Here is a 142,731-nt window from a genome sequence, read left to right as displayed (position 1 = left end):
TACCGATGAGCACATGCTCCTGAACAATGTGCTTTTCACTTGTCAAATAAACGCCTTCAACCCGTCATAGTTTGACTCGGAACTTTGTTCGGATTATGGGATAAATCATGGCTAAAATTGTTTTGACAACCAAGTTATTAATCTTTAGGCCGCGCGCCATCAAGCAACCGAAACTGGACCGTGCTCACGCTGTATATGACGAGCGAGGATTTTTGGTAGTGTTCTAGTTTTTACAACAGCGCGCGTCCTGAAAAGTGAAAGAACCAAAATTTTAAACGAATCACATAAAATAAAACAGAATAGAATTATGTAGTTTAACATTGAGTGCCAAGAGACGTAATCAACGTAAAAATGAGGCATTTATTCATTATTATTAGTATGTAACAAGATATCTTGTGCCTTGATTATTATATTTTGTTATCTTCCGCAGCAGTTCGATTGTACGAGACGCTTGGATCGATGCATTTGACATTTCAGTGCTGAATATTGTTCCCACAGTCACCTTGATAATCAAACAGCATTCAGAAATCGACAAATTTCAAGTATCCCTAAACATCCTTATGCACTATTTATTGAACTCAATATCAAGATTCCATGACAAAAGCATAAATAAATGCTTGACGGATCTTCGACTGAGCATGAGTAGATTACCTGAACAGATGCTGTGAATGCACCACGTCCAAGACCATACCGCACCACATACATATTGTCATACATTTTTAAAGATCGATATTTAATAATAAAAATAAAAACATATTCATATCGCAATTAGTTCGTCTGGAAACAATATCTTCAATAAGGACCAACACTTTTTGGCCGCATTCGATACAAGTTTTCTCACCGTGCGATAAAAATACTGGCAGCGAAATCAGAATGGAAAACACGTGTTTTGTGCTGAACAGCTGTTGAAGCATAAGGCGTTGTTCAGTTGATTACCACGTGCTGTGCTAATTCACCACTGCTGAACACAAGTTCAGGAGTGATCATTATTGAGTCATGGGAAGATTATGTTTTGCTTTGGGTGCTGCATATCACCATCTCTAGGATGGCGCAGATAGGAAGGCATGTGGCTGGCAATCGACAGGTCCCGAGTTCTAATCCGGATTTAGGTAATTTTATATGTAATTCTTATTTCATAATAGGTGTTCTCAACATGAGAGCAAATAATTACTCTCGTGAGAGTTCAACATTTTTGCATTTTATTTATTTTCAGTCATTTTTGCCAAAGCTGAATAACAACTTTCTTGTACATTTGTGAAACGCTTTGAACAACAAAAAATTTAGTTGGTGCACAACATGATGCTTTATAACTTCTCCAAATTTGTGTGAACAAAACCCGAACATAGGTTGAACGTGAAAATAATTCAAATGTTATTCAACATTATGCTGAATTAATTCGTCATAATGGTGCCTGTTAAATGAGCGATTGTTAGTTGGGGAGTTCATCAAGCTTTGACATTTTTCTTGCACAAATACTTTGGCTGTTCATACAACAAACTGAAAGCTTATTACGAACAAAAGCAGACTTCATTACTATTCCTTGTGTACTCCAACCATTACCAACATTTACAACCGTACTATTTGCCATGACAAAGAAAACACTTTAAAATTAATAAATATAAAAATAAATAGAGGACAATTCAAGAAAACAGTTTAAAAGCAACAACGGTGGATAACACAAAACTAAAATTTAATGACAATTGAAATCTGTAATTAATTAATCCTAACGACGCATGCAACAATAATCAGCAGTAGGTGACAATGAGTCACTACTTTATGAATGAAATCCCGGCATTTACAACAGCAAAGCAACGTAGCAGCAGCCCAACACCCACAGCCCAAATACTTTTAGGAAGGGAAACATGGACATCTGTAGGAGCGGAGAGGAAGGACAGAGAAAGTGAGAAAGGATAGGGTTAACGTTGATGGCCAAATCGCTGTAGCTCCTTTACAGTTTTGATGACGATGTTTTCCTCACTATTCGGCTCCCTGACGTAGATCAAACCTTGACGCGAGTAAACGTGCGCCAATTTCCCCTGCCGCTTAAGTTCGACCGCTTTTGATTTGATGGTCCTTGCCGAAGGAGTTAAATTTTCGTTAACGTACACCCGTTTGTTCACCTGGAATCCGATTTGGGTCAAGTTCAGCGAGCGCACTGCGAGATATTTCGAGAAGAAATCATTCCGCTGATTTGAAATGGCAAATTGGACAAGAATGAGGCAACTACTGCCGGCAGATAAAGGTGTCCTAGTTAAACGCCGAATGTCTACCATGGGGATGATGTTTTCGCTGTACCCCATAGATAAGCAGCAGCAGCGAAAATAATGTAGCAAATCTTCTCCCACGGTATATGGAACCCCGCTGATTATCAGGTCATCTGTTAAGAGCGTTCTGGCGATGGATTCGGAATTATTCTCCAGTTCCGATTCGACTTTATGCAGTCTGGCGTTGACGTCCGACAGTTCAGCCTTGATTTCGTCCAGTCCCTTGGAGAGTTGATTGTGAAGATCATTCTCTAGTCTGCCCATCCGATCCTGCAGCGATTTGTTTTGGTTTGTTATCATCCGAGCTAACTCATTGTTGGATATGTCCGATGATGGTGAGCTAGATGATTCATCGGGCTTTATGCGCTTAGTATTGGTAGCAGACTGTGACATCGCGTTTGTTTTGCTCCTGGTCCACAGTTGACTCATAGACGAACGCTAGCTGTCAAATTTGGTATCGTTATGCCTGATCGAAGACTCGCAGATGTTCAACAATTTTCGATGAACATGTTTGAAATAATCAAATCCCTTCTGAAGCAAGATAGGATAAATCCCATCTGCCCCAGGAGATTTGAAAGGAGCAAAGCTATTAAGAGCCCACTCAATCGATTCTATAGTTACAATACTCCGAGCTAAAGAATCATAACTACAAGAAAAGACATCAGGTTCATCCGAAGATGTAATATCCACACATCCAGGGAAGTGTGTGCTGAATAAGCATTCCAGAACTTCCTCATCAGAGGAAGTCAGATCGCCATTTGGCAAACGAAGTGAATCATTAGATTTCGCAAGGATTTTGTTTAACTGACTGACTTCACTCAAACTTCACATTCACATTCACATGCTTAAACAAGATGTAGCGATGGTCAGATAAAGATTCTTCATCTGACACATGCCAATTGGTCAGCTCATGACTAATTCTGCTAGAGCAAAGCGTTATATCTAACACTTCCTCTCTACCAGATAGCATGAAGGTTGGGCGGTTGGCTATGTTAAGTAATGCAAGATCTGTACTACTTAAGTACTCCATCAAACTGGAGCCTCTCAAGTTAATGTCTGAGCTGCAGATATGGTCTGAGCAGATGATATGGTGAGCATTAGCATCACTGCCAACAATTAGCGGAAAGCCTTTTGAAGTGCAGTATACACTGACTTGCTTGAAAGCATCCGTAGGGGATGGTTCATCATGCGGTAAATACACCGAACAATAGACGTATTTCCTGTTGAGGTTTCCAACAGATACATCAATTGTGATAGCACATACATCTCTGGTGGTTACCCAAGTAACCACGAAGCCGTATATAAGTGCATCAATTTTGCTATATATTGATAATTAAAATTATTAACATAATGCTGCATTACTTTATACATCTCATTGAAGCAATATTAAAGTCGAAAAGGGCCCCACTAAAATCAAATTAGTGCCACATATTGCAGCACGCTGACAGCCATTGCTAAAGTAATATAAATGCATGTGCTGCACATTTGCATTTCACATGCTTGATACGTGCAACACGAAAAACCAAAACAAAAATCTATTTATAGCACCGTTTCGTTATCGACGGTACTGATGCCCCCACACATGAATGTTTTAACCATTATTTTTTTGTCGTCGGATCGGGAGTCGAACCAGAAGTGTTGAAGACCGCTAGATGAGTTCCATACGCGCTGGCGCCTTTGACCGTTTCTGCTGCAGTGATAACAACAGATATTTCATCAACTTAAAGGAAACTGTTCTTCTGTCTCAATCATTGTAGTAGAGGGTAAAACGACTATGCCATATGTAATAGAATACAGTAAACTATCACCCTATCACATTCCTAAAAATTACTGATAAATACTTAATGCATTTTAAAAGATATTTAATCAACATAAGAAAATTAAAACCTCGATTAAAACACCCTTCGCACACTGCTCATATGCTAATTGTGATTTCCATCGTTATTGGCATGTGATAGCAGCCTACAGAAAAGAGAAAAGTTCATCTCTAAATAGGTTTTGCTGTCGACGATCGGTGGCTCAAACGGGGAATCAGTTGGTCGGTAGTCGAACCAGAAATGTTGAAGACCGCTAGAGTTGACCGTAAAGTTGTTCAATCTTCTTGATTCCATTTGTTCACCATTAGAGTCAAGCTTTTATAATATAAGTCTAAGTATAATAAGTCAAAGAAACTTTGAACATGATTTAAAAGAAACTTTTTCAAAAAATTTTGTTTGTAAACTTAACCCAAAGTTGCCAAATTTTCTAAAAAAATGAATATAAACTTACGGCAGTGTCGCTGGAATTTGGGTCGACCAAATTTTAAGATGAGAGCGGTAATATGACCCATTTTCTATTAGCTTTCAACTGCTTTTTACAGAACTTAGCTAAAAAATCTAGAAAAAAAGTTATTAAGTAAATTAATCCTTGATGTCATCGACCAAAAGTTTGGGGTCACCCCTCAAAATGATGTATCGGCCAAAAGTTTGGGGTCACTATCGTAAAACATGGAAAAGTGATTTGTTGATATCTTTGTCATCTTTCATTCAATTTTAATTCTTCTTGGCTTATTTGAAACAAAATGAATGATACTTACTGCAAAGACATTGAACCACACATATTTGTTGAAATTTACATACTAAAACTTAACGTAAAGTTGCCTCATTTTTTGAAGCGTGGTAAAATGTGCTAACTTTACATAACATTTTTATATACAAAAAACGTTAAATACGTTAAGTTGAAGACATCAAACGTAAATTTAGTTAATTATCTTTGAAATGAGCCAAAAATAATTAAAATTGAACTATAGATGACGAAGATATCATTAAATCACTTTTCCATGTTTTACGAAAGTGACCCCAAACTTTTGGCCGATACATCATATTGAGGGGTGACCCCAAACTTTTGGTCGATGACATCAAGGATTAATTTACTTAATATCTTTTTTTCTAGATTTTTTAGCTAAGTTCTGTAAAAAGCAAATGAAAGCTAATAGAAAATGGGTCATATTACCGCTCTCATCTTAAAATTTGGTCGACCCAACTTCCAGCGACACTGCCGTAAGTTTATATTCATTTTTTAGAAAATTTGGCAACTTTGGTTTAAGTTTACGTACAAATTTTTTTGAAAAAGTTTCTTTTAAATCATGTTCAAAGTTTCTTTGACTTATTATCTTTTGAATGAAACCTAGGGTTTTGAAATCAGACGCAAATTGGCGGAGATATGGGCCTAAAAAAATGACATGTTTTTGAGGGGGTGACCCCAAACTTTTGAACGGGAGTGTATGCTTTTAAACAGATCGGCTTGGTTGGTAGTTCATACCACCATACCAAGCCTGGCAGAAAAGTTTCAGGCACCCGACTGCCTATGTATTGTTCTGTTTTCATCGCAAGTTCTATGGATCGGTAGCTGTTGCGGAAGAAAAGTGTTCTATCCAATAAGATCGAAAAAAGCTAATTGGAAGAACACGCCGCGATATAGGCATACCCCTATGAACGGAAGTGTGAATTGCCTAGTTTCACCTTCTATAAATTTTCACACTTGATCGCAACCTAGCGAATACTATCATATCTATAATTTCATTATCCACTTTGATCTCTACTCCCCTATTCTGAGTAGAAAAAGACCGATAAAGCCATAAAATGATTAAGTTGCTATCAATTTGCAATTTTGTTATTGTTAAAAAAATGAAATCAATACGAGTATTCGTTTCTCTGATAACAATCTATAATTTCAAATATTCAAAATAGGTTTAACATGTTTTACACATTACCAATATTTTTTTTTAAATTTGAACTACAGAATGATTAGAATGTCATCGAGTTTGAGGGGGGGGGGCAAACATGAATAAACAAACAAATAAAAAAAATATTGAAAAATTTTTTTTATTAAAAAGGAATCACATGGGTTGCCATTTTTTTTCGCCCCTAATTGTTAATTGTGGGATTTTTTAGGGGGGGGGGGGGGGGGGGGTTTGGGTGTTGGCGACATAAAACAAAATGAATATTTGCATCGGCCTTATAAATTTTTAAACTGCACCATTCGCACTTTCGTACGGAAATAACTACGAATTCCAAGGTGCTCTCTAAAGTTTCTTACAGTCTGACATAGATGAGTGATCAAATGTACATTAGGCCGTCCCTATCTTCGCAAAAGTTGGAATGATAAAAGTTCAATATTGCAAAACGATCCTTTTATCACGGAGACAAATTTCGTTCGTTTGAAATAAAAATATGTTTATTCGGTATTCGGTTTATTCGGTAAACTGATAAAATATTTAAAACTAAAATATTAATTTTTATAACTAACTCAATCCCATTGATTTCGGGAGCATATGTTATCTACATGATGTTGGCATTGAAAGTGCCACGCGGGAAGTGGGTTTTTCTAGAGAAAGAAATGATTTTGTAAATTTAATTAGAAAACAAATATTTCCGTAGGGCCGAGCTGCCACAAAAAAAACATTTTTTTTTACATTTGCTTCTAACATAACCTGTCAGAAGATGCATGTTTGTTTAAAAAATGGATTGAATTTGCTTCAAATGTGACGTTTGATTTGCTCCAAACGGTTTTATTTTTGTTGCCAGAACAAATTGCCAATTTATTTGAGTTTACCTGAAATATTTTTGATTTTACCATGCTTTTTCTGTGTGTAGCTTAAAAACCGTCACGTCAAAATTTGAAGTCCATATCTCAAGGCTAAGTGGTCCCCCAACGGGGCCTAAAGTTCTCAAAAATTGTATGGGGCAAAAAAAATCATGAATTTTTTTTTTCGACGAAAAAATACACTATTTTACTAAGATCGGTGATTTTAGGACCCTATACGGCCAAAAATGTGCTCAGTATTGCGATATCTCTTTTCGTTTCAGGGTTATTGACGAAAAACTACTTGAAATGAACATTTTTGACCAGTTTTTTTGAGATTCCTAAGAAAACCTGACATATTTTGTCCGATAACTCAAAAACGAAAAGAGATATCGAAATTCTGAGCACATTTTTGGTCTTTCAGGATCCTTATTGTTCATTACAAAGCTCAACTTTTAACTCTTTGCACAAACCACTTTTTTATATTTTTGTCAAATGCATGTACTATGTACTATTTTTTCCAATTTTTTTCACAAGATCACTTCAAAATCATGTTTTTGGAGATACTTGATTGACGTTTTTTTTTTTTGAAAATAACATTTTATCCGTGCTTACGGGGACTTCAAAGCTTTGAGAAAACCTGAAAATTCAGCTTTTCTTATTTTTTAAAGAAAAAGTCCACCGATTTTGGAATTTTCAAAAATGTTCCTACAATTATAAAAATATTTCACACTACGCACAATGAAGCTTAGGCATTGCTTTTACTTATACCGCAGTACTAAAATTAAATTGTAGTTTTAAATATGCTCTAGTATTATTTTTGCGACTTGTTTCGGCTATTATAAAAGTAGGTTTTTGGAAACATTAATTTTTGAATTCAAGGCGAAACTGGGAGCATTTCCTCATATTTTTGGTTTTTGATTTTTTTTATTAAAGGGTGATACGGTCAAAATTTGGTCACACATTTTTTTTCATAACTTTAGACTGCGTACACCAAAACAGCTAATTTTTGGACCAGTAATGCTACATTATATGTAGTTTATACCATAAAATTTTCATCAAAATCGATTAAGTATTGGTTGATATATAGATAAAACCATCAACCTACCTTTTTAAAATTTTGTACAAAGGCGCTCCATAGTAAATTTTCGGAAATTTAAGGTCAGTCAAGCACAATTTTGATTATAGAACTACCAATAATGCTCCGATTTTTATCAAAATTTTACAGTATAATACCATTATGAAAATATGTTCGTAGTAAAATTTTGAGCTATTTTGTATGAATACTTTCAAAGTTTTAGCAGTTTGAATATGAAAAAAACTGATCGGGTGCCAATTAAGCAAATATAACTTTCTAACAGCTGAATCAAATTGAATAAAATTTTTACTCAACATTTTGATATGCATACTTCACATACAGAAAAATTTTCATTGAAATCGGTTAAGTATTTCTGGCTCTATAAATAAAACAGTAAAAATGTGTTCTTATTTGTGAAAAAAAAAATAAAATTGCGGATCTCAGGGTTCAACGATATCTCCGCAAATACTAGACCGATTTTGATGAAAATTTTATGGTACAAGCTACATATAATGGACCATTACTGATCCAAAATTCAGCTGTTTTGGTGTACGCAGTCTAAAGTTATGAAAAAAATGTGTGACCAAAATTTGACTTGACTTGACAAAATTTGACAAAATTTGACCACCTAAACAAATATAACTTCTGAATGGCTGGATCAAATTGAATAAAATTTTTACACAACATTTTGATATGTATACTTTACATACAAGAAAATTTTCATTGAAATTGGTTCAGTATTTCTGGCTCTATAAATAAAAGAGTAAAAATGTGTTCTTATTTTTTAATCCTCTTTGTACAACATTTTAAAATTGCAGTTTTCAGGATTCACAATATCTCCGCACATACTAAACCGATTTTGATGAAAATTTTATGGTACAAGCTACATATAATGTACCATTACAGGTCAAAAAATTAGCTGTTTTGGTGTACGCATTCTAAAGTTAGGGAATCGCGCCACTTGGGCGGAGCTTCTATATTCGTCTGTTTTCCACTATAACTCAGTCAAATTTTAACCAATTGACACAACTTTTGGAATGTGGTGAGATAGTTATAGTATCTACCCGTGTACAACATTTCAAGTCAGTTGGTTCAAAATTGACTGAGCTATAGTGGAAAACAGACGAATATAGAAGCCACCGCCCAAGTAGCGCGATTATGAAAAAAATTGTGTGACCAAATTTTGACCGTATCACCCTTTAAATTACGAAGCAATATTTTCAACATCGGTTTTCTTACGCAATTAGAGGAGGGATTGAGCTATCTCCAGGATTTTTTTCAGGTGTAAAACCAGAGTTTCCCATTGCTCATGTGTACATAAATGTGACAGCGAGCCTCACACCAAATTGTCTCCCAGCTCTTCAAAATCGCAGTGTGCTGCGCTGCTAGGAGGCTCATGAAAATCTGGTGGGTGCGAGCTTGGCGCATAGCTCCCGGGGAGCTCGTCTCATGCGCTGCGTGAGCTGTTGGTATTGAGAATTTTAAAGATAATTAGACTACTGTGCAAATAATTTTTGCACAGTGAATATTTGCACACCTCACTGACCACCTGTGCTACCTCACGGTTACCCCAGTAACAATGTTTTTTCTCATTGTTTTTATTTGGTGACCGAACCTCGGACCAAACGGAAAAAGTTGCAGAGCTGGCAATCGACATAAAATTGGAGATTAGGGTATCTGCGTCTAAGCTGAGGGAACTCTAGAATTCAAGGGAGGAACCGAGGAGCCTCGTAAACCAGCAAGGGTAAAAAAATGCGGAATTTTTAGTGAGATCCGGGACCAATCTGGGTCATATTCAAAATTGGAACATCCGGAAGTAGGTTGAGGTTTCATTTAGTCGACAGGAACGTATGCATATGAAGTCAGACAAGAGCTGGAATTTCAGATAGCTCAGCTAGCCAATTAGAAGGCCCGTTGAGTTTGGGTGAATGAAATGGGGGGCTGGTCAATCCAACGCGAAGAAAATGAAACAGTTCTATTGAACCGTCTACTTCCAGTACTAACGTTGCGAGGCGTACAACTCGAAGCATAACTCGGTCATAACTGGCCTAGTATGGATTGTCTACCGGGGCAAGGACACTCCTCAGCTTTCACACTAATACTAAACAAATTTTGAAGCTCGAGGTTTTCAGTGACTTCATCTCACTTTTTTGGATTGAATGTCAACAATGTTTAGCATACGCCTACTGATATAAGTGAGTGTGCAAGTTGTATCTCACCAAAAAGAAATTGCACAAGAATCTATAAATTCATGCAATCGTCAATATCTAAGGTTAAAAACATCTTCTTGGTAACGAAGAACCTCAACAACATTTTTCCGTACACAACTCAAGTGTCTGGTTGGCCTATGCGATACGACTAGGGACTCTCAATCCAAAGGTAAAGGTTTCAATTCTCGTTCATTTAGGAAGTTTATGTCGTGAAATTTTCTAATTTAATCAGCACATGAGACGAAGCTCATGAGACACATCTTGAGAAAAATGAGGCGCACGACTTTAAGTCTCAAAATGTACAGTGCTCCTGGGAGCTCGCTTGCAATGTGGCTCCCGTACATGGGACTACAGCACGTGTACATCAACTCTGTGTAAAACTTTTACCAATTTTTCAAAAACCATATTTTCTTGAATTTTTTTTCATAAATGGTATCCTTAACCCATATCCGTCCAGCGTCCTATTTATAGGACAGATGCCCCGAACGCCCAGCGTCCTATAAATAGGACAGTCCTTTTGATGTGAATATCTCCAGAATTACGCAAAATTTTAGAATACTTGCTTCAGAGAAGATGTTCTCCGCACCCATACCTTGCTCAAGCTTAGTTTCTTGTTGCCAAGTAGAGCGCTCAAGGAAAATTCCACCTTTTTCCGCAAGTAATTTTGACAACTGATCCAGTATGGGGAGAAACGTTACTTTTCCTTACGGAATAATAGCGCGGACTATTTTTCCGCAAGGAAAAGTGACAGCTCCATTTGATTCGCACGGAAGGCGTTATGAGTGTTACACTTTTTTCCTTACTTGTCATCTGCGAACTGCACATGTAATTTTGAAGCGGAATCATTACTTGACCATTACTTGTCCTATCTTTTTGCACAGTACGTACGAAGTGGAAACTAGCCATCATAGTGGACAATATAGTTTGTGACTGGTTCACTAGGTGGCGTAAACGATGCTGCAAAGATTACATATTGTCACGATCTATGAGCTTCATTTCCAATGCGGAAAAAAAATATTTCCCTGAAATCATGACAATGGGTAATAATTTATAGTTCATTTCTTCGGCAGAGTAGTTAATCAATACATATAAAAGTCGATGTATGTATAATTATATGTTTATATGCTGTTTATATGTTTGTCTATTTGTATGTTTATATGTATGTACGTACTATACAGGGTGTTAGGTTCCTGAGTGCAAACTTTTTAAAGGGTGATAGAGGACCACAAATGGAGAAAAAAATTGTTCTACGCATATGGTCAAATCTCAACCGTTACGTAGTTATTGAACATCCCATGTTTATGACTCTTATTGCCTGAACTGACAATAACTTGAAAATGGTCAAACTTATCGAAGTTTTTTTACCCTTAGTCGAAAGATTATTGAATTTTCTAACAAATGGCATCTTTGAATCGATTGGTTTAGTTAAATAACTAAGTTTTCTAGAGCAAAATAGCTAAAAATAGTGTATTTTTATTGGGTTTTGTCAATTATCTTTGAAACATGCGTAATAAATTAAAATTCTTTCTTTGGCAAAGTTGTGGCCCCTGTTACACTCTACAATTCGTTCTTTGACACCAAACTTCTATCTCTTATCGTTTTGTTGCAATTTTGATTTTAACATCGCATTTCAGATCATAAATTTGCAACTGTCATGAAAAGCGCTTTTTTGCGCATTGTGCCGCACATTTAAATCAAAATTGCAAGAAAACGATAAGAGCTAGAAGTTTGGTGTCAAAGAACGAATTGTAGAGTGTAACAGGGGCCACAACTTTGCCAAAGAAAGAATTTTAATTTATTACGCATGTTTCAAAGATAATTGACAAAACCCAATAAAAATACACTATTTTTAGCTATTTTGCTCTAGAAAACTTAGTTATTTAACTAAACCAATCGATTCAAAGATGCCATTTGTTAGAAAATTCAATAATATTTCGAATAAGGGTAAAAAAACTTCGATATGTTTGACCATTTTCAAGTTATTTCCAGTTAAGGCAATAAGAGTCAAAAACATGGGAAGTTCAATAACTACGTAACGGTTGAGATTTGACCATATGCGTAGAACAATTTTTTTCTCCATTTGTGGTCCTCTATCACCCTTTAAAAAGTTTGCACTCAGGAACCTAACACCCTGTATATGTATGCTGGAACATAGGCATAACTCTGGAATGCGTCAATAAATTTCAATCAAATTTGTCATACACATTCCTTAGCTCGTTCCTTAGGATGTGGATGTGGTAGTGGGGATATTGGAATTCAAGATGGCGGCTTAGGTTCCAAGATGGCGATCAAAACTCCAGAATATATGCTTCTTAACGGCAATACTGCTTCGGATACTTTGCAATATGGGTATCTATCGATCGGGCTTCATAAGTAGAACTCAAAAATGGATATCCGACGCCATTTTGAAACCCAAGATGGCGGGCCATATCCAAGATGGCGGCCATGGAATGGTAGTTTGATCTATAATACCATACAATACGGGTATCTATCAATCGGGCTTCATGAGTAGAAGTTAAAAATCGATATTGGACTATATTTAGAAATCCAAGATGGCGGACCATATCCAAGATGGCGGCCTTGGAATGGTAGTTTGAGCTATGATACCATATAATATGGGTATCTATCGATGGGGCTTCATAAGTAGAACTCAAAAATAATATCCTACGCCATTTTGAAATCCAATATGGCAGACCATATCCAAGATGGCGGCCGGATGTAATGAGCCTCTGCACGAATTTGCCCTGTCCTGCTCACTCCCACAGAAAATTTAAAATCACCGCGCACAGTAAAAGTCACATTTGACTTTTACTGTGCGAACTGTTTTCAAATTTTCTGTGGGAGTGAGCAGTATGCCAGATTCGTGCAGAGGCTAATATGGGTATCGGATGGGAGGATGGGCGGCGGATGTAATATGGGTATCTATCGATCGGGCTTGATGTGTAGAAGTCAAAAAATCGATATTTGACGACATTTTGAAATCCAAGGTGGCGGACCATGTCCAAGATTGCGGCCACAGTATGGTAGTTTGAGCTATGATACCATGCAATATGGGTATCTATCGATCGGGCTTTATGAGAAAAAAGGGTAGAGGGTCATGGTAGGGTAGCGGGTAAGGTAAACAGTGGAGCAGACGGTCGGGTAGGGGGTTTGGGTAGAGTAGGTAGACGGTACTGTTAATTACAATATAGACTAGAAAGTACGGTAAAGGATAAGGCAGTGGTTATGGTAGAGGATAGGGTAGAGGGTAGGGCAGATGGTAGGATTGTAAGTTATGATAGAGCGTAGGATAGAGGGCTGGAATATAGGGCAAAGGTAGTACAGTAAGGTAGAGGCTAGAGAGTAGGGTGAAGAAGTAAGATTCAATTCTTGGATGAAGATTGAAGTAAGAAGTAAGAATTGAAGTAAGGTGAGCTGGTTTTTTTTCGAGATACTTTCAGGAATTCTTCCCAGGATTTCTTCAGGCATTCCTTTCGAGAATCTTCCCAGGTTGATTCCCGGGATTCCTTCAGATATTGCTTCCGAGATTGCTGTATGGATTGCTCCGGGTTTTTTTTTCAGTGATTTTTTCAGGGGTTGCTTTGGAAAATCCTGAAAAGATTCTTTTAGTTATTCTTTTCTGTATTCCTTCAGGGATTTGTGATGAAATTCCTTCAAAGATTCCTTCCAGGATTCTTTCTGTGATTCCTTAACGGATTCCTCCCAAAAAATATGAAAAAATATAGATTTCTTCCCAGATTTTTTTCAGGCAATCCTCTATCATAGAGAAATCTTCTATGGGTCTTGCAAGAATAGCTGCTCAGCTTCTGGCCGGCATTTCTATCATGATCTCTCTAAGGATTCTATCAGGTATTCTTTACGGGATTCCTTCAGGAATAACTTCAGGGATTTCTATCAGAATTATTTTAGAAAATCCCAAAAGGATTCTTTCAGAAATTTTAACCACCATTCTTTCGTGGATTTCTGATGGAATTACTTCACAGATTCATTTTAGTATACTTTCAAAGTGTTCTGTTGAAACATGTTCAGAGAATTCTAATGGAATTCTTTCTACGAGCCGGGATCCTCGCTCGGGATTTATACAGCAATTACTCCTGGGATTTCTTCTGTGATTATTTCAGGGATTCCTACCAAGCTTTCAGCTAAGATTCCCTCAGAATTCTATCAGATCAGATCAGGAAATCCTCCCGGGATTCCTTCAGGGATTTATTCCAGGTATGTTCTTCCCCTTGCGTTGTGGTTTTCAGACTTTTATACGTAATTCTAAATTAATTGGATGTGTTAATCACCGTTAACTGATATTTAACTGTTTTATTGATGTTTCTCGGGGAGCCAATGAACACTACTGATTATGACGTTATGACGTTTCGGCTTACTATTTCTCTTCAGCCATCCTTAGATAATTTCGATCACCGCAGCAACTTTCACCTCCTTTACTGCTGGGCGACCACGTACCTTTGAGAAGGCGGTACTAGACACCAGTGTTGGTAAAAACTCAAATTCTCAAATCTCATGGTTGAGTTGTTTCACGCGCGATTCTTGACTCGCCAAACTCACCGCCGAAAAAATCATGCATGAGTTGACTCATGATTTCACTTATTCCTTTATTTCTTGGTGTTGTTATAAAAAAGACACGGACACGTTTAGTACTTCCAGTGAGCTATTTGCTCTTTGAAGGAAGCACGACACTAGACAACGGACTAGCATGCAACGCCCAGTGGCACAGCCGAAAACTTTTCCTGACAGCTGCGGCGGGAATAGAACCCGCGTTCCTAGCACGATGCGACTAAATGCTTGGTGACACTAGCCGCACGACCACGAACCCACAAATGTTAATGTTTACATCGAAGTTTTTAGGATTGTATGATACAACAAAAGCAAATCTAGCGTACAACAACATTGATTGCCGTTCAAATGTATTTGGTTTCGTTTTACAAGCGAATGAGATTTTGTCGCTTGACTCGTGAGTGCGAGATTTTGCATGAAATTCTCGCGCGTGAGAAAACGATTCAGAATCGCGTGCGAGTTTGCTCACGCAGGAGCGGTTCATGAGTGTGCTTTGGGTGTGAGTTTACCAACACTGCTAGACACTGAAGACAACGTTATATTTTGAGATCAAAATACGTATCTGTCAAATGATACAAATTAAAAGGTACAGTACTTAACATGATTTTCTTCGTATGAAAAGTTTACGTATGGTGAGTACGTAAAGAGAGTTAGTGGGGTACTGAAGGAAAAATTCAATTACTTTATTAGAAATCATTATCTGTGTAAAATCTAACTTCTACAGTATTCTAACTTTTGGCTATACTACACATAGTGAGTAGGTACTCTTTATTTAATTTGTTGAAAAAAAAAATAATTTGAGAAATGTTGAACACTGCAGTTGGAACTACATGAAATTACTAGGACCATGCATTGCATACTTTTAGGCGTTTATCGAGTTGCTACCCCAATTTTTAAGTCATTTTTCTATTCTTTTTGAGTGGTTAGCATCTCTCGCACTTGTTTAGAGCTCTCTATTGTATCTATACGGACCAGAATATAACGATAGCGTAAAAGTTGTGCTGAAATAGAACTCGAAAAAAAATCAGATATTGAGGACCTACAATGAAGATTTTTTTTGGAACTACACCATAGACTTCCATTTTTTTTTCGTCAAATCATGCTTATCTTATTGGAACTTGACCTTTAATAACAAATTAATTTAAAGATTTAAATTGTTAGACACCTTGGGCGTTAACGGGTTAAATTTGAAAAACATTTCCCACCTGAAAAAAAAATCAGGAGATACCTTGATCCTTCCTCTAACTGTGTACGAAAACCAATTTTGAAAATATTGCTTCGTTATTTAATAAAAAATCAAAAACCAAAAAGTGAGGAAATACTTCCAGTTTCGCCTTAAATGAAGTTTTCAGGTCCATATGTCTATATTTGAAACTAAAACTATTGATTGTCTGATAGATACGTGTATTATCATTCATGAATGTATTTTTTTTGAATTTTTATGTAGTGTATTTTTCACATAGGGAATCGCGCCACTATGGATACTATATTCGTCTGTTTTCCACTATAACTCAGTCAAATTTGAACCAATTGACACAACTTTTGGAATGTGGTGAGATAGGTATAGTATCTACCCATGTACAACATTTCAAGTCAATTGGATCAAAATTGACTGAGTTATAATGGAAAAACAGACGAATATAGAAGCCATCGCCCCAGTGGCGCGATACCCCAGAAAAAAAAAATGTTAAGTAAGGTTTTTCAAAAACAGTGCAATTTGTGTAAAACGTTTTTAAGTTACACTGAAGTTTTTTATTTATTACGCGGTACCGCGTAAAAAACCGTGTTATTTCAAAAAACGTCGTGAAAAAAATCGCGTCATTTCAAAACCCGTCGTAAAAAAGAACCGAGTTTTTTTCAAAAACACGCGTAAAATAGTCAGGATCACATCTAACGTGACTTGACTTTTTTACGACGGTTTTGAAATACAGGTATGTTCCGTTTTTATCAACACGGTCCGCGATTTTCAGTTGACAAAAACGGAATAGTGATAAAAACGGAATAATTTTCTTTGACAAAATATTTTGTAACATTTTGATATAAATTGGAAGATTTACTGTGGAACACATTCCAAAAGTAAAAATTTGCAGTTTATTATGAAATTTAATTGTTTTTGATATCTTTTAGCACAGTTGGTAGCACAGTTCAAATTACAGGTTTCTGACTGAGACGTCGACAAGAGGTTTTTACCACATTTGTGACAACAGTTTTGGAAATTTATTTTCGTTGAACGCAAGAATGGCACATATTACAGTTCCAGTATCCGGATTTACGTTTTAAAATATGACATACTTCCAGGAATGATTAATCTTCAAGAACGTAATCTCGATATCCTCACAAAAAAGGATGTGTTTACTTCCTTAAGCAACGCATTTCTCCACGATTTTCATCTTAACAGTTTCCAATGAATGTTTCAACTAGGATACTACTTGATACTTGATGGGCTACAACACGTAGCGGTGAGTCTACGCCGAATGAAGCATTCGCCTCCACTGGTCTCGGTTCTGAGCCAATCGCTTCCAGTCACCCTAACGTTCAGAGCCCTTAAGTCCTCTTCAACTGCAAAAAGCCACCGTGTGCGTGGCCTACCACGAAGCCGACGACCCCTGCCTGGATCTCTGCTGAATATAGTTTTGGCTTGTCGTTCCTCCGGTATACGAGCTACGTGCCCAGCCCACCGCAGCCTGCCGTGTTTTATTCGCTTCACTAGGAAATCTTTAGGAATTTTGCTAAGCAATCACTTGCCTTTTTTTCCAGAGTATTGGATTCTCCAAGAAGTTCCTCCAGAATTCTTGTAGATTACCTTATACCATGTCGCTTGTTTATCTTTTGGAATTCGATAGGGGGTCGACGTAGCATTTTTTAGACGATTCTTTAAATATTTTTTAGAGAAAAGAGGTTCTGCCTCTTATGATATCTTCAGAAATTTCTTCACGGATCAACCTAGATGTCTCTTTTTAAATTTTTCCTGGAGTTTCTTTGTGGATCCCTTCAAATATTCCACCAGGATTTGGAATTTATTAACCATACTTATGAATTATGTTGGAAGCAGCTCGCTGACGTTGTGTACAGTTTGGGGCTAGAATGGCCCTAATGCACAAGGTGGGCTAAGAAAATCATTCTGGGATTTAGTCCTAGTTCATAAATTCATCCAAAAGTTGCTTTGGTGATTCGCCAAGATTTAACTTTTGAAATATAAGAGTTTTTCCGTTTCTTCAAATTTTCCTATGGGATTTATTCCAAGACTGCTTTTTGAAATCCCTCCAGGATTTTTTTCTGATATTTCTCCAGGCGTTCTTTCTGGGATTCCATCAACAGTTTTTCTAGAATTTCGTCAGAAGTTCTTTCTATTTATGCGCAGTAGAAACATCTACACCTACTGGAACTTCCAGAGATTTTACAATTCGGTTATATCTTTTCTCTATGCTATTTCCTCATGATTACTATAAATGTACCAGCCTTGGGATGAGAATCTAGTTAATAAAAATAATATTACAATATTAATTATCCCCGATTTCTTACTACGTTTCCTGGGAATCTCCCAGAAGTTTAGTCTAGTAATCTTCCAGGAATTCTTTCCTAAAATCCTCCAGAAGTTTCTTCAGGGATGATGTTCTGTATAGAAATCTCCAGGGAGTTATTCATGAGGATCCTCCAGAAGTTCATTGTGTGAATCCTTGAGAAATTCCTTCTAGGAATCCTATATAAGTTCTTTCAAGAAATCATCTAATTGTTCCTCGAGGGATACTTTCAGAATTAATGAGATTTCTGTAGGATTTTTTGGGAATCTTTTGTTTCTTCTTGGAACCCTTCAGGAGTTGCAGGAGAAATCCCCAGATTGTTTTCCAAGATCCTGGACTCCTCCTTCTTTGAGAAACATATTTCTGAAAGATTTAACTCCTTTAAAGGAACTTCTGAATTATTTCCTGACGATTTCTCAGAAGAAATCCATTAAGGAATCTGAAAGAATACAAGAATCGCTAGAAGCAATCACTGAAGAAAATCAAGATTGCATTTTTGGAGCAAACGAAAGATGCAATCTTGAATAAAATTCTGTAGGAATCTCCTGTTAGGCTGGTGAATATAGCTTTTTCGGTCTGGAAAATTTCGACAGTCTATCAAGGATGACAAGAGAGATCTCTGGTAGAAGTTTGAGCCCCGTCGGAAAGAAATAGCGACCAGGAAAGAAGAATTCAGCACATCGCATAATTTCAAGAATACGTGCACAAATCATGTGAAATTTTGTTCACTTAAAAAGTAAAAATTCAGGCAAGGACAGGCAAAGAAAGCCCTAAACTGTAGTTCTTGAAGAACACTTGAAGTGGCAGGCCAAGTTCCAGTTGGTACGTAGAGCCGAAAAGAATAATAATAATAATAATAAGACGAAGAAAGGAGAAGAAGGATCTTCAGAAGGAAGTTCTTGGAGGAATACCCAGATGGACATTCTGGAGCAATCCCTGGAAGGGACATCAATTGTGCCCTAACACAATAGGCTAATGAAATAAAAAAAGTTCGATTATCCATGGTGTTTTTTTTTCCTATTGCCGGATAATCGAATCCGTCCTTTGATGATTTTATATGCACATCTTATCTATTATTGCTCTATCATGATTAGCATCTTTTGTTACACTTGGAAAATGATTGAGCCATTTTACAAAACGACAAAATTGTTGATATTGATATTCACGTGTTACCTTCTGCCACCTGCTGTCAGAGTTCCATTAATTAAATTGGCTCGGTTTAATTTTTCTATTGGACTGTTGGTTTAATTTTTCTCATTTTAAAATAATAAGCAAAATTATGCTTGAGATAAAGCATGAATTAACATTATTTATAGCTGAATTTTGAAATGTGTTGAAAGCTACTGTGACGTATACGTCTTCTATTTCATCATTGGTAGTTGTTTCAAATTCATTAATGGATGCATTGCCTCAAGATTAATGTTAAGCTATAAATAACTCGTGTTCGAGGGAATAAATTTGACAAGAAATTTAGTGTTGACAAAAACGGAATGAAATGTTGACGAAATCGGATAGTGACAAAAACGGATAGTGATAAAAACGGATAGTGACAAAAACGGAACATACCTGTAACGCGCTTTTTTACGCGGTACCATTACCGTCGTAAAAAAAAACTTCAGTGTACCTCTAAGAAATGTCATGCCACTCACAAACCAAGAGTTAAATGTAACTTTTGATATCCTTTATTAGATGTTAACATATTACAGCAGGATATGTGTAAAAATTAGGTTTGTTCTTGCATTTATTTCTAAATGGCAGGACTGCAAAGTTGTGCTTATAATTTCTACAACAGTCTATAGACATTGAACCACACATATTTGTTTAAATTTACATACTAAAACTTAACGTAAAGTTCCCCAAATTTTTAGAAATATAGTGAAATGTGTTAACTTTTCATAACATTTTTATATATATAAATCGTTGAATACGATAAATCAAAGATATCGAACGTAAATTTAGTTAATTATCTTTGAAATGAGCCAAAAAGAATTCAAATTGAACTATAGATGACGAAGAAATCCCACAATCACTTTTCTATGTTTTACGAAAGTGACCCCAAACTTTTGGTCGATGACATCAAGAGTTCTTAACCCTCGAACGATCGCGTTGTTGTATTTTGTACAACACGTTGAAAAAATCTCGCTTTTTGAACACAGCATTAGTGTGGTGCTGACGCAGGTAGCCAACCGCGCGAGTTACGGAAGGGTAATAACTTTTTTCCTAGATTTTTCATCCAGGTTCGACAAAAAGCCGTTGAAATCTAATAGAAAATGGGTTATATTACCGCTCTCATCTTAAAATTTGGTCGACCCAATTTCCAGGGACACTGCTGTAAGTATATATTCAATTTTTAGAAAATTTGGCAACTTTGGGTTCAGTTTACATACAAATATTTTTGTAAAAGTTTCATTTAAATCATGTTCTCGCTTTTTGTACCATTCCATTTCAGAAACGGAAAATTTACCTTCTCTCCATACAAAAATTCAGCTCATTACTATAAATCTAGTACTTCTCTGATTGTCTCCTATTGCAATAGGGTCCTAAAATTAAAGACGAAATTTCGCTTCCATTGAATAATACGATCATGCACGGTATTCTAATCGGAATTGTATTCTAACTCGAAAAACGAAAGAATAATGTGAAAATTCGAAATAAGTAAAATGGTAACTAGTTCTACCCTGACACTTGAGGTCGATCTTGACGTGATGGATTTCGACATTTTCCATATTGGCGTCTCAAAAATACTCCTGTCTGACATACACGGTGAAAAAAGTCACTCGAAGTATGTACTATATGCTAAGGGCGATACAAAAGAAATAAAATAAAAAAAAATGCATTTTCAACCACAGCCAATAAAAACGTCGAAAAATGAGTAAATATGCACTCTTGGATTATATTTTGTGGTTTAAACCAAGAATCTAGATATGGCTTTAGGAGCCTATAGGACGCAATCAGTGAAGTACTAGCCAATGTTTATTGGCAGAGGAAGGTCTTAGTTCATAACTGTGGAAGTTCTTATTGAACACTGGCTGACTACAGTAAAACTGATGTACTGGTATTTTGTTGATAAAAGAAATACCATTCCAAAAGTAGAACTAAGTTTCCCTCTTGTGCAGTGGGAAAATGTATGGGAGAATATCAACTCATGCTTTTTACCAATGGAAGATAAATCTCAATTGTACTATTTTGTGAATGATTTGATCGCGAATAAGGAAAAATTATATAGGTACGGTATCGGCCGCCTCCAGAATTCAAACTGCGAAGTCTGCTGTTTACCTGACGACAATAAACATCGTATAATGAAATGTACTTCTGGTGCACAGCAAGTCTGGGAGTGGACAAATGAAATTTTAACGAAACGTCTAAAGCTCAAATTTGATAACGCGGAAAATATTCTGTCATGGAAAATAAACCCAAAAAATGAAAGACAAAAAACAGCTTTATTCATTGTTAGTAGAGCAATTTGTTACAATTTGAACAAAGAAGGATGTTTGTATAAATTTAAAAAACAATTGCGAGAGATGCGGTGGAACCACCGAATAGCTTTTAAGAAACATTTCGGAAAGTTTTGTAATTTTTGCTAGTTTGTAATATTTTGTAATATGAATGTATGTTAACGGATGTATAACAAAAATGGATAAATAAATGTAGTTATAAAAAAAAAAAAAAAAAAAAAAAAAAAAAAAAAAAAAAAAAAAAAAAAAAAAAAAAAAAAAAAAAAAAAAAAAAACACTAAGATGAAAAGCAGGCTTTGTCTCAGTGGGGAGTCCCACTGGGGACCTTACGCGAACAACAAGAAGGCGAAGAAGAAGAAAAAGACTTGAACAATCGGAGAACTTTATTTTTGCAAAAATAGGCTTAAAACGGTCTGAAGGAAAATATGGAGTTCGACTCATAAAATGTATGGACTTCTAGCAGCTCAGATAAACATTCTCTCAATTTGTATTACGTAGCTCAATCTGAAGTACAAGGATTATGGAGCAATATGTCATCCAAGTATAGTTGTCTGAAAATATTAGGTATTTTTCGAATGTCTTGAGGTCTAGATTGTATGAACTCGTCTAATCTAAGTTTCAACAATTAGAATATTATCGCGAAATAATTGTTTTATGCTTTTCTAGATTCTAATTAAAATAATTGTAAGATTAAAATTAAAACTTTTTATTCATACTTGGCAACACATGCAAATATAAAATGATAATTTTGGTCTACTCCGCACAACTCTTTTTATAGCCCACGCATAACGCTCGAGCCCACAACGCAACAGCATAAGCCCCAGGGTCTGGATGCTCGAAGTCTGCCCTTCCTGACTGGGCTGCACAATAGGCAGCTCTACCAGATTTTGGAACCATTTTGCGAGTGTTTGTAGCTTCCTTTTCGCATGCCCAGGCAAAGATTTCGACACACCGTAGCGTCGGTAAGTTATGCAGAATTGCATTGAGAAGTTCGTCTTCTCCGCGCTTCAGGACATCCAGCATGGTACGATCCCCTAGCTCAGTTAGAGCATACTGCATGATTGCTTTGTTGCCGCTCGTCAATGCACTCAGCCAATGGTTGACGGCAATCTTGGAATCGTTGTCTGCCTCTTCAAATGCAATGGAAGCGGCATGCAGGAACAGGCCGTAGATCGCTCCAGAAGTACCGCCAATAGTCAGTTGCATAATCTGGCTCAATTGTTGGAGCATTTTTGCTGGATGTAAAACATCCAGGGTCGATTCGAGACTGGCAAGCAAAGCGGTTGCTCCGTTGGCAATGGTAGTTCCCGTGTCCCCGTCTCCACATTCCCTGTCGTAGGTATTCAGCAAATCGCGATTTTCCAGCAGCGTGCATCCGATGTTCTTCAATACATGCCTGATCGTGGTCCGACTTGACTCCTCAAAGCATAATTTAAACTCACAATCATTTCCGTTCGTTTGATACTCTTTGCGATCTTCGAAGTTGAACACTTCTGAAGGGGGAAGACCATACGAGGGTTGGCCTCCAAACAACGTTGATGCTATTTGCACCTTGAAGTCCAGGTACTGCAGTACTTTATCGGAGTACTTGAGGTTCAAAAGAGTTACTGATAGACCGGATTGGCTCAAGGAAGTGAAATAGTTTCCTACGTAGACACGTTTCACATTGTAGTCATTCGCCAACATGGGCAATAGGTTGCTCATGAATACGCCCAACATTAATTCCGAAGTACCTCCAAGATTGTTAACGAGAACAACTACATCATTATCGCTGTAAGGGGCAATTTTTGCAGCTATCCTATCCAAGGCGAAATAAATAATTGATTCAAACCCATTGCAGTGATCCATCTTGTATACTCCTGGTTCACCATGAAGGCCCTTTCCAAGTTCAACGTTTTGCAGCTTTCCATCGATCACATCAAAAGTGAACCCAAAAGTTGCAATGTACCCTTTCTGTAGCAACCCCTTTCCAAAGTGAACTATTTCTTCCATCGAATAACCCAGCTCAGCCATCGCTCCTAACATTTTTATCAGCAAAACGCACCCAGCTAGTCCTCGTTTTCCTACAGACTTTCTCGCCATCGATTCCATAATAGAACAGTCATCGTCATTGAGCAATATCTCCAAATGTTTGTACCCGTACTGCGATCGAGCTCGTTCCACCGCCAACCCGAAGTTCAACCGATCACCGGTGTAGTTGTTAACGATGAACAGCACGCTTTCATCCGGACCGGCCACCATTCGCAGACAATCGACGATCGATGTGGCCGATGGGGAACAGAATACATCGCCGCAGACGGCCGCATCCAGCATACCCTTGCCGACGTAGCCATTGTGGGCGGGCTCGTGACCACTTCCACCGCCGGAGATCAATTTCACTTTGCCCCTTTTGGACAACAGTTGCTCTTCCCGGCGCAGGATGCAATTACGATCACTCATATACCGTAGGCCATTGTTTGCGCGGACGAAACCGGCCAGCGAGGTGCTCACGTTCTGTAGCATAGTGTACGATCAACTGATCGGCACTTGTGGACACAACTGATAGGGAACGTCCATTTCGGTAATACAACAATGCAATTAAAACGATAGGTCGATAGGTATTCGATTCGTTCTTATCAGGTAGCTCGTGTGTGGTTGTAATCTAGGGTTGGTAGATTCGTTCAATGCAACCTCAGTCTGTTTGACCAACGTACACTGACTGCTTTCTTGGGCAGAAATTTGTGATCCAAATTATATTTTGATATGTTAGAGTTCTTTTTTATTGTATCATTAATGCGAATAACCCATCTATAAGACATTTGATTCTTTTCACAAGTGAAGATAGCGTATGTATGTCTCCAGCAAAATTACAGAAAATGCTATTATAAGAAAACTTGTCGAACAAACTTATTTTCTATCGGCGCAACTTTTAGAGACACAGGGGTTTTTCAATTTTATCACGGTCAAAAAACACCGTGAAATAAACGAAACCGTGAATTTGGTAGAACAAAAAATACCCTTTTAACATAATACAGGAGATGGCCAAAATGTTTGGGATAGACAGCTTTTTTTCTCTCACAAAAAGTTCAACAATCTGTATCTTTTCATAGAATGCATAAAAAATTCTCAATTTTTGACTGTTTGTCAATATACATATAATGTGCATCAGGGAGCGTCCATAAATTACGTCACGCAAAAATTGTCCATTTTCAACCCCCCCTCCCCCCTATGTCACACTTTTGGTATGAGAGCTCTGAAATTTTTGTATGAATTGTCACACTTTACTGAACCCCCCCCCCCCTCCCCCCTAAAAGCGTGACGTAATTTATGGACGTTCCCTCATTGGTACAAATTTATGCACGATTGGTTAATCTTTCGCGAAGCTAGAACTGTTCTCGTGAAGTACTATTTTTCGGACAGCTAATTTTTAAACCGTCATATCTCCAAAACCAGTGAACCGAATCGAATGAAATTGGGCACTCTTTGGATTTTTCTTGAAAAATACAATTTTTTTACATCAATGGCATTGCATTTAAGTTTTGATATCCAAAGATTTTCTACTCTACTCTATTTTGAAAATAGATTCATGATATCTTTAATAAGATATATTACACTGAAAGACGGCTTGCGATAATGATAAGCATAAAAATGTTTTCAAATTTACCATGGCAAAACGTCGACGATCACGACCCACAAATGCTTCTTGTGTGCATTTTGATTCCTCTCATATCAACAGGTTCGATAGCCGAGTGGTAGCGTGCGAGCCTGGTACTTAAAACCGAGGTTCTTGATTCGAATCCGGCTGACCTTTTTTTTAAATTGTAAATCGGGTCCATGGTAAAATTGAAAACATTAATCTGTTGAATTAAAACGAAAATCAGTCTGCACAAATTTAGTGGCGTTGTGTAGTTAAATTGACCCTGCAGAATAGTAATTACAACCGCAAACCGTCTTTCCCTTAAAAATCGAAAAACTACATAAACCTAATTCATACAATTTAAAGTCAAACTGTCTTCGGGAAAAATGTTGTTTTTTTACCTTACCTACAAGTTTCCCATACACGAGTTTTTTGTAAAACGTGAAAAAAAGGTTGAAACTGCTAATTTGTTTCTAAAGAATATAATCGTTCATTACTTTCAACTTTGCTGAAAAATTCGACCTCGTATGACTTAATATTACAAAGTTCTATTCCAGATTTGAGTTGGGACTAGGACCACCACAATCAAAAAATTTTGGTGAACATACAGCAAACAAATTCGAACAATTTCTTTGAAGACACCAAATGCCCAAAATTAACGATAACAGAGATAGGCATTTTGATCCTGCTAAAACGGTGATTCGGACCATTGTGCTTGGTCCAAATTCCTGAAGCATTTCAAACATTATAAGTTGAGATTCCAACTTTTTCACTGCAATTTAGTACAAGTATACAAACTATTTACCATTTTACAATAAGTTTATACCCGTGGCACAGAAAAACAGACGTAACACTCTGTAAATTCTCATCGTACACCGATTTAAGGGTCTATTTAAACAATTGATAGTTGGCCAACTGGCCACCCGTGGCGCTCGCAACGTTTTTGTTCGAATTTGACGTTTGCTCACTAACGCCACCTAGTCGATGGTTGGTACAGTAGACGTTCGGTCGGTGCAAACGGTTTAACTGCAATGCTTTTTAAATGCAAGCCCGGTAAGTGCAACAAATTTGCAGTTATCGCACCGCTATCCGTCAAAATGGTGCGCCAAGTTATCCCAAATGAACAATCGAATGAATTTTTCGTTCATTTAACGTCAATTGATGGGTTGTTGACGCCTATCTGACGTTGCAGTTATCGAATTTTGTTCGCTAACTGAAACGTAAACATGTTTCAGTTATTGAATGTCTACTGTAGTCGTATGGTATCAGGTATCAGAAGGCCGGCTCCAGAGGCACTTTATCCTCCATTTGGGATATTTGTGCCATCGCCAAAATAATAGCCTGTTTCATCATCTACCTGAGGGAAAAGGAAGGAAATAAGGATAGGGATGGGGATAAGGACAGGTAGGGGAATAGGAAAAGTACCCTGGAAGAGGATACTAACGCATAAGCGTACCATAACGGGTTCAAACAGCGCCCTGAAAAGGGCACTGTAATAATGCATAAAGCGAAAGAGAGCCTATAGCTCTTTACCACAGCGGGTTAAGAACAACAGAATATCCTGAAGGTTCAGGTTTCTGAAGTCAGTTTCACTTAATAAGTGTATACCGAATACTCGGAAACGCAGTTGCGCAAAAACTGGACAATTACATATCAAATGATACGAAGTTCCATAATCGGATTCACAGCTATCCCATGCAAATGAATCAGCTTGCTGAATATTCGCCATGTGATAGCTGAGTCGGTAGTGGTCAGTCAATGATTTGACCAGAATGCTGCAATTCTGCTTAGACAGATTTGTAAGATACTTCGCCACCCTTGGAGATGGCTCAGTATAATACAATTTGGTTTGACGACATGACTCCAAACTATTCCAGTATTGTCTGTGTTGAGTAGCAGCCCAGGTGTGAATCTGAAGCTTTACCCAACACTTCGATATCGGAATAGCTGGCTCAGGGCCAATGAAGTCATGTGATGCTCCAGTGCGAGCTAACTCATTAGCCAATTCATTTCCAGCGATGGAAGAATGGCCAGGTATCCATACAAGGTGAACAGCGTTTGCTGAATTCAGCTCTTCGATTTGAGTTCGACAAGCGATAACTATCTTCGACCTAGAGTTGACCGAAGCAAGTGTTTTAATAGCAGCCTGGCTATCTGAACAGAAGTATATTACTTTGCCCATTACGTGCTTCTGAAGTGCTGATTGCACTCCGCACATAAGAGCAAAGATTTCGGCCTGAAAAAACGGTGCAGTGTCTACCAAGTGAGTAAGACTGATACAGCCTTAGCTCACGAGAATAAACGCCAGCACCTGCTCGACCTTCGAGAAAGGAGCCATCAGTGTAACATACGATGCCGTGTGAAATACTTCTCTCCAGATAACCAGATGTCCACCCTTCCCGGGAAGGGAATTTCGTGGAAAATGACCTATATGGAAAATTACAAGCATTTGTAAGATCACTTGGAGCAAGGAAAATTTTGTTCCAATTCACCAAAAGTGGAAACAACGAGGTATGTGTTGATGTGCGGTTCACGGGAGTTTCCTCTAGTAGACCGAGTATCCGTAACCGGTAAGTGCAAGAAAGTGTTTCTTGTTTGAGATGATTGTGTAGTGGAGCAACGTCAAAGAGAACTTCGAGCGCTGCCGTGGGAGTTGAAGAGAACGCTCCAGACATCGCCATTAAGTACATCATTAAGTACAACGGTCCAATCAAAGTTAAGAGATGGCCTAACTTTGATTGGACCGTTCTCATTTCGTTCTTTTGCCACCACACAAGACATCCAAAAGCCAATATTGGCCGAACAACAGTTGTGTAGATCCATTTGATATACTTGGGGGGTTAGACCCCAAGTTGTACCAAAGGTTCGCCGGCATTGCCCGAAGGTCATACAAGCTTTCTTGATTCTGAACTCAATGTGAGCTGTCCAGGAGAGCTTGGAATCAAGAATGACTCCAACGTACTGTACCTGTTCAGTCACATCGATTTCCTAGGGGCAAGACACTGTGCAAACAAGAGCAACTCTGAGAATATCTGAGTTACTCATTTTATCAAAGATCGACGAAATTTGTTGAAAGACATCCCCAAAACTGCAATTTTCATTCAGCACACGCAACACTTTGCAGTTTGACAATGGTGCCAGATCACACTTTGGTATAAATGGGACATAATCTGAGGAACTGTGAGGAATTCTGAACAACATTCCGAGCACAGATTTGCTCTCGTTAGATCTGTCTTGCCCCTAGTCGATTTCAGAATCAAAGAGACGCAAAGGTCGAACGCCATTACGGTTTCGCCTTTCCGTAAAAAGAACAATAGATGTTTTATTAGGATTAACCGAAATTTTTTACGATTTCTCGAAAAATTTCTACGATTCCGTTGATTTTATCCATCCAAATATACGATTATGTATGATCTTATTACGATTGAGAGTACCAATATACGATTCAAGATTTTCAAATAAAAAAAAAACAAACAGTGTTCCGTGGGAATCGAACTTAGGTCCTTTGATTGAGAACTGCGCGTTTTCTCTATTGGCTATATTGCCAAGTTGAAAGTAGAGATTTCAAATCGAATGGCATGAAACGATTAAAAATTAGCATGATACGGTGCGAGACTTGTGGTGGGAGCGTTGTTGTTGTGCATTGAGTGGCACCAAAAGTGGTGCCGTGCAAGAGGCCCAGAATTCACATCGTTGTTGGAATCTATACATCACTTATTGGGAGTCTTCTGCTAATATGAAAACCTATATATTTGATTGAAATTATTGCTACCATGGTTGGAATGTGTCAACAACAACAAAAATACAAATTTGTGATGAATACCATTTTTTCTTTTTCTCCATCATACACATGTGTAAACAAAACCATTTACGATTTCCGAGATTAAGATTCGGCTATTAAAAGTGCAGTAACAATCATATGCGACATATGACTAAGACCGTAAAAATGAACATACGATTTCTACGATTTCATTCACTTCGTATACGACGCAAGTGTGACGCAAACGATCAATATACAACATTGTTATAGTTGTAAACGATTTCAACGGTTTTGATCATACCTTTAGGTAGCAAGCTCGATTTAGCAGATTCATCCTACGATGTGAAGCGACGATTTCCACGATTCAAAGAAATCATATATACGATACTAGCGAACTTGCAGCTTAACACTGAGAATGTATGTTTTTTTCACGATTCTATCCGATTCTGTGCGATCCTACCGATAGTATCTCGCACCTTTCATGATCGCAGACGACTATATGAAACAAAATCGCAATTGAAATTTCATTTGGCATGAAATGAGATTTTACGCAATCATTGTCAACAAATATACATATTATTATACAATTCTGATTCAGTATATGAAAATATACGATTTTTTCCACACAATGATTTACGATATGTGGTTGGCTGGGCCATGACTCCGTGCGGCTTCCAATATGGCATCGAAAGGCACATTGTCAAAGGCACCCTCGACATCTAAGAAAACACCCAAACAAGATTGCTTTTGAGCGAATGCTTTCTCGATATCGTAAACAACCTTGTGTAAAAGAGTCACAGTGGACTTACCAGATTGGTAGACATGTTGGTTCACATGAAGAGGCACGTTGGCCAGATGAATATCACGGATGTGATGATCCACAATGCGTTCTAAGCATGTCAGAAGAAAAGATGTCAAACTGATAGGTCTGAAACTCTTTGCTTCTTCATACGACGCACGACCCACTTTCGGAATAAACTTCACAGTAATATTCCGCCAAGATATGGGAATATACCCTGTAGCAAAACTGCAAACAAGTATTTTTTTCAAAACATGTTTGAAATAATCAAATCCCTTCTGAAGCAAAATAGGATAAATCCCATCTGCCCCAGGAGATTTGAAAGGAGCAAAGCAATTAAGTGTCCACTCAATCGATTCTATAGTTACAATACTCCGAGCCGAAGCCAGGGAATCGTAACTACAAGAAAAGACATCAGGTTCATCCGAAGATGTAATATCCACACATCCAGGGAAGTGTGTGCTGAATAAGCATTCCAGAACTTCCTCATCAGAGGAAGTCAGATCGCCATTTGGCAAACGATGTTCGTTCACCCGGAAATCCTTAGATTTCACAAGGATTTTGTTTAACCGACTGACTTCACTCAAGCTGGAAACATTTGTACAAAGGTTTTTTCCAGCCGGATCGTTCAGCAGACCGGAGAGCTTTTCTGTAGGCCTTGCGAGCCGACCTGAAAGCCTTCGAACCAGCCGAACTTCGTCTGTTCCAACTCTTTCTACATTGTTTCCTGAGTTTCGCCAGATCAGAGTTTCACCAAGGGGTTCCTCTTGTGATCTTCACAGACCGTAGAGGGAATGCTTCTTCAAAAGCTTTCATGATGAAGGTCGTTGTAGTATGAACGGCATCATCTAAATCACTTAAAGTGTCAATGGATGGTGAGTATCCATGCAATTTGCCCGCAACCGAATCAGTAAAAAGATCCCAGTTTGTTGACCGGGGATTCCTGAAACGCAATGTTTGCGAAGTAACATTTAAATGTTCAAAAAAGATGTATCGATGGTCAGATAAAGATTCTTCATCTGACACATGCCAATTGGTCAGCTCGTGACTAATTCTACTAGAGCAAAGCGTTATGTCTAACACTTCTTCTCTAGCAGATACCATGAAGGTTGGGCGGTTGCCTATGTTAAGTAATGCTAGATCTGTACTACTTAAGTACTCCATCAAACTTGAGCCTCTCAAGTTAATGTCTGAGCTGCCCCAGATGATATGGTGAGCATTAGCATCACTGCCAACAATTAGCGGAAGGCTTTGTGAAGTACAGTATGCGATGACATGTTTGAAAGCATCCGTAGGGGATGGTTCATCATGCGGTAAATAAACCGAACAATAAACGTATTTCCTGCTGAGGTTTCCAACAGATACATCAATTGTGATAGCACATATATCTCTGGTGGTTAGTTCAGAGATGAGTGTAGCAACTATTGCGTTGTTGACAAGCACACAGGATCGAGGCATGACACGCGAGTTTGCCATTTCATGTTTACTGAAAGTAACAAACACCGGGTTCACAAGGTTTCCTAGATAGAAATACCCCTTACGAAAGTAAGGCTCTTGGACCAAGGCCACTTGGGCTTCACCATTTTGCATAAGTCTGCAAAGATTGGTTGCAGCTGTTCTTTTATGCTGAAGATTGATCTGAGCTATCCTAACCGTAGCCACTACCCAAAGTAGGCAAGATTAAACTCTTCGCAACAACAGCACAACAAAGAACAGCAGCAACAAAACCAGATCGGTATCGATTGGAAAACGCCAAAGGCGAGGATACACAGAATACACTGAGTAAATCGCAAAATGCGAAACCATATAGGTGAAAATTTAAACTAATTAACAACGTGGAGCGGATATGGTTGGATGGTTAGAACACTTGACTATCACGCCGAGGACCTGGGATCGAATCCCACTCCCGACAAACTCACAAAATGTGAGTTCTTCCTTCGGAAGGGAAGTAAAGCGTGGGTCCCGAGATGAACTAGCCCAGGGCTAAAAATCTCGTTAATACAGATAAAAAAAAAAACTAATTAACAACATCTTCATAATCCCGCCCTCATTTAGCATCAAGTGAGACTAAAGAAGGGCAGTCGATTGTCTCGGAGAAACACAAGGTCCACATCACCATTGCTCCGGTTAGCGCAGTAAGGGCAACATACTGTGGAGGGCGCCCTGGTACTCCACAGGTTCCGTTTGCGGTTAGGTTTTTATTAGACCCCCCTAGCCATTCATTCCTAGGCACGGTAAACATGAAGCCGCATCACACCATGAATTAGGGGTCACCTGTTGGTGGACTCTTACAACCACAACAGGCGGTCCGTAGTGTTATTCTTAGCCAATTGAGACAATCGCTACCGACACTACACAGCTATCTAGGCTGATCGAGAAAAGACGTTTTTTTTTTAGTTTTTAAAGTTAATATTGATGATCAACTTCATACGGGCCCGAACAGCCACACGTTTGACGTTTGCTCACTAACGCCACTTAGTCGATGGTTGGTAGTCGTATGGTGCTTGCTTTGCAGCTGCGTATAAACTTATGGTTTATTTTTGACTAGCTTCCTTTTTATTCTGCATTTACTGCTTCAATTCGCCTATTACAGCAGAAAGCAAATGACTGAAGCAGGGTATCGCGCCACTTGGGCGGTGGCTTCTATATTCGTCTGTTTTCCACTATAACTCAGTCAATTTTGAACCAATTGACTTGAAATGTTGTACACGGGTAGATACTATACCTATCTCACCACATTCCAAAAGTTGTGTCAATTATTTCAAATTTGACTGAGTTATAGTGGGAAACAGACGAATATAGAAGCCACCGCCCAAGTGGCGCGATTCCCCATATAGGGCTGAAAATGTTAGTTGGGATAGGGATGCGATCGACCTTCGGGACTCTGTTCGATGTAATGCTACGGATGGCTGTTTCTATCTCCTGCACTGATGGAGCCGCGGTGTTGACACGGGTATTGCGTTGAACCCTTGGCGTATCATGCTGAGGTGTTGATACCGTAGCCGACACTTGAAATAGGTTTCCAAGGTGCTCGAACCAGCGCCAGCGTTTCAATTGGTCAGCCTGGTCGGTCAATAACTGTTCAAACGTGTCTTTCACGGGAATCGTAGCATTCATCATAGTCCCACTAAGGCGACGGTAAACATCGTTGAAGAGACGGATGTCGCCGGTGTTTGCGTATTTGGTATTTCTTCATTCCTATTTCTGTCACAATGTAGAATTATTGAAAAACAAGTTACACCGGCTGCATTACTAATCAAAGTGAACTTTTCATTTCTTCTTAGAAACAAAAACTCCTTTCTGCGAAAACTATGGAGGTGCAGAGGTGATCCACTGATCCACGCTATGTCCAGAGGAAAGTATTATGAAAATCGAATGTACCTCAAATGTTATTCCATAGGATCGTAGGTTTAGACCTCTAGTTCCAGAATCTGTGCGATTTAAAATATTTCACCTTGGGTTTTTCGATATTTTTGATTTTTTTCCTATTTTCCCATACAAATCGCGAAAAAAGTCATTTTAAGGTTAATTTCATCCCATATAAAAATGTATGAAAAAAAAAACCCAAGATGGATTATTTTAAATCACACATATTCTGAATCTAGAGGTAAAAAAATATGGTTCTAGCGAATAAACTTTGAGGTACATTCACTTTTCATAATACTTCCCTTTGGACATAGCGTGATGATCCCGGTATCTACTTAGTTGCATGGCGTATCAAATCTCAAAAAGTCAAATACCTAAAGGGGATTTTTCTCTTTAACGAATAAATGCTCACGTTTGTTGGAAACTTCATTTATTTTGAATGTATATGAGAATGTGTGCAGCACGATTGATATTATCGACGCGTTTTAAAAGTTTGTAAATCCGGATTGCTCACTGTGTGTAGCATCGTATCGTTTGATGATTTTTCTACTTTTAGCACTAAGCAGAGCTATTGCTTCCGATGGAGTTTCAAAATATGTCTTTTTATTACCGCTTACGACTAGTTCTTTTTTTCTATTCACTGTAAAAACTTGTAAAATTTCTACCTTAATTTTGTTCTGTTCGCTACGTTTTTGCTCGGTTCGACCTCGCTACTTTCTCGTATAGAATATAATATCAAAATGTTTCACATTTAAATACAATTTGTTCTACTTTTGCTACTTGTGGAGGCTTCCTAAGGCTACCAAGGATCACACAATTCTACGAGTACGGAATGGGACGGGGACGGGGACTTTGATGGATTTTTCGCTTTTGTGACGGAATGTTGCTGGCTCAGACTTATGTTTAGTCGATTGCTTTCACGGTTTAACCTGTTTTCATTTGTTAAGCTCTGATTGAATTTCCATGAGTCGCTAAAATGATGAAATTCATTAATAATTTAGTATAATTTACTTTTACGTAGCCTTGTTTTTCAATAAATACACACATCTAAGGAAATATAATACACAAAAGAAGCAGTTAATTTTATAAGACTTAGTCGTTAGTCTAACAAGATAGAATAAATCAGTTTTTACATGTTTTAACTTAAAGCTATCAGACGCATTGGAATCTCTTCTTTCAAATAACCAAGTACAAATTATACATAATCAGATGCCGAAATGGTTCCCTCTGGTAGACCTTCGGAGTGTTTCTCAATGGTCAGCAAGTTGTTGGTCTCGTTTAGAAAATGGCTTTGTACATTGTGACTTTTGTGGGGCGAAGACATTTCCTTCAGGTCGACGATTTCGTAAGGCCGTTCGTCTTCGTCTTCATCGCCCGGCATGTTGGCACTGTTGAGCAGACCCGAGTAGTACGCACTGCCCGAACCGCTGGCACCTCCGCTATGCGTCCCCGTAGGGATTGCTGGCAGTGGACAGTTCATAATGAGAATATCGTTGTCGCCTCCCTGCGGGAAAATATACATAATTCAGATCAGTATTACACATGATTAATTTATTCTTAACCCGCTAATTACAGGAGAAATTCTTAAATAAATCCTTGATGATCTTATGAGAAATATTCGTGTAAAAAATATATATACAAAGATGTCCCTGGTTTCTTGTGAGCTTACTGGACGTTATTGTAAACATCAATCATCGCCACAAGCTTTGAAAATATATAATAATGAATAGCATAGAACCAGACGCGCCAACTTGGTCAAATTATTGGGGGGGCAAAGCCTGGTTTTTCTGATTTTTTGTATGGGAAAATCGAAAAATCGTCAAATATTGGGGGGGCGAAAGCATGCTTGCCCCCCCTAAGTTGGCGCCTATGCATAGAACACAGTTTTTCGTGGGCTTAGGAACTTAATGTCGAAAAACAATACGAAGGACAAGAACAAAAAAATCTAGATAAAAAAGGTAGAAAAAACAAATAGTCAGAAATTAACTTCTTCATTGAAATGTTAGTGTGGAGTTAGGGACCATCTTCTACAACCAAAGTAGAAGCCATGACTTGCTCCAGAGAGGTGCTAGTGCACATCAGGTCGTGCCTATTACGGGCTCCAGAAAAAGCAAAGATCTACAAAGGTTCACCTCCGCACCATGTACAAAACGCTTATAAGACCGGTGATCCTTTGTTTACACGAGACATGGACCATGCTCGAGGAGGACCGGCAAGCACTCAGATTTTGGGAGCGACGCGAAATCCGAAAAGATACGGGCGAGACCGAGCAGGGAGAGCGGCAGCCACGAACCGAGTATTGTTGATTATGTCTTATCTTGAATGTAATGTTGAGCAAATAAATGTATGTATGTATGCATCACGCCAACCAACATGAACAAGCTTATCATACTCACATGATGCACGGAGCTCGACTTGTACGAGTTCGTCTCAGATGGTCCCATCTCGTTGCCAACTTCGGCATACGAAGCCTCATCGATTTGGACCGGATTGTAGTTGTTGTCGTCCATGTGGGTGTAGTGGTTCTCCACGGGCAGTGTGTGAGAGTTGACCAGCTGGTCCGGGGTTGTCAGATTCTTCCTACTGCTAAACCACGTCCAGAGACCCGAATTTGTACTCCGTGGACTGCAGGATCCGTTCGTGGAGTTTTTTGACGTTTGGTTGTCAAAGTTGAGCCCTGCGGTGTCTTTTGTACTGCTTGAATCGAAACACAATGTCCTCAGTCCGTTCTGATTCGCCCGTATCCTGCGAGAATGAACAATCGTTTTTAACGCGTTGGTAGAAGCATAGAATGCTTTCCTTACCTCTTACACCTAAGAAAAACTATCATTATTATGGCACCGAGTACTGCCGATGTGAGTGAGACTACGACCAGCGTGAATGTCCAGCTGAACTCCTTGGTATCTGCGGGGGAGAAAATTTCCTCTATTCAACCAACTAGCAACCCAATTGTCCTCGTAAGCCGATTTAAACATACTTATCGCACCATCCAGTGAGAGCGTCCCCTTGTCTTGCCAGGCCCAACTGCACAGATCGCACGTGGTCAGTCCGTCGGGCGCGATCGATTCCTCCAGAAACGGAGGCCGCGGAGGAGGTGGCACGAATTTCCCATTCCAGTAGCTTTGATCGATGGTGTCGATCACTTGCATGTCTTCTTCAATCATTGGCAGGTCCAGTTCGAGATTCCACGCCGTGGGACCGGATGCGGTAACCGCGGATTCAGCCGAGGCGCCGAAAGCGGAGGGATCACTACCCGAAGCAGCGCTACTAGTGGTAACGCTGTGATTGCTATTGTCACTGCTACCGTTGTTACTGGCGGGCGATGAATCATCTTCAGCGTTGGGCAGCTTGGACAGTGTGAACATCGTTCATCCAGAACGGGGTTCAGGCGCTGGAATGGGAAGGATAAAAACAACGAAGTCAGTACCAACTATTTTGTTCGGTAAAATCTCATACAGTACAAAAATATTAACAAGCAAATATTTTTAAAACATAAGGTGCTAGTACACAGCACATTGGCGGGCCTCCATGCAAAGGTCGGACAAAACCTCAAATGCTAACCAAAACAGCTTAAATTCACAGGTTATGATGATTTTAGTACCGTAAAATGGGGTAACTTTGATAGTTTTTCAGCGAATTTTCTCAATATTTTTACATGTAACAGTATTTCCCCAAGTTTTATAATTTTAAAACAAGTACTGGGATATCAGTTATAAATTGAAATTAAAAGACTCGATAATCTGAAATATTTTGGGTAACTTTTAGTTTTTCATATAACCGGAAATCAGATTTTCATTTTGGGGTAACTTTGATAATACCCTAAAACACATCAAATCTCAAAAAATAATCACAGATTGAAATCTTAGGAGTATACATATGATTAGAGAGGCTTGTGGAATATGTCAAATAGATTTTTTTTTATCAAAACATTGATTTTTTACTAAATTCTACATATAAAAATGAGTTTGTGCAGTATTGAGTGCAAAACACAATGAGTTTAGCTATCAAAAATCATTATCTTTGTAATAATATATGCTGGACGGTACATCAACATATGATTACATGCTATTCATCGTTAGTTTTCTTTTTTTGGGTAGTTTTTCAATGTTTTATTAACAAATTTTTAACAACACATATTTATCTGCATGAAATTACAAGGGCATTGCATACTTTTAGGCGTTTATCAATGTATGGAGATTTACATCCCAATTTACAAAATTGCTTCCATTTTGTAAAAACACACTTCGTTAAGAGATTCAAGGACAGATTTGGAATCTACTATGATGAACCTATTGAGAATAAGAGTCCATTCATTGAAAAAATAGTTGTAACGAAGTTGTATAGCAGATTGTTTGAAGGGGTTGACAAATGACAAAAATATCAAAAAATTTTAATTTTTGTCCAAAAAGTTGTATATAAACTAGATTTTAATGGAAATACGTCCAAGATGAACTTTCATATGTATAGAATAGATTTACGTTTGCCTTTTTCTTAACTGGTTGAAGGAATCATAGTTATAAGATAAATTACGCTATGCCTGTCAAACTATCAAAGTTACCCGCATTATCAAAGATACCCCGTTTTACGGTACCCTAAATCTATTTCTGATATGGAACTTTTCATACATTTTGATTTTACTATACTAGGGTGGTTCAAAATTTTCAAATTATGGAAAACATGTTAAAAGTAATCGATAATAAGCTATCACGATGTGTTTTTTGAACGTAGATTTTGATTAACCTTTTAATTTGGGAGTTCTTTAATCATGTACTGGTATTGAAGTTAACTATAATTGCTGTTAGGGTGGTCCAAAATCTTTAAAACTACATAAATCATTAGGAAAATTCGTTTACCTACGTTTTCTTTCAATGGATCAATTCAGATACACACCAATGTTGGCTGACAAGAGGTGGTCTATTCTCAGGGACCGTCCAAAGATCACGTAACGTTTTACGGTCTGTACACAGAGGTGAGTTAACATTCAAAGTAGGGTCAGATAGTCTCATATAGTGAACTGCGTAAAATTTGAACTTCTTTTTATCAATCTCGTTTCAACGAATTCATATGTGCTCGTCCGAGTTTGGGTTGTGGTGTACATTGATCTTTGTTATCACTTGTCGAAGCAACCAAAACAATCCTATCTATAAATAAATGGCAATACATATTCGCAATATTAAATGGAGTTGTTTAAAATGATCATCAGAGATCGGAAATCATATTGACGAACAGTAGAGCTCCAACAAATGTCTTCATAACTCTGTGTGTCGTTAAGTAGAAATGTGGTCTACGAAATCACATGAATAACATACAATAAAACATAAGTTTTTGAAAAAAAAAAAAATATATATATATATATATATATATATATATATATATATATATATATATATATATATATAAGGACTGTTCATTTTATAAAGAGGACACCTTATTTGTGTGATATCTTTTTTATTTTTCAATAAAATCATTATCGGTTTTTTGCATAAATTTTCATAGCTATTCTACAGTGTAGGAAAAATATAACACTATACAAATTGTCCTTAGTTATGGAACTGAAGCAGTTTTTGTTAAAACTCAATAAAACCCCATTTCTCAAAATTCTACACAACTTTCCACATACATAACTTTAAAATTTTCATGAACTTTTCAATGTGTTGGGATCTAATACTATTCTTCTAAAGGTAGAGTGTAATAGTTGGTCAGTAATAATACACCAAGCATTATACAGCTTGATATAGTGAGTTGCTTGTTATCAATGAAATTGATAAAAAATGCTTATTTAAGTCCAGTGATACAATAACACTACGGAATCAGTTCAAAATTTGTCCAGTATAGAAGAGAATCGCATTCTAAATGATACCGAAGAAAAATATGCTTTAAAGTACATTCTTCATCATAAATTTAATACATAATGATGGCCATAATGAAAAATTGCATACTTTTTGCTCCATAAATGCAAGTTTTTGATTCTAGAGAAGCTTATTGTTATTTATTTTCAGCAAGGTCTGACCCTATGTAATTATATACCTTATTTGAAAATAACTACATGTTAATTTTTATTTTCGACATCATTGTTACGTTGTATTTGCAATAGAGTACATCGTTATTTAGAAGAACTTTCATAGAACGAAGCGGTTTTATCTCCGGTAACTGCCATGAAGCACAGTAACCAAGCCAACAATGCTATCAAGAAGCGGTTTTCTGCATTTGAATTTGCATTATTAGTACTTTCGACTAGATCCATTGAAAACATTCAAAATTTAATAGTTTTATACATTTTTGTTTAACAAATAAATTTTATTCTGAAAATCGAGTCCAATTTGTAACTTTAATATCTCAACAACCATTATTCCGATTAGGTTTATATTTTGCCAGAATATGTATCACTCAAACTGCTGCAGCATGGCAAACACTTTTTTGCAATTAAAAACGATACACCGTTGTTTTACAGAAATTTTGTGTTTATCTTTAGTTTTTGGGAATTGAAAAATTGATCTCTCGAAACACTTTGCCACATTTCTATGAAGTTCAATAATTTTAAACCAATTTATTTATGGTTATTATCTGCTAATATAATGTACTGAACAACTAACCAAGGCTGCTCAAATATAAACTACGCGTTTTCTTTTTATAGCCTTGCAAAGTTGTCCTCTTTATAAAATGAACAGTCCTTATATATATATATATATATTATATATATATATATATATATATATATATATATATATATATATATATATATATATATATATATATATATATATATATATATATATATATATATATATATATATATATATATATATATATATATATATATATATATATATATATATATATATATATATATATATATATATATATATATATATATATATATATATATATATATATATATATATATATATATATATATAAAGGGTTTCACTCAAGAGCGTAAAATGTTCGTTTCATAAAATTGCGATTAAAATAATCACAGATTGCCTTAGTTATCGCGTTGTTAACGCGAAAAATATTTAACGTAGCGTTTTACGCCGTTTAGTGAATTCTTTTTATATTTCATAGATGACAGTTATAGAGGGCCCATATAGCCGAGGCGGTAAACGCACGGGTATTCAGCATGACCATGCTGTGGGTGACGGGTTCGATTCCCGGTCGGTCCAGGATCTTTTCGTAAAGGAAATTTCCTTGACTTCCTTGGGCATAGATTATCTTCGTGCCTGCCACACGATATACGCATGCAAAATGGTCATTGGCAGAGGAAGCTCTCAGTTAATAACTGTGGAAGTGCTCATAGAACACTAAGCTGAGAAGCAGGCTTTGTCCCAATGAGGACGTTACGCCAAGAAGAGAGAGAGAGAGATGACAGTTGATTTAAACTGTAGCGATGTGCGTGTAAAGGAGAAACGCGTAGATGTCGATGAATTTGTGTCACTATATATTAAAACTACGATAAAAGTTCGTGGATAGATTGCTTCCAAGCTTGAGCAATTCTAACGATTAGGATGAATCGAAGAAACGACCAGTTTAAGAAAACCAATGAGCAATGGTTTGTAGTTATTGTTACATGTTTTTCAGTTTTTTTGCCCTTATTTTTATGGTTAAAAGAGTTAGTTGTATTAGGGAAAAAAAACACCATCTTTAACAATCGAGATGTAGATAGCGTCTAAGTAAATAAAGGCTTAATCATTCTTTGTCATCACTTCCTTCTCCTCCAGCTCAAAGATTTTTAACTGAAACACCCATCTTGTTGTGATTTTCTGTCAAAAAATAAAATAATATTGAAAAAAAAAATAAAATAAAAAATGCCAGACTGTGACCATCACGTTATCAATCAACCCCCCCCCCCATATTTCGCTCCCCTCCCCCTATCACCACGTGCCTTATTGAAGGCCTCTTACTAGAATGAGGATTACCTGAAGTCAATTTGAATTATGTGAAGATAAAATATAAACTTCAAACAATATCACTTCCTCCGCAACCATGCGGCTCCATTGTGACCTGATAAAAAAAAAATTCGTGCTTAGCGCAAAAATGTGCACATAGTGACCTATATAGCCAAAAACTAGACAAAATTGCAAGTCAGATCCGGGATACGGCGTCATTTTCTGATGTTTCCTAAACAAGTACTAGATCTCTATAATACGAAGTTTTTCTTCAAAATTTCATTAACGTCAATATTTTTGCATGTTGTAAAAACATAATAATTTTGTGATTAGATTCCAAACAAACCCTGAAATGTAATGGTTATGTATACCCAAAAACACCAATAATACCACACAAAACCTCAACTTTGAAAAAAATCTACAAGACTCAATTTTTGACCAAATGACTTGAAAATTTGGGATTTTCTTAGTTGAAGTATCTATAATGGAAGAAAAATATTAGAAAAATAAAAAAATTAAGTCGATTTTTGAGGTTTTGTTCGGCTTCCGGCCACTGTGCAGCGGCACGCGTGTAAATCAAAGGGGTACCGCTGTCCGATCACTTTTGCACATTTTGCCACGCCTTGCCACGCTCAATCCTGTGAACAAAAACATTTTGTACTTCGTATACGTAAAATTCAGCATATTAGTAGTTCCGTGTCAAAAATTGAGCTCAATCCATCAACGCAAACCAAAGTTACAGCATCACCAACTTGGCCATTTTGTATGAAAATCGGCGTTTGTCCGATCAATTATACTCCACAGTGTAGGGGAGACTGAGGAGACTTGATCCCTGGGGAGACTTGTTCCCCCCATATTTGCTCGGAATCAAAAACATTTTTCTTCTAGCATAATTTCTTCAAAACTACTCCTGGTCAAACGACTATGTTTTGGCTACAAGTGATTTCGATTGTGCATTGCATTATTTTTTAACGACTGATGGTTTGTTTTCAGTCCTTCAGAAATCTTTTGAACGATTCCGAAAAATCTCAATAACTTTGTAAAAATTGAACCAAATCGTATCAAAATTTCACAGCACATGGTTTAAATAAAATACTTTCAGACTTATTTATCCAAATAAAATTCTATTTATATACCGCATTTAGTTCACCACTGAACTGCAAACTGCGGCTTCATAAGTGCGAAAACGTAAATAAAAGTGCGCGATTGCATCAAATCAGGTTGATGTCTTCGGCGCACTATTTCTTCAATCTATGGCGAACAAGTGCTCTGAAGACACCGAGTGGATTTGATGCAATCGCGCACTTTTATTAGCGTTTTCGCACTCGTGAAAACTAGTGCGATAGTCCAGTAGTGAACTAAATGCGCTATATTTATTTATTATTTATAAAAATAAAATTCTATTCGGAAGCCTCTATTTACTTGGAATTCTAGTCTATTCAACGATAAAATGTGTCAGATAATTATAACTTTAGTACAAACCAATAAAAGGGGGATCAAGTCTCCCCATTTTCAAAATACGGCATATCCTTATAAATTGAAGGAAATCTTACAATTTCAAACACTCCATATTCATCGAAAATACAAGAAAACTCGAAAAGAAAATGAAAAGGAAGACTCTGGCATTATTTTCCCTTTAAATAAACCATGTGCTCAAAGGGGGATCAAGTGTCACCCATTTTTGAAAAATACATTATAAGACATGCTACCATAAAAACACAGTTTTGAAAACTTTAACAATAATTTAAAGGCCTTCTGTTGTGTATTAACTTGCAATAGATGTTTACCTGCCATTTTGTACGGAAATTGGATCTAGTTTTGTGTTTTTTCTTAAAGTTTCAGTTAAATTAAGAAAAAGGGATCAAGTCTCCCCAGTCTCCCCTACATCGGCTTCATTAATCAATGTAACGACAGAATTAATGTGACTGTACTAAATTTTCATCTAGGTATAGGTTTTTAAACTGAAATAATTTTATAATAGTTAACAAATGAACTGACATATAAAACTAAACTTTTAACTTGTAAAAAGGCAAGTACAATAATACATCATGCCCAGGGACGTCGAGCAAAAGTTTCCGAACGGAACGGGTATCGAACCCACCGTTTTCGGATTGGCGATTCATAGCCTTATCTATAAGGCCATCTGGAGACCTCTTCACTACTTCTGGAATTTCTCAATAAATTCTTGGCAAATATTATGAATATTCTTGATTATTATTGGGTATTCCCAGACTCTTGAAAATAATCCCAAGCAATTGAATTGTTTAAATATTTTAGTCCTTGAATTTTTTTTTTAGAAAAGTCCAATGTTCACGAATTTTATCATGATTGTTTACAAGGGTTTGTCATCTATTCCACTTTACAAGAATTTGCTGCACATTTTGTGACGTCTGCATAAGTTACATTAACCCTAGTTGTCTAATTTACAGTGAAAATTTGAGAATTTTTGATGAACTTTTAGAAAAGTTACAGCTGAAAAGGGAAATTTTTGCCTTTTATCAATCCCCTGTATGTAGGCGTTAGAAAATTGTACGACTCGGGCAGAAAAAAAAAAACATTATTCTGCAACTGTTTTAATAAATATAGTATTTTACCGGGTACCAAACCTCAACACTTTTCCTTATAAAGGAACTTCATATGAAAGTGTATATATGCATATCCCTTTTGATTCCTTCGCTCAGGTACTGGTACTGCACGTGCAATCTTTATGTTGCGGATCGTTCTCAACCATCCAGGTCAGCACATTCCATTCAGCCGTCATAACGAACGCACATAATTGCGCCCGTCTTGACTTTATCTAACCTCTTGAAAACGCATGAATCGTTAAAAGTGCTGCACTTACCACCCACACATTTCGCCCGCACTCGGCGTACCTGGGCCGGCATAACAGGGCAATCAGTTGACTGGATGGCTTGGGATGCATTTCATCGTCCTCAACGTAAATAGCTCTGGTCTATCGCAGCTGGCAACCAGCTGCGTCCGAAGAGTGCAGAAACTTTCCAGAGCGCGGGAAAATCCATACCGTTGCATATTTTAGGAGATGCTCTCGAGCTTTTATGCAAAATTCAGCCAAGCTATTGTTTCGCCGAGAAGAGGGGTTGCCTTTTTTGTTCGAGTCGAGCCCGTCGACAAGCGCGTCACATTTGCCATCGTCGTTGGTTGCCTTTTTTTTTTTTCAGAGGAACATATAGAACAAAACCGAAACACTAGCAGCTCCATAACTTAACATTCTTCTGTGTTTGCACTTTGGTTGTATGTTTGGCAGAAGGGAGGATTGGTGTAAAATGATCCAGACCAGCTAAAATCACTGAAAGATATCACGCAAAAAGCTCTACTAGAGGAATTCCTGAAGAAATTATTGTAGACCTTTACTTTCACGAATTCCTAATGGAATGCAATGCAAGATGTAATCCATGGAGAAATTCCTGAAAAAAATCCTTCATTTTTGGAAAAATTCCATAAAAGCTTAACATTAATTAAAAGTTCTGAACAAATAACTAAAAGATTTAAATACTGTTCCTTATAATTTCAACTATTTGTTTGCATCTTCTGACAGATGCCAGGTAGAGCGAAATGGCAAATGAAGGGCAAACTTTATCATTAAAATAGAATGTTTGAATGGCAAAATTTGCCATTAGTTTGTTTGAAATAAGAGTTAAAATAACAAAAATAATAAATTTCTATGGCATAACAACTAAAGAATAACTGATTTTGCCATTGTAATAACAAGAATATTCTGAATTTCTTGTCTCCGGCAGTAATCGCTGGGAGAACTTCTGAAGGAATCCTTGAACGATTTTCCGAGAGAATTCTCGGATGGATCTCTGAAAGAATCGATGGAGGAACTCCTGAGAAATTCCAATGAATGTTTTCTATGTACTTAGAGAATTATTTGGAGGAATGTATAGAAAAGTTTTAGAAGGGAATTCTGGAGAAGTTCTGACGAAATTCACGGAAAAATTTCCGTGGAAATCTTTTAGAAAGCAATTTTTACTGGGTTTTCTAGAGATATTTAGGCTGAAATAGTTGTTGGAGAAAGTTTTTGGGCAATCTTCAGAGGAATTTCTTAAGGAATCAAGAGACGTTTTAATGTTATTAAGGCCTGAAGAATTTTCTTAAGAAATCACTGGAGAAAACTGCGAATTTTTAATGGGGAGACCTTAATTGACGGGCTTTATCTTTGCCTTTGCTTTTCTTTGCATGAATTTGTACATTGTGTGGCAAGTACAATGATACACTATGCCCAGGGAGTCGAGTTTACAATGTTGCGTTGGATCTTCCTCGCGAGCATTCATTTTTGCATCTTCGCGATCCATTATTCACAAGCATTCGTTTTTTTCATTTATGCTTCGCGAAGAACACTCTAGCAAGTCAATGGGAGCAGTGAACGAGGAAGTAAGTTGATCATTTGTGCAGACCACATGCGACTTCCATTCGATCATGGTGCTCACTCCTTCAATCGTCCTCTTCGTTGCGAGTGCATTTTGACAGTTGTGTTGCGGCTAATGTGGTTGGGAAAGACCTGGTTTATTGTGGCATCAGGCATTAAAATTCTACGTCGAAATCCGGATTTTCCGCAATCCTCGGTGACCGCTCCGGCTCCCCCTCTCAGTAGAAGGTGATTTTTTGAATCGAATCAGCCCAAGATTGGCTAGAATCGGCGATAAAATGGCAAAAATATGTACATTTTTATTTAGCAGGTATCAGGGTACCATGTTAGCTAGAATGCCGTGCAGCGGGTGCCGTTCACGAAGCTGCTCGTGCGAATGGTTTTCTGATCTTCGCGAAGAGCACGCATGATGTATCGAAGCAATCATGTCTTCGGGCGATGAAGTTTTTTTTTCAGTCGTAACGAGCGACGACGACGCTTCGTTGATGACGAACAAAGCTCAAGCATTGGCAAACCTGTTCACTCGCAGATCAAATGTACATGGCGAAGCAATATTCAACGCCCTTCGCATGTTTCATCAGTGTTCAGCAACATTGAGTCGAGAAAAATTTTCCGACCGAAACGGGAATCGAACCCGCCGTCTCCGGATTGGCGATCCATAGCCTTGACCACTAGGATAACTGGAGACATTCTGTAGGAGTCCTTGGAGGATTTTCTAAAGGAATCCTAGTAAGAGTTACTTGAAAAAAAAAAATACGAAATACTCCTCAAGGAATCTTTGGACAATGTTTCAATGATATCGCTCAATGAATTTCTAAAGAAAAATTTGAACAAATTTTCGAAGGGATGCGTTGGAGGTTTTATAGGGTATCTTGGAAAATTTCAGGAGGATTCGTGAAAGATTTTTTAGAACCAGACAGTGGAGGGCTTTCTGTAGGAGTCCTTGGAGGATTTTCTGAAGGAATCTTCGTAAAAGTCACTCAAAAAATATATATATATTTCCTCAAGGAATCTTTGGATAATGTTTCAATGTTATCTAAAATTTGCAAAATTTCAAAAATTTCTAAGTAAGTTTTTGAAAATATTTGATGCAATCCCTGGAGCGTATTCCCGAACGAAATCTTGAAGAGTTTTTTTGAAATAATACCTGTAAGAATTTCTGTAAAACTCTCTGGAGGAAATCCTTAAGGATTATATGAAAGATTTTGAGGGTCTCCAGCTAGCCTAGTGGTTAAGACTATGGATCGCCAATCCGGAGACGGCGGGTTCGATTCCCGTTCCGGTCGAGTCAATTTTTTCGACTCCCTGGGCATAGTGTATCATTGTACTTGACTCACTATATACAAATTCATGCAATGGCAGGCAAAGAAAGCTCTTCAATTAAAAACTGTGGAAGTGTTCAAAAGACACCAAGTAGAAGATAGGCAGGCCTAGTTCCAATGTGAACGTAGAGCCATAAAGAAGAAAAAGAAGGAAGATTTTATAATAGAATACTTGGAGACAGTTTTGAACGAATATTTAGACATTTTTCGAAAATAAAAATACCTGTAAAACGTTCTGAAATCTTTCCTTGAAGAATTCCGTGAATATGTAGGATTCTTCAAAAAAATATCCATAGAGCAATTTCTTAGGAAATTCAGGGACGATTTTCTCAAACAACATTTACCTAGTGAGTTTTTTGAGAAATTTCGGCAGGAACCCCTGAATGAATGTCTGAAGTTAATCCACAGCAAATTCCTAATATGGAATCTCCTTTCAATAATTCATGTGGTCGGCGTTAAGTCAGACCGGACCATCTGTTTTTCAATGATTTTGGGGAAATATCCTGCAAGGACTTGGGATATCAAATCAAGGGCATTATTTTCTGAAAAACTGTAGTTCTTTTATGTAATGACCCATCAACATCAAAGAAACGTCGAAAAATTCAGAAATATCAAATTATTTCGCTTATCTTTACCTGCCCAAAAAATTGCGCAGTCCACTCTGGCTTAACGCCGACCATGTGTCGAAAGAAAATTGGGGGTGCAACCAAATGTCCACTTCTACAGGTGTTCCGGATCTTTCTGATCTTTCGATCTGACCTAGTGGTCAGATTGCATCTACATAAACGAATTTTGGAAAGATCGATCTACAAAATACCTGACTAAAAGATGCTTACAAAAATATCAAAATTATAACAAAACATGATTTTAATAACTCACTGGTATATAATCATGTTTAATATCTTTGGCGTTTCAAAAATATTATATCTTAATTATATCACATTATGTTATAAACGTTAGTTTTATAACTCATTGTGAAATAATTAAGTTTTGATTTTTTGACATTGAAAATAATTATGAAAAGAATGTTAAAAACTTGTATCATAATATGATAGAAACTTGAAGCCTAAATTTATATAATATTTTGATCTTTTTGTAACAATAGGTTATTATTTTAATTAGAATGGTGTATTTTTCGTTCTAATTTTATTGATTTTAACATCATTCTGCATCCATTTTATATCCTAATGAAATAGGGTAGCGAGTCACTTGAGCAGTGGCCGATATTTTGGGCACTTTTCGCTATAGTTCAGGTAATTCCAAACTAATTGACTTGAAACTTTAAACACGGCTAGACACTATACGTATCTCACCGCGTTCCGAAAATTGTGTCAATTGGATCAAAATTAGATGAGTTATGGCAGACAAGTGCCTAAAATAGGAGCCATGCCGAGATGGTTCCACTTCTTCCCTATTAAACTATTTTATAACATTGTAACACAATGTGTTATAAACTTGCCGGGTATAAGCATCAAAGTAGGATCATTTTCTCGTCACTAGAATATTTCAGTTTGTCAGAAGCATTTCCGGCAGATGGTGTTTTTTGTAATGATCAGGGGCATTAATTTCTGTGGAGTTTAGGATTTCTCTGGGAAGGAATCACCCCTCACGTGCAGCACACACAACTTACCCAGGCTGACGTTGGTTCGCAAGTGGCAAGAGTGAACACGGTTGGGTGACGCCTGGAGTTGTTGCTACGCAAGCAGGGATGCTAACATTGTCTGCTTGACAGTTCGCATCACATTCAAATGCGCTATATCGCCTGCTGTGATCATTCTCTTTATCACAGCTTTATTCAGTACATCTTATATCTGGGTAATTCTCGCTGAGACCGGCCCACTATTTACACCTTGTCTTCAAAAATGTTTAATGTGCCGATTTTCTGAAAGCCCTCGCTAAAAAAGTAAGAAAAATGCATTTGGTTACTCAAATTGATGGACCCCCCGTTAGTTAGAGCCACAACAATTTTTGCAGACCCCTCGATTTTGGTCAAATGGTGGCTCACTTAAACCGTTATAACTCGAAAGTTTCTCCAAAAACCAGCTCAAAACGAATTGTTGTTGAAAAGAGGAAAGATAGATCTACTATTTACAATAATAAAAAGTTGGGTCGTCCATATTGATTTTGGCCGCCATCTTGAATTTATAAACCAAAACATTTTTTTTTACCATGAGGGCAACCACCGATTTTCAAAATTTTTGCATCAATTGAAAGCTGAGGCATTTATACATAACATATCAAAAAATTAGAGATGTCTTTTTCTTCTTTCAAAAGTGATTTGCCGTTTTGTAAATCATGCCACTTTTGCGCACTGGGCCCGGTGCCGGCTGTTTACATAAATGCAGCGTTATTTCGCAGTGTTTACGAACACGAATTTAAATTCTGAACCCACTAATGGAAAGCTGGAGGTTTAAGCTTTTCAAAACACTAAAAAAGCAATGCCCGCATCATTGAGAAACAGTCAAAAACGGAAACGAACCTCCAATTTGGCCAAATTTTGCGGCACGCGGCTTTTTGTATACATGCAGGCGTAAACTCGGATGCTGTTGCATGTCGTTGCCGGTGCGCATGGAAATGTATGGGGAACGTGGCCTAATTTACAAAACTGCAGATCACTTTTGTTAGGAAAAAAAGACATCTCTAATTTTTTGATATGTTATGTATAAATGTCTCAGCTTTCAATTGATGCAAAAATTTTGAAAATCGGTGGTTGCCCTCATGGTGAAAAAAATGTTTTGGTTTAAAAATCCAAGATGGCGGCCAAAATCAATATGGCCGACCCAACTTTTTATTATTGTAAATAGTAGCTCTATCTTTCCTCTTTTCAACAACAATTCGTTTTGAGGTGGTTTTTGGAGAAACTTTCGAGTTATAACGTTTTAAATGAGCCACCGTTTGACCAAAGTCGAGGGGTCTGCAAAAATTGTTGTGGCTCTAACTAATGGGGGGTCCATCAATTTGAGTAACCAAATGCATTTTTCTTACTTTTTTAGCGAGGGCTTTCAGAAAATCGGCACCTTAAACATTTTTTAAGACAAGGTGTAAACTGAGGTGTGCGGACTCAATTCTTTTGGTCATTCAATTTGAGCGCGTATTGTTTCCTCCAGTGCTCCCCGTGGTTGAGTTTCTTATCTCTATGGAGATCAATTTCAAAGCGCACGCATAAACTGCTTCACACAAATTTTAAATATATCAATTACAAGAAAAGTAAAATTTAAGCACATTTATTCAGCTGATTTGGTCTTATACTGGTTTGAAAGAATATTGAACCAATTTTGGGCAAGTTTTACATATAATTTTCACTCAGAAAAGCATTTTTGTATCCGCAGGAAAAGTTTGTGTGTCATTAATCGTTTCACTTGTTTTAGCGTGACTTAGCAAACCGAACTTGTAACCAGGCACACTCTGATCATTTTGGAGGTTTGGCAGCAGCCTGGCTGCTGTCAAATTTCAGTCCGCAACCCTCAGGGTGTAAATAGTGGTCCGGTCTCAGTGAGAGTTACCCATCTCACAATTTCCAAGAACTTAAAAGTTCGCAACTTATTCGTATAGGTTGCACCATTATCTAACTTGTTTGTTTTACGATCTAAAACCTTTGCGTCTTCGCAAAGTTGTTCATTTTAACAAAATAAACAACTCTTTATTAGACGTCAAAACTCCACAGCCTACTGTTTCGGAGTTATTTCAAAAATAAATTGAAATAGTCAAAAATTAGTTTTTTGTGTTTATTTGGCATTTTTACGAGAAATCATATGAATTTAAAATATTTTCCGATGCAGTTTTTTTTTCAAAAATAGCTTTTGGACAGAGGTTGATGGAATACTGACATTAAAAATAAAGAAAACATAAAAAAACGAAAAATATAGTTTTTAAATTATAATATCCCACAAGAGTAGCGCAAAAAAAGCGACCTGAAATTTTCAGCAAATACACATCAATACTAGACAAACATACTGTCAAAAATTTGGAGAGGTATACTTCGGTGTTTCTGAGATTTTTCTTAACAGTATTAGTAAAGGTGGTGCCAGCATTTAACTCTTGACTGTAACACTAAATAGAGTTGATTTTTTCGAGAAACTTGTTTGTTTTGACAAAATAAACAGCTATTTCATAGACGTCAGAAATCAACGGTCTACTATATTTGAGTTACATAAGTGACCCGATTTTGTCAGCCCCTTTTCGGAACACATTTTTTGCTCTCCCCAAAAACCTAAATCAACGTTTCTCAAACTATGGGTCGCGACCCACTGGTGGGTCACGGGATGATTTTTGGTGGGTTGCGAATGCTATGACGATTTTGTAATTAATGTTTTAGTTAACTAGTTTCACATAACGAGATGAACTAGCCAAGGGCTAAAAATCACGGTAATACAGATAAAAAAAAGTTTCACATAATACTGTTAGCCATACACATACCGTCTTACCCCTCTGGTTCGACACGTTTTAATACGACACTTTTTAATTCGTACCCCGCTTATACGACACATGTCGAATTAAAAAGTGTTCAAATGTCACAGCAATGTACACTGTAAATGCAAAACAGTTTGATATTGCGCTTATACTCGCACCCGCAGCAACTCCTCTTGCAGCCGCAAATTTCGGAAGCTCTGAGTTGGTGCTATTCAACACCCAAACCGCCTGGAGACCAACCGGAATGAACTGAGGATGGCAACAATCGTAGAAAGAACGAGCTTTTCATTCGCGCCACCGCAATATTTGATGAAAATATGTTTCATAACAAACCCGGAAATCAAAACAAAAATAGAGTTGCCAAATTTCAATGAGCATGGTGGTGTAGGGTGACCAGTTTGTCGAATTAAAAGTTTACCCCGGTTATACGACAACAGTCGGTGTCGTATTAGCGGGGTAATACGGTACTCTTTTAGAGAATCGACTGAGTTATTTCTTGAAACATGGATTTCCGTTAATTATATTGCAATTTTTATATAATAAATCTTAGTATGGTGTACATTCAATATTGAAACTATTTAAAAGCGATTCTGAAACTAAGAGTTTTCAATCAGAAAGTGTAAGAAACTGTAGATTTTCCTAGTAGCCTGGAAAATAATGAGTGCAAGTATTCGCTTGATTTACACACCCAGCTCAGCAGTTAGAATTTAAAAAAAATCGATATACCAAAAATCAGCAAAAAATACCAAATCTTGACAAGAAACCAACGAACGTTTGGCCATATTTACCGAATTATTTATTTATTTCAACCGAACTTCGATAAAGTTTAATTTCGGTAAGATTCTGCTAGATTTCAGAAAACTGATTTTTTACAGAATTCAGAACAGACGAAACACATTTTTTAAAAAAGGGAAGTAAAATAAGCGCGTTTGAAGGAGCTAACTAGAAATTTAAAAACCTCATTTGACTCATCTGACAATTCAGCAGTTCAAAAATTTTGAAAACTTCACTCGCCGTAAATATAGAACAACATTTTGAACTCGATCTGTTTGAAAAGCTATGTGGAGGCATAAAATTGACCCATTTTTTTCAAGAACTTTACAAAAGTTCTATGTTTTCTTTATTTTTAAAATGTGTGATAGAATACCTAACATCTACAGTGTTACATGGAGCCAGACTGGTTAAATTTATATTAGAAACTTGTAAACATCACTCAAATTCTAAAGACAAAGATTTAACTAAAAGGGTTGATCACTCTAATAATATTTGGAAATTTTAAATATATTTATGCAAATTCCATAAATATGCATGCTATAAAATTTCTTTCACTGAACTGAAATTATTATCGTAGTCGCAGCAATCGTGGGTGTCATGTTGTTGATTGTATGTGTCTGTCATTTTCGGAAGCCATGATTTTTAAAAATCAGGTGAATTTGAAATAATTCTTCCTAATCTCTCTTCAATTGCAGGATAATAGGCAATTTTCGCGGATTGCTACCAGCATTTTTTTTTACCTGTATGTACAATGTACACGACGTCAACGTTGCTATCAAATGCTACATGGAATGGGATTTGAAGTAGCCAAGAGGTCAAAATCGCAATTTCTAGTATGAAATCCCTAAAACTTCTGAATCCCTAAAGATATTAAGCCACAGACGAATTTATCTTCGTTTGTGATGAAGCTGCCGTTTCGATAACTAAAATATCAGCATATTGATACACCAAAACCTCCATTTAGGTAATGAGTCGGGACTGCCTAAATAGATTTTTTACCTAAATGGATTCATTACCTAAATGGATTCAGTTCATTACCTAAATGGATTACAAGGTTGCAAAGAAGTTCAACAAGGGAGAGTTACTAGGAGATTTAAAGGAGATCATGCGGAGTTTCAGATGGCTTTCAAGGAGTTTCAGGAGGAGGTGGGTTTCAGGAGAGGAGGGGCTTCAGGGGCGTTTTCGGGGGTTTTGGAGGGTCTTAGATCAGAATTGTCATTCAAATGACTAGCTAGGTACGAAACACGAAAAAACGTGAGAAAAACCCTGCAAAATTCCGCCAGACTGAAAAATTATTGCATCCCCCTCCCCCATACCCACCCCCTAGCACCACTCACTACTTCTTTCCCATAAACCAATCTTATACCTAATCTTAAGTACTCCAACTGATCTGAACACAATCAAATTCCATTTAGGTAACGTTACCTAAATGGAGGGACCTAAATAGATTTTACCTAAATGGATCCTACCTAAATGGAGGTTTGAGTGTAGTATTGAATTGGATGTGTGTTGCTTGTCTAATAAAATAAAATATTATTGATCTTAACGTGGCATTTCCCACCCACTGTGCAGTTATCGTAAGTGCGAGATCGCACAGTTTTGAGTTTTGCATCAAATCGTGTCAGTGTTTTCCATCCAAAGACTCAGGATATGCTTGTGAAACAGAAAATACCGCTACGATTTAAATTAGAATATGTAACTGCATCATAATAACTGCGGAAACAGTTCATGAACCTCGTAGACCGAATTTTGGTCTTCTCAAACACCCGTAGAATTTTATCCGTATATACATTTGTAACAAAAGCTTGCAATTAATTAGTATTTATCTATTAAAGTGGCAAGTGACTAATAATTGTGTGTGACCCATAATTGTGCAATGACTGTACTCTTCAAAAATAAGGAAAAACATTTTTGGTCATCTCTCCGAGGGGCCTCCACATTCGCTTGGGCCCCGGGCCCCCACAATCCTTAATGTGGGCCTGATTAAGCGTGACAAAGATTTTGTATACTTGAGCTAAAAAATGTTTTTAAAATTCCCCGTAACGTGGGTAGATCACCTTAGAATGGTGCGTTGCGGTGTAAGATCTACTAAATCAAATTTTGATCTTGATTTTTACCGTTTACCGTATTTTTTAAATATTCCAAGATCAAAGTTTGATGCTCTTTCCTTGTGTTTTGTAGTATTTGTGTTTCAATGTACTGCTAATTAACATTTTATTTCAGCAGGATTCAGGTAAATGTATCGTACGATATAAATAATATTTTAAAAATATGTAACTGTGGCGAGCGTATCACTAATGTGTAGCTTATTTGACGTACGATGTTAATATTATTTTATATTTCAGATTATCAACCGAAGAATCTAGTAATTCAACCAAATGCCAACAATATGACGAGGAAACCAAGATGAATTGGGCAGACAACTGATTCGAAGCAGTCTAACAATGGTGTGCCTGAGCGTTAACCAAGCGTATCCTTTGGAGTTTACCCTTCCACTAACAACACCCATATTCCCGTGACACCTAGGCCTGAGAGATCGTAGAGTTGTCTACATTTTTCATAGGTGTCAAAAACTAACCATCCTTTCCCATTCCTCAGCAGTCGCAAGGACGTGGTCAGGACAGTGCTCGACCATTGGAGGATTGCGTCAATCTTGTCCAAGAGTCAGAGATTAGTCCCAAATCTTTGTGCTTTGGTTCGGACGGGAAGGAGGCAACCCTCATAACAGTGGTCTAGGACTGTACCACCTACGAATTTGTGCGACTCGCTTAATGCTAATGCTAATGCTAATGCTAATATACATTTGTATAAGGCGTAGACTGTAGCTAGACCGCTTCCCCTACCCCATTTTTTTTTATTTATTTTTATTCGTGAATTTTGACTAATGCCAAGACCAAGGCCAAGACTAATGCTTATTCTTCACACACCTCCCCCTAAAAGCCTACGTAGTTTATAAAAGGGTAAATGAGCAATTATTAATTTTATTTGCAAAATAAAATGAAGTGACGAGTAAAATACTCCTTTAATTTGAACAGTAATAAATCTCAGTCAAATCCAACTTCCTCTGGAAAAATCCCTTTTTTTAGCTGATCAAGCAAATCCATCGCAGATTATTACTCTTCAACCCACTTGAAGTTGCATAAGTCCTCAGGTACATCTGGGAACATGCCAGGATCTGACCAGAATGATCAATTATCCAACGGTTTGACCAGTCCATGATATCTTCAGTGTCCACATTCCAACCGCCGGTGACTCAAGATTTAACTGGAAAAGCTCCATTATGGAATTGGGCAGTCTTGGGCTACAAAAACAGATCAACTTTTGTAATTTTAAAACTATTTATGAAGAAAACAAAATAATAATCAATATGTTTCCTATTTGGTACAGTACTGCCGTGAATCGCAAGTCAGTCCCATCTGCATTTTGGGCAAAAATGAGTTAATGACCGTTTTTGACCTTTCTTGGGATGATCTTTCAGCTGCGTGAATAAAAATACATAGTTTGTTCAGTAAAATTAAAAAACAACACCAAGTCAGATTGTCCCATAATGAAATATAATCGCAAGTAAGTCTCATTACGAACTTGTGTACCCTGCAGTACAAAACTTAACACTGTTTTAGCCAGTTTTATATTTTTCATTGTAACGTTTTCACGTTTGAAACAATGTGTGAAAGTTTCATAATGAGCGCAGAAGTTTTCAATTCATGGCGTTTTTTTAAGTTTCACATAGAAATTGAATTTGAAAACTTCAGAGTCCATTTTCTCAATGCCTACTTTTTGCAGATGGGACTGACTTGCGATTCACGGCAGAGTAATCCCTGCAGAAATCTGATAGTTTTTTTTCCTTGACAGTAAAATAAACAATTCAACTAACAATTGAACGAAGACTGCTGCGATCTGAATTTCAGTTCATAAATTTTTATAGCACCAGCTGTTGCCATAAATTGATAAATATATTTATGCTTGTTCATATCAATATTAGGGGCTGTGTCAATTGGCGAATTAAAATTAATTTTCACTTAAACTTGACAGTTCGATAATTATTTCCTTAGGAAAACTGTCAAGTTTAAGTGTTGAACTGTCAAATTTAAGTAAAAATTAATTTTAATTCGTCAATTGACACAGACCCTAAATGTTATTAATGGAGTGAGCACCCCCACGAACTAAAAATGATCACTCAGGCACCTTAACATTATTTTGACCAAATGAAAACATTGTTGAAAATTAAAAAAAAAAATAAAAATTTGCAATAGCAAGTGCAACGTAACGTAAACTTATCAAAATCTATCAAAGCGATAAAATGTATTCATTTAAACAAACAGTCCAAATTTTCTAAAATTCCGTATGCCGTCTGAAAATACGCACTGGTGGGTCGCCAAATTCTATAACAATTAATAGTGGGTCGCAAGGTGAAAAAGTTTGAGAACCTCTGACCTATAGTTATTTATGTAACGAGTGGCAAAAAGTTGATTTTTTCAGCACGAGTCGTGCATTTATCCAACGAGGCTTGCCGAGTTGGATAAATACGAAGAGTGCTGAAAAAATCGAGTTTTGCAACGAGTTCCATACAAAATTTTATGCAATGATTTTTTTTATAATGCAACCCATTTGAGTTGCATAATGTTCATAATGCAACTCAAATGAGTTGCATTATGAACATTATACAACTATTTTTCATTTTGCAACTCATTTCAGTTGCATAATGAACCAGTTCGGAAAAATTGCCCATTATGATACCGAAATGAGTTCTCTAAAATGTAAATTATAATACTGAATTGCATAAAATAGTTTTTCAAACTTTTTATCCATTTCAGTTGTAGTTTGATGATAATCATTAAAGAATTGGTTAAAGTTTCTCCGAAAGCTAATGAGAGCAAAAAGTTTGTTGCAGAATGGGGCTGACAAAATCGGGTTCTTACTGTATTAACAAATGTAGTTTATTCTGAACATATACTCCTTAAAAAACATCAATAATGCTTTTCTTATAATATCTTAAGGACAAACGTCTTGAAATCCCGCTTCAACATTGCATCGAAACTTCAGACGCACAAATCTCAAGAAGCAAGCTTCGAACAACAAGGCATTTTATTATTCTGCTCTTGCTCACTTGTAATTAGCTTAGAATAAAAAGCTCAGGTTCACTGGTTTTGTTTACGAAGAGATTTGTGCCCTCAAAATCGTGAGTAGGTAGCAAAGTCAGCCATTGTGGCGGCCATTTTGGGATTTTAACAAGTCTGTCCTTAAAAACAGTAGGCCATGAAAATTCGACGTCTATGAAAGAGTTATTTTTTTTTCAAAATAAACAACATTTTCGAAGAAATTAATTCTCTACACGTAGAAAAATGGCGCTTGTTTAAAACAATAAAACGCATGGTTGATTTTCATACTGAGAATTTACTTATTCCAAAGTTATATTTAATTGTTTTAATTTAGAGTTTTTCGATAAAAACAACCGATTACCATCATTTCACATAATGTCAAAAATTTCATTTGTTTCAACAAAATAAAAACCATAAACATTGTCCGAAAGCACTCACACATCTATAAAATGCTTACCCCAACATCGCCACAACGTAGAAGGTGCAGCAAATCCATCACGCCAACTTCCAAGTGCAGCTTTGGCCGTGATGGATAACGCGCAGGTACTCACGACAGCATCCACAAAAAGTTGATCGGTTTCGCCGTTTCGCCGGTTTAGTCGTTCTCCTTCCCATCCGCTTACCGACGGTCTAAAAATAGATTTCTGAGCTGCCGCAGTTGCTGCCGTCACCAACACAATCACATTCCGGGTTTGTTAGTGGCAAAAGTGCAGTCGTTTGAATCAATCCATTATTTCATGTTGAAAATACCATATCTTTGTTTGTTTTAACAAATTGCCAAAAATTTCGACAAATAAAAATATTTGTATTATCAAACAATTGAACAGTTTAGTTTAAACTAGAAATTAGTTTGTCGCTATAGTAAACTGAAAAATCGGTTGAAATCGTGTTTACAATTTATTTTTCTGCGTGTATGATGTCACGTCACGGTAAAATAAGCTCAAAAACTGATTTTTGACTATTTTTTTCAATAACTTCGAAACAGTAGGCTGTGGAATTTTGACGTTTGAGAAGTTTATATTGATGGTGGATAAGTTGATCTCCAGATATAACAAAATATTTGTGACTAATACTTATAATACATCCGATTCTCCATTAGCATGGATTTTCCTTTTGCTCGGCCGTACAAAATAAATTTCCAAACAAATTATTTTAGCATGATTCGTCGTGAAATGTTACTTGTTTTGAACTTTTTTTTTTAAATTTTGAAACCGAAAACTTTCTTGCACGATACGCATCTTCCGTGCAAAAAAAGAATCGAATGTACGTTTGAACTTTCTTTTTGATCAAAAAAGTTAAAGCAAAAAAATAATAAAAAAGGGTAGAAACTTTATATCAGTTCCATTACCGGTTGTTTTGTTACTTTTGTACAGAAGATATTTATATCAACCAGGGGTAATTCAAGTCAACAAGCACTATTTTCTTAAATTTTGAAATGATGTTTTAGTTTTGGCTTTTTTTTTGTTGAACATAAATATAACGTGATACTATCAACAATTTTTAATTGTTTTTTTTTTTAAATTTTGGTACTCTTGACAAAGAGTAGCTTTTACAGCTGTGTCTGTCCGGATCATTTTTTCTATCCTCTGTACGTGCAATTCGCAGCTCAAATTGAGCCATGTGGTGCGCAACACCTCGCTCCCCTTGCTGGAGTACCTACATGAAGCTTTCTTCACAATTTAGAGGACACCCCAAAAAGAAGTAGAGTGCACTTTTTTTTAGTAGCATACCGCTGCTGTTGTCTGGCAGGAGAGCAATTTGCAGAGTGCTCGTAAGTTGTACCTTTTTCGGGCACTTTGAGGATTATGGGGCAAGATGGACCGTAGCAATTACATTTTTTGCTAGAAATGTTTCATGGTTACTACTAATTTGATGTTCAATTTAAAATTTGACACAGGTAGAACCGATCAGTTGCATTTTTTTTTTTACCAGTTCGTTTATTTACAGGCTCACCCGAGATCAGTTGCATTATTGACTGCAAAAAATAGTGTCCTTTCAGGTGTTTATTTTGCATGATATAACGGTTATTTAATCTCACCTTTTCTCTCTGTCAATATTGCCATCATATTCATATTAGGAAGCCTATTACAGGCCATTAACTGTTTTTGTGTTCCTTTTGAGCCGACGACAAGTCGTATTATCATCGTTTGTTTTTCCCGGGAGGTACATATGGACGTTTTATCGTCTGGCTGTGCATCCATGTTAATATGGCCCATATCGGCTTCATACTAATGAATGATCTGATCTGCCTGAGGAAATTTGTTAGATAATTTTGGTGATGGTAACTTACAACGTTCATAAAGGAAACCGCAGTTCATATTCAAATTTATATGCGTAGGTATGTAAATCATCCATCAAGACGTGATTATGAAGCGATCAAAAAATAATGTGCCAAAGAGAGTGAGATAATAAAAATATACGTTCACTTAGTTTTCAATACAATTATGAATTTATTAATTTTCAGTCAGATTGCTTCAACTATTAAGAAATATTCAAATGTCTACACCAATGTCTACACCAAAAGTGCTAAGCATTATACAGTTATAATGTACACACAGTTTAGATCTCTGTAACTGTACATAACCATTATACCTACATATTTCGCATCATATAAAAATAACAAGCACTCTTCACAAAACACGACTACGTGCAATCAATTGATGAGCCTGATTGATAGGGCAAACTTGTAATGATAGGATGCTGGCAAAGGATATGAAAAAAATTGCACATCGAACAAAAAACAGAATCGTGATGCTGATGGCCGCCGCAGTTATCCTTCTTTTACACGCTGCTGATGCCGCTGTATGCAGATGGGGTGTAAAAATCAAGCTAAGTGGTTGAACAACAATCGACGAGCGCTCCTCTTCAAGAGTGCATCCGACGTTCGAATGTCGGACTTAGCTACTGCTAGTGCAGCAGTAGATTTTTATGGATGCTGTAGGGGCAGCTGGACCAGACACGGTTGTTTGTTTTGGAAATTCGTGTTGTGCAGCAGACAGTCATCGATGTGGTAACCGTACGACTCACGGTTCATCGTCACATGTTTTTTGTTTCAGATGAAAACTAGGAATAGAAACAGGTGAACCTTACAGCAAAATAAACCCGGACGACAATGGATTACGTGAACAGCATAGTTCAGCGAAGAACAGAAGAGGCACGGTTTTTTTTGTGGAAGTGGATTCTAATCCGGAGTAAGGTACTCCAATGCAATGTTTGAGACCAAGTCTACTAATTGGGATTCGAAATCAATGCAAGCTACTCTCTTGGGCTTCGATTGGTGTAGTTCTACGAAAATTCCCACACATTGCTTGATTCAACCAATCAGATAAATTCACCTATGAGTGTGACAATGCATTGTTCCTGTTTGTGGGTTAGCATAACTACAAGGAAAATGTGGCCGTCAATAGGTGAAATTGCCGGAAAGTCTCTAGCTTGTATAGAACTTGGGACGGAATTCTTGAAATATGTACCGTCTGAACATCTAGAGAATTGTTTACGTACTGAAAAAGAAGCATATACTCACATATTTTTCCACAGCTTTTGTTTGCAAAAGAAACATATACTTAGATATTTTGATACAGCTAAGAATCTTTGGGAAATTTCCCGGGACTTCCGTATTGTCTCTTCATGGAATTTCTTCATTGATTTCTCCAGAGATTCCTGCAGGAGTTTAGGTTTTCGGAGGATGCCTTCACGATTTCTTTAAGAGATTTTGTATGAGATTCCTTTAGGGTTTCATCCGGGATTATTTTAGAGAAACCCTTTGAAATTCCATCTTGGATTTCTCAAGGAACTTTTACAGAAATTCCTTCTGGAATTGCATAGATTGATTCCATCAGGGATACGTCTCGGGAATCTTTCAAAGTTATTTCCTGGCATTCCTCCATTTATTGATACTTCATTTAGATATTTCTGCCGGGAACCCTTCTGAGAATTCCTTCCAGGGTTCCATCATTGACTTGCCCCATGATTCCTGCGTATACTTCTCTCGGGCTTCTTTCTAGGATTTCTTCATTGACTCCTCCAGGGATTCTTCTTCTTCTTCTTGGCGTAACGTCCTCACTGGGACAAAGCCTGCTTCCCAGCTTAGTGTTCTATGAGCACTTCCACAGTTATTAACTGAGAGCTTCCTCTGCCAATGACCATTTTGCATGCGTATATCGTGTGGCAGGCACGAAGATACTCTATGCCCAAGGAAGTCAAGGAAATTTCCTTTACGAAAAGATCCTGGACCGACCGGGAATCGAACCCGTCACCCTCAGCATGGTCATGCTGAATACCCGTGCGTTTACCGCCTCGGCTATATGGGCCCTAATCCTCCAGGGATTATTTCATTAATTTTTCCCAGCATTTCTTTAGGGATTCACTTGTTAAGAATTCCTTCCGAAATCTCTACAAAAATGTTTTCGAAATATTTTTTTGAGATTTCTTTCAAAATTCATTCCGAGATTCGTTCCGGGATTCCTTCCAGGATTCATCCCGGGTTATCTTCAGAAATTTGTTCCGAGATTTCTTCAGGGATTCCTTCCAGAGTTCATTCAGGGATTCCTCACAAAATTCCTTCCGGGATTGTTTCTCCAGGAATTCTTTCATTGATTCCTGCTGTGATGCCTTTAGAGATTCCTTCCGAGATCCATTCTGGGATTCCTTCAGGCATTCTGATCGTGATTGTTCTATTAAATATTAATATTTCTGATAGTCTCTAAGGCATTTCTCCATGGATAGACTCCATCTGGATTTATGTTAGAAATTCCTTCCGGGAGTTTTCTGGGATTCACCCCAAGAATTTTCGATGGTTTTTTCTGGATTTCTTGATTGATTCCTCCTGAGTTTCAGGAATTTATTCTGAGTTTCCGCTAGTAAGCGCTTCCGAAATTCATTCAGGGTTTCCATCCGAGATTCCTTAGGATTTATCCAGGATTGATTCCAAGATTACTCGTGGGATTGTATCTGGGATTTCTCCAGGATTTTATTTATAGATTTCTCCCAGGATTCCTAGGTTTCTCGTGGGATTCTTTCCAGGATTTCTTCTGGGATTCCTTATGGGCTTTCTTCCAGTATTCCTTCATCTACTCTTTCTTCATTTCTCCCGGGGCTCTATCAGGAATGCGTTCCGAGATTTCTTTTGTGGTTCAGTAGACGATCGATCGGTGCAAACGGTTTAACTGCAATGCTTTTTAATTGCAAGCCATGTAAGTGCAAAGACCTAAATATTCCCACGCCTTCCGATATTCAAAGTCAATTCAACTGAAACAAAAATGCATTTTCACCCCACATTCCCAACAGCTGCCCGGGGGATTTTAGATTCAATTTTCATCGTAGGGTCTACCTACCTCACGCGCGGCATATTGGAAGCAACGAAAATCGCACCATTCGTTACTGACCTAGTTTTTATAACCCATCATCGTCCGGTGGTGGCCATAATGTTAAGATGATATAAGAAAAAGTGAACCGTTGTAATATAAGATAAGTGATGGTTTGTGATACTTCAATATAGTTTATTAAAACTGTGTCGGACTGTAATGAAATGAAAGATATCACATTCCGTGTAGTGTTTAATGCAGCCCCTGGACGGTACAGGGCGCTTCATAAGTGTAACATATTTGCAGTTATCAGGTATCAGAAGATCGGCTCTAATGTATTCCATCCGAGATTTCTTTATTGACTTCTTCAGGGATGCTTTCAGTGATGCATCCTAACAAGTTTCCTTCATAGATTACTTCCGGGATTCCTTCTGAAATTCATTCCGGGATTCCGTCAGGTATTGCGTCCGGAAATTCCTCAAGGGTTTATCTCTGGATTCCTTTAGGAGCTCTGTCTAGATCTCCCCAAAGATTTCTCCTGGACGGAATTCCTCAAAGATTTTTTTTTCAGGATTCTTCCAAGCTTTATTCCTAAATTTCTTTTAGAGATTCTTTCAGAGATTGTTCCCGGAATTTATTCCAAAATTTTGACTGCTATTTTTATTATTTTCGAGAATCCCTTAGGGATATCTTTCTGAATTTATCCCAGGATTTCTCCAGGGATTCTTCCCATAAGTCTTAGAGGTTTTTTAAAAGGATTTTTCCTGAGATTTCTCCAGAATTCTTTTAGGGATTCCTTCAAAAATTGCAGGGAGTTTGTCGTGAAGTTATGTTTATTTCATTAGAATTTCATAATTGATAGGTCATTAATTTGAAGGTTGCCACTATGAGATAGCTTGGGTGTCAACGGGCTAATCAAGGGTGTCCCACATAAAATTGCATTACGAAAAAAACAGTGTATAACTTTCGATTGCATGCATCCAAATGGCCGATTTCTTGCGGCGAGAAAAAAATAAGCTTTCGGTAGGGTAAATCATGTATTTTAGACAGGCTGGGGATGAGGTTGGAAAAAATGATCACCTCAATAAATTAGAAACTAATCGATTGATTTGAGAAGTTACTAATACATCTATAGGTGATTGAACTTTGCGTTTCTAGAGGCAAAAGTCTTGATGAAGGCAATCTAAGTATAGAAAACCACATATTCACCTGAAATACATTTTTGACACAGAATATATGTTTTGGTCATTCTCAGGTAAACAAAATTTAGGCAGGGGGCCATCATCTCAATAATAAGCCAAAAAACTGATAAATCATGAAAGTGTGACAAATTAAAATTTGTTATTATTACAATTATTTATTATTAATAAAATTTGTTATTATTCCAATTTCCACAGCACAGTGTAAACAAATAATAACGCCTACAAGTTGCCGGGGCCCGTGGCGCAGTATCAGAAGACCGGTTCCAGAGGCACGTTATCCTCCATTTTAGACATTTGTGCTAGCGCCATACATATAAGCCTATTTCATCATTTACCTGAGAGAGAATGGGAATTAGGAAAGGGAAAGGTGATGAAATAGGAAGGGGTACCTTAGAAGAGAAAATGAACGCATAAGCGCAACGAGATCCTATAGCTCATTGGAGGTAGCTTGTGACGTCATGCGACTTTCAACATTGAAATGCACGTCATCGAATGCATCCTCAATATTCAAGGAATCACCCAAGCAAAAACTACGTTTGAGCGAGTACTTTCTTGAAAACGTATATAACTTTATGTGAAAGAGTCACTGTGGACATCCCAAATTGGGAGGCATGTGAGTTCACATGAATAGGCATGTTAGCCAGGCGAACATCACAGATGTGATAATCGACATAATAATCCGGGGCAAGTGGTGAATCTCGTCCTGGAGCATATAATTTAGCTTTGTATCATCCTGGATCAAGTCAAAGAATTGTGAAAGTCTTTTTATTTGGTGTTTATCGATTACAAAACCGTTCTAGATTTAAGTGACGTCATTTATACTATAAAACTATAGCCTTTCTGTACAACTCGTTTAACTTGAACCACATAAAAAGTGGTGTGGTTTATTGCTCTCTCATCCATGCGTAGGAACACATTGTAGGTGTGTAGTTGGTGAAAATCCCAGTCAGTTTTCCTGGCTCTTTGGTACGGGAAAGACCCATGTATGCGACGAGTGTTAACGCGACAACGGCGACCAACGCCTGACTATCGCGCGGAATATCATCATTGTGCAGCACGGTTCACGGGTGTTCCACAATGGAATCGGCTGACTCTGCCTGCTCTACTCTGCAATGCATGGGAAAGTGCACAAAAACTTCCTCATCCAGGCGCGATCTCAATGGCTCTAGAAATGCAGAAATTGCTGCCTCTCGGTCTGAAGAGGGAACAACACCCGAGTCCGTCATCAACCGACCCGGCCGGTGCGGCGTCACATCTCTACACACGTGGAGGTGCGGCAACGGATCGGATGGATTAGAGTGAGGTTCATTCATATGTGCTAGCTGTGGAGAATGACTGATTGCACGCTATACGAGAATGTTAGATTCTATTACAGTTTTGCGTAACTTTTCTTTTTCTCTTGGCGTAACGTAACAATGGAAGAGAGCCTGCTTCTCGGCTTTGTGTTCAATGAGTACTCCTATAGAGCTTTCTTTGCCTACGATTCACGAAGATACTCTTTGTCCAAAGAAATTTCTAGTAGGACAAGTTTTTAGGCCGAATCCGATAGTTGAACTCAAATATGCTTAGCATGGCCTTTCTGTCAGATATGATAAAACTACTTTGTAGTATTACATTCACCTTTCGCTTGGGTGCCATAACTTGGCATAAGACAACAGAGTTCACCACCTACAACGCACCAATTTTCGTTCCATAGATGTACAAACATGTTCCCGGAGGGAGGCCAAGGATGGCGGCGGGGTTTTCAATGAGTAGGTATAGTGTGTTCTGTGTGTAATGTATGTAGAATCATGCACACGTGCTCTTCAGACGCGACTTACATTATCCTCTAAGCGTGCAGAAGTGTCTTCCGTCCGTCCACAGCCTAGTCCTGGCCTCTGAGAGTGACGACGACGGATTCAGAACGGATATAAAGTCAAGTCTGGTTAGAGCGCTGTTTACATTCCGCAAATTGAACCGATGAAATTTGTAGGCCCAATTGAGGCTATCGTGGGTGGATTTTGTAAACCAATATGATTGGATCTCCCTTGTTGCTTTGTACAACTTAATAGATTCAAGTGTAAAGGCTCTGTCAGACCTACGCACTCATTCGTTGCAGTTCTGTCGCAACGTTATTGAGAATCTTGTTGATTTTTTTTTATCGAAGATCGAATACCATCAGTGCATTAGTACGCCATACACGAGCGTAGAAATTAAGTTTAAATCCCTAATAAGCATCATTCTTATGATAGCATTCAGCGTAATAGAGTGGCTACTGGTACACTGTAGGTAGTTATTTCCGAATTCCGAGTGTGTGACAAAGCGGAAGGCATGTTGTGGAAAATAGGAGCCCTATAGTCACAGCTGCAAGGGCGTGAGTATTCAGCATGACTATGCTGAGGATTCAAAGTACAGTCAGGATTTGTTATACACGGTGCCACCTACTTAACACCCACCGCAATTTCTCAGATAGCTTGCAATCAATTCAGTTCATTTTGGGAAGGTAATTACCCGACTAGAAGATTCTAACAAAAATATAACATAATTATAACAAATCATGATATGTATAACTCATAGTGAAATAATCATGTTTAACATCTTTGGTGTTTAAAAATATTATAACTCAATCGTATCATATTATGTTATAAATGTTGTTCAATAACTCATTGTGAAATAATTTAGTTTTGATTTTTAAAATTCAGAACATCATTTTACACAATTGTATCAAAATATGATAGAAACTAGTTTTCTTGAAGCTAAAAGTTATATCATATTGTGTTATAATTTTGATCTGATTATAACAAAATAGGTTATTATTTTGATTAGACCGGTGTACTTTTTGTTACAATTTTAGTTATTTTAACATCATCCTGCATCTAGTTTCTAACATAATAAGTTATTGAAAAATATCATAACATCATAACACAATGTGTTATAAACTTGATTTATTTTTTCTAGTCGGGTAGCTTACGATACGCCGCAACTACACACAAAAAGCTCAATCGGTTGTAAGGCAGCCGACAAATCACGGTGGGAGTAAAGTACCACTCACCGTGTATAACGATTCCTGACTGTATATACTCCATACAAGTTTCGAAAATATTGTATGTTCAAAATCTACGATGTGGGAGGGGAGATGATCAAAATTGTGTCTACGTAGTTCATGGACAGTGCCAAATCTACGTCAGATCTCTCAGAGAGAGTAACTCACCAAGAATCATATTCATCCTGGAATATCATGAACATGCAGATGTAACATACATAGAGTTTGTTAATGTTCGACTAATTCCTTTACCTTTGCTCAAGCCTCTATGTCTGTTCTCTGTAGTTTTATGATGAACCAAATCCAGTCGCCAAGAGCTCATCAACTTTTCCACAACTGCAATCAAGTAGGCTGCATTCAATTCCAATTCTTATTGATCATTCTTGACTTCACTTGATCGATTCACCGTAGACCTTCAGCACCCGACTAGAAAAATCTATCAAGTTAATAACTCATTGTGTTATGATGTTATAAACATTTTCTATAACTTATTATGTTATAAACTAGGTGCAGGATGATGTTAAAATAACTAAAATTGTAACAAAAAGTATACCGGCCTAATCAAAATAATAACACATTGTGATATGATCTGATCAATGTTTTAACAAAATATGATACCTATAAGTTTTAGCTTCAAGAAAACTAGTTCCAATCATATTTTGATAGTTGTTCAAAATGATTTTTTGAATGTCAAGTAATTGAAACTAAATTGTTTCACAATGAGTTATTAAGCAACATTTATAACATGATATGATACAATTGAGATATAATATTTTTGAACCCCAAAGATATTAAAACTTGATTATATCTCAATGAGTTATAAATATCAGAGTTTGTTATAGTAATGTTATATTTTTGTTAGAATCTTCTAGTCGGGCATTCATTACGATGACGACTTTAACTCCAACATCTCGCCGTGCATGACATTCCATAAAGTCCGACACAGGATCCCCGAGTAAAGGCGGATATCAAAATGATAACAAGTTCTGTTACCTGGTTATCATTCGTTTGATAATTGAGTTTGTTATCATTTAGGTTGAATTAAAAGCCAACATAACAAAAATGATAATGATGATTAACCTGGGCTTGTTAGGGGAATATCTGTAAATAAAAGAAAATCGGGTTAAGTACGGTTCCTTTGAATTCCACTAAGAATTTGCATCCTTTGACAGATTGTACGTCGAGTCAAGTACAAGACACTGAAGACGACCTTACAGTTGAGGTCGAAATACGTATCTGTCAAAGGATGCAAATTCTTAGTGGAATTCAAAGGAACCGTACTTAACCCGATTTTCTTTTAAAAATGATAACTCAAATTTACTCCACCAATACCAAAATGATAAGAAGTTGAGTTATCATTGAGTTCAAATTGATAACAGGTTTTGTTATCATTTAGTTATCATTCAGGGCTATTTTATCGACCAAAATAGTAAACATCTACTTTACCGACTTTGTTATCAGCTGAAAAAAGTTTCTTATAATTATAACCCATGTTTTCAACTATTGAGCCCAGTGGGACTCGAATCCTGATCGAGTGATTACCGGTCGCAGCCGATAGCCCCTATACCAACGGGACTCAATGAAAGGGAGAGTAGTTAAAGGCTACGCTTTCGTACTGCAGTCGCATTGAAGATGGAAAGCGGAATCTATTTTTAGATTCGAGGGCCACTAGACCCTCAGTTTTGGGAAAATTTTGAAATGTGCATTTGGAAACTGATATCATTTTGTATTTTTATGTTATCGCGACAGACCGAAATTATTGATAACTAAAATCAATTGGAAAAGATGATAACAAAAATAACAAAATGATAATACCGATAACATAGTTTATTATCAAAGTGATATCACTTAGTTATCCGCCTTTGCTCGGGGATGGAACCTTGCGGATCTCCTGAGATTATGTGAAAGCGCTTCCGAAGAATTTTGCCATAAATGTTTGAGAGAATCGTTGAAGACGTTCTCCTGCAAATTTATAAAATATTTCTCAAGGTAGAAATTCACAAAGTTGCATACTGCCCATAACTGCATAACAGTCACATTCGACAAAAGTAGGCATTGTACAAAATGGAGTTTAAAGTTTGCAACATGCGCTAGTATGGAGATGATACGAAATTTCAAAAATTGATCAAATATTTAAAATTTATCCTTTTGCAATGACATTTTCTACAGCTTTTCTTGTATGCTGGACGAATAGTTAAAAAAAATAATCAGACCAAAATATGATTGATATTACGCTTTGACACCAGTGTGTATTTCCAGTGTAACTGTTATGCGGTTACATTCAAAAATTTTAACTAATGAGACTAAACGACTTTGTATTTGTTTCACATTTTGCAGAACAAACTTAAAAAGTTCATTTGGGTGGATGAAAGTACTGATGATTGGGAGATGATCCCCGGTATTAACTCAATATTGGCAAAAAATGTAAATGTTAAAATTCTGCAGTTATGGGCAGCATACCTCACATAGAATCTATGAATATTTCTATAAGTGTTGCCATGGTAAAATCAGAGCTGGTTACCCAAGGTTTCCAATTTCCAGCGTCCCATATACCGGTGCCCCCTAAAAAAATAACTTCAATGCTTAACCTTATGCACAATATTTGGATGATTTTTTTCTAATCAGGATGATATTTTTAAGATATTAAGTAAAATATCAATCCAAGGACCGTGTACGGACCAATAATCGGATTCAATATAGGCTCAGTGTACCAATTATGGCTATAGTACCTCAAATTCGCCATAGTTGATTTTCAACCTTTAAAGATACAAATCAACAAGAAAAAAATCTTGAACAACAGATCACGATCACAAAAGATGATTGCAATCATTCAAACTTCACAATTTGCTCAAATTATGGTACAAATAAATAATTTTCCTTAACTTTTCGGCCTCCTTGCACCCTATTTCGCCATAGTGTACCAGTTATGGCAACTCCCATAAGAAATGCATGTAAATAGTGCGAAGTGGAACCCAAATTAACAAATGTGTCCATAACTGGTACAGGGTTCCTATCATTGGCACACGCCGTAATAAATACCAAAAGTAGTTTTGGCTCCATTTCTATATTTGTCCTGTAAAGTATTGAAACAAATCAATCATTTGACTTATTGTTTACATTCGTCAGTCTTCTTCTTATTTTTGTAGAAATAGTTTTTCCTAGGTAGTGCGATAACTGGTACAGGCACCCTAAATCGATTCTCTGGGGGTGGAAGCTCAGGTAAAATATTATCTTCTGGGCGCCCTTTAAAAACACCACCCCCGGCGAAAACTGGCGCTTGAGCCTAGCTATTAAGAACTGTAGTTGGAGGAAATGCCAATGCAGAACCCGTAGCTTCCGGGAAGGTAACCCAGCTCCCTGGGTTAGTGGTGCGAACGTTTAGAGGTAATCATACCATCTACCAGAGACATGCAGAGGCGCGTGATCGGTTGGTGGCCGATCGACGAAAGAATGTGCAGGTTGAGGATCAAAGGCCAATTCTTCAACATTAGCATAATAAACGTGCACAGCCCTCACTCCGGAAGCACTAATGATGACAAAGACGCATTTTACGCGCAGCTCGAACGCGAGTACGATCGCTGCTCAAACCACGACGTCAAAATCATCATAGGGGATCTAAACGATCAGGTAGGCCAGGAGGAGGAATTCAGACCGACGATTGGAAAGTTCAGCGCCCACCAGCTGACGAACGAAAATGGCCTACGCCTCATCGATTTCGCCGCCTCCAAGAACATGGCCATTCGTAGCACCTTCTTCCAGCATAGCCTCCCGTATCGTTACACCTGGAGATCATCGCAACAAACGCAATCGCAAATCGACCACGTTCAGATTGATGGACGGCATTTCTCCGACATCATCGACTTCAAGACCTATCGTGGCGCTAATATCGACTCTGATCGCTACCTGATGATGGATAAATTGCGCCCAAAACTCTCCATTATTGACAATTTACAGTGCCGGCTACCTCCTCGGTACGATCTAGAGCGACTGAAGCAACCGGATGTCGCCACCGCATACGCGCAGAATCTCGAGGCAGCGTTGCCGGACGAGGGTGTGCCCGAGGGTGTGCCCGATGCGAGGAAATGGACCTGCTGTGCCGTTCACAAGAAACACGTAAGTTCTACCAGAAGCTCAACGCATCCCGCAAAGGCTACGTGCCGCAAGCCGAAATCTGCAGGGATAAGAACAGGAGCCTCCTGACGGACAAACGTGAGGTGATCGAAAGCTGGAAGCAGCACTTCGACGAGCACCTGAGTAGCGAAGAGAATGTAGGCACGGGGGATCAAGGCAGTGGAGGAAATGACTATGTTGGTGCAGTAGAAGACGGGTACGAACCAACTCCCACGCTGAGGGAAGTTAAGGATGCCATCCAGCAGCTCAAAAACCACAAAGCGGCTTGTAAGGACGGTATCGCAGTAGAACTCATCAAGATCAAGGAGTGGAAGGAAGGGATAATCTGTCCCATCCACAAGATGTCGCCTTTGTGTGAGAACTTTCGAGCGATCACATTTTTGAGTGCCACTTACAAAGTGCTATCTCAGATCATCTTCCGTCGTCTTTCACCTAAAGTAAATGAGTTCGTGGGAAGTTACCAAGCCGGTTTCATCTACGGCCGGTCGACAACGGACCAGATCTTCATCGTATGGCAAATCCTCCAGATGGTCCCAACGCACCACCTGTTCGTCGACTTCAAGGAGGCAGACGACAGTATCAACCGCACAGAGCTACATATGTAAAATCATGGACGAGAACAGCTTTCCCGGAAAGCTTACCAGACTGATAAGAGCAACAATGGACGGTGTGCAGAACAGCATAAGGATTTCGGGTGAACTATCCAGTTCATTCGAATCTCGACGGAGACTACGACAAGGTGATGGACTTTCCTGCCTACTACTGAACATTGCCCTGGAAGGTGCTATGCGACGAGCCCGGTTCAACAGCCGGGGTACGATCGTCACAAAATCCGACCAATTTGTCTGTTTTGCGGATGATATGGATATTATTGCCCGAACATTTGGAACGGTGGCAGAACTGTACACCCGCATGAAACGTGAAACAGCAAAGTTCGGACTGGTTGTGAATGCGGCTAAGATAAAGCACATGCTGGTAGGTGGGACTGAGCGAGATTGGACAAGCCTTGGCAGCGATGTTACGATAGACGGGGATATTTTCGAAATGGTAGAATAATTCGTCTACCTTGGTTCCTTGCTAACGACTGACTATAACGTGAGCCGTGAAATACGAAGGCGCATCATCAGTGGAAGTCGTCCCTACTACAGGCTCCAGAAGAAACTGCGGTCAAAAAAGATTCACCCCCACACCAAATGTACCATGTACAAGACGCTAATAAGACCGGTGGTTCTCTACGGACACGAGACATGGACCATGCTCGAGGAGGACCTTCAAGCACTCGGAGTTTTCGAGCGACGCGTGCTTAGGACGATCTTCAGCGGCGTGCAGGAGAACGGTGTGTGGTGGAGAAGGATGGACCACAAGCACGCTGCACTCTACGGTGAATCCAACATCCTGAAGGTGGCAAAAGCTGGATGGATACGGTGGGCAGGGCATGTTGGAAGTAAGCCGGACAACAACTCTGCAAAGTTGGTGTTTGCTAACTATCCTGTTGGTACAAGAAGGCGTGGGGCGCAGAGAGCACGATGGGCGGACCAGGTGGAGCGTTGTTGGGCGTGACTGACGTTGGAGAGCTGCAGCTGCAAATTATGACGGCAAATTGTTGATTCAGTGTTCTCCTGAATTTCATGTTGAACTAAATAAATAGAATGAATTGTGTTGTTTTTTGGGCGTGATGGTGAGAGATGAAAATCAGTGTGCGATAGATATGCAGCTGAAGAGTCACACTCGTGTGCTTGGTTTTGCTTTTTGGTTCGGTTTGTGTTTCGTTCAACATCTCAGCGATGGAGAGATGGATGGAGGCACATAAATGGGTGAGCTCGTTTCATGTTATTGTTTTAATGTAAAAATTTAAAGAATGTTCTTTGTTTAATAACATGAAATAGTACGATAATATTCCTCTGTTGGTTTTAGATGTTTTTGTATAATGTTACCGAACGGTAACTCGATTTGTTTAGTGTGGTAGTATTAGGGACAATTTTGTGAAGGTAGTCAACGGTAACTTCAAATTGCTGAATCAATGGCTGTGGCATTGCATCGCATCACCAAGTGGCCGAGAAACACGAACTGGCCATGAAGCCAACAGCGTAGTGAAGTTGGCATCGATGGGGGCGGAAGGAGTGGGCCTCTCGCTCGGGAGAGGAGATGACGGCGATCGAAAGGGGTGAACAGCGAGATCGTGGAGTGAGTGAGGAGATTTAGAGTCGGTCGTTCGAGGAATGTGGTTGTCGAGCTGCATCTCCGTGTCCGTGATTTGGGGAAGTCTCGCGCGAGTGTATCTGGTATCGGCCCACTCTTGGTGCCAGCAGTGCGATTCTGGGAACTGTTGCGATTGCCGTAAAGCAGACCGTGCTACCGTCAGCCAACTCAGCCTTTGAGGACTCCAAATTTAAGCCTACAATCTCGACGGTATTCGTGATCCTCGGAACCATCGGACGGCCATTGGCCTGTCGTGAGGAGAATCGGTTTCGATCGGCAGCTGATAGGTCCGTTTGGCCCGGTGGAGATTCATTCGACCGCCACGTGAATAATTTCGGGTCGCCCCGTGGCAAGCCCTGTGAGCAACCAGACCCCGCATGCCCCCTGGTACTTGCATTTCGTGCACCTGTAGACGGCCCCGTGACAGCTACATTGGCCCCGGCACATCGACTCTGATCTACGCTCGGACGATCGGTAGATTACCCCCCCCCCCTGGTCTTCGAAAAATTCACCACGCTCCGAATAGTTCGCCACTTCCATCCGACCGAGTCACGTGGTCCATCAACGTTGGAGCGGCCCCGCCACCAAGGCCGGTGGGCCGAAGGAACCCCATACGCCAAGTGATAGTGCAACTTCAGCTATGCCATCGAATAAACGGTGTTATTAAGGTAATTGGAATTTTGCGTTAGGAACTCCACACTCCGAATACTCCCCCATCGGAAACGCCCTGGGACCCGGGAGACAGAAGAGGCCTTGAGTGCCCACCCCGGAAGCGGCCGCTGGCTCAGACCAGCCGCTTGGGGCTTTGGCCGGTCCCCGTCTGGGACCGAGCAGGGACTCCCGGGGTCAAAAGTTGTTTCAATAATTTGCGTCAAACTTTGTTTAGTCCGTTACTTCAGGTAACGGCATTGACTTCTAATTTACGGTACAGTGTCGATTACGTTCTGAGAATAAACATTGAGCCACCATCTGACGTGGATGATCGATTGTTTGCTTCACGCGTGAAGAGAATAATAGCACGGCAGTCTGCATGATATGATCCAAAATCATAAAGTTGTGCCACTTATCAAAGTGAATCTTGACCTAAAGATATCTACCCAAGTACGGGGGTCTCACCTACGCAAAAGTACTTTGCAATTCTCGCTAGTTCTTCATCGGTGACTTTCCACTTATCGCCAGCCCCAGTCCCCAGCGGTCATACGAAAAATCCACCTCTTAGTCTCAATATGTTTGGCACAAATTCAGAGGTTTCTCTTTTTTTCACTTGAATCCAGAAGACCTTAAGAACTCCAGGTTTCAACAAATTTTCAAAAACAAGCCGGAGAAATAATTAATTGAATTTAAATTATTTATCTCGGAGATAAGTAGTAATGCATAGGCCTTGAATTAAACCATGCTCTCACGCTACAATTTTGACACCAAAACCGCATGCATTTAAGGTTTACCAAGATGCTAGCTGAAAAAAAAACTTCAAATAATATTGCCATGAAATAGTACCCATTGAAACCTGAAGATTTCCACGGACAGACAGGAGAGCGGATAAGCAAACGGCTTCATGTATCTGCCACCAGCAGCATGCAAATGCGAAATTCTCTTGCAAAGTGCAACCCGAAAGCGTGAAATTATCATGATGAAAGAGAAACAGGAGCGCTAACAGGATTGGTGTTGCATGCTTCATCTTTTTTTTTGCGGTTACACCAGACCAAAGAAAGGACGTGAAAAAAAAAACAGGTTGTTTAGAACGTTGTTGGTTGTGGCAAAATGTAATTCTATCTCTGTAGATTGTAACTTTTCGCTCCATGGGAACCATCAGCAGCAATCGAAGAGTGAGTTCTTTGTTCCAGACGCGACGAGGGCGCGAATCTGATTGCGTGATGCACTTCGCATTAATTTAAATGCAGATGCACATAATCCGCACTAAGCTATCCGTACGTGTGCACCTCTGCGTTGTACTTAATCTACATATATCTACCTGCATGGGAGTGAACGATGTGTGCAGAGCACACAATCCCATCAACCATCCCATCGACGGCGACGGTGGCAGCGGCGAGAAGAGGCTGAAATTGCTCTATCCCAAGAAGTCTTTTATTTTACATTGCAACTTGGTTGCTGTTGGGGGACCGATACAAACTCTTTAATCGCCTAGCTACATGTTCAACAGCGTTCAGCCTCCAACATGGGCAATCCCTGATCTCGGATAGGTAAACGATCCCCTTTAGGTTCGATGTTTATTGGAAGCAGATAATGAACCGTTCGGCGAATAGGTTTGCAATCGGAAACCGTTCTAAGACATGCCAGCCAGTGTCGATTCTCACAGCAAGATACAGTGGTTAGACATCAACGATCTTAAGCTCATTATAAAATGTAAATGAAGGTTGACGATAATCGCGTCTTGTATCATATTGAAGATATATTAAATCCTTTCAAACCTTTATGTTCGATTCAGCTTTAGTCAGGGGTGCTAGTTATGTAGATATTTGTTTACAGAAACTGTACTGTTTACGCAGACTATAGACAGGTAGAGACCTTTTACAAATATATCTCTCATTTCAGTGCTTAACGCAACGATGACTCAATGAAGGGGCTTGGTATGGCTTCCAGTCGAAACTAAATCTAAACGTTCCATTTTAGGAGGTTAGACACTTACTACCATTTCCTCTGTTCGTTTTAAAACAAAGCACCATTTTGGATTAAATCGTCCTATGTACTGCCGTTCTACGCCCGATTGTCCCATGTTATATGGGAATCCCATATAACATGGGACAATTATGCGTAGAACGGCAGTGTATCTCATATTTCCGCTGTCATTACAACGCTGAGTGATTTTTTTTTGCACTAAATGTCGAAACATTTAGCTAATCGATTTGTTGTTGTTACTTACAGCAGTCGGTCTTCACTTGAGCGTTGTCGTCGACGACGATTATTGACCAACGAAACGCGACGACGAACTGGACGCCCAGTCCAAGCTTGGGTCACATTTGATGCAATTATGAAGCACCTCCCTGTTCCGAAGTACTCAAATTTCGCAGCCCAAAAACGGGAATTGGGCTTTGCCGGTCGAACGCATGTGCCCGGTATTGATTACACTCCGACACACTCACACACCTCGCACCAAGTTCACAGCCAGCAGGTTTCCGTTCTGTGATCCGGCCGTTTCAGGGGTTGAAGAAAGTTTACCGTTAGTTGGGGTGAAATTGATCATAAAACAAAATTGTTCTATTGAAAAAATCCAAAACTAAATATTTTGAATTATTGTGCCGAACCACCCCCAGAATCAATTTCCAACCATCACGCAACAATAATGACAATGTCATGTCGCAATTTGAATTTACTGCGAGATATAACAGGAATCACCGACTACCTAAAATGTGCTCAACAGACACCCGAACAGCAAGGTTCTGGTGGTCTAGGGTTAAGGCAGTCTTTTACAACAAAAGTAAAAGCCAGGACTACTTTCTCCTCGATCCACTAAACACAATGTGTTCCCATGGTCGCCAAACCCTACGTCTCTCCGGAACCACCAAGAAGGCATTTCTTCAGAGAGGGGCTTCTCGTCTCTTGTATCGTGTCTGAACTAGCCAATCTCCGAGTCCACGCACCACATCCTAGCCATTGAAACGACATTACAGCCAAACTCATCCCTACACATTTTCTGGACAAGATTGTTCGGAGTTGTGTCCTCCTCGCATGTGGCAAGCATGCGGTCACGCATTGTGCGAAAACGCGGGCACACGAACAGAACGTGTTCCGCCGTTTCCTTTAAACCAGCACAAACCGGACATTCGGGATAACCTGACCGAAAGGATGAAGATATTGTCGGAAGCAACCATGACCTGAAAAGCGAACACCGCAATGCTATTGGACATCAGCCGGGACAGTGTCATTATAGCTGTGGAGGCTCTTTTACAGGCGTAATCAACGTGGCTGCCGAAGGTAAGCTTATCGTCGATCATCACACCCAAGTGTTTGACGTAGCGCTTCGAAGTGACAGTGCAATTGCCTACACTAATCACCGTTTGCTGCTCCAACTGCCGTTTGTTGACAACCATCACCTCAGTCTTATGGTAAGCCAGCTCCAGATTCCTGAACCTCATCCACGCCTCCATTATTTTGATCGAGTGGGTAGTAGTCATCTCCACTTCTTCGATCGATTCATCGTAGACTTCCAGCGTGATGTCGTCAGCAAAGCCGACGATCTCCACCCCACCGGGAACTCTAACCAAAACACTTTGTCGTACATGACATTCCATAACACCGGACCCAGGATGGAACCTTGCGGGACTTCTGAGGTTATGTCAAAGCATTTCCGACCCACCTCTGAGTCGCACACTAGTACTCGAAGTAACTTCCGAGAATCTTATGCAGGTACCCGGGTACCCCCTGACGCTGAGCGCATCGGCAATAGCCGGTCAACTGGCACTATTGAACGCGTTCCTTACATCCAGAGTAACCCCCTTCTCTGGAGCGCTATTCCGGCGGTTTTTGTAACCGAGAGGATAGCTTCTACGGTCGACCTCCCCTTCCGGAAGCCGTACTAGCTACTCGAGGGACCATTTACACTCTCGGTGTGTCTCAACATTCTATTGAGGATGATCTTTTCGAGCACCTCCCCGGCGTGTCGATTAAGCATATTGGTCTATATGCCGACGGGTCTTAGGGTGGTTTTCCCGTCTTTGGCTTCTTCCATACTTCTGGGAAAACTTCCTCGTCCAGGTATGTCTGCAATGCATAGCAGACCTGAACAACTCGGAAGCCCTGCGGAAGCCTCTGCAATAGCTACTCTCCTGCAAGTTCTACATCGGCGACCCACTCCTCATCGCCAGCCCTAGTCCCCGGCTGTCCTACGAAAGGCGACCAAGGACTACGATCATGGCGTGGAAAAAGCCCCTAGATGATCCCCTCCAACATCTCTGGAGATTTCTCTGTAGGAGTCAGCTCTCGTCGTGACCATCACGTTCCTGTACGCATCACCCCACGGATTCACATAGGCCTCTGACAGAGACTCTCGAAGCATGCGTTTTTGCTTGCCCTGATTTCGGTCTTCAGCGCGGCTTTGGCAGCGGCGAACACCACCCGCCGCTCGTTTCGCTCTTCCGCAGATCGTGCTCGCTGTATCCGCCCTTAGCCCGTAGGCAGGCGCATCAGGCATCGTACACAAATTACGTAACGCTATAGGGGGAGGGGGGGAGTCCAGCGTTGCGTTACGATTCATACAAAAAATTTTGGGTTTTCATACAAAAAGCGTTACATAGGGGGGGGGGGGGGTGGGTGTTGAGGGGCTCTGAAATGGCCGATTTTAGAGTTACGTAATTTGTGTACCATGGCTCACAATCGTTTGAGTCTACAAGTAAACCGGTGGTCTACCATTTCTAGGGTGGACTCGCCTAGGCATGGTCGCATCGCACGCACGCGAGAGCACCGTTACCAGCTCATCGCCATCTAAACCAAGTAGGTTTCGCTCACAGCGGAGCGCTTCTATCCCCTTCGTCGAAGTATGATTTCTTCCACCTGCGCACTATGGGGCGGCTCCATACAAACAGGTGGCCAAAAATATTTTCGCGTCAATTTTATACTGCCTTGCTCAAAATCGTAGGGTATATGCCTGAAAAATATGAAAAACAAGTTGAACAGGTTGTTTTAACACGACAGTTTCAAACAGCATGAAATTATAAGGGCATTGCATACTTTTAGGCGTTTAAGGATTTCTGTTCCTATATACAAAATGGATTCCAATTCGTAAAAACACGCTTCGCTAAGAGTTCCAAGACCAGATTTAGACTGCAATATGATTGATCTACCGAGGAAAGTGGCCATGACAACCAAATGTTTCCTCAGAGTTTTTTAATGGCCAATAGCGAGAATTTATATAGCAATATCTCAATCATTGCCGACAACTTGATTGGAATTGCAGAATAGCAGCTAGTAGTAGCCAAATTTGATTTCAATGTCTCCCAGGAATCCTAAACAAAGACACAGAAGTAGTCCCGAAGCGAAACTTTGCGAAACTTTTTTTGTATGGAACGGTTGGTATGGGGAAAATTTGATTTTTCTAATGTAGCACCATTTAATACTTTTACAATCAACCTTTCAACGTCTGATATATCATTCGACAGGTTTATAAACAACCTTCAAAAATCTGCTTTAAAAATTCAACTTTTTTCATTTAAGCTGAAGATATGCGAAGTTGAACATTTCATTCATTTTATCAAAAAATGCCAATGGTCTCATTCAGCTGCCAATATCTCGATAAGTATAGGGATTAGCAAACTAATATTCTGGGGTTTACTGGTCCAATTGGTGTACTTTCAACAACCGAAACTAAATCTCAAATTGAATAAAGTCGATTTTCGATTTTTGGCCACCTGAATCCCCTTAGTGCTGCAAGGGCTTGACCTAGCCGCTGCTTCCTCTGCTCGCTGCCTGCTGTTGTTGTAGTTGATACTGTGGCGAACCGTCAGGTCATCGCTGCGAGTGTAGCTATCGTCTACTCTCCAGTTCGAACTTCTTGTAAGGCCAGGACTGCAAAAAGTAACGTCAATAATCGACTCCGCACCGTTCCGTTTCGACTAAAGGTACTCTTGATACTGACATTCGCCAAGTCGACATCTAGTACGTCCAGTGTCTTTAGCAGGTTCGTGAGACGGCTTCCCATTCCACGGCCCAGACATTGATGTCACCCGATATTACCACCGGATTTCACCCTGTTAGCATCGTCGTCATACAGTCCAACCTCTGCGCAGAACAGCTACAGAAGAAGACCCTGTTTACTTCAGCGACCACGAAGCCCTCATAGGTAGTAGACACCAACTCCTGGAACCATCCGCGATCCATTTGTCGTTGCCGGCAGGTACTCGACATGAGTTCGTTATGATGGCGATATCCGTCCCCCACTCAGAACCCGCGTGACAAAGCAGTTGCTGAGCTGCATCACAGTGGTTCAGATTCAGCTGCGTTACCTTCACTGTGATTTGCTCACTGCGGCTTTCTTGAAGGCCGCGCAACTTCGATCACCCGTTGGGTGCCTGTTGTTCACGGATTTCCCTGTACAAATAAGACAAATGGGTGGACTCATAAAGGCACAAGGTTTGACGCCGCATCTCCTACACAGTTTGCTCCTGTCAGGGCCTTTGCAGTCCCATGACTTGTGCCCTGGTTCCAGACGCCTGAAACAAACCTCCGATGGCTCGTGGAAGGTCAGATGACATACGCACCAGCCTACCTTGATTCTCCCTACTTCAACGAACTAGCTGAACCAAGGCTACCTGTGTCCCTGTCGGTCCCTCCCGTAGCCGAACGGCTGTGGTGGCCACCTGCACGTCGCACTGTTACCACAGAGCCGTGACAAGCACTTCCGCTTCGAAGACCTCGTCTTGATTTTTCACCTTCAGAGTCCTCACCTCGAACCCTTCGCCAGACTTTTGTAGGTGTCACCCTTGCATTCCTTGTCGCTTTTGAGCTCTAGGATCATTTCACCCGTACTAGTACGTCTGATACTGCGCAAGTAGGCTCCCAGATCCACGAGCTTGGTGTCGCTTCGCATGACCTTCAAGACGTCCAAGTACTTAGACAGTTCGACTTGATGTCAAGTGCGTCGCCTTTCTCGAGCTTGGCACCTACTCTTTTACGCCTTCTTGGTTGGGCGTCCCTGATCTCCTTAACATGCGGGTTTTTTCTTCTTCCTATTCCGCTCGACTTTCGTTCAAGGGGCGTCCTCCCTTGGTTCACCCTACTCTGTGGTTGCTCAGGGTCTAACATCAGTCGCAACCTCCTGTTCCCTTAAATCCGGGATGGGCCAGCCTTTTTAGGCCCACCCTTCACAGCTATCCGGCACGCCTGGCTTGGGTCCGACTTGCTAGCATTACTGCCGACCTTCGGGGTTAGTATTCTCCTACACACCACAATTATTGAAATGCTTCCAGCACGCAAACAATCAGCAAAAGAAATTACTGAATTTCAACACAACGTTGCTGATCAACTGTCAAAATTGCTGGATGGTTCAACAAGTTTAAAATTAAATGATGAAACTCAGTAATTTGTTTTGCTAAATGCAATCAGCCCACAAAAAAAATCAGCAATGTTTGCTGAATACCAGCAAAAAAAATTGCAGTGTAGCCTTGCGGGCAACGCCAGAAAACTCCTCACCTGACGGCTGCGTCATCCGCTTCTGCAAGTGTTTATCACAAGCAGTGGCAATCACCATAGCGAAAGCGAAGGCCTCCATCTGGGTATACTTCGTAACCTTTACTTTTGTCGGTTGCTGTTCAGCCACCTCAATCACGCTATCGTTTTTGGTTGATAGCCCGCATCAACCACGCTCCGTCCAATATCTCAACCGGCATGCTAACCAGGGAATGGATCAAAGCTCCCACGCTATAGAGCTGCGTGCACAGCTTTCAGCTACTGCCTCCTCGCTTCTCCTTAACGAAGATCTAGCCAACCCACTTCTTGCGAAGGGGTTAGCCTCACCACTACCACTAGCTCCTGATTGATTTGTTTTGTTTAAATTGTTCTTCATACCTAATCCCACGAGTAGCACGGGAAAAAAAGCTCACCACGCCAGAGCCCTACATTAACGCGGTAAGGGAAGAAATTGAATACTGTGGGGTTGTCCAGGTACCCCACAGGCTCCGTAACAATCGAGCATCTTTCTCACCCCCTCGATTACTCATTTCTCGGTACGGGTCACGGTTCTTAGTCGGTGACTACGCGGCTGACTCGCAAGCGGAGGGGTTCGTCAGGGGCCATTCATAAACCACGAGGAATATTTGGGGGGATTTTCATAATGTTCATATGGACAAAAGTGTACACGAGGGGGATGGGGGGGGGGGGGGGGGGGGTTGATACGATAAGGTTTGGTTTGTTGACCTGAAATGGCCAAATTTGGTCTACGTGGTTTATGAACAGACCCTGATCCCTGCTGCCCCAAAATGCACCATATACCCAAGTAACTACGGTGCTGAAACCTTATGGCAAGCAGATATACGGTGTATTTAGAGCAATCATTACTTTACATGCAAACTGAAGGTTGATTTAAAGGGAAAATGTCCAATTATACTGATATAATCTTGATTCAGTCCCATTCCCACTTTAAATCAACCTTAAGTTTGCATGTAACGTAATGATTGCTCTAAATACACCGTATATCTGCATACAATAAGGCTTCAGCACCGTGGTTACTTGGGCAGAGCAAGAAGTGTAGCCGATGTTTTGTTATTAGTGTAGATCTAGGGGCCTTAACCATACAACCCTTGTAACGTTTTTGTATGAAAACGATACACTAGACTCCCCCTCTCCCCCTACAGTGTTAATTGTACGTAATTTGTGTACGATGCCTTATCAGAAAGAGTAAACATTGATCTGTCGGATAATGGTGTTTGTATGGGCTGGCTGATGTTAGGCCCTACGAAACATTTTCGAAAAAAGGCCCAAGACCTCTTGGGCCCATTTCAAATCTTGTTCCAGAGAAAATGCTTAGAAGGATATTTGGTTGATTTTCACGTAAAACTACGGTGATGCACTTTGCACAAAGACCCGGAGCAAGCATGTGTGCTCCTGCCAGGCCAGGAGGCCGGTCATCGGAGATCGACCGCCACGGCCGGTCGGTCGATGGGATCTTCCGGCTATCGAAGGGTGCTTCACGGTTTGTGTAATGCGATGTGTGAAAGTGGTAAACTAAAAGGGTGGCCATGCAGCACCAGGTTTTGGCAGACACATATAACAGGAATGTTGTCTGTAACCGGATACTTTTGCCACACCAGCTCTCGGCTCGGCCCTCTGGGTTCGTGGCTGACGTGTCCTGCTGCCAAGCAATGCTTTTTTTGTGTTCGAACACTTCTCCTGCGGTTTGCGCTAACAACTTGCATATGAAGATGGTAGTCGGTGGAGCCTGGCACCGAACGGGTGCATTCATTTGCCTAACCAGAGGGGACAACTTTGTGCGTTGCGTTGCGTTCTTTATACGCAGTCGGGTTCGATCATGAAAGGGGAATCCTTTCCGACAGGTGAGCCGAAAGGTTATATTTTCATCGCAATTAATGTAATTATATAAATTATACAACAAGAGGAGGAATATAATATCCATAGCTGTAATGATGAGGAGAAAACGTGAGAAAAGGCAACATCTAGAAAAGCACGAGTGGGGTTTCATAAACTCGTTCAGATACACTACCCGTCATAAGTATAGACTAATGCAAAAGTATGGTGACAGTAATTAGTCACCTCAGAAGCTTAGCGTCACCTTAATTCTGATGGTATGCACAGATGCCGCTTTCCGAATAGGTAGTTGCTCAGAAAATCAAAACTAACCTGGTTGTTTCCAGACAGGGGTTGTCCATTTATTATGTAACATTTTTATTTACAATTTCTCGACAACTCTTCACCCTTATAGATTTTTCAACCTCCCGCCCCCCCGAACCGTTGAACCTTCGCGTAATTAACAGACTGCCCCATATCGATGGTGGTACAAAACTTTCGATATGATTAATTATTGTTGTAATACTTATTACAGATGGTGTATATTTAAATTGTGCGCCGGGTGATAAGTTGCTTTCAATGGAGAGCAATTACGTTAACAAATATTGGGTTTCATGACAAATTAGAATGATGCGATTAATTGGCGTTCACATGATAGGTCAACTTCCGATACCTACATTGAGAACAGTGGCATAATCCAGAAAAAAATATGGAAATTGTTGGTTAATTCGAATGTGTTATTATCTGTTCTGGCATCAAGCGGCCAAATATGAAATGCTCCTCCACCGGAAGCTATACCTTAGGGAGCAGGCCCACCAGAATGGACAGGGGATCTTAGGCCGACAACCTACTGTTACCGAAACACCAAAAAAAAGTTACGGAAGCCGAAAATTAAAGATTACGATCTGGTTCAACGGGAACGACTTAAACCCTAGTAGGATATTGGGGTCAATATAACCCAGACAGGCTCGCTGAACGTGCACTACGCTGTCGTGGTGCGCCCAGCGTAACATCTTAGGAGGACTAAACAAAGTACAAAAATTGGTACTTGGGATACTAACCCAAACCTTGCAGATTTAACTGGCACAACTAGTCAATGAGAAATAAAAAGAAAATCGGGTTAAGTACGGTTCCTTTGAATTCCACTAAGAATTTGCATCCTTTGACAGATACGTATTTCGACCTCAACTGTAAGGTCGTCTTCAGTGTCTTGTACTTGACTCGACTCAAGACACTGAAGACGACCTTATTCCGTGCTTGGCAACTGTCAAGCTACTGCACGCAGGGGGATAACGCAGGGCCAGAATCATCAACCCAGCATTCGATTTAACATGGCGTCCAATGTTTTGATTGCTTAATTCATGGAATAAATGCGCTGGAAACATCGGCACTGCTTCGCTGCTACATATAATATCGTGCAAAGTGATAAAGAGAAACAATCATCACAAACATTTCGTTTGAAATGTGTAATTTCCGAAATAAGCACTAGCAATACACAAGCCACACACCCGAAAATCAGGAGCAAGTTAGGGTAAAGCGACCAGTGAATGGGGAACCAAAACGCGCCGTACCAAAAACGATGATGGGTAGAGCGGCGCTGTACCGAGTTTGATAGCTGTGTCACCCCACTGACTGCACGCTCCGCTAAAATCACTCCTTTTCCCACGCACAAACATGAAACGGTTCAGAAAGGTAAGAGCTAAGTAGGCGGTCGAGTACGGTGGTGCAAGAGGCAATACGTTTACACCGTCTTTGACCCCCTGCAGACAAATTTTGTCACCCCACAATATTGCTTCTTTTGCTCCGTGAATCTTCCGGGAATTTTTCCAGGAATTCCTCCAGGAATTTCTCCAAGAATTCCACTGGGAATTCCTCAGGAATTTCCTCCAAATATTTCTTCTGTAAATCCTTCGGGAATTCCTCTATGACATACTCCAGAAATTCCTCTGAGAAATCCTCCAGGAATTCCTCCGGAGATTTCTCCAAGAACTGTTATAGGGATTTCTCCAGGAATTCCACCGGGAATTTATTCAGGAATTCCTCCGGAAATATCTCCAGGAATCCCTCTAGGACTCCCATTAGAAATTCCTCCGGAGATTCCTTCGGTAATTTCTCTAGGAATTCTTCTGGGATTTTTTCAGGGACCCTTCGGAAGTTTCTCAACAATTCCTTCGGGAATCTCTCCGATTTTTTTTTTCAGGTTTTCCTCCGAGAGTTTCACTGAGAACTTCTCCAGGAATACCTCCATGAGTTCCTCCGAGAATTCCTTGATGAATTCCTCCGGGATTTTCCTCAGAAATTCCTCCAAGAATTTCTCCAGGAATTTCTCTGGGAATTTCTTCAGGGATTTCTTCTAGGACTCCCATCAGGAATTCCTCCGGGAATTACTTCAGGAAATCCACCAGAAATTGTCCGAGAAAGCCTCCACTCCATTTTCTCAGAATACCCTCTGAGAATTTCTCCAGGAATTCCTCTGGGAGTTTCTCCAGAAACTCCTCCGTGGATTTCTCCAGGCATTCCTCTGGGAATGTTTCCGAGAATTCCTCCGAGAATTTCTCCAGGAATTCGTCCATGGAACTTTTTCAGGAATTGTTAATGGAATTCTGTCAAGAGTTTCTCCAGGAATTCCTCCGGGAATGACCATTCCGGTCAAGAAAAAAAATGCACTGAACGGAAATTACTTCAGCGATTCCGTTTTAGGTGCATACCTTACATAGCTAGACAGCTGACGACTGATACTTCGAAACACAGTCGCCACGCTCAGTAAAATACGATCTACTCTGAGTGATCTATTGAATCAGTCATACATAATCACCTTGGTTTGGGTCCCTTCACATTGCTCGATTCCCGGGCTATATGAGAAGGCAGACTTATCAGGTAGGTATGGCCTTGCGGGTCTAAATGTTACTTTTTGGGATCTTTTCCACGACAGCATTCAGTTGGCTGTAAAAGTGCTCTTAGTCTTGCGGAAGCATCGGTTGGCGCGTAACATTGGATCCTGGTAAGGTTTTGAGCCCGTGCTTTGAACCTGGCCACAACTACCCTCTCATCATTTGGGAACCTTCACGAGCGCAGAGTGGGCGTGAGCGTTGAGCGGGAAACCAACTCCACGATGACGAGGAGCGTGTTCGCCTCGTAGACCAGAGTGTAGCATAACCTGACCCAATGTCAATCAGTCAACGGACTTCGCTTAGTCCTAGGATCTCTCGGCTTGCCTCATTGACTATGATGATTAACCTGGGCTTGTTAGGGGAATATCTGTAAATAAAAAGAAAATCGGGTTAAGTACGGTTCCTTTGAATTCCACTAAGAATTTGCATCCTTTGACAGATACGTATTTCGACCTCAACTGTAAGGTCGTCTTCAGTGTCTTGAGTCGAGTCAAGTACAAGACACTGAAGACGACCTTACAGTTGAGGTCGAAATACGTATCTGTCAAAGGATGCAAATTCTTAGTGGAATTCAAAGGAACCGTACTTAACCCGATTTTCTTTTTATTTACAGATATTCCCCTAACAAGCCCAGGTTAATCATCATAGTCAATGAGGCAAGCCGAGAGATCCTAGGACTAAGCGAAGTCCGTTGACTGATTGACATTGGGTCAGGTTCTGCTACACTCTGGTCTACGAGGCGAACACGCTCCTCGTCATCGTGGAGTTGGTTTCCCGCTCAACGCTCACGCCCACTCTGCGCTCGTGAAGGTTCCCAAATGATGAGAGGGTAGTTGTGGCCAGGTTCAAAGCACGGGCTCAAAACCTTACCAGGATCCAATGTTACGCGCCAACCGATGCTTCCGCAAGACTAAGAGCACTTTTACAGCCAACTGAATGCTGTCGTGGAAAAGATCCCAAAAAGTAACATTTAGACCCGCAAGGCCATACCTACCTGATAAGTCTGCCTTCTCATATAGCCCGGGAATCGAGCAATGTGAAGGGACCCAAACCAAGGTGATTATGTATGACTGATTCAATAGATCACTCAGAGTAGATCGTATTTTACTGAGCGTGGCGACTGTGTTTCGAAGTATCAGTCGTCAGCTGTCTAGCTATGTAAGGTATGCACCTAAAACGGAATCGCTGAAGTAATTTCCGTTCAGTGCATTTTTTTTCTTGACCGGAATGGTCATTCCCGGAGGAATTCCTGGAGAAACTCTTGACAGAATTCCATTAACAATTCCTGAAAAAGTTCCATGGACGAATTCCTGGAGAAATTCTCGGAGGAATTCTCGGAAACATTCCCAGAGGAATGCCTGGAGAAATCCACGGAGGAGTTTCTGGAGAAACTCCCAGAGGAATTCCTGGAGAAATTCTCAGAGGATATTCTGAGAAAATGGAGTGGAGGCTTTCTCGGACAATTTCTGGTGGATTTCCTGAAGTAATTCCCGGAGGAATTCCTGATGGGAGTCCTAGAAGAAATCCCTGAAGAAATTCCCGGAGAAATTCCTGGAGAAATTCTTGGAGGAATTTCTGAGGAAAATCCCGGAGGAATTCATCAAGGAATTCTCGGAGGAACTCATGGAGGTATTCCTGGAGAAGTTCTCAGTGAAACTCTCGGAGGAAAACCTGAAAAAAAAAATCGGAGAGATTCCCGAAGGAATTGTTGAGAAACTTCCGAAGGGTCCCTGAAAAAATCCCAGAAGAATTCCTAGAGAAATTACCGAAGGAATCTCCGGAGGAATTTCTAATGGGAGTCCTAGAGGGATTCCTGGAGATATTTCCGGAGGAATTCCTGAATAAATTCCCGGTGGAATTCCTGGAGAAATCCCTATAACAGTTCTTGGAGAAATCTCCGGAGGAATTCCTGGAGGATTTCTCAGAGGAATTTCTGGAGTATGTCATAGAGGAATTCCCGAAGGATTTACAGAAGAAATATTTGGAGGAAATTCCTGAGGAATTCCCAGTGGAATTCTTGGAGAAATTCCTGGAGGAATTCCTGGAAAAATTCCCGGAAGATTCACGGAGCAAAAGAAGCAATATTGTGGGGTGACAAAATTTGTCTGCAGGGGGTCAAAGACGGTGTAAACGTATTGCCTCTTGCACCACCGTACTCGACCGCCTACTTAGCTCTTACCTTTCTAAACCGTTTCATGTTTGTGCGTGGGAAAAGGAGTGATTTTAGCGGAGCGTGCAGTCAGTGGGGTGACACAGCTATCAAACTCGGTACAGCGCCGCTCTACCCATCATCGTTTTTGGTACGGCGCGTTTTGGTTCCCCATTCACTGGTCGCTTTACCCTAACTTGCTCCTGATTTTCGGGTGTGTGGCTTGTGTATTGCTAGTGCTTATTTCGGAAATTACACATTTCAAACGAAATGTTTGTGATGATTGTTTCTCTTTATCACTTTGCACGATATTATATGTAGCAGCGAAGCAGTGCCGATGTTTCCAGCGCATTTATTCCATGAATTAAGCAATCAAAACATTGGACGCCATGTTAAATCGAATGCTGGGTTGATGATTCTGGCCCTGCGTTATCCCCCTGCGTGCAGTAGCTTGACAGTTGCCAAGCACGGAAATTCGCTCTTGCATTCGGTACCAGCGATGAAGAAATAGTTGGAAACATACAATTAGGTGAGCTCGCTTCCTGCTATTATTCTATTGCATAAATTGAAGGAATGTTTATTGTAAAATAACATGAAATATTAAACTAATATCACTTATCTTATTGCACTTTTTGAAGTATATTTTGTTCAGTCCACCGTTTCAAGTTACGGCGTTAACTCTAAATTCTATTTACATTTTTATTTCAATATACTGATGCTTGCGCCGGATCTTTTCAACTAATAAGCATTGCCACGGAAGAGTAAGCTGAGTGTCGCGTTCAGTTCAGTTCTTCCTTAAAGGGTGGATACATTTCATAGCATTTTCTTTTTGGCCTTGTTTAAACGTGTAAAAGTGATCGTACCATATGTAGGTGACTCCAAGATTGACAACGTGCACTACCCCTTCCATGCTGCTAACAAAAAATCCTTTCTGAGACAAACTTGAAGATGCAGCAATTCTCAGTCTTTATAACAACGTTTGTCTTACAAAAATTCCATTCCCATCCTTAAAGACCGTAAGGACGTGACCGGCGCAGTCATTGACACCTTACTATAGTTGGAAGTTCTCGAACTGTGCACATTGACAATGGTAAGCTAGTCGCAAGCCCCATTGAATGGTTCTCTGTGCAATTTTGATTGCTCGTCTACTCAATCACGGAGTATTAACTATGAATTGTACGCTCACGTTCATGCTTCTGCTTCTGCATGCTCAACAACGGTTCCGGGTCATTTGACCGAACGCCATTTGACCGAATGCCGTTTGGCCGAAAAATGAATGATTAAGTCAAGTGACCATACCACTGTTCCCCAACTCAATATAACTCGGAAGAACACCCTATGATTCAAAGAAGGGAAAATCTTTGATGATATATTGGCAGTTTCAACGCCAACTTATCCCTGAATATTTATACTAGAAAGAATAGCCTACACTCAGCGAAAAAAACTAGTGAAATTCATCAAAATACCTTATGAAAATTTGCTATAACTAATTCTTATGGATGACATAAGAATACCTTATGAAAATTGATGGTGCTTGCTATGACAAATTTCATAAGATGGACTTATGAAAAGAACAAAAAAAATCTTAAAATGATGCAGACTGGATTCGATCCATGTACGTTGGGATCACCAAGCCCGTGTTTTATCCACACACTCAGCGAAGTAAACTACCGAAATTCATCAAAATACCTTATGAAATTTAGCCATAACTGTAAAGTATGGATGCCATAAGAATACCTTATGAAAATTGAACATGCTTATTATGACCTAATTACATAAGATAAACTTATGAAAAGAGCAGAAAAATCGTAAAATGATGCAGACTGGAATCGATCCATGAACGTCGAGATCACTGAGCTCGTGCGCAACCCACGCGGCTATCGACGCTTGAGAATATCGTCTTGCTAAATGTGTATAAAAGCCAAACAGTGAGTCGATTCTGCGTCATAAACCGACCTTATGAAATTCAATCTAGTCGTTATGAATTGTTTACAGGCCATTTCATAAGTTAGACCTTATGATAATCTTAGGTTTGTTTGCCTGAGTGCACAGCTACCGACGCTTGAGAATACCATGTTGCTAAACATCAATAAAAGCTAAGCTGTGATACGGTTTTACTTCATAGAGTGACCTTATGAAATTCATCCGAATCATTATGAATTATTTAAAGGCCGTTTCATAAGTTGCACACTCAAAACAGATTTGCGAGCTCGGCAAAAACGCGCACAGCCGTGTGTACAGCAGCAAAACGTTTGCCGAATCTCAGCAATGAACTGTCAAAATTGCTGAGATCCCGGCAAAATTGTTGTTTGCTGATCGCTCGGCTGTGCAAATATCGGCAGAAGAATGGAAAAATGCTGATATCCCGGCAATCTGAATTAAGTGTGTGGGCCTTATTTGGCTAAGTGTATGATTAAAATAAGGAAATACTTCTGAGAATCAAATTAGCAGTTGGAATGTCAAAAACTTCCTCTGAATTCTTTTGATCATGATTCGGCCAAACGACCCTTTCGGCCAGATGGTATTCGGCCAAATGGCGTTCGGCCAAACAGCATTCGGCCAAATGGCCGGACATCTCAACAACTGCATGCACAACAACTCTGCTATGAACTGCCGATGGGTAATAGAGTTCCTATTTTCGGCTTTCAATGTCCACCGTTCAATTCTCAATTTTTGTTAACCCTCGAGCGATCGCGCTGTTGTATTTTGTACAACACGTTGAAAAAATCTCGCTTTTTGTACTCAGCATCAGCGTGGTGCTGACGCAGGTAGTCAACCGCGCGAGTTACGGAAGGTTAATTAGTAAATTGAAGTTTCTATATTGAGCAAGTATAACAGTAAATCATGATTTCCAACAGTGCTCATTCAAATTTGCATTCACAACTGAAAATATGCATTCCCATAAAGACTGCACTCACTAACGACATTGGAATTGAAAAGTACGAAAAAACTCAGCTTCTAACTACCGTTTGGCCAGTGAAAAGAAAGAAAAAATCAAGCAAGTGTTTGGTTTCAAGCACATCCCGAGTAGAAAGTGTTGTGCAGCCTAAAAGCAACTGCATCAGCAGCTCAACGTCGTCGTTGTCGTCGCCGTCGTCGTCGGCGATAAAGAGAGTGGAAAATTAAAATTAAAACTGCCGGCTTTGATGTAAATAGAGTTGAAAGGAGCTAAGCTCTTGATTCCGGCGGCTGAGTATCTTTGTTGCAGGAAATGTAATGACGACAGCAGCGCCCGGCGTCGTCAACCAACAACGTCGACGATGATGGCGAGAGATTGAGAGACTTCTTTTTTGTTCGCTGAGCCCCAGAAAGAGGAGTGCAGTGCAGCAGCGCGCCCCAGCTTAGAGGGAGTCGCGCAATGTTTTCATTACTGCCTACCGCAAGAGTGGCAAGTGCAAAATGCAGCAGCATTTGCTTGCACAGAGTCAAAGATGAGGCAGAAGGTACGAGAGTGGGATAGGGGACGTGGACAGCCGGGAAGATATCTGGAGACACTTAGGGTAAAATGGTGTCTGGGTTGATTCGAGATTGATGGGAGTTTGCATTTTATCCTCCCTCCGGAAATACAAGATGTAATCGCGACTTTTTAGCTCTCGAGTGCAGACTCTTGAGACTGATAGCACTAATTCTTGCTGACGTGTCTTTGAAGTGTAGCTCTAGCTAGACGTGGCAGGTTGATGGGGTGTCCTATGGGGTTTGATCTTTACGAGATACCTAGATTGGGAAACTGGATACCCAAGTAACCAAAAGTTCAGATAAAAAGATACTTTATAAGCTAAGCAGCTTGTTCGAGGTCGCTCATTAGCCTTCTAAGCAGCTTCATTTTTAAGTAATTTTGGAACTTGAAAGTTCACATAAGCATGCTGGATAGCCTTCTAAGCAGCTTCTGACAGAACTTTGTCAAAATTCATGCAGAAACAAAAATGTGTTTTTCAGAATCACACCCTGTTGATGGGGGTTTGTGATTCACGTCTGGAAATTGCTACTGATAATTATATTCTCACATATGTCGCTGCTATGTAGATTTGAACTGGATCCTCCTGCGTGATAGCCTGCCGACTTACCGCTGCGCTGCTGAAGACACTTGACAAAGTCAAGCTAACTTCACTACTGCACAAATGTACAAAACTAGCTGCCGACAGAAAATCGATTCAAGTCAGACTTTACCTGCTGCCCACTCAATCGCAGCTGTAGTACTGTGGTAGAGCGTAGGGCTCTCACGCAGCGACTGTCGGTTCGAATCCGATGGGCGGCAATTTTTTTTTTTTTTTGCTCAAGCCTAGTATTTATTGATTTGATAAATTCATATTTGTCTTTTATTCGTGTACGCTTAAACAGTTGTTTTCTGTAAAAGAAATAAATTTAATCTTCATTGAAACACAATGCTACTGAACTGAACTTCTATGAACTTGAAAGTTCCGACAAAGTTCCGACATAGCATCTTAAGCAGCTTTAAAGTTCCGCGAAGTTCAGATAAAGTTCCGAATGGAACTTTCTGGCTGCTTAAAAGGCTAACAATTAGCCTTGCCGGAACTTGTGACCCAAGTTCCAGCAAGGCTCATCGCTAGCCTCTTAAGCAGCCAGAAAGTTCAGTTTGGAACTTTATCTGAACTTCGCGGAACTTGAAAGTGCATTTTGTCATGGGAAGCGGAACTTTTGGTTACTTGGGTAGAGTGTGAAGCGCTGCTATTAACTCACCCGAAATTGGCCAGATTTGATGGGTAGATGACTGAAAATGAGAAAATAAGATATAATTAGATATTTTGGTAAGTATTATGTAATATAATCATAACGGCGGCTCTAGAGGCGTGTTCCCTCCATTTGGGACATTTGTGCCACATAATACCATGGACGAGATCTTATGCAGTTAAAGCCTCTTGGAACTACTTTTGATTCCTTAGAGTACACCACTTGAAGTTACTTATAAAAGTGATAGCAACCAAAGGAAACATCGACCTATGGAAAGCACAGTAGTGCTAGGAAAACATAAATAACCGCAGAATCTATGAAGTTATGGAGTTATAGTATTTACAGAGTCGTGGTGACGTGGAGAGTTGACTGTATCATCATGTACACAATTTACGCATCCAAAAGCGCTCATGCAACTCTAAACTTAGAAGCAGACTCAGTCCTAGTTGAGACGTTACGCCAAGCAGAGGAGAGAAACCTGCACTTGCACTGCCTATTGCAAACATAACAATCAATGGAGAACTGCATCACAAGTGAACCTGTGCTGCTAGCGTGATACCCCGCGTGTCCGTGCGTTTCATTTGCAAAAGTGTGATTATAAGCTGGCAAAGGAAGGTATTTATTGCACTATTCAAGCTAAACGTGCAATTAAAAGAAAATTGTAAACATAATTTATATCGGGGGGAGCACCGGACGGCTGCCAGCCAACCAAGTAAGAGAACGAGTGCCACAGCAAGAACTAACGAACGACGATGACGACACTGCGCGACGTGGGGTCCACCTGGCGGCACCGGTCTTCATTTGGACAATTCAATTGCACGTCGTCGTTGTCGGGTAGCCCCGCGATCGGATCGATGCTCACAATCGTATTGCAAGTGAAATCATTAAAAAAAATGTTTATGACTGGCACAAACCGAAAAAAGGAGAATTTTTCGTTTCTACAGTGCGGAAAATTGACCGTTTCCGATGCAAGCAAAATATACTTTTACTGCTTGTGAGTCGATGAAAGTTTACGATCAGATGAAACGTTCCGATGGGCGGCCGGAGTGGTTAAACCAACAATGATGAGTTGTAATACAAACAAGATTGTGAGGTACCAAAGCTCTTGTTGAAATTCGATATTTGATCAATAAATGCTGTGGTCCTCAGTCTCATGCCCGGTTCCTACTTCACCGTAGTACAAACCGAAGCTGCAAAGTATACAAGCACCGAAGCACCCAAAGGTATCTCACAATTTAACTTTCCGTTTGGATTGGGAGGGTTCGACTGAATGGGATAGTTATGCTACGGAAACGGCTAAGCAGTCTCGAGGAAATCAAACGATACTATTTGATTTGACCCAACGTTTCGACCACTTTTTTGGTCTTCTTCAGCGATTAACCCCTGAAGAAGTCGGGGCCCGTGGCGCAGTGGTCCACACGTTCGCTTCACAAGCGGATGGTCATGGGTTCGATCCCAGCTCCGGCACTTGCAATTTTTCGTCAGTTGCTCTTTCCCCCGAGAGCAACTGACACCTGACCCTCTTCGGAGCATGTAGCTCTAACGGACCCGGAATTTGGGTATCGGCGAACCGCAACTCATAATGGACGACCCCCAATCGGACTGGAAAAAGGAACAGCAGCCACAAATCAGCATCATCGTGCTCATCATTCTACCGTAAACAGGGTAGAAAAGTTGAAGCAGCACAAGGCACCAGTTCGATATAGTTGAATTAGAATAGAATACATGTAGGCGCTGTACAAAGTGCAGGGTCCAATTGGAATCGCTCACGTAGTGCCCTAGTGGACAATAGAGCTGTAAATTAGGTTAAGTGATTAAGAATAAAAAAACCCCTGAAGAAGACAAAAAAAAGTGGTCGGAACGTTGGGTCAAATCAAACAGTATCGTTTGATTTCCTCGAGACTGTTTAGCCGTTTCCGTAGCATAACTTTCCGTTTCTGTAACGGTTTTTGGGTTTCGAGAACAGTAAGTTGTTGGCCTAAGGTCCCCTATCTAACGTGGTGGGGCTGCCACCTAAGGTATAGCTTCCGGTGGAGGAGCATTTCATACTTGGCCGCTGGATGCCAGAACAGCATGGTGAGTTGACAACCCAGAGCTGCCAACACAGCTCTGGTCCTCATGCTTCCACAGATCAAGTTATGCCAAAGACCGCCAGCTAAGAGTTGGGTGCTTAGCTGGTAGTGCAGCCTGGGCATAGTTGTCCTTCTGACTTTTTCTAGATTGAGGAGGTGCGGCTCAAACAGTGTCTGTTTCAAAAAACCAGCGTCTGAGTAAAAAATGCTGCATCATACCCATCCAAGGTGGTAGCCCCATCAGCCTGGTCGTCTCAGTGTTGGTTGGGACGCTAAACAGAACTGGCACGATGGTCATCCTTCGAGACAGGAGTGTTGGCGTAGACCTAATAAGCCACTCGTAAAAATCTCAATTGCGAATAACATACAGGGTGCGGCAGGAAAATATGCGAAAAGTTCAAGGCACTATTACACGCTAAATATGGGATATATGACTAATTTTTCATGACAGTGTATCAGTCAATGTCTATATTCTAGCACTGCAAAATAAAAATTAACATATTCGACGTTTAACATGTGATAATGTAAGCCTAATAAGCGGGTATCAATAAACTGCGCGCCCAATGGCCATTAAACAAAATGACTTTAACAGTAAAAAAATAGCTTGAATTCGATGAACAACCAGACCACACTGATCCAGAGCCATGGAGTTTCACATACTATTGATTGATTGATTTATCTTTATTTGAGAGACTTTCAGCCCTTGGCTGGTTCGTCTCTAGTTTCACATACTAGATGACATAAGTACATATATTTCATGATATTGTAGAGAAAATTAAAAATTTTGTTCCATCAGATACGAAATTTAGCGACCTGTGTACTTTTCTGCGGTTTGAAAATTCTGATTGTCTTCAGCTTCAGGCGCCGCCCTGTAAAGGTTATTACGAAAAATAATGGAGCACTACAAATGCACATTAAGCATCACATATTGTAGTGGAACCTTACAAATGCGTAATAAATTAGGACATTACATTTGGACGTATACAACACATAACATATATTTGCCCTGTTACCCTAATGGATAACAATTTCCGATGACAGGATGACGAGGTTTCATAAATATTGTTGGTCCATCAGTCAATCCTGTAATCGTATTTTCTCCGGCAGGTTGCCTTTAGTTCACAGCATTAGTTGCTTTCATAGCTTGAGTTTTGTCTAGGAATTTCTAATCCTAAGGGGGCATTTCGATTCGGGTTTCATCACTAGATTTCTATAACTTGAAGTCTGTGCAAGGGAAAGGTTTCCATCTCTAGTACTTAATCACGGCCCGAAATGGCCTGAATGTTGGCAATCGAAATAGGATTGCGGGCCTCTATTCTGCCAGAGCCCTATAAATGCGCATTAATTCTAGGGAAATATTTACAAGTTAAAATAGCACATTTAACACAAAAATAAAACTTGTAATACAACCACACCCAACGGAAAAGAAATTTTTTGTGGATGAAACCATCCACAAAAATTTCGTACGTACTCAAATTATATAAAATCTTATATAAAAGGTACCCTTAACATATAACTTACATCCAACTTCAACAGAGACTCTTCTGTCCTGGTAGAAGACCTTGAAGTTGGTTCGGCTAGACCTACTGCAATACACCAGGAACACAACAAAACTGTACATAGGCTTCAATTCCAAATCGAACAGAACATTCCTTCATTGGATTTTCGATCTTGGCGGCACTAGTACAAACTCAAACAAAAAACTCCAAATCGATCAGAAAAATTCCATCATTGGATTATCGATCTTGGATTAACTAAATATACTCAACACAAAAGAAATGGAAACTTGCTTCACAACGTAGTGTAGTTGTGCAGAACAGGCAAAGCTTTCCATTTCCATACTCCGTCACGATCGCGACGAAAAATCTTATACATCTAAACACAAGCCTAACCTAATACTATTGCTATATGTACACTATTTACAATGCCCGCGTGGGTTTTGCGGTTGGGTGCTATAACATGGACACCTACAAAACCCGTGCCGACGTTGGGCGCCATTATTACGAAAAATAATGAATCACTACAAATGCATATTAAAGTATAGCATATTGTAATGGAACCTTACAAATGCGTAATTAAACAGGACATCACAAGTAGACAAACACAACACGGAACATATATTTTGCCCTGTTACCCTATTGGATAACGATTTCCGATGACAGGAAGACGAGGTTTCATAAATGTTGTTGGTCCATCAGTCAATCCTGTAATCGTATTTTCTCTGGCAGGTTTGCCTTTCGTTCGCATCATTAGTTGCTTCCATAGCTTGAGTTTTGTCTAGGATTTCTAATCCTAAGGGGGCATCCTGAATCAGATTTTAATGTGAGGCGCCTACACTTTGATGTCCCTGCTAGGGAAGGACCTACACATGTCTTCCAGTTATTAATTGCCCGAAATTACCTAAATGTAGGCCATCAAAATGGTATCACTGATTTCTCATAGTGCCCTATCATTTCAGAGCACTATAAATGTACATCAAACTTGCTTAAAAGTTTACAAGTTAAAAACGTTCGTACAGCACAATAAATAAAACTTGTAATAAGGTTGGTGACCAAAATGGGAATTGTTTTAATTATTTTTTCAGAAAACTAGCCTATTAGTGATCATGGAACGCTGAAACATAAATTGGTTAACGTCAAATGGACGAAAATGTTGAAAAACACTTTTGCATTTTTGCCTGCCGCATACTGTAGGAGAAAATTCGACTCGATACAATTGGCAAGACCGACGAAAAGGATTACGGTTGGTAAATTGGAACATGGGATTGCCAGTCACTTGGATTCGCAAGATGTGACAGGATAATCTACGATGAATTACCCCGCAACTTCGACATCGTGGCGTTGCTGGAACTTTGTAGGACTGTTCTGTTGTTCTATTTGTTGGTTGTTGATATTTTTCAGTGATTGCTACACTATAGCCACGATTTATTACGTATCGGCCTAGGTACTCTTATTCAGCCATCATCAGCTTTGTCTAAATCGATACACCGAAACCAGTGCGACTTTATTACTCTACTACTTTGTAGGACTGAACAGATAGTGTGGAAATGCGGGCATCGAGCGGCTACCTTCTACCAAAGTTGTGGTACCAATGAACTGAGAATAGGATTCATAGTATTGGGCTGCGATAACGTGTGATCGGGTGGCAGCCGATCACACGCAATGATGTGCATTAGAGAGATGCATTTTTTTTTTTAAATTTTTGCTTGAATAGGGCTTGATCGATGCCGAAATGGGTTCTGATTATCCTACCAAATTGTGAGCTCATTCGGATCAAATTTGATTCAGCACACGCCATTTAAAGTTTGTATGAGAATATTACCATAGATTAATTTCAAGACCTCGATGTACCAAAGAAAACCATTTAATTTTCTGTGTTCAGTCCGGTACCCAATAAATATTCATTACCGTGTATTTTTTCCGTGTAAATTGCCTTTTGTGTAATTTATATTTAGCGTGTTACACCGATCTGACAGCTCTGACAGTAAGGGATTAAACATAAATTACGTAAAGTGGGTACCGAAGATTGTTCACAATCCGCGAACTTGACTGCGGAAAAAATCGCGACCATGACGCCGCTGATATTACTATGGAAAAGTCAAACTTACATTTGCACAAGTTGAAACTTTTTTCCATGTTGCCTTAAAAACTAAACCGATGTGGATTTATATAGCTTATACATATATAGTTATTATGTATATACCGTCAAGGCGCCATTCACCGTGGGGGCTCCATTCACCGTGTGCCTTCGAATATTTTTTCATTATTTCCATATTATGATTGAATGATATGACAATTTCCCTTCAATTGTACCAATGTATTGTTACCATGTCAAAACGCTCATTAAAAACATTTAAAAGTATCATTTTGACACTAAAATGTGTTTACATGAAGCGGGTTTCTGCTTGTTCACTGCATTCATAGTGAAAAATCGAAAACTGCGCTACGGTGATTTAAGCGATAAACTAAATGTAGTAACGTTTTTATTCCACCAAGAAGCAATTAAATTCACATATCAGGTATGTATTTTGCATTACCCAAGTAAGTTTAACAAGAAAGTACGATTACTCGTACTTTTTAATTGAAACAAAAAGGCACGGTAAATGGGTACCCTAAAATCAATGGTCTCCATTCACCGTGCTCCATATTGTCCCATATATCTAGAAAAAATCGAAAATTTAAACATTCGTTTTTCTAATAAAATCTTGCAAGTTATTACTTGAAATGAATTTAAATGAAGAAAATTCCCTTGGCTGGGTTGTTTTGATCATTTTTAAACAAAGTAGAATAAAATTTCTCATACACGGTGAATGGGTCCCTACTACCACGGTGAATGGTGACCTACCACGGAATTAGGCGACCCTACTACCCTTTACTAATTGTACTATATCACCAAATTTTGTGAAAAACTTTCTACTTCTGTGGATATTGCTTTAATTTTAACCTATAATGAAGGCAATTAAAAGCGGCACCAACAATGTTTATGAGACTGGTGTCAAATGACAGCCCTTATTTGCCCCGAATCCTCTTAGATCCACGGTGAATGGTGCCTTGACGGTATAGTTATCTTTCACATTGCCGAAGAAACCAAACACGTAAATTATGCTGAAAAAATGTTATGCAATAAAATATAACATTAAATTTTTTGAAATTAAGGGAACACTGCGTGTGGAAAATTTTACCTAAATGGTCAAAGCTAAGTTTTATAGCACAAAGTATCAAAATAAGCTGTTGTATTGTACAATCAGCAGTAGCAGCGAACCAACGAAAGAAGCGTTCTACGCGCAGTTAGAACAAACACACGATGGTTGCTCGCCGCGTGACGTGAATATCGTTATCGGTGACATGAACGCGCGGATAGGAAAGGAGGAAATGTACAGACCGGTAATCGGGCGAAACAGCCTGCACGCCGTATCGAATGATACCGGCCAGCGATGCGGAAACTTTGCAGTCTCCCGTGGTATGGTGTACAAAGCACCTTCTTCCCCTGCAAAGATATCCACAAAGCCACCTGGAGATCACCCGACCACCAAACAGAAAACCAAATCTTCTCGGATATAAATAATGTCCGCACATACCGCAGTGCGAATATAGATTCGGATCACTACTTAGTAGCTGTATGCATGCGATCTAAACTTTCGACAGTTATCACCACGCGTCGAAGTCGAACTGAACATCGAGCAGCTGCGTAACGTAGAAGTGGCTCAAGACTACGCGCAGCAGTTAGCAGTGGCTCTACCAACGGAACAGCAGCTTGGCGCAGCTACACTTGAAGATGGCTGGAGGGACATCCGATCCGCCATAGGTAGTACCTCGGCTACAGCACTAGGCTTCGCGACGAACAGTTGGAAAACGAGAAGAATGCAGCATGGGCGAGAATGCTGCAACACCGTACGAGTGCGAAAAAGGCACGTTACAGACAGGCGCGGAGCAGGCAGAACTCAGTCTTCCGGATGAAGAAGCGCCAGCAGGAAGAACGAGATCGCGAAGCGATGGAAGAGCTGTACCGCGCTAAGGATACACGAAAGTTCTACGAGAAGCTGAACCGCTCGCGCAGAAGCTTTGTGCCACAAACCGACATGTGCCGAGTTAATCACGGGAATCACGAGCGAGCGTGAAGTGGCGGCAGCATTACGATGAGCACCTCAATGGTGACGTTGCAAGCACCGAAGGTGGCGCGGTAACAGATCTAGGAGTACGTGCGCAGGACGAAAGATTTCCAGCCCCCAACCTCCAAGAGATTGAAGAGGAGATTAGCCGGTTGAAAAACAACAAAGCCGTTGGAGCAGATCAACTACCAAGTGAGTTTCTAAAACACGGTGGAGAAGCACTGGTGAGAGCACTACACTGGGTCATTACCAAGATTTGGTAGGAGGATGTATTACTGGAAGAATGGATGGAAGGTATCGTGTGTCCCATTTACGCGCGATCACATTACTGAGCGCTGCCTACAAGATACTCTCTCAAATTTTAAGCCTCCGTCTATCATCGATTGCAAGAGAGTTCGTGATGCAGTACAATTCTGGATTCATGGGTGATCGCGCTACAACGGACCAGATGTTCGCCATGGGCCAGGTATTGCAGAAATGCCACAAATACAACGTGCCCACACCGTGGAGTTTTCGAATGGAAGGTGTTGCGTATCATCTACGGCGAAGTGTAGATGGAAGACGGAATGTGGGGAAGGCGAATGAATCACGAGCTGTGTAATCTGTTAAGAGAATCAACCATCGTCCACACCGAGAAAATTGGGAGGCTACGGCAGGTGGGTCACGTCGTCAGGATGTCGGATAGCAATCCGATTGAAATTGTTCTTGAGTGCAATCCGACCGGTACAAGAACACGTGGTGCGCAGCGGGATAGGTGGGTCGATCAAGTGGAGGCCCATGTAACACACTTGTCACAGAAGATGATGTTTTTGATGTGCAGAAGTCACTTGTAACTTGTGTAACAAATAAATACTTACTTACTAAAAAAGAGTCACAGTGACTTTAGCGCAACAAAAACCTGCGCCGTCGTAACTCTTCTGTGATAAGAGTGTTACTTGGGGGAATCTTCAATGCTAACGATGAGTCCAATTCCAGGAGAAATCCAAGCAGGAGTCCTGAGAGAAGTTCGTGGAAGAATCCTGGGAGAAAACCCGGGAGGAATTCCGGAAGCAAGCTCGAGAGGAGTCCTGGGACGATTCCCCCAAGAATTCCCTGGAGAAACCTCTTAAAAAATCCAGACGGATTTCAGGAGAAATTCTGAAAGAATCCCGACAGAAATTCCGGGAACAATCCATGAAAGAATTCTGGAGTAATCCCTGAATAATTATCAAGGGAAGCCCCTGAGAGAACCCCTGGATAAATCTAGGAAGCAATCGCGAGAGGAATCCACGAGAAAATCCCTGACGAAATCTCGAAAGGATTCCCGAAAAAAAATTGAAGGAATCTTGGAAGGATTCTCTGAAAGAATCCCGAGAGATATCCCGGAAGGAGTTCTTGGCGAAACTTCTAAAGAAAATCCGGGAAGAATCAATTAAAAAGTCACGGGAGCAATTTCGGAAGTAATCCTTGAAAGAATCCAGGAGAAATCCCCGAAGTTATCTCCAAATGAATCACTGGAGGAATTCCTGAAAGAATGCCGTAAGGAACCGCGGGAGAAATCAATGAAGCAATTTCCGGAGTAATCCCCAGAAAATCTCGAGGGATTCTTGAAAAATCGATAAAAGAGTTTGATAAGAATCCCTAAAACACCTGAAAGAATCAGTGTGCAATAGGAATCCTGGAAGAAATTCAGGAAGAAGTCCCTGTTAGTATGAACCCCTTGAAAGAAATCCCAGACGTAATCGCTGTAGAAATAATAAAATGAATATCTGGAGGAATTCTGAAGGAATCCCATTCCTAAAGGAATCCTGGTAAGAATTATTGAAGGATTAGTGGGAGGAGATTTCTGAATGAATCTTTTAAAGGATTCAGGAAGAATTCCCAAAAAAAAAAATGAATGAGACTCTGGAGAAATACCTGAAAGTATGCCGGAAGGAATCTAGAGAGAGATCTTTAAAAGAATCCCGGAAAGACTCCTTAAAAGAATTACTGTGTGAATATCGGGAGGAAACTTCAACGAAAGCCTAAAAAAACATTAAAAAACTTGGGAGAAATCAATGAAGAAACCTCTGAAGGAAGCTATTATAAATTTGTGTCCTGTTTGACTACTTTCGATGTTGCTCTACGTAATGCCTACTTAAGGTAAAGATATGACGGAACCACACTGCGAATTTCCAAGAGCACAAACCTGAAGAATCAAATACGGTTCGCGATGAAAAGTTAATCGATTGATCACCGACTGGCCCAAATACAAAAATGTCGAAAAATTCCACAGGGCACCCTCTAGAATTGTGCCTTTGGATGAGAAGAACAATCTGTGAAAATTTCAGCTCAAACGGTTTGAAACTGAGCTGCCGCAAATGAGTTGAAGGTTTGTATGGGATCTAGTATGGGATTTTCAGTAATAGTAGTTTACGCAACAAGGTGCAGAATGACGATTTTTACAGCACGAGTCGTACGACGTGTGCTGTAAAAATCGAGTTCTGCACCGAGTTGCGTACAACGTTTTTTGCAAGTTCAAAAATAACCGCTTGAGGATAGTTTTCAACAAAACTTTTTCAACAAACTGCACACTGATGCTCATAGCCATGTTTAAGATAATCTGATCGTAGCAGGTTATACTGTGCAGTTGTCACAAATTTTTCAAAACGGCGTCCAGAAAGCATCAAGAAGTTGATCAAAACTGAAAACAGTGATGTAATGGTACGCAACGCAAATCTGTGCTGTAATGAACCATTACAGCACTGTTGATTTGATGTGGGGAAGTAGGCCATTTCCTGTCAGATTTGCGTGAGGTAAAACAGCCTATTACGATAAGAATGCAAAAAAAATATATACATGGGAAATTGGATGACCTCTAATTTTTCATTCAGCACGCTGGATTGTAGAGTTTAATTTGGCTCATATAATTGAAAACAAACAACATTAGTTTAGGGTATCAACTTTGTAGAAGATCATATAATGATAAAACTTAATTTAGTTGCGGTTTCAGCTAACGAAAGCAGGAGGAGGACATCTGCCTCCGTTTTCTCTCGGTTGTTACATGCAGCACGTGTTTGCTGTTCGAAATTTGCGCGCTACATCATAGGTGGTTATGTTGTCCTTCATTTCACGCACGTGGGTGGGCATCGAGACAATGAAGAATTACATAGCTGCCTATGATGTGAGCCAAATCAAACTTTTCAATCCAGCGTGCTGAGGTCATCCAATTTCTCATATATTTGGACTGAAGATCCCATACAAAACTTCAACTCATTTGCGCCAGCTCAGTTTTTAAACCGATTGAGCTGAAATTTGCACAGATTGTTCTTCGGGTAATCAATCGATTAACTTTTCAGCGCAAATCATCATTTGGTTTTTGGAGATATGAGGTGCAGCTTCGTCATATCTTTTTCTTCTTCAGTATGACTCTACGTACTTACTGAAGCTTGATCTGCTTCTCTTCAACTTAGTGTTCTTTGATAACTTCCACAGTTATTAATTGAAAGGCTTTCTTTGCCTGCCATTGCATGAATTTGTAAATTTTGGGTAAACCTGAGTAAAAAATTTAATTTACAAATCGATTCCGAATGCTGTTACCACAACATCGTTCTTTCTCATTCAAGTATCATAAATGCAGGCCACAAATCAAACTTACAACAACCGTGCCCAATTCACGCGACCAAACCAATCAATGGTACAATTCTCCACGGGCTTGGGTTTGCTGAGGGTAGAACACCCGAGGCCAACAAAAATAAAAACCTCTCGCAAATCCTAATTAACAAACCACAAATAAAAAAGATACATCCGCTTGGTTCGCATTTTTCCCCATTCAACTGTTTTAGTCCGCTCGCTCCACTCTTTCACTATTATTAAACAAACTTCCATTCACTGTGCGGACCATGTGCTTCGTACCAATAAAATTGTTTCCCACTTTCCGAATGATTCGGCTGGCTGCTGCTCAATCTCGGGCCTGGTTGGACACGATATATTCGGATTCATCGCGCGGTAAAACTTTTATTACTCCTCCCACAGGCGACGTGACGGGGACCCAGCTTGGGCCCATCTCCGCCGGGGTACACGGGCTTGGTATCTACCTACCATACCCCGGAACAGCAGCAGCCTCAGATCGGCGGCAGAAGTTGCTTCATTAGTTGAACATTTTATCCCAACATGAGATCACGACAACACGAATGTGAGCAGCAGATCGATTGGATATGGTTTTTTATTGGGCTTGTATAAAACAACACCATCGATGGTATTGAACCAGCAATTGGTAGGCCCCCAACCGATACGGATGTACCGTAATAATTGTGTTGGAATGGAAACAAAAAACACTGTTGAACTGTGAGTAACCTCTTGGCTTATGTAGTTCACTGCGAATAGGGCCACACTTATTTTTGAAAAGGTGAGTTTAATTTAGACCTAATGGCGCTTCTTACAATTAAACAGGTAAGCTTGCGAGCTCAAGTAACATTCTTGCTTTTAAAAAGGTTTTAAATCAGCCATAAAGCCAGAGAGTAAATACAGAGGCTATACAAAAAACCTAATTAATACGCCCAGCGGTTATGGTGCCTTGCAGGTTTATTCTGCGCGGCGTGTGAGGTGAGACGAGTCGAATGTGGTGACAAAAGTCAACTCAATCCTATTTGATTTGAACAGTCCACCTCACACGTAGAGTGACTGGAAGAGAGAGTGGCGCCTTGTTCTAATTTTGACAGGTCTACTGCTCGTTTGGAACCGAAATTTGCATGAATTTGACAGATGAACGGTGTTCCAATTTTGACATTGACGCCACTCTCCCTTCCAGTCACTCTACTCACACGCCGCGCAGAATAAGCCTGTTTATTTTGCTTTCGAAAAATCATTCCAACAAAGCTCAATTGGGCGATGTAATCAAAGGTATGTATAGCATAAAATCTGCAGGGGTGTCCATTATGCCCCGATGGGTATCCATTTCGTTCCGTATCTTTCCTACCAACCGAAAAGATACACGGTTTACAATTCATTATTTCCTTACAATAAAGAAATTCTACCGGTTTTGAATAATTTAAACATGTAGTAAACAAACTAAATTTGTAACTGATAGTATTTTAATCAATTTTAATTATGCAATATTGCTATATTTGGTATGGAGAAGATGTCTAAAGTCCAGAAATGACAACGAAAATATCCAATATGGAGGTCTCAAATCCAAGATGGCGACTTGGACTTCAAGATTCTGGTGGCTGTTTAATGGTGTTTTAGGCTCCAAAACCATGAAATATGGGTAAACTTATAAAACATGTTCGAAGTCCAAAAATCGTGACCAGAATATCCAATAGTATGGGACACGCTTGTATGAAAGAAATAAATCCTCGCTCCAGTCAACTTTTTAGATCCCATTTAGGTCCCATATGAACTGTACAAAATTTCAGCGCAATCGTTTTAAAAGTTTGCATAGAATTTACTATGGGAAAAGTTACTGCTGCCGTTGTTGCATGGGGTGGCGGGAGGCATCACCACCCCCAGAAACAGCAGCAGCTACAGTGCTGCTAATAAAACAAAACAAAAAGCCGTTCGTTGGATCACTAATCGGTAATAAACCAATAACTTTTTCCACAAGCACCCAATCGTTTTCGGTCTTTGAAGGAAAGTTTCATAAATGATTTTTCTACAAAAATCGTTGATCGATTTGAATTAAGGAGACAAGGGGCGATCTCTGGGATTTTTTTGTTTCAAAGTGTAACTTTTCCCTTAGTAAATCCTATATAAACTTTGAACCGCTTGCGCTAAATTATAGTTTCACCGATTGCGCTGCAATTTTGTACAGATTTTGTGGGACCTAAATGGAATCAAAAAAGTCGAGAAGAGCGAGTTTATCACATACTAATATCCAATATGAACGTCTCAAGTTAGCCCAGTGGTTAAGACTATGGATCGCCAATTCGGAGACGGCGGGTTCGAATCCCGTTCCAGTCGGGAAACTGTTCTCGACTCACTGGGCATAGTATATCATTGTACTTGCCGCACAATATACAAATTCATGCAACGACAGGCAAAGAACGCCCTTCAATTAATAACTGCGGAACTGTGGGTATATGTGGTGTGGGAAAAATGTCTAGATTTCAAAAAAAGGCGACCAGGATATCCAAGATGGCGGCTGTTGAATGAAATTGTAGGCTCTATATGAAATATGGCTATATTTGGTATGGAGAAGATGCCCGGAGTTCAAATATATCGACCAGAGTATCCAAGATGGCGCTCATAATTCAAGAGACGGCTGTTCAATGGAAGTTAAGGCTCCAAAATCATGAAATATGAATGTATTTGATAATATGTAGAATATGTCCGGAGTTAAAAAATTGCCGCCGGTGTATCCCAATTGGTTGCTGTTTAATGGAGTTTAAGGCTCTAGAGTAGGCTGCGGCTTATTTTTCAAAATTTGTTGAAACCTAGAATTCGTAAGTTCTTTTGGATTTAAATGGCACAAAAAGAGAAACCTCTGAGTTTAAGCCAAAAATATTGAGATTTAGAGGTCGCGCAATCGCTTCAAAGTCGAATTTTCGAGTAATAAAAGGTGTTTTCACTTCAAGTGTCATAACTTTCTCAATTTTCAACCGATTTTCAATCTTTTTTTTATGAATTTCTCACAAATTAAATTTCGAATAAACTCGTAGAACATCATTTCTTTCCAAAGTCACGCAAAATATGAGTTTTTGAAGATTTAATTCATTTTTTTCTTCTTTTTACAAAAAAAATAACTTTAGAGTCCCATAACTTTTTAACCGTTTGACCAATTTTAATATTTTGGGCTTGCTTTTGTAGATATTTTTGTTGCCTAAGAATGCTGTGAACAAACTGTATTTTTATAAAAACGTTTCAAAATAGATAAATACCAAAAATCGTTCAGAAATACGTATTTTATTGGAAAAATAAAAATTTTGGCAAAATTTTAGTAGTTTTCATGCTTAGTTTCGGGCTCAAAGTGAAAAAAACATTCTAAATAATCATATGGAAGCCTTAAACTTCTGTTTTTGGAATGTTCAGAATTAAAAAATATTTTCATGTGTGAAATGCGAGAAAAAAAAAATTTAAAAAAAATCCTCCAATGTGTTCCATATCCCTAAATATGATGCTAAGTATCTGGTTTGGAGTAAAAAGTTGCAAATAATCGTCAAAAACTCCAATTTTGCATAAAAAATTAAGTTTTAAGGCATGTTTTAGCAGTTTTTGGTTAAAAGTATCATAAAAATGACTACTTTGATGAAAAGTTTGTTTCAGACAAAGATAGGCAACAAAAATATCTACAAAAGCAAGCTGAAAAATTTAAAATTGGTCAAACGGTTAAAAAGTTATGGGACTCTAAAGTTATTTTTTTTTTGTAAAAAGAAGAAAAAAATGAATTAAATCTTCAAAAATTCATATTTTGCGTGACTTTGGAAAAAAATGATGTTCTACGAGTTTATTCGAAATTTAATTTGTGAGAAATTCATAAAAAAAGATTGAAAATCGATTGAAAATTGAGAAAGTTATGGCACATGAAGTGAAAATACCTTTTTATTACTCGAAAATTCAACTTTGAAGCGATTGCGCGACATCTAAATCTCAATATTTTTGGCTTAAACTCAGAGGTTTCTCTTTTTGTGTCATTTGAATCCAAAAGAGCTTACGAATTCCAGGTTTCAACAACTTTTGAAAAATAAGCCGCAGCCTACTCTAGAGCCTTCCAATATAGGTATATCTGGTATGGGGAAAAAGTCTGGAGTCCAAAATGGCAACTAGAAGATCCAAGATGGCGGACTTAAATCCAAACTAAAGGCTGAAAATACAAGATAGCGGTTTTTAAGAGTTTAAGGCAAACATTAAAAGCTAGATAAACGATATAATTTCTGGTATCATGAAATGAATTTTTATTAAACTTATAAAAGTGCGATATTCATCAACATGTTACTTGAGTTTTGTCGTAACTGGGGTTTCGAAGGCACGAAAAAGGCGCCATCATTGCTAGGTGAATTAATTAGGGTTTTGTTTCTATACTTTTAACACCCACTCGATTTCTTTTTTATCACAAATAAGACTTTTCCCACATATCTTCGCAACCCCTCACTTGCTGCTACCGTGCGACGAGCTCAAAACATTTTTTCTTGAATAAAAAAAAATTAAAAAAATATCCCGTTTTTGTCATCCTAAAATGTTATTTACCATGACAAAATCTGGTCCTTACTGTATCCTAATTAGGACTTAAGTTTCTCAGAATATTTTTCAAGAAAGAACATGGCTGTTCTTCAAAATATTTCGACAGTTGAATTTAATTCTATAAAAAGCACCAAAATAGTTCGTTTTATTCAACAAACAAAGTGTATTTATAAATTGTGAAGCAGTCTCTATTGGGTGATTAGCAAATTGTTGAACACTATCTAAATGTTGAACAGTTTCAGAAAATCTTATTATAAATCGAACTTAAGTAATTCGTACTCAATATAAATTGTTGATGTAGGTACTAATACATGAGTACTACGATATTGCTCTAATCTAGTTACACTATTATATTTTCCATGAAAAAAAATGAGCTGCCATGGGGATCTCGGTCGCGTTGCATTGTTCGAAGGAAAAAGTGAAAATCGACGCGTGTTTGGGGCAAATGCGATGGGGATCTCGGTTACGTTGCATTGTTCGACCGAAAAAACAAAAAGTGATGCGTGTTTGTGGCAGTCGCGATGCAAATCTCGGTCGCGTTGCATTGTTCGGAGGAAAAAGTGACACGTGTTTGGGGCATTGTCCTTCCTCGTGAAGTGATAAAAATGGATACACACTTAGTAGCAAACAGTATTGCAGAAAATTGAAGGAGTTAAGGAGTGGTTGCGGTCATCCGACTACTTGGAACTGGGTGAGATCATTCCGAGTTTTTTTTCTTTACATACTAGAAGAAGTTGGGGTAATTTCGCCAATGCGTTTTCATGAGGACTCCTGGAGTCTGCAATATCTGCAAATTAATCTTGTAGCTCTGGTGCAGGACTTATATTAGAAGAAAATGATTGCAGTTCACAACAATCATTGAGCAAATTTAAATAATTGACTTAATTACCTCAACGACTGTCGATCACACCCAAGCAACACACATGTTATAAAAGAGTTACGACAGCGCAAGTTTTGGTTGTATAGATGTTTATTTTACGTAATTCTAACATTGTGTTGAAATAACGTAAAATAAACTTCTGTACAGCTAAAACTTGCGCTGTCGTAACTTTTATATAACATGTGTGTTACTTGGGCAGGTAACACATGGGACTACTCGTAGTAAAATACATAATTCGAAAATAGCTATCTAAGCTTTAAAGTGATCTGTTTTACAGGCCAAATGTCTTAGAATGTCCATTACGCCCTTAAACACTCCTAAGAATTAAAGTTAGTTCAAAAATTCATTCGATAGATATCTTCGCAAATAAATGCAAAAAAATGCAATAACTGTACATGCAGTTTCGCCCGGAATCCCACCGAAAACGGAACCAATTTGTATGAAAGACATTCAATCAAGAAACCGGGAAACAAATTGATACACCGTTCCATCTTCTGATGATCACAGCAACCAAAGACCAAAGAGTATGAATTTACAAACCAGAGCAGAGTGCAGTGCAGTGCCTGCTCTGATTGCACTCCAACCAACAAGCACTACACTGTTTCTCTGTACCTTATAGCACAGCAGTCGAAGCCATGCTTCTCAGATGACTCGAAAAAGCTTAATGGAGTGCAAAATGCACCGATTATGCATATATTCACTGTCAAATGAGGCTCACAGAATAGCGTCGACAGTTGCTGCTACTTGTTAGGAAGAGCTCGCATAGAACCCCGTGGCACAGAAGCAGAGATATACAACTCAATAAAAAATAAATGACGGCTTGTTAAGCTTCCTATTGCCGATGGATGATGGTTGGTTGGGCTTTGCTCTGATGCCGGCTGCTCCGGGAACGGGTGCAGAAGGTTACACTGCTAAGACTCAAGGACTTGAGCGGAGAAAAAGTAATTAAAATTTATGTTTTCCCTCAATGAGGCTCACTTTCTTGTCCGCTCAAATGGGATGTTTTCAGTTTTTTTTCTCTTTGCAATTCCCACAAGGTGTGTGCTGTTTGGAGGGCTCGGTTGCACGCCGCTAAAGTCAGAATTTGAATGATGCAAAAAAAAAATCTCGTACAAAGATGAGAGTTGCCATTCAGTGATGGATTCCACGACTGCATGTCTGTCTGGTTTCGCTATTTACTGTGAGCGGTTGATGGCATGGAGGTTTAGTGAATATGAATGGAAAGTACAACTTGGTTCAGAATAGATAGAGCTTTAGCAGCCATGGAGCTGAAATGAGGGGAAAAGTATTCATAGAAAAACAAACACGAAATAAGAGGAATGGAAATTCTGCTTAATGGTTCTACCCATCTGATTAAATCATAAGCTGAAATACGGTGAACTGAAGATGAAGCAACCAAAACATGGTGGATTTATGTGATTTTTTTTTTAAATATCGCAACAATTGGTACGCAGGCTCTCAGAATTTAATGAAATTTTTGTCACATGTAGGGTTCACTGTATATGAACAAAAACTAAATTGAAAAACGTCAGGGTCGGCCACTTGCGTGCGCAGCCTTTTCTTTTTTCTCGCTCATTCATTTTGTTGAACACAAGAAAGAGCGAGATAAAAGAGGGGGCAAAGTGCCCCCTCTATTATCAGTTTCTTTCGCCTGTTTGTTTACCAGAGTGAGTGAGAAAAAAGAAAAAGCTGCGCACGCTAGAGGGGTCGCCTAATTTTCCAGTGGCAAACAAACATTTTCCACAGACACCACCTACTTCGTAAAATCATAGCTCTAGAACGAAGCATCGTAGACACATTTTTTTTTATAAAATGAAAATTTCTACAGTTTTTCACAGTTGAGGAAAATCGGTTGAAAAAGTCGGAAAAACTATTTAGGAAGTCCGGAAAATTAAAAAAAAAATGTTTTGAGAGGAAACTACATAAGCTATATCCTGAGAAATGTTTAAGATGTGGCCTTCCTCCATTCCTAAGTTATGACCAATTTTGTTAAAATTGTCCAAATGTGCTGTATGAGCCGTTTTCTTTGAAAAATCATAACTTAAGTACTTAGATCGTAGACCCAATGGCTTTTTGTGTGAAATTGTTAGCAAGTTTTCTCAGCAATTAAAAAAAAAAATACAAAACGAAATTGGCTTTCCACTGTTGAGGAAAATTGGTTGGAAAAGTCAGGAAAATTATTTAGGAGGTCTGGAAAATTCTCAAAAAAAAAAAATGAGAGGATATATATATATATATAATATTTTGTGAAATTTTCAAGATGTGTTTTTTTTCGTTCCTTAGTAATGACCAATTTTGTGAAAATTATCGAGGTCTTGGTTGATTTTCGACCGTTTTGATTATTAATTTGCTCAAAAATGATCATTACCCAGAATGAAAAAAAAAACATGTGTTGAAAATTTCACAGAATATAGCTAAAATTTCCTAAAAATTTTTTTTTGGGAATTATTCCGGACTTCCTAAATAGTTTTTTTTTTCGACTTTTCCAACCGATTTTCCTCAACAGAGGAAAATTTTGTATTTTTTTTGGATTGCTGAGAAAATTTGCTTACGATTTCACAAAAAAAAAAACATTGTATCTACGATGCTTCGTTTTTAAGTTATGATTTAAAAAAAAACGGCTTAAAAAGCACATCTGGAAAATTTACACAAAATTGGTCATAGCTCAGGAACGGAGAAAAACCGCATATTGAAAATTTCACAGAATATAGCTTATGTAATTTCCTTCCAATTTTTTTTAGAATTTTTCCGGAGTGCGAAAATAGTTAATCCGACTTTTCCAACCGATTTTCCTCAACAGTAAAAAAAAATTGTAGAAAACAATTTTCATTTTGTATTTTTTTAATTGCTGAGAAAATTTGCTTATGATCTCACAAAAAAAAAATGTGTCTACGATGCTTCAATCTTGAGTTATGATTTTTCAAAGTAGGGGGTGGTAAATATTTTTTTCCACTGGAGTTTTCCTGAAAATTAGGCGACCGTGATATTTTTTCAATTTAGTTATTGTTCATATATATATATATTAGCGTGGTTCGAAAATCGTTTTTGCTCCACACCGCTTATTCGATTCGTAGTCGGATTCTATGCCTTCACCCAAAATTTGAGCTCTTTTGGTTGAAAATTGAGACTGCACGAGCCCTTCAAAATTTGTTTGAGAATTACTATGGGAAAACAATGTTTAGATACGTACAGTATCTAGTATGTTTAGACACGTACAGTATCTAACTCTGTACAAAAATTCAAATCAATCGGTTTGAAATTCACTTAGTTATAGCGACAAGTGCTCAAAATAGGTACACCTGCCCAAATGGTACAATACCCCAGTTATTTATGCAACAAGTTGCAAAATGATGTTTTTTCAGCACGAGTCGTACATTTATCCAACGAGGCTTGCCGAGTTGGATAAATACTATGAGCGATGAAAAAAATTGAGTATTGCAACAAGTTGCATACCATTTTTTTGTCATTACGAGAAATGAGGTTTGAATGGGATGGTTTCTAGGTTACATACTTCTACAGAATGAGGTTCGACTAAGTCTCATGTTCAATCAATCACATTTAACATACAGTTTATCCTAGTATTAATTACACACATGGAAATAAATATAAAAGGATGTTGACAAAAATGCCGAAAAGTGCTGCTTTTCAGCACAAGTGACGAAAAGTAGTATTTTTCAGCACTTCTGTTTTAGTGAAAAAAGTAGGCCATTTTAGCGCTTTTTTGCTCAGTGAAAAGTTGACATTTTCACAACGTAATGACAAAAAGAATGTAGATTACCGTACGATACAGTGACAAGTAGACCACGTTTTCCCACTTCGATTTTTTCGTGCCGAGTTGCATAATTTCGGTTTCTTTTTCGAACATTTACGATAATGTATTTTTGTTCATCACACCTTCAACTTATATTACGTGTTGCGAACATTCGTGGATAATAAATATGTACAACGGTTTTATAATCCGCAATCTTATTAACACGGGAACGCGAAAAAAAAAGTAATAGACTCATTCTACGGGCCCCGTGTCATCAATACCAATTTTTCAAAGTTGAGTTATGGCATATTTGACATTTTTATCACATCCTACAATACTTTTGTTATCCAAAAATGTATTCGACATGATATTAGTGTGACAATAAATATAAATTGAACGACGATCAAGATTAACATTAAAATCGTGATTTTAAGTCTTTTAGGCACACTTTTCATCCAAAATGTCGTATTTTAAACACCAATACACTGATTTTTTAAAAGTCTTCCATCATTTGTACATAAATGTATGAAGATTTTTTAGCATAAAAAGATTTTTAATCGGAAGACTTTACAACTCTGAAATATAGCTGATCATAGCATGGGTTTTTATTGCGTTGTAAAGTCACGAAAAATCAACATTTTCAAATTTTATTCAAATACGGAAAACGTTACAAACATGAAATTTTGTATGCTCTTTGTACTCGAGAAGATCTTTCAAATGAGACTAAAAGAAAGTAAATCGGTTCACGGAAGCCTGAGTTTCACCTGGTTGAAGTTTGCGTTGTAACGTCACGAAAAAAGTTCTGTGGAAAAAACCAAATCTTTCTGGCTTGGACGGCTTCTGAATTGGACAAACGTAGTTCTATATTCAAAAAAGTTTCGTTCTCGTTGTGTAAGAGCTCTTTTTCAAGATATCGTTTATAAATTACGTACCATTGCCCGTTCATAAACTACGTAGACTTTTGAAGACGGGGGAGATGGTGTTTGGCCAAAATCTACGATGTAATTGTACTACGATATTGTGAAATTTTTCAATCGTAATCAAATACCACTCAAACCGAAAATTTCTGTGATATCAGTGGTCAACAGACGAAACATTGGCGAAATTACAAAGTTATTAAGTTGGTCAAAGACTTACAGTTGATGGATAGTTTGAGTTCCACCAACAGGCGGCGCTGAAGAACTTGCCAATTTTAAATTTCATACATCTCAGGACTCCTATTACATAGACATACGATTTCTTCGGCAAAGTTGTTTGGTAAGTAAAGGACTTGCAGTTGATTTACCAATAGATGCGAGTTTTTGCCACTAGAAGTCCATTTTGCAAAAGCAGGCAAGGTATTAGAATTTCTTGAAAAGTATTCTACAAGCTGGAACTTTTTTCACTTTGGACATCTTGTACTCAAATCAAATTGTAATCAAAGATCAATATATAATTCAATATATAACTTTCAAAATTTAATTTGATTTGATTCACTTATTCCTTAGATATAAGAGTTAATAGAACAACAGTCAAAGCACTCCATCTTTGTGTAGAGCTAACTAATCAAGTCCAATATTGTAGAAATTACAGATAACAAGATCAGGAACTATCAGTCAAAATTCGAGAATTTTTGATATATTTTACAAAAAGTTACGGCTTGTTGAATGTGTTTTGGGTAATTAATAAAATTGCCATGCTTTTGAAAATTTGCAACTACCACCACTGTGTGGCTGAAATTATTACCATACGGCAATTAAACTGAAATTCCTTGATCTACCAAACAACTTTAATGAAGCAACCATCTTTCCAATTAATCACGATCCGGAGATAAGATAAACTAAAAACGTGTATGCCCTCTAACGCCTCCTAGTGGAACGATTTGAAATCAAACGGCCCATCAATTGAAAGTTCTTGACCAGCCAAACAATTTTGTCGAGGACACCAACTGTCTAAATAGTTAGGATCTTGAAATATATGGGATGGATATTACGTCAGTGTTACATCTATTTTTGATATAACAAGAATCGCCGACAAACAGACGTAACACCTACGAAATTGAAATTCATATATCTCAGGACTCTAATTACTTAGATTTTAGACTTCTAGAATGTTGATGTCTTTCGAAAAGTTGTTTATCTTGTCCAGAATTTTCAGTTTAAAAGCCGTTTGGATCAAGTTTCTAACTGACTAGTGGTAGTTGAAATTTTGAAAAATTATGCACTTTATATTTATTCAAAAAATATTCAACATGTTGTAACTTCTTACAGAGTACCCAAAGATTTTGCCAAAACAAAGTTTCTCAACTAGTCAAAATTTGTTGAAAACTTTTTGAGAAATTCTAAACTATTGTAAACTTTTAATTAGCGTCGCCCAGTGTGTCTGAATCTCACATCCAATAGTAAATCAGCTGTAAGTTTTTGACTTATCAAAGAGCTTTGCCAAAGACACTAACTCTCTAAGTAATTATGACTCTGACATATACAGGATGGATTTTTTTTTGTCAGAATTAGGTCAGAAATATATCAGAAATTTTACAAGGAATCCGAATATGAAAAAATATTTTGAGGTTTACACTCGTTTTCATGAGTTATAGTGGAAAATCTGACTACGAATGCGTCAAAACGTTGTAACGTCACGGTAGAATGTGTCAATACAAGAACATAGGTAAAACTCAAAAGCAACGATTCTAGTTGTTTAGTTGTCCAGTTTTCTCGTAAAGCTACGGCGCGGGTTTCGGTTTTTCAGCATTGACAGTAACACTAAACGGAATTGCATTCAGTTTATTTTCTGACTGAGAAACGATAAGCTTGAAACGTGAGTTATTACGAGTTGGTCCAACATAAGCGTGGTTTAAAAAATATTCATACCCGGTATATAATTAAATTTAATAGGGTAATTTTCCAATTGTTGCACGGCTAAAAATTCGCCAATTGTTGCACACCTCATAAGAATAACATGGAGTGTGCAACAATAGGCGAGTTTTTAGCCGTGCAACAATTGGAAAATTACCCTACCCAAACATACAATAAAATTATTGTATCCTTCCGACAGCCGGCTGGCGGAAGGCTAAATCATATCAAGGGTTGCATAGCTCACATCACTTACTAATGTGAATCCAGATCTATGTAACTTTCTATCCCTTCCCTTCCCACTAACAAGCTTCCTTCCTGTGACAACCGTGGGGATGCGGAGGTACACACGGTCTCTAGTAGCAACGGATGTCACACCAACATTCCTTCCCTTCCCCGATGATCGTAAGGACGTGGCCGGCGCTGGTACTGACAATATAAAGTTTTGAACCTTCAAAATTGCACATTGAGGATGGAAAGCTACACCCAGGCCCCATCCTTTTGGTTCCCTGTGCAATGTTGACTGTTCTGGTCAGTAACGGAGTAGCAACTACGAATTGTACGGTCATCTCATGCTCATGCTCTGCTCATGCTCGTAATGACAAAAAGAATGTATCAATATTACTAGTTTTGCAATGATAGCGTGTTTTGTTATCTATGTGCCATCCTGAACTATTCATAAAGAACTAAAAAATTGCAAATTTAGATATTATGAAAAAATATGATATTCTTCAGTTATTGGTTTGTTATTCACCTCTACCCGGGTTATTGACTGAGAGCTTCCTCTGCCAATGATCATTTTGCATGTGTTTATCGTGAGGCAGCACGAAGATCCTCTATGCCCAAAAAGTCAAGGATATTTCTTTCACGAAAAGGTCCTGGACTGATCGGGAATCAAATCGGTCATCATCTGCATGGCCACGTCCTTGCGACAGCTGAGAGATGAGAGGAGTCCCAGACAACCAGTAATCGTATAAGATGTTGCATAAGATGATAAAGTGGAGGCCATATGCGTACATGCATCCATTTAGGCGCATGTAAAATGTACGCATATTGCCTCCACTTTAACATCTTATGCAACATCTTATACGATCACTGGTTGACTGGGGTATTAATTGGACACGTCTAACAAAGAAATGTAGAGAGCTCTACCTCCTCTCAGGCCTAGGTGCCACGGAAACTTGAGTGTTGTTAGTGGAAGGGTTAAAGTGCCCCACACAATGCATACGTTTGCGTGACAGTAGTTTGACATATTTCCCATGGGAAAACTGTCAAAAAAAACGCAAACCTCGACGGAACGGACGCTATGTGTTCCAGGCTTTAAGCCCCAAGGATACGTTTGGTCAACGTGTTGGAACCAAAATAATATACAGAAACAAATTTGTAAAGGAAATTTCTTTGATTTCCTTGGATTTAGAGTATTTTCATGCCTACTACACGATATAAACAGGCAAAATGATCAACCAAATTACCAATCACCGTACAAAATCTTCGATCCAAGCTCAAATATGAAACTTTTGGATTTCAATCTGTCAATGAGTCAGCTCTATCATCAAACAAGCTAAAATTATGTTATCGCTTTTTGTTTTATTTAATAGATTGTAAATCAACAGTCGGACGTGAGTAATACCCATAGCCATAAAGTCCATACACGGTAGGCAAGCCCAATCTTCCAGGGGTGTCTCCCGTTCAGTTGGCTTGCCGTACCAACCAACTTCCGACTTGGTGGAACCACTCCACTAACTGGCCCGCGCACCGATAACAATTATTATCTTATCGAATTCCACTGTCAAACGAGGAACACCCGTTAATCCAAGTTTCCCGCTCTTCCCCGGCGCACCTTGCGCACTTTGCTAATTGGTTTCCCGGTGCGTCCCGCTTTCTGTAGGTATCGTAAATGCAATGGTACACAGCATTATGGGACTGTGATTTCGGTTCTATGTGTGTGGGCGTAAATATATGTGCTTCTGATTGTAAATTTGTAATTGATAGCGATCGCAACTTTTCGTTATCAGCTCCGGTGCTGATTTAGTTTTTTTTCGCGTTCTGTCTTTTCCTGTTACGGTTAGTCGTCTGTCAGTCAGTGAGGTACATCCGTTGAAAGTGGGTCGTCGCATCTTCGCGTGTTTGGACCCAGCTGCAATGGCTCCTCCCATCTGTGACATTTCGTTCGACAACTCGCACGGGGTGTTCTTCGCGGGTCAAACTCTCGCCGGTCAGGTGGAGATCACAGTGCCGAAGGCGAAGAAAGTGAAGAGTGTCTTTTTGAAGATTACCGGTCAGAGCAGTGTGCGATGGTCGGAGAGTGTCGGCACGGGGACCAGTGTGCAATACAGTGCCCGTGAGGACTACGTTAGTCATTTGGAAAAGTTTGTGGAGAATGAAGGGGGTGAGGAAGTGGAACTGAAAGAGGGAACACATATCCACAAGTTCTCATACAAGCTGCCAACGGATTGTCCCACATCGTTTGAAGGTGATTTCGGTTACATACGGTACACAGCGCGAATAGTGTTCGAACGGCCGTGGAAGTACGATCTAACATACAAGATAGCATTTACGGTGGTAAACCAGTTGGATTTGAATAAGATTTCGCCACCTTTGAACGTTGCCACCGTGCAGGAGAACCTGAAGCAGTTTAGCTGTGGACCATGCAGATCGGCCCCCATGATTATGACGGTGTGCATTCCGATGACTGGCTATGTTCCGGGACAACTGATTTCGGTTGTGGTCGATGTCATGAACAAAAGTAGAAAGGATGTAAGTGAACTCAAGATAAAACTTCGCCGGCAGGTCAAATACTTCAGCCAATCATCGAGCAAGAAAAGCAAAAGCGTGCTTTCTACGCTGGTTAAGTATCAATGCGGTGGCGTAGATCGCAATAAATCGGTAGGATACGAACGGCGTCTTTTGGTTCCACCGGAGCCCCCGACCCGCTCGACCAGCATAATCCAAATAGAGTACTTTATCGAAGTGGTTGCAAAAATACCGGGCCTGTATGGATGCCCGCAGGTGAAGATTCCGATCGTGATCGGTACGGTGCCACTGGCCAATCTGGACAAATCTCAGGCGCAAGCTTCGGTCGTGGATGGGCGGACGGCCAGGTCGAGTAATAACCTTTCGACCCAGTTCCTAGCGAGCAGTATCCAGTCGTTGAAAAGTAAGTGATGGTCATGATACTGTGCTATTAGCGTAGTTAGGGGGTTAGACCAGGCCCACTCATGGGCTCCATCAAGCGTTTTAACGTTAAGTAGAGACCCGAACAAAGAAGCGAACCGCACCGGTCGCTGCTAAGTAGGGCTCGAAAGCGAATATTTTACGTACGGTTCGTAGCAGGGCTTAGAATATAGAGACACGCAAAGTACGGTCTCTATCCGTAGGCTCGTGCGCTCTCTCGCGTTTAGCTCTCTGGGTAGCGTAAAGAGGAGACGAAAGAACATGAGTATGGATTTGTTGCCAGGTATATAGTTTCTAGTGAATGATTTTCTTGTTTTGTATAGGTAGGAATTTATTTTAGTTTGCATCAAATATTTGAAATTTTCAACCAATTAATATCATAGATCGTTACACGAATAACACAACAAATTGTCTGACATACAATTGTGATAGAGTGGCAATACAAACGCAGAAAAATAATAGGTTCAAATTGACAAGCATTGAATAAAGTTTTCCCTTCTTCGCCAATTTTAGGATCATGCATATCGAAAATGTATTGATTTTCTCTTAAAAATAGTTACGATTGCTCATAATCGCACCTTTAGTTTTTGTTTCGAAACTAATATTTGAAGAAATGTATAGTGATTCAGTGAGTTTTGCTGTTTTAACACGTACATGTTTGAGCCGGGGTTTCTACGCAGCAAGTAAAGTTTAGTTCCGCACATTTAGAAAAATGTCCAAATAAATAACTCGCGAAGTTTGTTCCGACCAGTTCCAAAATTATCGTCATTCGTCGCAGATTCCGGTGAGAAGATGTGCGTATTTTCTAACCCGAAAAGATACCATTTGACGGTAATAAGTGACCACAAGGTTTTCTTTCTTCATTTTCCGGGATGAGATCCCCCGCTTTGAAAGAGCTGTGCCTCGCGTTTTGTTTTGTCGTGTATATTTCAAAAAGGCAAAGGAGTTTTGGTTTGATTGCTGTTTTTGAAAATGGTGGTCGTGAGTGGGTGGTTTATTTAATATAAATTTAAAAATATAAATTAAATAAACGAGACATTAGGAAGAAAGTGTGCAAATGGGTAACTTCACACTTGTAGAAACAATAGGGCAAAGCAGAAAAAAAAATCGGCGAAGACCCCATGTGAATAACATCGATCATACAGAATAGGAGATTCGACATTAGATCTTTAAAAGCAACCCAACAATTGGGGAGATCTTTCCAATATTACACATTTATTCATAGCTCTATTATACACATTTTCATATATTCAAAACATATTCATCAACATGTAATCTGAATCGTTTGGTACAAAATGTCCACGCATCCTTCCTCTTCTGTAAATTCGAGATGTACCTTGCCGAAATCAAATATTCTGTACTCCAAGTATTTTGAAGAATTATCTTTGCGCGTAAATACAACGCAGTAAACCAGGCCGCTTTGATGCATGTGTCATATCTCTGATATGCTGCAAGCATCAGTATTGACAAGAAAAGTAACACGATTGCTTTCCAGAGAGATTCCGCGTATGTATGAGATTAGATAAGAGTAGTTACGATTTTTCAAAGATGCTTTGACTGTACCTAACTCTACTCAGATATCATAGAAACACTACAATTATTTCTTTTTGTGAAAAAAACTAAAATCATACCGATAAAAATCTTAAAAAATGTAGTCGAGCTGCCAAGTTTCATCAATTAAAATAGGCGGTGTGCAGAACTGCCATATTGTAGGTTCCTCGTTATAGAAAATGCAAGGAGTTGGATGTTAAAATACAACAATTATTGTTGTATGAAGTGCCAAAAAGGAGAGTGGGCTCATTATGTACTTTGACAAATACGCATTCTACTTCAAGCGCATAGAATCTGCTTCCAACAAAATATTCATATACCAGCATCCAAAAGATCGCAATATATATTAAGATTTCCGATTGATGCTTTGTAACTAAAAGGTTGTGACTGAGTATAGAATTAACTGATGTTAAAATACACGTTAATGAAAAAAGGTTGCGCAAACTTATCGCAGACTGTTAGAAGACAGCTTCTACTATAACCAGGATTCAAGAATCTTGACCTACGCGAAGTTGTACAGGAGACAACTACGTTATAAATGTGCTGGAAATGCAAGGGATATAATTATTCAATTAACTTAATTATTTAAAATATGCTCAAAATTCAGATAAATTTCTTGTGAGAAAGTCAACATGGATATTGAAGAGATGGATATTATTTTAGATAAAAATTCAACCAACAAGTCATACAGTAAGCAACAAACATATAATTAAAAAAAAAGATTGCTTGAATTCCGGGATTAAATACAATCATCCCTTATTGAGAAAATGATATCTTTAAACGCATAAAAACTGGTACAAATCTCCAAGGAAATTATTTATTTGAGTTCATTTTTTACTAACAGTTTTTAATCTTATCCAAAACCCCTTCTTTCAAAATATGAGCACAGATTATTATACTGAATAAGATTTGCAATAACACCACAGAAATACACAAAATATTGCGATGATTTACAGAAGTGCAAAATCCGATGGTACGGATAGAATAGAGACCACCGGTGCGCAAAGGCGACCGATCATTATTTTACTCACATGGAAACGAACGACCGGTGCGAAAATGGGTGGATAACGAAATTAAAAATCGTTAACGACGTGCTGTTGCGTGTGTAGTATTAAGCCCACGGGTGGGCTTGGTCTTAGGGGTTGGTAATAATCAGGTTATGGTTAAAACTTTCATACCCAAATTTTAGATTTTGATCTAAGTATCATTTTTCGCCACCTAAAATCGATTCAATCATGTTTTGGACGATGATTCTTTCTAATCACGATTTCATAAACTATGGTTTTTGATTTTTCTAATTCTAATTTTTGAACATCCCTACACTTTAATATTTTCCTTTTAAAACCTATTTGGGCTTTTTTTTAAGACGAAACCGTTTTGACATTGTGTTATGAATTGTTGAATTATTTTGATTTTAAATTTTTTTATGGACAATTTTATTTCCTTGTGACTTTTGGGAATATTATTTTGAAGTGTATTTAATTCCAATAAACTTTTTCACTATGATCGAATGATTGGGGAAAAATTGAATAAGCATATTTCTTTGCGATTTAATACAAAAGAAACAATAGCATTTGAATAATGCCCTAATTATCAATTTCGCCTTCAGGACAAGGTTGCCAGAGTACTGGCCACTATGCATTTTGAACGATTTTTTCTAAGAACAAATCTGGAGATGCATCAAGTAAATTGATCTGAATAAGCTGCTTGTTGTTTGTTTATACGCAGTAAACTTTGAGTAGCTTTTTCAGACCAATTTGTATGATGCATCTGCTGATTTGTGCTCGAGAAAACGCGAGGCAAAATGCGATTTTTGGAATGTAGATGCTGGAAACGTATTTCATAGTTTTTAATGAATTTTTAACAATAAATTCACTTAGCAGTGAGAAACAACTCATCCAACCGACTTCAAAAAGATTGTTTTGTCTAACAATGCAACCATTCCATAGAAAACCGATATAGTGTGTCTCCAAACATCGTGATACTTGGTGGTTTTGTAGTTTATCGAAAATAGTAAGACCCGTTTTTTTATTCCGTCATTAGGGTGACCCATTTTATGATTGTAAAAATTAAGATTTTTCAAAGCCAAGATTTTTCAAAAAATCACAGCTTTTGAATCAGTTGGCCGATTTAAAACTTCTTTTTTCGTTTGAAAGATGTTGAATTGTAGTAGCCAAATTGTGTTTCTAGGCATTTTTTTTATAGAGGATTTAAAGTTGTTAATTTTATTTCATTCGCTTCCAATTCTAGGCAAATAATATCAAATAATAATATAACTTTCACGATTTTTTCAAAGTGTTGCAACTTTTGAAACCGGAAACATCCGGAATGTTTTCTTTCTTCATTTGAATAGCCGGAAAATCAACTTATTTCATTTGGAATGTACGGTAAAGGATTCCATTAAACATGTTTTCCATTATTGTTCATATATTGGATGGAAAACTTAGAGTCAATTTGTTTGTGTTTTAAATAAACAGAATAATAACACTAATCTTCTTTAACAAACTGCATCTTTGAATTGGTTGAAAATCAATTTTATTCACTTTGTACGGACGGCTGTTCGGGTCCGAATGAAGTTGATCATCAATATTGACTTCTTTTCTTGATCAGCCTAGATAGCTGTGTAGTGTCGGTTGTCACAATTGGCTAAGAATAACACTACGGACTGCCTGTTCCGGTGGTAAGAGTCCAATAAACATGTGACCCCTAATTCATGGTGTGATGCGGCTATATGCTTACCATGCCTAAGAATGAATCGATAGGGGGTCTAATGAAATCCTAATTGCTTAACGGAGCCTGTAGAGTACTAGGGCGCCCTCCACAGTATTCTGCCCTTACTGCGCTAACTGGAACAATGGTGCAGTTGACCTTGTGTTTCTCCGAGATAATCTGCTATCCTTCTTAAGCCTCAATTGCGAGGCTCAATAAGGGTGGGATTATTAGTATGTTGTTTATTAGCTTTAATTATAACCTATATGGCTTTTCGCATTATGCGTTCTTCATAGTGTCCTCTGTGTATCTTCGTCTCTGGCGTTCTTCAATCGATACCGAATTGGTTTTTATCGCTGCTCTTTTTTCTTATGTTGTGATTGTGAGTGAGAGTTTGATCGTGCCTAGTTTGGGTAGTAGCTGTGGTTATGACAGCTCAGATCAATCTTCAGCATAAAAGAACAGCTTTGGTCCAAGCACCTTAATTTCGTAGGGGAGATTTCTATGTAGATGTAATGCTTCAATTAACACCTATATGATTTCGCATTTTGCGTTTGACCTGATGTTTGCTACTTTCAGTAAAATTGAAATGGCAATCTCGCGTGTCATGCCTCGAGCCCTAAAATGTTTTGATAAAATTGCTTGTTTGCAGCCTTGCTATTCCCAATTCTTGGTGGGATTATACTGTCAAGTTTATTCCGTAATTGGATAATACATCGTATTAAGATCAGACCTATCAATTTGACCTCATTCTTCTGAAATGATTAGAATGCTTTGTCGAGCATCACACCCGTGATGTTTTTCTGGCAAACATGCCTCTCCATGGGAACCAACATGCTTACCAAACTGGAAAGTCCACTGTGATTTGTTTACACAACGTTGTATACGATATCGGAAAAGCATTCATTCAAAAACAATTTTGTTTGGGTGTTTCTTGGATTTCCAGGATATATTTGAACACGGACCTTTCGATTCTATATTGGAAGCCGCATGGATTGTCCTATTTATCTTTCAATGATTTCCAATTGGATTTATCAAATGCTCAAAAACCATCATCTCTTCTCGGCATTACGTCAAGCAGCGAATAGGAAATTGAGTGTTTGTGGATGCCCCCATGCGGGAGTCTTGCCATCACTTTTGAAGAATCTCGTAGCAGAAACGCAATTGAGATAACTCAATGTAATTTTCCTACTTATCATTTTGTCCATCACAAGCCTCAACAGGCTGCTTCATTTGTATATCTTAGCTGAAAATCCGGCTGTGGAACTTTGAATCATTTGATTGCGTACCCAAGTAACCAGAAGTTCCGCTTCCCATGACAAAATGCACTTTCAAGTTCCGCGAAGTTCAAATAAAGTTTCAAATGGAACTTTCTGGCTGCTTAAGAGGCTAACGATGAGCCTTGCTGGAAATTCGGAACTTTATCTGAACTTCGCGGAACTTTGAAGCTGCTTAAGATGCTACTCGGAACTTTGTCTGAACTTTAAAGTTCATAGAAGTTCAGTTTAGTAGCATTGTGTTTCAATGAAGATTAAATTTATTTCTCTTACAGAAAACAACAGTTTAAGCATACACAAATAAAATACAAATATGAATTTATCAAATCAATGAGTACCAGGCTTGAGCAAAAAAAAATTGCCGCCCATCGAATTCGAACCAATAGTCGCTGCGTGAGAATCCTACGCTCTACCACAGTTCTACAGTTACGATTGAGTGAACAGCGGGAAAAGTCTGGCTTAAATCGATTTTCTGTCGGCAGCTAGTTTTGCACATTTGTACAGTAGTGAAGTTAGCTTGGCTTTGTCAAGTGTCTTCAGCAGCGCAGCGGTAAGTCGGCAGGTCATCACACAGGAGGATTCAGTTCAAATCTACATAGATGCGACATATGTGAAAATATAATAATCAGAAGCAATTTCCAGACATGTAAATCACAAACCCTTCAACAGGGGAGTTGTGATTCTGAAAACACATTTTTGTTTCAGCATGAATTTTGTCAAATTTCTGTCAGAAGCTGCTTAAAAGGCTATCCAGCGTGCTTATGTGAACTTTCAAGTTCCAAAATTACTTAAAATTGAAGCTGCTTTGAAGGCTAATGAGCAACCTCGAGCAAGCTGCTTAGCTTATAAAGTACTCTTTTTTCTGAAATTTTGGTTACTTGGGTAGTTACCCAATTTTTACGCAACTACGTTTCCGAGTACTCGGTAAACACTTGATTAAGTGAAACTGACCTAAGAAACCTGAATCTTTAGGATGTTCTGTTATTTTGAACCCGTTGTGGCAAGTAGCTATTCTTTATTACACCAACGAACCTAACCTCAAAACGACTGACAATTCACAGGTCATTTTGACAGATGTAACATGAGCATGAAGAGGACGGCAACAAGATCGATAAAGTAGAATATATCATCCGTCTTTTTCTCGCATGTGTGTGGTCTGTCAAAACGACCTGCGAAGTGTCAAACATTTCCATGGCTAGCTTTGTTGGTGTAATAAAGAATAGACTTACTTTACGCTTTATGCGTTTTTACAGTGCCCTTTTCAGGGTTTGAACCCGTTGTGGTACGCTTATGCGATTATGTCGACCCTTTTCCCTTCCCAACTAACAATCACTCATTTAACAAACACCATTATGACGAATTAATTCAACATAATGTTGAATAACATTTGAATTATTTTCACGTACAACTTATGTTCGGGTTTTGTTCACACAAATTTGGAGAATTTATAAAGCATCATGTTGTGCACCAACTTAATTTTTTGTTCTTCAAAACGTTTTACAAATGTAAAGGAAAGTTGTTATTCAGCTTTGGCAAAAATGACAGAAAATAAATAAAATGCAAAAATTTTGAACTTTCACGAGAGTAATTATTATTATTATTATTATTATGAGAACACCTATTATGAAATAAGAATTACATATAAAATTACCTAAATCCGGATTAGAACTCGAGACCTGTCGATTGCCAGCCGCATGCCTTCCTATCTGCGCCATCCTAGAGATGGTGAGATGCAGCACCCAAAGCAAAACATAATCTTCCCATGACTCAATAATGGTCACTCCTGAACTTGTGTTCAGCAGTGGTGAATTAGCACAGCACGTGGTAATCAACTGAACAACGCCTTATACTTCAACAACTGTTCAGCCCAAAACACGTGTTTTCCATTCTGATTTCGCTGTCAGTATTTTTATCGCACGGTGAGAAAACTTGTATCGAATGCGGCCAAAAAGTTTATTATTAAATATCGATCTTTAAAAATGTATGACAATATGTGGTGCGGTATGGTCTTGGACATGGTGCATTCAGAGCATCTGTTCAAGTTATCTTCTCATGCTCAGTAGAAGATCCGTTAAGCAATTTATGTTCAATAAATAGTGCATATGGATGTTTAGGGATACTTGAAATGTGTCGATTTCTGAATGCTGTTTGGTTATCTAGGTGAATGCGGGAACAATATTCAATAAACACGACAGCACTGCAATGTCAAATGCATCGATCCAAGTGTCTCCTACAATCGAACTGCTGCGGAAGATAAAAAATATAATGATCAAGGTACAAGATATCTTGTTACATGCCTCATTTTTACGTTGATTACGTCTTTTGGCACTCAATGTTAAACTACATAATTCTATTCTGTTTTATTTTATGTGATTCGTTTAAAATATTAGTTCTTTAATAATTTGGTTGTCTAAACAGTTTAAGCCATGATTTATCCCATAATCCGAACAAAGTTCCGAGTCAAACTATGACGGGCTGAAGGCGTTTATTTGACAAGTGAAAAGCACATTGTTCAGGAGCATATGCTTATCGATACATCAGCGTAATAAGATGCAGATAAATGTTTTGTTAAACTCCTTTGTTAAGGAATCAATGCTTGCCGAATAAATTTCTTGTTAAACGTTTGAAAAGTGTTTTAATTTATCATAGTTGATACCGATGAGGAAAGTCGAACATTGACTACTTTTTCAATTGAAAAATCATTTAAACAGTAATGTGTAGAGCATAATTTCAGTTCAGCTATCATTACCATTATTAAGCAACAATTCAGCAAGCTTGCTTGTTTGTGACTTGCAATTGTTAGTTGGGTTACCTTCCCTTTCCCTAGGCCATCCCTTATTCCTCCCTTCCCTTTCCCTCAGGTAAATAATGAATAGGCTCGTATTCATGGTGATGGCACAAATTTCCCAAATGGAGGAGAACGTGCCTCTGGAGCCGACCTACTGATACCCGATACCTGATACGGTCAAAACTTGAACGTGCTGTGAATGTGTCATCACCGGAATATCAAAGAAAACGGCTAAAATTCAACTTCACTAAACCTCTTCTGATAAGCGTAAACAAAACATTCGGTCACTGCTTAACTGTCAAACGATTACTTGAAAACTACACTGGACCAAAACACAGCTAAAAACCCAATTGATTTATTTTGAGTTTTTCCACTTATGATCAGGTTTCGATATGGTTTACTCCAATGTGCGATAATGTAATCCTTTTGGCATTCATTATTGCCACAGTAAAACTGTTCAAACTCTCAACAGATGGCGATCCGTTCGATTATTAACGACATCTGTTGGTGGAAGAGCAGAAACTATGACACTGCTAGGTTTATTGTGGTTTTCATAAAAGTAAACTTACCATAGCAACACAATAAACATTAAAATATTACTTTGGAATGGCCGCTTTCTACTTGCGAATGATGTCTCTTCCTGAGCTTTACGTGCAATTGAAGAAGCTTCTTGTATCTTGAGCTGTCTTAACTTTTGTTGAAAAAAAAAACAACAACAACAATCATCATAACCTCTTTCGAGTACGGAAAATTTTCAGTCCTATGACCATCCGCTTATGAAACGAACGTTTGATCACTGCGCCACGGGTAATTTTAGGAGAACTTCTCGAGACAATATCTGTAGAAATCCACGGATGAACTTTTGGAGGATCCCTCGAATAAATTTCTGATGTTTCCTCGGAAGAATTTTAGAAGACAATTCTAGAGATTTTTTTTTATCAAGAATCCTCGCACATATTTTGGGGAATCTTTGGAAGACTTTCTAGGAGTTTCTCAAAGAATCATCGGAAAACTTCAGAAGAAATTTCTGGGTTAAATTAAAAAAAAAATTGAAAGAACTGTCACAGAAATAGTAGGATGAATCTTCTGTACAGTTTCTAGAGCAATGTTTTGAAGATTTTTCGAAAGATCTTATGTAGGGATCCTTGAAAAAGCTTTCGCAGGATTTACTGAAGAAAATTTCAAAAAAACTTTTAAATGCATCCCAAGACGGATCCTTGGGGAAATTTATAAATTTATGCCGTTGGAGGAACTTCTGCAGGGATTTTTAAAAGATCTTGTGGAGGAATTTTCGGAGAAATTTCTGGAGGAATCCTTAGAAAAATTCCGGGTGTAATCTTGGAAAAATCTTCGCCAACTTTTTGGAATGTACTTAGGAAGCACTTCTGAAGGAGAAATTGTAAAAGACAGAAAAAAATAAAGGGCGAAATCATTTCTGGAGGATTCTTTGGGGATATTTATGGAGGATTTTTTTTTTGAATAAACGTTAAGGCGAAATTGGATCCATTTCTTCATATTTTGTTTTTTAATTATTTTTATTAAGTAAATAACTGAGCAATATTCTCAAAATCGGTTTTCGTTCATATGTAGAGGATAGATCAAGGTATCCTCTGATTTTTTTCCTTGTGGAAAATAATTTTCAATTTTGCCCAAACCATTTTTGAACAAAATTTCGAAAAACAAAATCCATATGAAATGCATTCAGTTTTGCCTTTCAGAGACTTTCAGAGACGCTTGAAAAAATGTTGGAGAAATTCCAACCGAAAAAGGGGATTCCAAAGGGCTTCCGAGACGTTTCAAGGGGCTCTCAGGGCAATTCAGGGAGTCTCAGAGCCTTGAAAGGGAGTTACAAGGGGCAGGCCCGTGCACAGAAGTGGGACCAAGAGGAGGGTTTTTCTCAATTTCGGCAAAAGGCGGAGGGGCGCCTAGTATATGAAGCGTCGGTAATGGGGGGGGGGTTTAACATCCAACCCCCCCCCCCCCCCCCTGGTGCATGGGCTTGATAAGGGATATTAGGGGCGTTTCTAGGCATTACAGAATCAGAGAGTTCCATTAACATTTTAAGAGCGTTCCTATAAGTTTTATGGATGTTTGATAACATTTCAGGGGCGTTTCAAGGGGTTTTCAGGCATTATAGGAGGTTTCTGGAGCCCGTGGTCAAATTAATTATGATGAATTCAAGGGCGTTTCAATGGCATTACGGAGGTTTCAGGGGCGTTTCGAGGCATTTCAGGCCAGGGTTGTAGCAGCGCGGTTTCAAGAACACCCTTAAATTAAAGGGTATTTCAGGAGCGTTTCAAAAGATATTGTGATTGGGTCCCCCCAAAACCCACATGAACCCCATGTCATGCACCTGCGATACTCCGAATCCATCAAAAACGCCTCCGCAACGCCTCTGAAACTAGCCTTAAATGCTCTGAGACTTCCTGATATACCACCTTATGACCCTCGGAAACCCCCTGTTACGCCTTCAAAGTCCGTAGGAAATCGTCTGAAACTTTCTGAATGATTAAGCCTTGAACCGCAATTTTCGAGTGGAGACTTCGAGACAGTAAACACTGCAACGATTTTGAAAATTTACCATCAACCAGTTCCGATTTTGGGTTGGTAATACGCTTTCGCTAATCGTACATTAATGGCTCGGTAGCTTAGTTGGTAAAGCACTTGTCTAGCGAATAAGGGTCGTGAGTTCAAATCTTACCTGAGCTGTGGATTTTTTCCCAATTTAATCAATAATTTACCCATCTGTACATATGTACGTTGAGTTATTTGAAAATCATAATAGGGAGCATCCATTAAGTACGTCACGCTAAATTAGGGAATTTCAGACCCTCCTCCCCCCTTCGTACGGGTTTTTCCTATATCTTATGCATTGCTTGACACAATTTCACAAACCCCCCCTCCCCCCTAGGACCGTGACGTACTTAATGGATGGCCCCATAGTAGATTGTTCACGAGTTGAAAAACTTTTGAAATCATGTCATTATCTGTTACCAGTTGGGATAAAAGGCAATTCCGCGGCTTTTTTGTTGCTTGTTTTGAGCCTCTATAGGAAGCAATCAGTGAAGTACTAGATTGAAAGTAGTGAGCTGGATTTTTGTATGGTGAGATGATCAATTCTCCGTTTCTGCAAAGAAATGCTGCAAACAGTGTGGGTTATATGATTTCTTGCCTAATTTGATGCTGTTTGAGCAAAAGTTTGGGTAACTGTGTTGTTGTATTATTTATTTCTTGCAACTTCAACAACACAGTTACCCAAAGTTTTGCTCAAACAGCATCAAATTAGGCAAGAAATCATATAACCCACGCTGTTTGCAGCATTTCTTTGCAGAAACGGAGAATTGATCATCTCACCATACAAAAATCCAGCTCACTACTTTCAATCTAGTACTTCACTGATTGCTTCCTATTGTTCGATAATTTTCTTCACTGTCAGTAATCATGCAAGACCTTAAGGACCTTTAGTGTTGCCTGGCATCCCTGGGACCTCCCCTAGCTATGACTATGTTCATTACCTACCAGGATGATAATTTCCGCACTTTTCCCCCTTACAGTGCCCCACAGCTTCGAGGAATCGACGACCCGGGCAGCGGTCGACATCCAGGAGGACGACGAGCACCAAACGCTGGGAGCGAAACCTTTCACCCCGCGCTATCCGGTCTACAAGTTCGACGGGAACGAAACGACTCCGAATCGAATCAGCTGAAAGAACAACGAAACGAAAGCGCACCAACAAGCAACCTAATGGAATAGTGACGTAGCGTGTCGCCGCACTTATCGACTTGGAGGAAAACAGCAATAACACAAATTGCACCGCGTTCGCTGGCTGGCTGCTCCACTGGTTGGTGCCAAGGTGTTGTTGGCTCTTATCGGCGGCTACGCAACGGTGAGGGCAAATTTGTTTGGCAATGAAACATTGTGTCACCGGTGCACAAGCTGTTTCGAAATTGGCCGGCGTGATGGCGGTTTAAAGGTGCGTCGCTGAGAAATTGCAACATTCCATTGAAAGCGAGAGCTTGGAGTAGGATTATTTATAAGCGGTGGTTTTTGATGAAAGGATGTGATGAATGAATGAAGATAAATTATGATGAGTATAAAAACAAAGCTGCGCGTTTAATAATAATGAAATTATTGAAAGTTTCCTCATTTTTTTTATAACATTTATCGTTGTACATAATATGGTGGTTAATTGTATAAAAAGCTCTCCGGTCACGCCTTTACAGTCAGACAAGGGAAAGGGGGGGTTGGAATATTAGTAGACAAACTATGCTTATAGAGATCATGTTAACCTCTGCGTCTCCATAGAGGTCACAGAATGTTAAATTTGGCAGTTAGGGAAGGTTCTTTGGGCCAAGGGATTGCATGCGTGATGATCATTTTGAGGTATCAGAAGGCCGGCTCCAGAGGCACGTTATCCTTCGTTTAAGACATTTGAGCCATCCTTCGCCATATATTTAAGCCTATTTCATCATCTACCTGAATGAGAATTGGACAAGGGACGGGGATAAGGAAAAGGAAAGGTGATGAAATAGGAAGGGGTACCCTAGAAGAGGGAATTAACTGCTAACGGCGCTGTGGAGTACCAGGGCGCACTCCACAGTATTTTGCCCTTACTGTGCTAATCGTAGTAATGATGCAATGGACCTTGTTTTTCTCCGAGACAATCACCAGATCTTATTTAGTCTCAAACTTGAGGCTTAATAAGAGCTGGGGTCTCCAGTTAGCCTAGTGGTTAAGATTTTGGACCGCCAATACGGAGACGGCGGGTTCGATTCCCGTTCCGGTCGGGAAAATTTTCTCGACTCCCTGGGCATAGTGTATCATTGTCCTTGCCTCACAATATACAATTTCATGCAATGGCAGGCAAAGAAAGCCCTTCAATTAATAACTGTGCAAGTGCTCAAAGAACACTAAGTTGAAGCGAGGCAAACCAAGTCCCAGTCGGGACGTAGAGCCACAAAAAAAGAAAAGAAGGGTGAATTATGAAGACGTTATTCATTAGTTTAAATTTCCACGTCTATAGTTTCGCATAATGCGATTTACACAGTGTATTCTGTGCATCCTCGCCTTTGGCGCTTTAAATCGATATCGTTCTGGTTTTATTGCTGCTTTTCTTTGTTGTGCTGTGATTGTAAAGCATTTATTCTTGCCTAGTTTGGGTAGTGGCTACGTTTAGAGCCCAAGCGGCCTTAGTCCAAGAACCTTACTTTTGTAAGGGATATTTCTATCTAGCAAATTTTGTGAACCCAGTGTTTGCTACTTTCGGTAAAAATGAAATGGAAAACTTGCATGTCATGCCTCGAGCTTGTGTGCTTGTCAACAAAGCAAACGTCGCTACACTAAACACTGTGCTACCACAATTGATGTATCTGTTGGCAAATACGTCTATTGTTCGACTTATTTACCGCATGATGAACCATCCTCTACGAATGTTTTCAAACAAACCAAAGCATACTGCACTTCAAAAAGCCCTCCGCTAATTGTTGCCAGTGATGCTAATGCTCACCGTATCATCTGAGGCAGGCAGCTCAGACATTAACTAGAGAGGCTCCAGTTTGATGGAGTACTTAAGTAGTACAGTTCTTGGATTACTTTTACATATATGTACAACCGCCCAACCTTCATGGTATCTGCTAGAGAAGAAGTGTTAGACATAACGCTTGGCTCTAGTAGAGTTAGTCATAAGCTAATCAATTGGCATGTGTCAGATGAAAAATCTTTATTTGACCATCACTACATATTTTTCAAACACTTTGTGGTTCAGGAATCCTCGGTCAACCAGCTGGGATCTTTTTACTGATTTGGTTGCGGCCAAACTTCACCATCCATTGACACTTCAAGTGATTTAGATGATGCCGTTGATACTACAACGTCCTTAATCATGGAAGCTTTTGAAGAAGCTTGCCCTCTGCGGTCTGTGAAGACCACAAGAGGAACCCCTTGATGGAGCAATGAACTGGCGAAACTCAGGAAACAATGTGGAAAGATTTGGAAGAGTCGCCGTTCGGTTGATGATTTCAGGTTGGCTCGCAAGGCCTACAAGAAAGCTCTCCGGTATGCTGAACGATCCGACTCGATCAAATGTACAAATGTTTCCAGTTTGAGTCAGTCGGTTAAACAAAATCCTTGCGAAATCTAAGGGTTTCCGATTGAACGAACTTCAAATGGCGACTTCACTTTCTCTGACTAGGATGTTTTCAGCACACACTTCCCCGAATGTGTGGATATTACATCTTCGGATGAACCCAATGAACCTGATGCCATTTTTGTAGCTATGATTCTTTAGCTTCGACACGGGTTCGAGCGTCGTATAAAGAAGTAAAGAGTTTGATATCTACCAGTTTGACCTCTTTTCTTCAGAAATGCTTAGAACGCATTGTGGATCATCATCCTTGATGTTAATCTGGCCACCATGCTTCTTCATGTGAACCAACATGCTTACCAATCTAGCAAGTGCACTGTGACTGTGACTCTTTTACACAAGGTTGTTTACGATATTGAGAAAGCATTCACTCAAAAGCAATATTGTTTGGGAGTTTTTTTTTAGATATCGAAGATGCTTTTGACAACGTGTCTTTCGATGACATATTGGAAGCCGCACGGAGTCATGATATATCTCCAATGATTTTCAATTGGATTTACCAAATGCTCAAAAACCGGCATCTCTTCTCGATATTGCGTCAAGCAGCGGTTAGGAAATTGAGTGTTTGTGGATGCCCCCAAGGGAGAGCCTCACAACGGCAAAAGTGGCCTCGTACCAGATACTCTATTGAGACAACTCAATAATAGCGGGTTTCCTACTTATGGTTTTGTTAGTCGGTATGTGTATCAGCACCCTTTTCGACCTGATGCAAAGCGTCCTTCAGGTAGTTACGGGGTGGTGTCGCCAATATGGCCTTTCGGTAAATCTATTGTTATTTTCACGGAAAGACGAAACCGTAAATAGCGTTCGACCTTTGCGTCTCTTTGATTCTGAAATCAATGTGACTGATCAGGTAAATTACGTTGGAGTTATTCTTGATTACAAGCTTTCCTGGATACCTAACATTCTGTTCAGATTCAAGATAGCTTGTATGGCCTTCGGGAAATGCCGGCGGACCTTTGATACAACTTGGGGTCTAAAACCCAAGTATATCAAATGGATTTACACAACTGTAGTTCGGCCAATACAGGCCTTTGGATGTTTTGTGTAGTGGCAAAAGGGCGAAGTGAAAACGATCCAATAAAAAGAGGCCATCCCACGGCAGCGCTCGAAGTTCTTTTTGACGTTGCCCCTCTACACATTCATCTTTGACAAGAAGCACTTTCTTGCACTATCGCCTATCGGTACTCGGTTTACTCGAGAAAATTCCTGTGAACCGCAAATTAACACACCTTGTTGTTTCCAATTTTGGTGGATTGGAACAGAGTTGTTCTTGCTCCAGGTGATCTTACAATTGCTTGTAATTTTCCATATAGGACATTTTCCATGAAATTCCCTTCCCGGGAAGAGCGGACATTTGGATATCTGGAAAGAAGTATTTCAGACGGCATCGTATGTTACACTGATGCCTCCCTTCTCGAAGGTCGAGCAGGTGCTGGTGTTTATTCTCGTGAGCTAAGGCTGTATCACTATCCTTCTTACTCACTTGGTAGACACTGCACCGTTTTTCAGGCCGAAATCTTTGCTCTTATGTGCGGAGTGCAATCAGCACTTCAGCAACACGTAATGGGCAAAGCCATATACTTCTGTTCAGTTAGCCTAACTCTCATTAAAGCACTCGGCCAACTCTAGGTCAAAGTTAGTTACCGCTTGTCGAACTCAATTCAAGGAGCTGAATTCAGCAAACGCTGTTCACCTTGTATGGGTACCTGGTCATTCTTCCATCGCTGGAAATGAAATGGCTGATGAGTTAGCTCGCGCTGGAACATCACATGGCTTCATTGGCTCTGAGCCAGCAATCTCGATATCGAAGTGTTGGGTTAAGCTTCAGATTGCCCCCCTGGGCTGCCACTCAGCACAAACAATATTGGAATAGTTTGGAGTCATGTCTTCAAACAAAATTGTATTGAACTGAGCCATCTCCAGGAGTGGCAAAGTATCTAACAAATCTGTCTAAACAGAATTGTAGCATGTTGGTCAAAGCATTCTTTGGCCATTGCCGACTCAGCTATCACATGGCGAATGTTCAGCAAGCTGATTCATTTATATGTGATAACTGTGAATCCGATTATGGAACTTCGTATCATTTGATATACAACTGTCCAGTTTTTGCGCAACTGCGTTTCCGAAACTGACTTCAGAAACCTGAATCTTCAGGACGTTCAGTTGTTCTTGATCAGCTGTGGTAAAGAGCTTTAAGCTCTCTTTACGCTTTATGCCAAGCTTTATGCGTTATCACAGTGCCCTTTTGAGGGCGCTGTTTGAACCCATTGTCCCATCCCTGTCTCATCACTTTTACCTACCCTTCTCCCTCAGGCAAATGATGAATACGCTCGTGTTCATGGCAATGGCACAAATTTCTCAAATAGAGGAAAACGTGCCTCTGAAGCCGACCTACTGATACCTGATACTCCGCAGAGTCGCTACCTATTCTGTGGTTACGCTCTCTGTCTAGCAAACTTGGGGAGTCCTGGGTTCAAACCCTGAATTATGTGGATTTATTTTCACAACTTTTATTTTTTTTTAGCGCAGTTGTGCTTATGTACTTTTGGCTTTACATACCTCAGATGGATAATTCCATCTTAAATGGACTAATGAATTACTTAAAATTTATTAGTCACATGGTTCTGTTACAAATTCAATATTTTTCGAGTTGGTCCAAATGTTGAAGAAAAGGGTTGTTTTGTTTGATAGTCTAAGAGTTCTGAAGAGTAAAAGTTGAGTAATTTCTATGGCGACTTCACTTTTTTGTGCTCCGAATTGAAAAGTCGAAAAATCGAAAAAAAATATCGTACAATTTTTTTCTCCTAACTTTACCAACCTTTTTTATTCCTTGATGCATTTCATACTCCATTCGAAATGCACAACTTTTGCTTCACACTTGCATACCAATCCAGCACCGAAGGAGAGAGATGAACTGCAACACGAAAAATGTTTCCCGCTTAGTGAAACGCGGTTTACCCACCATACCAGAATGGCATATTTCCCCATTACATACATGGTTTGAGGGGCAGGATTCCAGTGCAAAAGGAATGACAAATATTGCCAGTCGATGTATTTCAGCCGACTCGGAATGGCAATTAGCTGGGGAATAATTTGCAAGTTGCATTGCATCGGAATATTTTTTGTTAGGCATTGTCGAAATATTTTCTACTACCGTTCATCGGAGGAAGCAGGCTGGGTCGCGTTGAAGTTTTGTAATCTAGAATCAAAAAAAGAATATGATGCCACTTCACCGAAACCACTTTAACCGTCTGCACAAGCCATATGTTCGAACTTCGCCGTCCCGTGATGCCCAACAACCACTTCTCATCGATCGCGATAAACTGCCAACACGAACGGTGGTGACCTTAAATACGAGCTATTATTTTCAAATTAGGGTGCCTGTACCAATTATGGCACTATATAAGGAAAACTATTTGTACAAAAATAACGAGAAGACCAACGAATGTCAATAATATGTTAAAAGATAGCTTAGTTTCCATACTTTACAGGAAAAATATAGAAACGGAGCCAAAACTTCTTTTAGCACTTATTACTGCGCGTGCCAATGATAGGAACCCTGTACCAATTATGGCTACATTTTTTAACTTCGGTTCCTTTTCGCACTACTTGCATGCATTCCTTATGGGGTTAGCCATAACTGGTACACTATGGCGAAAAAGGGTGCAAGGGAGCTGAAATTTTAAGGAAAATGATTTATTTCTACCATAATTTGAGCAAAACGTGGAGTTTAAATGAGTGCAACCATCATTTGTGAACGCGATCTGTTGTTCACAATTTATTTCTTGTTGATTTACATCGTTAAAGAGTGAAAAATCTACTATGGCGAATAATTGGTACTATAGCCATAATTGGTACACTTACCCTACCAACCCTTTTTTATTTTCTACGGCGTGCACGTGGTTTCAAGAGCACTTATCACTTCGGAGCGACGGCGACGCATTCTGCTCATCGAAGTCGTCGATCTGCTGGTTAATCCTACTTGGAAAACCACAAGAACTTCCTATTGAATTGTCGCTGGAGAGGTCTATATCATCGCCGACTTGGCAAAAGGTAAAATGAGCTGTGTCGGAGGTGAAGAGGGAGAAATCACAGAACACTATTTCCTTGTCAACTCTTTCGACAATATTAAGCAGCTGGAATAATTCACTTTTGGGCGAATTGAACTCGAATTGTTGAATATTGTACAAATCTCATTTATAGAAGATTGGCCAATAAAGTTAGTCTAACCACAGAACTTCGGAATTTCGAAACGCAGTGCTATCATGCAATAATCAGGTGTTCAACGAGCTTGTTTAGGTCTAATTGGCCGTCCTTATGATGTATCCGATGGTGCCCAGATAGTAGGAGAGTAGGAGTTCCTCCGGGCTGCAAAACGGTGAGTCGATAAGGAGAGCGCTCAACATAGCTCTGGTCCTCACAAGTTCCTACCTCATGCTTCCACGGGTCAAACGATGACAAATACCGCCAGCTAAGAGTTGTGTGCTTAGCTGGTAGTGCAGCCTGGGCACTGTTGTCCTTCTGACTTTAGCTAGATTGATGAGGTACGTCCCGAGCGTCTGTACACCAAGGAGGGCGGCTCAAACAGCGTCTGTTCTGGCATCCAGCGGCTGAATATGAAACGCTGTATCGCGTCAGCTATACCTAAGGTGGCAGCCCCACCAACGCGATGTAGGCAGCGTGACCCCGGTAAGGTAGCCTGTCGAAGCCTTTCAACACTACGAAAAATGAAGTAAGAAATAGAATATGCGAACGATACTCTCGGACACCGACCTGGCAACGAAATAAGGACTATGATTGGAAACTCGATACCTGGAACGACAGGACCTGAAATGAACCTGGACGAGTGAGTCTTTTGGCTCGTGAATTGCAGAAAGTTGGTGTGTGCGTGGCTGCTATACAGGAAGAGCGGTGGCCCAAAACGGGTGAACGTGAATTCAGGGGGCGGTGGATCCCGTCGCCAACACATCGTTCAAATATAACATCTACCACAGCGGCAGCGATAAGGCAGAACATGGGGTCGGATTCATAGTGATCGGGAAACAGATGAAGCGAGTTATGAGGTGGAAACCGATCAACGAGCTGATCTGCGTATTGAGGATCCGGGGCAAATTCTTTAACTACAGCCTGATCAATGTCTATGCGCCGACCAACGAGAAAACCAATGATGTGAAGGATGCGTTTTATGAATGTCTTGACAAAACACGACGTTAAGATTGTCATCGGTGACGCCAACGCGCAGGTCGGAAGAGAGGACTTTTTCCGTCCAATCATCGGTGCGGAGAGCCTTCACTCCGTCACTAATGACAACGGCCTGAGATTAGTCAACTTTGCTGCCGCCAGGGGGATGGCCATTAGTAGCACCTACTTTGCACGCAAGGATATCCGTAAGCACACCTGGAGACACCCAAACGGCGATACTTGCAACCAAATCGACCATGTGCTGGTAGATGGCCGACATTTCTCGGACGTAATTGATGTTAGAACTTTTCGAGGTCCCAACATCGACTCAGATCACTATCTCGTAGTTAGTAAGATCCGAGCTCGGTTATCAACCGTGTCGGACTTTAGGAACCGGCGATCGATGCGTTTCAACATCCAGCGGTTTTCAGCAGATGGTACGGTAGCTGACTATCACCAGAAGCTGGACGAGCGGATAAGTGAGATCAACAAGAGCGATAATCTCAACACTCTGTGGGAGTCTATCCACGGAGCGATGAGTACAGCAGCGCGGGAGGTGATAGGTACTGTTCAAAGACGACCTAGAAACGGGTGGTTCGACGAGGAGTGCCAGAGGGTAACGGACGAGAAGAATGTTGCCAGAAGCCGGATGCTGGTGTCGGGGACCCGGCAGAGCAGGGAGCGATACAGGGAATCAAGAGTAGCCGAAAAACGAATCCACCGCAAAAAGAAAAAAGAGCACGAGGAAAATGTGATTGCTCAGGCGCAAGAGAGTATGGAACAGAATGATATGCGGAGATTTTACAAAACTGTCAATGGCGTGCGGAGAAAAACAGCGCCTTCTCCCGTCATGTGCAATGACCGTAATGGAAACTTGCTGACAGACAAGACAATGGTGGCTGCCAGGTGGAGAGAGCACTTCGAGGTATTGTTGAACGGTGGGAGTGGAAGTGCGACAGACGGAATTCGAATCGACGACGACGGACAAGCTGTGGAACCTCCAACGCTAGACGAGGTCAAGACAGCCATTAGGGGACTGAAGAACAACAAGGTTGCTGGGAAGGACGAACTCCTGGTCGAGCTTCTCAAGCACGGTAGTGAGCAGCTGCATCAACTCTTACACCGTATTATATTGAAGATATGGGAGGAGGAAGAACTGCCCGCTTGTTGGTTGGATGGTCTCATTTGCCTTCTTTTCAATAAAGGGCATCGACTGGAGTGCGCGAATTACAGAGGAATAACACTCCTCAATTCAGCGTACAAAACTTTGTCCGGAGTTCTGTTCCACAGGCTGAGGCCGATTGAGGAGTCCTTCGTCGGCGAATATCAGGCAGGATTTCGTGAGGGCCGACCAACAACGGACCAGATGTTCACCCTGCGGCAGATTCTCGATAAATTTCAGGAGTACTTGCAGACCCATCTTTCAGCAGAACTTGCAGACTCATCATCTGTTTATTGATTTCAAGGCGGCGTACGATTCAGTAAAGAGACACGAGTTATGGCAGATTATGATCGAACATGGTTTTCCGGCGAAGCTGATTAGACTGATTCGTGCAACGCTTGACGGATCGAAATCAAGTGTACGGGTTGCGGATTAAATTTCGTCATCGTTCGTAACCTTTGACGGACTGAAGCAGGGCGATGCTCTTTCAAACTTACTGTTCAACATAGCATTGGAAGGAGCGATAAGGAGAGCTGGTGTGCACAGGAGCGGAACCATTGTCACGAAGTCGCATATGCTCCTGGGCTTCGTGGACGATATCGACATCATCGGAATCGACCGTCGGGCCGTGGAAGAGGCGTTCGTACCTTTTAAGAGGAAGACTGCGAGGATTGGACTTACGATTAACACCACAAAGACTAAGTACATGATTGCTGGTGTTCAACGTCGGTCCGGCCGTGGTAGTGGTGATGAAGTGGTGCTAGGTGGGGAAAAGTTTGAAGTTGTGGATGGATTTGTTTATCTTGGTACTCTAGTGACGTGCGATAATGATGTTACCCGCGAGGTGAAAAAATGGATTGCGGCTGCAAATCGGGCCTTTTTCGGTCTGCGAAACCAGCTGAGGTCCCGCAGGCTGCAAACGAAGACAAAACTCGCGTTGTACAAGTCTCTGATTCTCCCGGTCGCTTTATACGGTCATGAAATGTGAACGTTGAAAGAAGTTGATCGGAGAGCCTTTGGAGTCTTCGAACTTAAAAAGTGCTGCGAACAATACTCGGCGGTAAACTGGAGGAAGGCATCTGGCGGCGTCGCATGAACTACGAATTGTACCAGGTATATAAAGAGATGGATATAGTGAAGCGAATACAACACGGCAGGCTGCGATTGGCTGGACTGGTAGCTCGTATGCCGGAGGTACGACAAGCTAAAAATATATTCAGCAGAGAACCAGAAAGGGGTCGTCGGCTTCGTGGAAGGCCGCGCACACGTTGGTTTTTTGCAGTTGAGGAGGACCTAAGGACTCTAAACGTTCAGGGCGACTGGAAGCGATTGGCCCATGACCGAGGCCAGTGGAGGCGGATACTTCATTCGGCGTAGACTCACCGCTACGAGTTGTAGCCCATCAAGTATCAAGTAAGTAGGAGTTCCTCCATGAGCGATTCGTTGTGGATCTGTGGATCAGGGCAGGACGAGAAACTTGATCAGGACGTTCAAGGTATTGATATTTTTTGTGGGCTTCGTGGCCGTGCAGCTAGAGGCGTTAGTCATGTAGGCGTTTCGTAAGCCTTGAAGTGTGGGTTCGATTCCTGCTCAGTCGGTGAAAACTTTTCGTCAAACGAAAAAATCTACACTGGGCCACTGGGTGATATGTGTGTTGTCCGTTGTCATATGTTAGTGCTTGTTCAGTCTGTACAATCTCTGGTTGAAGACGGTGTAGTGTCTTTATTTATGGTGTACCAGGTAGTGCAAGATCTGGTGGTTTATGAGCAGTGCTGCCAACACTGTCGTACATGGCTCCGATTAAAGAGAAACAGAGGCGTTCCATTTCCAGCAGAAGGGTGCGTTCCAGGTCAGAGCTTGCGTCAGATTGGTGAAACAATTCATCATAAAGGAAACCATAATTGACGGGTTAAGTTTGAAATCTGCGGGTCGAAGAGGTGTTGGTTGATTCCCTTGAAAAGCGGCTTTATAGCGTAATTCATACTCGTCAAGTGGTTCTCCAGGATAAGGTTAGGTAAAATCTGGCAATCTTTGTACTTCGGACTCAGAAACTAATCCAGGCCATGCTTCGTGTACAGACAGGCGTAGATCGACTGAATCGTCGTCAGCTTGAGCGTCCTCAGCGACCAAGCAGGTTGTAGAAGATGTTGAAGTGTTCCTGCTTAAGAATTAATTTGATGAAGGCTTCGTCCATTCGATGTACTCGATCAGCTGTATACCGCCAATCAGTCATCAGAACTATAGACACTATAGATTCCATAGACTCGCGGAGACATGGTTGATCAAAACGACTTTAGTGTGTTTTGCCGTGAATTTAGAGTGTACCGAGTGAATATGACGTCACGCAATCCATTGTCGCTATTGAAATCATGAGGTCGTGCTCGTTTGGCTACACGAACTGACAGTTCGTTTGGCTACAGTTGTCTTCGCCTCCGCGAGTCTATGGAATCTATAGTGTCTATAATCAGAATGCGCAGTTTTTGTGGACTCTCGATCTCATAAAATGCTCTGCGAGTTAACAGCTGCCGACTGAACCATGTGAAGTGTGTAAACATAAAACTTTCAAAATCCTGTACACAATCAACACATTAGTGTTGTTCAACGACGCAGATTGAACTTGCTCGAAGTTGCTGCATTCTCCTGCTTTTACCCGTTTGTTGACAGATGTGTAAGAGCAGGAAAAAAGATTCACCCACGCACCAAATGCGCCATGTACAAAACGCTAATAAGACCGGTGGTCCTCTACGGGCACGAGACATGGACCATGCTCGAGGAGGACCTGCAAGCACTCGGAGTTTTCGAGCGACGCCTGCTAAGGACGATCTTCGG

At 39.6% G+C, this 142,731-nt stretch overlaps 3 protein-coding genes across 4 annotated transcripts; 1 reads left to right on the top strand and 2 right to left on the bottom strand.

The window, feature by feature from the left end:
• Positions 1–22,121: 22,121 nt before the first annotated feature.
• On the bottom strand, positions 22,122–24,543 carry LOC109412500 (triokinase/FMN cyclase). The gene has a single exon (XM_019686119.3). It carries the CDS (start codon positions 24,157–24,159, stop codon positions 22,411–22,413), a length of 1,749 nt encoding a protein of 582 aa, XP_019541664.3. The 5' UTR covers positions 24,160–24,543; the 3' UTR covers positions 22,122–22,410.
• A 9,068-nt stretch (positions 24,544–33,611) lies between these two features.
• On the bottom strand, positions 33,612–92,725 carry LOC109420805 (uncharacterized). Of its 2 annotated transcripts, none has more exons than XM_062852335.1 (5): positions 92,647–92,725; positions 36,176–36,589; positions 36,003–36,123; positions 35,595–35,943; positions 33,612–34,702 (listed from the first exon to the last, which is right to left on the bottom strand). In XM_062852335.1, the coding sequence occupies exons 2-5, from the start codon at positions 36,561–36,563 to the stop codon at positions 34,394–34,396; spliced, it is 1,167 nt and encodes a 388-aa protein (XP_062708319.1). In that variant the 5' UTR covers positions 36,564–36,589; positions 92,647–92,725; the 3' UTR covers positions 33,612–34,393. The 2 variants fall into 2 exon arrangements, with proteins under 2 accessions (XP_062708319.1, XP_062708320.1); XM_062852336.1 differs by having other exon boundaries at positions 36,003–36,102.
• Positions 92,726–117,833: 25,108 nt separating this feature from the next.
• On the top strand, positions 117,834–131,518 carry LOC115270398 (arrestin domain-containing protein 17). Its single transcript, XM_029880013.2, has 2 exons — positions 117,834–119,072; positions 130,969–131,518. Exons 1-2 carry the CDS (start codon positions 118,058–118,060, stop codon positions 131,118–131,120), a joined length of 1,167 nt encoding a protein of 388 aa, XP_029735873.2. The 5' UTR covers positions 117,834–118,057; the 3' UTR covers positions 131,121–131,518.
• The last annotated feature ends 11,213 nt before the right edge of the window (positions 131,519–142,731 follow it).

Source organism: Aedes albopictus, chromosome 2 (assembly GCF_035046485.1).
Source record: "Aedes albopictus strain Foshan chromosome 2, AalbF5, whole genome shotgun sequence".
Classification (NCBI taxonomy): Eukaryota; Metazoa; Arthropoda; class Insecta; order Diptera; family Culicidae; genus Aedes; species Aedes albopictus.
Note: the sequence above shows the minus strand (reverse complement) of the source record. Positions and strands in the feature narration are given on the sequence as shown.

What these genes read in the sequence shown, in the direction of transcription:
- LOC109412500 (XM_019686119.3), bottom strand. Translation starts at nt 24,159, where the DNA reads ATGCTACAGAACGTGAGCACCTCGCTGGCCGGTTTCGTCCGCGCAAAC.
- LOC109420805 (XM_062852335.1), bottom strand. Translation starts at nt 36,563, where the DNA reads ATGTTCACACTGTCCAAGCTGCCCAACGCTGAAGATGATTCATCGCCC. An exon ending in CTCACTGGATGGTGCGATAA is followed by an intron (nt 36,124 to 36,175) that starts GTATGTTTAAAT and finishes TTGGTTGAATAG; the next exon opens with AGGAAATTTTCTCCCCCGCA. An exon ending in GTTTTTCTTAGGTGTAAGAG is followed by an intron (nt 35,944 to 36,002) that starts GTAAGGAAAGCA and finishes TCATTCTCGCAG; the next exon opens with GATACGGGCGAATCAGAACG.
- LOC115270398 (XM_029880013.2), top strand. Translation starts at nt 118,058, where the DNA reads ATGGCTCCTCCCATCTGTGACATTTCGTTCGACAACTCGCACGGGGTG. An exon ending in CAGTATCCAGTCGTTGAAAA is followed by an intron (nt 119,073 to 130,968) that starts GTAAGTGATGGT and finishes TCCCCCTTACAG; the next exon opens with TGCCCCACAGCTTCGAGGAA.